Source organism: Eucalyptus grandis, chromosome 1, assembly GCF_016545825.1.
Source record: "Eucalyptus grandis isolate ANBG69807.140 chromosome 1, ASM1654582v1, whole genome shotgun sequence".
In the NCBI taxonomy this organism is placed as follows: domain Eukaryota; kingdom Viridiplantae; phylum Streptophyta; class Magnoliopsida; order Myrtales; family Myrtaceae; genus Eucalyptus; species Eucalyptus grandis.
In genome coordinates, this window is record NC_052612.1 from 8,604,123 (window position 1) to 8,740,199 (window position 136,077).

The following is a 136,077-nucleotide window of genomic DNA, read 5'->3' on the forward strand; positions in this document are numbered from 1 at the left end:
GGGATGTGTATGCAACAACTCTGCCTTGTTGCATCAACACGCAACCCAGTCCTCTAAACGACGCATCACTATAGATCGCGTATCCTCCAAGACCAGATGGTATGGTCAAAATAGGTGCCGTAGTTAGCTTTTCCTTAAACTCTTGGAAATTACACTCGCACTTGTTTATCCATACAAACTTCTCTTCTTTCTTTAGTAGTCAAGTCAATGGTGACGCCAACGCTGAAAACCCTTCTACGAACCTTTTGTAATGCCTTGCTAAACCCAGAAAATTTCTAATCTCTGTCATGGTAGTCGGTCTTGGCCAATTGATCATTGTTTCTATCTTGCTTGGGTCCACGGAGATTCCTTCATTTGAAATCACGTGACTTAGAAAAGCAACACGAGTCAACTAAAACTCGCACTTGCTAAACTTGGTGTACAGCTCATGAGTCCTTAGAGTCTACAGTATCAATCTCAAATGTCCTTCATGTTCCTCTGGACTTCTTGAGTACACCAGGATATCATCGATTAACACAATTACGAACTAATCTAGGTATTCCTTGAAAACTCGGTTCATCAGATCCATAAAAGCAGTTGGGGCGTTCATCAATTCGAACGGCAATATAGTGAACTCATAATGGCCATATCGCGTACGAAACGCTGACTTTGGTATGTCCTCCTTCCTGATCCTTAGCTGATGGTATCCTGTTCTTAGGTCGATTTTGGAAAATATCAATGCTCCTTGCAACTGATAAAACAAGTCATCAATCATCGGCAATGGATACTTGTTTTTTATTGTCACCTGATTGAGTTGACAATAGTCGATGCACAGGCGCAACGAACCATTTTTCTTTTTCACGAGTAAAACTGGTGCTCCCTAAGGCGATGCACTAGGACGTATGAATCCCTTATCCAATAGTTCTTGCATATGCACCTTTAGTTCTTTTAACTCAGACAACGCTATCCGATAAGGAGCCTTAGAGATTGACTCTATCCCGGGGGCTAACTTGATTACGAACTCTATCTCTCTTTCTGACGGCAGACCTAGCAATTCTTTCGAGAATACATCTAGAAACTCTTGGACTACCGCAATATCTTCTATCTTTAGCACCTCAACTATCGTATCCATGACAGTCGTCAGATAACCTTGACAACCCTCGTATAACAACCGAGTTGCCTCTAGTGACAAGATTAGGGAAATCAAGGGTCCTCCTTGACTCTCAATAAACTCGAAACTTTCACCCTCTATCGGGTTAAACAAAAATCGCCTTGCAATATCAGTCCAGCTTAGCTTGTTGCTTGGTGAGCCAATCCATGCCAATTATCAAGTCAAAATCATACATGGCTAGGACTATCAAGTCTATCTTCCATCTCGCTCACTAATCGCTAATGTGCAACCAGGACAACCCACTATAGCTAACACCTTATCCCTTAATGGTGTCAATATACTGATCAATGACTCCAACAACTCATGAATCAATGCTACCAACTTAACATACTGCTCAGCTATAAATGAATGAGTTGCACCAGGGTCAAATAAAGCATAAGCATCATGGTTGTTTAGTGAAACGGTACCTGTGATCACATTAGGCGCATCGTGCACCTGTCCTCTAGTGATAGCATAGATCCTTCCTTGAACTAGAGGGCGATTCAAACCACCCTGCGATGCATTTGGTGACGCAATTCCTCGGATTTGACCCATCGGTAATGGCGACGGTAACGAAAATCCTGTCTACCTTCTCTAACAGTTCCTGGCTATGTGACCCTGTTGGCCACATTTAAAGCAAGCACCCGTCCTAGCTGGACACGGGGCTGATCCAAGTTGTCCTCCATAGGAACGACAAACTCTGAACTAGTTTGACGACTTTCCTATTTCACCCTTTCTGTTGAGTGGGACAAGGTACCTTCCTCTAGTCATCAGTCTCTTCCCAAGTCGATTTTCATCTTGATTTGATCCGAACTGCGACCCAGATGCAGCGGCTCATTCATTCTAGTCTCTCTCAATCAACTGGGCCCGTTCATATGGATCATTGTAGCCTTTCAAGTTGAATGGCACCATCGGGCTTTTCACATCCAGTCTGAGTCCATCTCTAAATCGTCTGGCTTGGTTCTTTAAATTCTCGACTAGTTCAGGAGTATATTGCGATAGTTCAGCAAACTTCGCCTCATACTAGTCTACAGTTATTGCACCTTGGCGGAGGCACTAAAATTCCGCCATCTTCATTTCTCTAGCACTGTTAGAGAAATACTTGTTGTTAAAAACCTCAACGAAGGCATTCTACTCCAGAACCACACCTGGAAGAAAACTATTTCTCTGGTGGCTCTCCACCATGTGCTTGCAATCCCTTTTAGTTGGTAGACTGCAAGAACAACCTTCTTTGCCTTGATGCACATCAGCAGTGCAAAGGCATTCTCCAACTACTGGATCTATAGGGCTGCAGCATCGAGATCTCCTGCGCAAGTGAACTTTGGCGAGTTTAACCTCAGAAAATGTTTTACTAGTTTATGCATTGGCCTCACAACGGCCACATCCTCGGGTGGAACCTCTGCGGGTACGGCATCAGGTGCGGCGACGGCTACAGCAGCAGCATCAGCAGTGGCATTGACAATAGTAGTAGCGGCTATGGTAGCGGCACTTGTAGCGATGGCTGAAGTAGTGGCAACGGCAGCTTGATTTTGAGCTTGTTGCTCCATCCACACTCCCATAACTTCCGACGCCTCCATGATCCCGTCCACTCTCGAATCATCAGGGGCTGCTACTCCAGTACCAACTAGAGGTGGTGCTACTCCACTCGCGCTGGCTTGAGCCAGTGCTTTACCTTGGCCACCTTGGGCACCGATCCTTGTCGACGTCCTCGCCTTAGTCACTGAAGATAAGGTCCTCTGCCTAGGAGTTGTCAGCTCCTAATCACTCATCTTGAAGACTTTCTACAACACCTGTTTCCAATTCCATACCGAATTAAAAACTGAGTGATCCCACAACCAATCTACCAAACAGTTATAACTCACATGCATCAGCATAAAATAGAGGTCATTCCTACTATCCCAAGAACCCATCACACCTTATCACTCCAAACACAAACTTCGCTCGATACCATAAAAGGGGATGTCACACCCCGAACTCCAAGCATGTGCCCATCTTTGTCTGGTCGATAAAAATTTGCGACTTCCAAAGACGAGTCACCGACCCTTTTTATTTTATTGCACATGCGGAAGCGAAAAGAAATTCCCTGATAGTAATCATCTCGGGATAGAAAAGTAGGACAGCAAATTCACAAACAAACATGGCTTTATAAACATACTGAGTCATGTACAAAGTCTATGACCAAAAGACTACAAAGACTAGCTTTCCAAAAAGAAGCGGTCCCAACCGACCTACACTTCAGATCACCTCCTCTCAGCTCCAGGTCCTCCACTCGACGGTTCAGAAAATTTAAGCCCACGATGGGGTGAGATATAAATCTCGGCGAGTTTGCACGCTAAACCCCGATTAGGAGGGAAATACATCCAAAAGCGTCATAACCACACAATCACGCAATCAAGAGATGGAGACTTACCTCTTCTCATTTCCGTCCCGCACGTCGGCACAATTCATAGCTCAAATGCATATAACCATTGAAACATCTCATCAAATCAATTACCCAAGTGTTTCAATTGTTAATATTTGCCCCTTAAGGGTACCACTTAATCTCAAGTTCCGTGTCTACTGGCACAACCAGGTATTGTCTCATCGCCATTGAGCACGACAACATTTATATCATAATAGACGGCTTCCCCGAAGGGGCGTAGGTCCAGAATCTACTGTGACGCGAGTCACCTACTCTTTAGTTCGGTGTCCTTCTGGCATAGCCAGGTGTCATCTCACCACTATTGAGCACGGCGGCGTCCATATCTTAATAGACGGCTTCTCCAAAGGGACGTAGGTCCAGAATCTACTGCGACCCGAGTAAACTACTCTTTAGTTCAGTGTCCTTCTAGCGTAGCCAGGTGTCGTCTCATCACCATTGAGCATGGCTACGTCCATATATTAATAGATGGCTTCCCCGAAAGGGCGTAGGTCCAAAATCTACTGCGACCCACGATCCAAAGAATAGATATCCCAAATAGAGCAATGTCTGACTTAATAGCCGAGAACGGGTTCTCTTAACCAACACACGATTACTCAATTGCAGAAATTAGCCACACCATTGCAATCATCACGAAATTCCGGTCACCGGCTATCCGGCCTAATTTATGGAAAATATTTAATAATTAAATAATTACTGAAATTAATTAAATAAATCAATTTAAATTCTAAAATACTAACCTAGGCCAGAACCACTAAATTAAAAAACCAATATGGACCCGGAAAATTTTCGAACCCTTTTAGATAAATAGCACATCCTATCTAAGCCTTGATTAATTTCATCTAACCACCTAATATGCACAATTAACTAATTAAATCACTAATTTAATCTAACTAACCACCTAATTCCTAAGAAGGGTTTCATGCATAAACTCACTTGGTTAATTGCGGAAACCGGTTCGGCTGCGACGACGGCGCGACGACGGCCGAAATCCGAATTTTCGGCGACGTCGGCGGACACTTGGGCCAAGCCTAAAACAGGCCCAACAAATCTCAGTCCAATCTAAGATTTGCTTTTGAATTGGACCGGGCCTGAAGCGGGCTGACTTCGCGGACTTGGGCCTCAAAATTACAGGCTTCTGATCTTGTTGGACTTCGCTGGACTGGGCTGAAACCTAGGCTGTGGCTGGACTTCAAGTTGGGCCGCTGAGAATGGGTTGACCTTTGGGCTTGAATCTTACAGGCTGAAAGTGGGCCGAAATTTTGTGGGCCTGACTTCAGACTTCGGTGGAATCTCTTGGAGCTCGAGGATGCGGGCATCAAATGGAGCAGCTTCAGTGGACGAGCTGCACGAAGGAAAATGGAGGGCGACGCGGACGTTGTTGCTGCGTCGTTGGCTCGGCAAAGTGGCTTCAGTGAAATTGAAATGGATGAGTGGGGGTTTACGGTCAACAAACCGATGGGGGGAAAGTACAGTTGACCGGAACGTGGGCTTCGGTGGGTGGAGCGGCAGGGTTTGTTCGTGGCTTTGTGAGTGGGGCTGACGTGCGGCGTTGAAGGCCGCGTGGAGGAGTCAACAACCGAAGCTAGCTGGGAAATTTTGACTCGGTGAAGGCGTGGCTTCTTCAAGCGGCGTTGCTGGCATTGGACTCATGGCAGCAGCAGCAAGGAAGTCGAGCTGCAGGGGAATTCAACGCTAGAGATGATTGCTGAGGAAGGTTGATTCAGCTAGGGTAAAACTTGGTGGAGGATGGCCTTCTCGATGAAGATGGAAGGAAAAGCATCCGTCGGTGGGGGAAAAGACAGCAAAGAAAGGAAAATGAAAGATGATAAAGGCGGTTCACGGGAAAATAAAAGGAAAGCTGGAACCACGAAGGGGTCGTCGAGCAAGATGGGGCGCACGAGAGAAAAGAGAGACGTGTGAGAGTGGCTTGAGGAAGAGGAGAGAGAGATAGTCAACAAGGTTAGCCATTCCATTAATAGCTTGGTTCCCCACATGCACATCTTAATGCCCCGTAATACTTTCTTGCTCTAATTCCCACAAAATATCCAATTCAATTGTCTAAAATAATGCTGCCCTCGCCAATTCCGAATTTCACCATTTTTGATCTTCAATTTCTTCAACAATTTCCCAAATCCGACCTCCAATTTCGGTGAAGAAAAAGCCCGTAGAATTTCTACAAGTGCCCCTTGTCAAATAGCTCGCTTGAAAGTCCAAATTTCTTTTAATTCGGCCCTTCCGAATTTTCGTCAAATTTTCCGCAACGTCCGAACGATTTTTCATAAAAATCTCGGAATCTCCAAAAATTCTTCGGAGGATGAGTCGACGTTCTTAAAATAGATCGTGACACCACATAACTTTCAATTTCTGAAATCGAGTTCAAATTCATGGTTAATTTCACTTTGGCGCGCTTTTAGCGTAATCTAGTCTATCGAGTAACTTTTAGGAATTTTTAGTGCAATTGACTCGTGATCAATTTATCTTGAGTCACACTGTACATCTTCGACACATTGGCGACTTTCGGTTATTGTGAAAAATCTTGAGGTTTCAATTACAGACACAAGGTACCTAAAACGATAGAAAATCAATTTAGTGTTGATCGATGAGAATTTTGCAATCAACCACACTCTGATCACAAATCCCGGTCGAATCGACCTATCTTTGATCTCGATCGATTCGACTTGAGTGTCATGATGACCCTTGCAGACGAACACGGTGGGGTAGTCGATTACTGATCAAATTCTCAAGTCCAATTGCATTTAAATTCCTTAATTGCTTCCTTAGATAGTTCAGTTATCCCGTGAGTGATCAACTTAGAGAATTGCACTATTGTAAATGAAAGGCCCGATTTATTTAATTGAAAACGAAATCTGAAAATTCATGTTGTTGCATTTGTCCTCTCCATATGGTCCATCCTACAGCGCATTTCAATTTATCACGCTCCTTCCGATGGCACTATTGAGCTTTCGAGACTTTCTATCAGGCTATTCATGGGGTCAATTTGATTTCATCGAATTACTATCGAAAAACCTTTTCTCTTTCAAACTTCTTGGGATTCAAAAGCCAATCTCAACAAAAAAAATTTCCCAATCGTAATTGAGCATTTCTATTGTAAAACCGATGAGAGGGATGATATTAATAGGACATGCTTGGCCTAATAAGAAAAGAAATGATAAATTGAATAGGGAGAGGAGGGTGTTTTGGCTAGATAACTAAAAAAAACGGAGTTTTTTAAAGTCAAAATGGAGGTAGAAATAATGCCGCTCCTCTCTATATATAATTGGAAGCAATTAAAGTCTCGTTCATTTCACTTAAAATAATTTTCGGAAAAATGTTTTTGAGATTTTCCGGAATTTGTTTCACGAAAAATAAACTAGCCGAGGAACACCTTTTCCATTAACCAAAAAAAAAAAGAAAAACTTCAGAAGTAGAGAAAATGTTTAATGTAGAAAGTGGAAAATATTTTCTATCCTCTTTTTTCACCTCTAAACTAAATAATTCTTTTTACCAAACACCTATTCCTTTTATTTTTTATTATATTTTTTAAAAAGTTAAATTTCGAATTATTTTAAAATTTCTTTTCCTTTTTTTCTTTCTTCTTTAGTTGGTTGGCAGTCACAGCGGTGGCCGGCAACTAGCCATGGGTAAGCTCGAGCCTTGCTACAGGCTGGGAAGTTTCAACCTTGCTGGTATCTAGCAAGTTGGAACCTTATCGTCAACCTCACTTGTGATTGGTCATAGGTCATCACTGTGGCCGATGACCAGTTGTGGAAGAAGAAGAAAAATAAAAAAATAATTAACAAATCAATTTTTAAAAAATAAAATAAGTTTAAAATTTTGATTTTAAAAAAATAAAATGAAAAAAATATTGAAAGGAGTGCATGGAGGAAAATATTTTCTTCACCGAATAATGGAAAATATTTTCTAGCTCAGTTTTAGATTTCAGCCGAACACCGACAAATATTGTCATTTTTCTAGAAAATAGCTTTTTGAAAAATATTTTTCAGAAAAGCAACATTTTCGTGAAGCGAATGTAGCTTAAGTGTAGGTTATCAAAAGCCAATTCACTTTAATTAAATCATGAAATCTATAATGGAGCAATTTGCATTTGTCCGGGTAATGATTAATTGCATTGAAAATAGTTGTACTACATCCCTTTTTTCCTTGGAGCGCGGGCGACCCTCCTCCTTAGTGGGCATTTTATTTCGAGAAAGTTATTAAAAAAGTATTAATAATTTTTGTTGCAGAATCGAACGTCATAATTGAGGCAGAAAAAGCCAGATCCTATACATGAATGTGAGCTGATCAAGCTGAAGCTGTTGGCCAATTCACGTCATGCGACTCTTCTAGCCTTTAGATTCGCTGACCAAGTCAAAAGAGGTGGCAATTTTCTACAGGACTCGAGAAGAGGACAGGATCTTAACAAGTTAAAGTTCTTGTTAGTGGTGCTAGCGGTCGGATTTTTGTCAACCCATTTGACGCCCATAAAAAAAGAAAAAAAAATAAAAGAGACTTCTATTCAAATTTGTTCTCCGACAATAAATCATACTACGCAAAACGTCGCATTAGGGCTAGAATTTGAGTACACGAGTATCGCTATATGGCACATCAAAAAGGCAGCTTGACATATCCAGTACCAACATAAAACTAAACGGAACGAGAAAGTATTCTATCTTATCATCCGAAGAGATGATGTAATTTATGCTCACTAGAATATTTATACTTTAAAATCTATAAATATGTTTTGAAGGGGATGCAAACATCACAAGTCCAGCATACTGAGTTTTGCATACTCTTTAATCCTATCCGTCGCGTGCCAATTTCCCCTTTCCCTTACAAGAAGCTGACAGAGAGAAGGAACTGGTTGATGGTCCTGAGAAGTAGAGGCGCATGGTGAGATCCTGCGAAGAAGAAGCTTCTCGTCAATCTTCGAGCTATGATGATGAACTCTGTAACATTTCTTCCTCGTCTTGCAGTATGAATTGACATGAATTCTTGAGGCCAAACTTTCCACGTACCAGTACAGTAGTGCTTTTCTAAGTTGTCCTGTTTGTCAGTACCCTTTCTCATTCGTTACGAGCTAAGTCAAACAAAAGAAAGTACCATTTGATTTGCACTATCCCTCAAAATTTCTCTTCTGCAGACTCGATGGCTTTGCTGATGGTTATTGATTTAAATGGCTCGGACAAGTAAGCTTGAGCGTGTGTGGATAGTTCTCGCGTGACGAAACGCATGATGGGTCGCGAATTGGGACTCGTCCGTGTGCATGCAAGTGCTGCCATGATGATGAATACCACTTTCTTGGCTAGTTGTTTGGTCGGAGGAGGAAGACGTGGGTCGAGCATATCCTTCAGCAGCAAGTTTGGGTTCTCTGATAATGTCGATGTTCGCATCATAGATAGGGAAGAGAGAAGATCCCCTGGATGCCTCCCCATCATAATCTCTAGCGTCACTACTCTGAAGCTATACACATTGCATTTGGCAGTCAATCGCATCGTTGTTGCTAACTCTGTTTTTCCATAGATGAAGAATGAATCAATGTTACGATCATAAAGCCAAGTTATACCCAAGATCCAAATTTCTGTGATATCTCAAGACAAATCATTTTTCAAAATCTATACTTGCTCTTTTGAAAGTCTCGTCAGAATTACTCAATGAATCAAGATATGAGACGTTAATGAGAACTATTTAGTCAATTTGAGATGATATGTGCACGTGAAAATGTCTGGTTAGATTTCATCACCAAGCTTACCAGGAGCCATGTAACCATAAGATCCGGCCACTGCAGTCCAATTCGACGAGTCTGAATTCAAGAGTCTTGCTGTTCCCAAATTTGAGAGCCGAGGCTCGAAGTCAGGCTTGAGCAAGATGTTGTTTAATGTTATGTCCGATGCACAATAGGTGGCGAGCAATCGTGATGCAAATAGGCAATTGCGTGAGCCACGCCTTGCACAATATTAACCCTTGTACCCCAGTCTAGCTCTGTTGCTCCTATTCCTCCATACAAGACCTTTGTCAAATTGCCTCTCTCAACAAACTCATAGACCAAGTAAATGCAACCCCTCATGGAACAAAATCCGTGAAGCTTGATCACATTGCGGTGCTGGACCTTAGTCAACATGTGAATTTTGTTCTCAAAACTCTAGTGGTTGACTACCGGGATGTTGCCAGATTCTACTGCGTTGAGCTTTTTGACAGCAACAGTTTGGCCGTTGGCCAATACGGCCTTGTAAACATTCCCGAACCCACCTTTTCCGATGCAGTATTCTTCGCTGAAATCATTGGTGGCCTTGGCGACGTCCCTGAATGTGAACTTCCCTAACTTTTCCCATATGATCTGCTCATATTTCTCATGCTTTTTAAGGCGCTTGGTCTCTTCCTCTTCATCACGATACTTTTTTTGCCGCTGAAGTAGCAGAATCACAGCAATTAGGATCCCCAGAAGTAGTAAGCAGCAAACGCCAACACTCACACCAACCAAAACTTTTTTTTCTATGGTCGGTTGATTTACTGCTCGTCCCACACGGAGATAATCCGGTCGCGTTTCTACATAAGCCTGGATTTCCAATAAAAGCACTTCCCGGAGCATGTTGGAAGATCCCACCAATAGGAACCACACCGGTCAATTTGTTGTTCGAGAAGTCTACGAAGCTTAAATTATTGGACGCAAATTGCGTAATCCCAAGATCTCCATAATTAGAACAAGAACATGCATAATTAAGCAGAAAGATTAACGCACCTGTTTTGGGATCCATTGTTCTTGAAGCGGAAGCGGAAACACAATGTTCCACGTACAAGTCCTTCTCCTCTATTACCCTCCGTATCACTGGCTTAATGAGGCGGCCCCCCTCGCATTTAGCATTAGGTAAATGCCCCTTAAGTGAGGATACATGTGAGAATTAGGATTGGATGAGAGACTTGAGCACTATTTATAGAGTTTCCAGCCAATCCCTCTCATTACGGGCCAGGCTCAACTCGGCCCACACTAGCCAGCCTATATTAGACTAATTAAGAAACCTTCTATCTTACTTTAGACCAACTCTGTTTTACGGTAACCGTAAAAACAGTAAATTACAATATCAATTAATTTAGCCAACATTAGGAAAACTCTTAATTCTCCCACTTGGATTATATTAATTGAAATCGTACTGTATGTGTGCACATTTGGTCTAGAGATAATTCTTAATAGTCAATCCTATCCCATAAAGTCTTAAACACCGAATCATGGCGGTAACGCATGTATACACACGAGCCTTCTATGGTCACAAATGTTCTCAACTTTAATGATATGGATTCAATATGGTAGTGTGTCAAATGAGTAACATCTCTCATAGAGAGATCCCATTTGTCAGTCACAATTCTCTTACCTTAGGTGTCACAAAAACTTGTGCCACTAGAGAATGTTTTATGGTTCCAATGAACCCACATATGTCTTGTCCTTATGGTTAACCTTTCTTTATGTATTACAAGACATATGCACAAGGCTAATAATCGGATGCCCGGATGCCCCTAGCCTTCACTCAAGGTTTATACAATCTGTTGAGACTTTATCAATATGTATTCAACAATACATTCAAAAATATTTTATTGAATGTAAAAGTTGATACATATCAAACTGTTACAAAGTGTAACGAACACAGATGAAACCTTTATCAGAGTAAAGCCAAAATAGCTCCCACTAAACAACAGTATCCGAAGATACTCCTAGGCCCATGCTAACGATATGTCACTCAAACACACACGGGCGTAGGCCTTTAGTTAGTGGATCTGCAATCATATCATCTGTGAAATATATATTATATTAAAACGTTACATTTCTGTACCGTTTGCTTTTGGTAAAAAATTTTGATCACCATATATTTAGACCCCTTGAGACATTTCTAATAAATAATACTATAAATTTGTTATCTCAATACAACCGTATGGGTCTATCCATAAAGTTAAAACGATTAACTTCTTCATGAGGTTCTGGAGCCTAATAGCCTAAGTAACAACCTAAAAGAATGTTACTAATACTGCATACATAGTATAAGATAATATAGAACTTTATTTACTGCACTTACTACTAACATAAATATGTATCTTGTTATTGATATTATATCATCTTAACAGCCAGCAAAGTTTACATCTAAATACCCTACTAACTGCAAGAATTGAACATATCTGTAAATTAGCATATAATTTATTGTCTTCTTTAAATACCTTAAAATCTTCTTGACAGCAACCCAGTGATCATGTCCTAGATTTGACTGATATCTGCCTAGAGTCCCATCACAAAGACAACATTTAGTTTAGTGCAAATTCGAGCATACATTATACTTTTAAATGCACTGACACAAGGTACACAATTTAATTAGATTTTCTCAATATCTAAATAAGGACAATGTGATAGATTTAGTCCATCACCCTTAACAATAGGAGCAATTCTGGCTTTCAATAATGTATATTGAATATTTCCAATATACAATCAGCAAATGTCCTCTAAGAAAATCTAATATAATATGGCAAAAACAATCCTTACAGACATTAGTACAAAGGATATAAGATGTCTCAACGTCACAACTTGTAAGTAAAATATTATGTACATAAAGTATGAGAAAAAATAAATTTCCTCCCACTGACCTTGCAGTATATTGAATTACTTTGTTCCCAATTGAACAAAATAACAACACTATAAAAATTTAATAATATTATTTGGAAACTTGCTTAAGACTATAAATAAGACTTTCAGTCTACACACAAGTTTACTTGAAACATTTGTTGCAAAATTCTCCAATTGCACAATATAGATTTTGCATCTTTTGGCGTAACTTTATATCAAAATAAATTATTAATGACACATTCATTCTGAAAGAATATTTAAAGAAATAATTATTTATTCACTATAAACAATCAACCCCTCTTTCAGAGTGAAAATATTATTATCTTTTTTTATGGCATTTAATCACATACTTAATTGAGAACAAGAAACGACATTTATATAAGTTGCTAAAACAACCATGTAGTAAATATTGTAATCATGCTCTCACAAATAGACTATATAGTATGATGATATAACTGATCGTCTTTCCCTAACAAATCTCCTTAATAACGCTGCGACCACTTGATTCTGCACTTTAGAGGTTTAAGAAATTTCATTATAAACTATATCAAGAATAGTACCTTGAACCTCAACAAGTTTAGTCTATGGTACAGGAGATTCCACAATTGTCTGTATCACGATAATCTATTTAGGCAAAGACAAAGACACAGTGATTTTCCATCATACTATTAACCTTAATAGTCTGAAAGCAGCTATCCTTGTCAAACTATAGAAACTTTACAGTATGTGATACCATAATTCTCGTATCTTCTTTAGGGTCTTAAAATTAATACCCCTTTAACAATCTAGATAAGATACAAAATAATTCCGAGTTGATCTGAATTCCAACGCGGTTAATATTGGATTAGAAAACCACCTCTTAATTTTAATAAGAGTTAAGTAATTTACATCCAGTTCATAAGTCAAAAGAAGTTTATGAAATAACTTTGATAAGAGACACCTTTTGTATATGAAAAAGTTCCTTTCATAATATCAGCCCACAAAAGACCAGATAAATTAGTCTTACAAATCATACTCAATTACCATGTAAATAATTGTGCAATTATGCATTTCAACCAAATCTTTTCTCAGGATTTTCAGGCATAATAATTAAGTTACTACCCCAAAATCTACCAAGTATTTGACAAATGACCCTTTAAGCTATTTCACATTGTCATACTTGCCAAAATACTTACGGCCACTGTTAAGCCTGACAACCTTTTAAGACCTCTATCTCGGTCATTTTCCTTAAATAGAAAACTTTAGAAAACAACCTTTTAACCATATACGAGATGTATATGTCATTAGGACTTAAACACAATCTTTACAGATGTGTCCTAATTTCAATATCAGATAAGACATAATTTCAAGCAACTAAGGCTTCCGTCATCTTATAGCAGTGTAGTCCACAGGCAAACCTCTTTTCAAGTGTTCCAGAATGGAACGCTTTATGGACAGTAAGCAAAATTCAATTGCTATTTTCTCAAGCAACAAATCATATGTACACAATTTAAAATTTGAAGCAGTAAAAACCTCAATAATAATGAAGTTATTAATTACAAAAAAGGTGATTGAAAACCAAACAATGTATATAATTAGCATCATGTGAGTACTATGTAACTTGACGTACAAGTACACATCCAGAGAGTTACACGCATAATCATATAATCACCTTTGGGCATAATACATGACATGCAGTTGTACACTCCCACATGATAGCGGTTATGAGAATATATTCCAATTCTTTGTGAATTCATCACCTTTGGGCATATGAATCACTAGAATCAGTCACTCCTCCACCACACTATCATGTATCCCTCCATGAACTAATACACAATCATCTCCTTTGGGAGTATGACTACGCATTAAACCAGGAGACATTCCAATCATTATACGAGGCTGAAATTTCTCAAACCCAATCAAGTGTGCCACTTTGGCGGTCACTACTCAATTGAATCATTGAAATTCTCTCATACCAGGGATATAAACTTTACTTCTCACATACACCATATACATGTGATTTTAACTTTAGTGATGGGGGCAGCATATCACCAAAATCACATATCATGCTAATATATATATATATACAGCGAACCTAACAGACAGATTCCAATGAGATCATTGATCACAGTAACACAAGAAACTTCTCATAACAGAGAATAAAACATCTCTTATGCACCCCAATTACATATTACCATAACAACATAAAAAGAATGCTGATCTAAAATATCTCTCACAAATTAACATCAATAGTAATACATGGTACACTAAATCGACAAGCTTGACAACTGATCCATTATTACTCATGAGTTCATAAGGCAAAAATGACTCCAAGGCCAACAACTGATTTATTAATCAATTTTAGGTAACAAATATCATTACTTCAACCAGTGGCCTATAAATTGAGTTAAACCACAAAACTAAATATCTAGACTATAACAATAGATACTATTGCTCTGCATAAATATTGTCATACTCCTTAACCATAAAAATATTCAACTTGATAGACATTAACAAGTGACCAGATGAGTTCATGTACAATATGCAGTAACTTAATTGACATGCATTACCCACATACAACAGATATGTTAATCAGTACAATCAGTTTGGTCATGAGTTCTTAAGACGTCCATCATTCAAAGATTACCAGCATGTCAAGGAGTATGCTTGAGTAACAAAAGTTTCATAACGTTTACTGTTTCTCATCAGCTCAATACATAGTTCAATTACTATTCCATAATGGTTGTATCTCATTAAGCCAGCTTCAGTTCACAATAAAGTTTGATTTTTATTGATGAATCACACCTTTATAATGATTATGTGATAATATACCTATAACCCAACACTTGTATTTCCAAAATCACAGAAAAATACAAGGAAAAATACGCAAAAATTCATTTAAAATACACGTATTTAGGGTTTCATATGCAATTTCACATCAATAAAACCATCAAACATATAAAATAAATATACCACAAGATATGAAATCACCATACGAGTTCAACGCTGCCAGCCACGTGCCGAACGGAGGCTCCATGCGCTCACACGCGCCGCCTGAGTGTGTGGCGCGTGGAGCTCACGCGCGGTGCACGTTCGACGCCCAGGTGGCGCGTGGGGGCGCATGCGGCATCCCCCGGCAACCCGCCGCCTATCCTCTTTCTCGTCTCGTCTCCCCCAACCCAAATTTGTGATTTAATTTAATTTTTATTGAACAAAAAGTCTCGAAAATCACAAATTAGGGCAAGATCCATACTAATTATCGCTAATCCGTACAAATTAGGGCAAAATCAATTGCATTCAAGTTCTAGGGTTATGGTTGCTTTGATACCACATGTTAGACGCAAATTGCGTAATCCCAAGATCTCCATAACTAGAACAAGAACATGCATAATTGAATAGAAAGATTAACGCACCTGTTTTTGGATCCATTGTTCTTGAAGCGGAAGCGGAAACGGAAACACAATGTTCCATGCACAAGTCCTTCTCCTCTATTGCCCTCCGTATCACTGGCTCAATGAGGCGGCCCCCCTCACGTTTAGCGTTAGGTAAACGCCCCTTAGGTGAGGATACATGTGAGAATTAGGGTTAGAGGAGAGACTTGAGGACTATTTATAGAGTTTCCAGCAAGTTCCTCTCATTACAGGCCAGGCTCAACTCGGCCCACACTAGCCAGCCCATATTAGACTAATTAAGAAACCTTCTATCTCCTTTTAGACCAATCCTGTTTTACGATAACCGTAAAAATAGTAAAGTACAATATCAATTAATTTAGTACACATTAGAAAAACTCTTACATAAACTACTCAAGCGTGTGAGAGCAGCAGGGATCGTACCTGACAAATCATTATGCGAAAGATTGAGATTTTCCAATTTAGTAAGCTTATCTAAATTGGAAGGAATTGATTTTTTTAGGGAATTGTGGCTGAGGTCTAGGAGAATCTGTAGTGTGGACAACTTCCCGAGTTTGGATGATATGTTACCTGACAAATTGTTGTTGCTCAAGTTCAAGCTCAATAGATTCTTTAAATTCGCTAACTCATCCGGTATGCTACCACCCAATGCATTGTCCAACAAATCAAGAAATTGGAGCTTCGATAATTTTCCTAGTGAGATGGGAATGTATCCCGCCAAATGGTTGTTGCTCAAGTTCAGCTTGAACAACTCCCCTGGGTTACCCATCTCGTCGGGAATTCTTCCGGTCAAATCATTGTTGCACAAAGTCAGGACGCTCAACCGAGACAATTTTCCGAGCTCCGGAGGGATATGGCCTGAGATTTTGTTGTCATCTATCTGCAAGTCCATGAGATTCGTACACTCTCCCCATTGTGCCGAGAGACTTCCAATAAATCGGTTGTTGCTGAGGTTTATAGTGGTCAGATTGGGATAAACTCCGAATGCACTTGTGATATTTGCAGTGAACTGATTGTGCCCCAGACCGACTCTTGTTAGCCCCGAACAGTCCCTCAAGCAGTCAGGCAGCGACCCTGTGAACTTGTTCCCATTGACCATTAGTTCATGAAGAGCAAGGCCACTGCATAACTCGGGAGGCAGTTCTCTGGTGAAGTTGTTGTTCGAAAAAAAAAACATAGCCCAGAGAAGGGCTGTACTTGCCAAAATCACGTGATATGCTTCCTGAGAAATTATTCCCGAACAAAGAGATCCACACTAAGTTAGCAAGGCGAGAGATGGTCTCAGGGACCTCTCCGTAAAGCTGGTTCGTGTGGAGGTCGAGAGTGGTCACTGATGTGAGATTCCCGACCTCCGGAAGAATAGTCCCAGTGAGATTGTTGGAGTAAAGCTGGAGGATCTGCAGGTTGTGGAGGTTCCACAATGTCGATGGGATTTGGCCGGAGAGATTGTTCTTTGAGAGGTCTAACTCAAGCAAATTCTCCAAGCTCCCGATCCCGGTAGGGATTGGGCCAGAGAGTGAATTGCAGAACAAATAGAGGTAATTGAGCTTGGTCAGGCTTTTGTTTTCTGGTGGAATTTGCCCGGAGAGAGAATTGTACTGGAGCTGCAAAGAAATGAGTTCCGTCCAATTTGTGAAGAAGTAAGGCAATAACTCACCTGACAGGCGATTAGACGAAGCTCCAAATTCTGACAATCTGACCAGATTGGACAGAGAGAAAGGCAGCTCCCCAGAGATCGAATTCTCGGCAAGGGCTAAGAAGGTGAGGTTAGAACAAAGACCGAGCTCAGAAGGGATCGAAGAGTTCAAGCGGTTTTGGTGCAAATCAAGCTTTTGAAGCTCCCTCAATTGACCGACGGAGCTAGGAATTGCCCCTTCGAAGGAATTTTCGTGCATTTCTACAGTCTGAAGCCGAGACAGCAATCCTATGTGGATCTCCTTCAGCTTGGAAAGTTTCGATAAGTTTGCAATCTGACCCTGAAGCGAATTCTCAGTGAGGTGGAGGTATTCGAGGTTCACCAGGTTGGCATACACAGCCTCTGGAATTTCGCCTGTCAAATTGTTTGATGACAACCGGAGGTATGTCAGGGTCTTGCAATTGGCCACGAAGCCCGGAAATTTACTGTCGAGGTTATTTTCAGAGAGGCTCAGGTGAGTCACGGATGGCATGACCGAGAATTTCGACCAGTCAGGAGATTTCTAGTGGTTTGATTGAAGATCCAAGTGCCGCACCTTCCCGAGATTGCTGATCTGGTAGGGAATCGTACGGTTGAGACTGTTGTTAAAGAGGCTCAAGTACTGAACCTCTTGCAATTGACCTATCTCGGGTGGTATGCCACCTTCAAAGAGATTGCTCCCCAGGTCCAGGAAGCTGAGCTTGGAGAGATTGCCGATCGAGGACAGTATCAGGCCCTTAAGATTGTTATGGCTCACGTTAAAGCAGGTCAGGTTCGGGAATGAAGCGAAGTCAAGTGCATCGAGTGTGCCGCTGAGGCTTGAGCCTGAGAGGCTGATCTCTGTGACTGAACCGCCATTGCTGCAGGCAACGCCAGTCCAGTGACAGATGGGTAATGTCGGCGAGCGACCATGAACTCAGAGAAGGTGGAGAAGGAGGAGGGGAGAGAGAGTTCTTCCATTTGACAAGAGCTTGTGCCTCTTTGAATGGTGACGCCGAGGGCTGAAATGGTAGCAAGAAGAGAAGACAGAGGAAGAGGAAGAGGGAGAGAGGGTGGGTTGCAGTTAATTCTGTCTGTCATGCCTAGCAAGCTGCTGTTGTACCTCATGAGTCATGAGAAACGAGCTGGATGATACCGTTTTATAGTCCCAATGGGTTGTAGTTTAGACAAAAGGCCTCGAGAAAGTGACAAATTGGCAGTCTCAAATTCACACACAAAGTTGGACTTCGTGATCATTTTCCGACAACCTTGGATAAAGATTCTACATGGCTGCTTTCGTGTCATTCCGCCAGCGTGGACAGCCACGTACAATGTTGTTTGGAAATATTAGTGCATCGGTTGTACGTAAATACAAATTCGATTTAATATCGTATAGTAGCCGTCAAGGAAATACACCTAAATCACAAAAGTTCGCTACTGGCCACTGAAACTTCTTACTCATACTAAAACTATATTAACAGTTAAAATCATGATTTGAATATTTTTTGGTTAGGTGTCCAAATAATCGGAGCCCATTTATACAATGATTTGCTCGTCGAATATGAGGAAAGTACCTTCAAATGCCCTAAATTTTGCGAACTTGATTGCCTAGTTTAGGGTTTTTACGATATATATAAAAAAAAAAAGGTATTCATATCCCAATGGACATAATTTAGGATTTTCATTGACACAATAAATTTTTTTAGTTAAAAGTCATTTTTGTGATATTAACTCTAAATTATAGTGGACATCCATTCAAGTGTCAAATTATTTAGTCAATAAGTTCTACATAATGGCAGATGGATTTAGGTGCACATTTCATGTTGTCATTGCTATTCATGTTGGATCCGGACTATAAATGTTACTCTAAAACTTTCAAAACGAAACTAAACATTTTTACCTTTATTATTTTAGAAAAGTTATAGACTCTAGTCTATTGCGGGTGGTAAATATTTCAAGGGAAGCCATTTTAAATAATCACCTTCTTTTTTAATGTGCTTACTGAGTTCCTTACAGCATATGTGAATTAAAAAAACATGTACATGGAGAAGTATTGGGACAATTGGAATGATAAAGTGCTAGCGTTATTTTTGAAACTTCAGGAGTATACTGGTAACTCCTGCAAAACGTAGTTGCAGTTGGTCTAATTAAAATGCCAACTCAAGTGTCAAAGGTTTAATGTCGCTTTCGTGCCATTGAAAGTTTGATTTGAAATAAACATGTAGTCAGTTGAAGTAGTAAATTAGGCAGGAATAAAAGGTCGAAAGCAATGCAAATGGAATTAAATTTGATTAAGGCCACAAGAAGACGAGAATTAGGCAGAGGTAATTGATAATATGAAATTTTGAGTTATTGGACTTGTACGGATATGAAAAATAATCAAGGCCAATTTTTTTAATCCAAGAAGAGTTGAAAGCAATTTTTCAATGGTTGTATGAAGAAGATTCCTTTGGAAAGCGCTTTGAACTAGCACTGACCTTGCAAATTTCAAAAATTAATAATGCGACGAGAAGTAGCGCGGAAATTGAATGACTCACCTTTTTTTTTTCTCTCAAACTATAAGGACGGTCCATATAGCGAGGACAAGGGACCACAATGCACTTCATTTGGTTAATGATCATCCATCAATCAACGAACCTTCAACTAATATATTGGACTAGAAAAACAAATTGAAAAAGTTGAAACCAAGAATATTGCAAAAAAACAGAAGGAAGTTAGGTTGTACCATTTCTTATGTTGGGATATAGAATAAGATTATTGCTACAAAACAAGTCCTTCAATTTAAATAAGATCTACCAAAGTTGGCTAATAAATGATAATTGACCCCCATACGGACTTTGACATTTCTTGCATAGGTCGAGGGAGCGTTAGTTAAAAAGAAAGTTAGAACTTTCTCTTCAACTAAAATATTTCTATATTATATATATAACTTTCTCTTTAACTAACATCTTTTTATATTATATTATAAATATAAATTGGCCACAACAAACATTTTTCTGTCGGAATGAAATACTTAGTCTTTTCTTGTTTGGTTCAATCAAGGGAACGTAGGCTAGCTGTAAACATAGAAAATCCTGTGGAAGATCTTCACCAGACAATATCTCAGCTTTGAATTACCACTGATCTCGCAAATTTCAAAAATAAATAATGCAACGAGAAGTAGCGTGGAAATTGAATGACCCACTTAGTTTTTTTTTTTCTCTCAAACTATAAGGACGGTCCTTATAGAGGGGAAAGGGACCACAATGCACTTCATTTGGTTAATGATCATCCATCAGTCAACGAACCTTCAACAAATATGTTGGACTAGAAAAACAATTTGAAAAAGTTGAAACCAAGAATATTGCAAAAAAACAGAAGGAAATTAGGTTGTACCATTTTTTTTTATGTCGACATATAGAATAAGATTATTGCTATAAACAAGTCCTTCAATTTAAATAAGATCTATCAGAGTTGGCTAATAAATGATAATTGAACCCCATAAGGACTTTGACATTTCTTTCGTAGGTCGAGGAGCGTTAGTTAAAGGGTTAATACCTTGAAAAACTCAAAACTGGTATACCCGTAATAAATTTATCCAAAACTATCTTTTTGACCACTAAAAACCCCAAATTGGTATACTTTTGACAAATTTACCCCAAACTGATACGCTTGTGACATATTTACCCTACATTAGTTTTTGTTAAATTTTACTGTCAAATTATTAAGTTAAATGACACGTGATAGTTGACTAGTATATCAATTTAAGACTTTACACTCCGTTTGTCACAATTTACAATTTTTGTGATTTTTTTTGTGGTATTAATCCAATTTAGCGGATGATATATTTGTTACAAATTTACCAATTTGGGGTTTTTTAAGGGTCGAATAAATTAGCTTGGGATAAATTTATCATAAATATACCAATTTAGAGTTTTTTATGGTCAGTCGGGGTAAATTTGCCACAGGTGTGCCAGTTTGAGGTTTTTCATGATAAAAAAAATAGTTTGAGGTAAATTTGTCACAGGTGTACCAGTTTAGGGTTTTTCAGTGTATTAACCCTTAATTAAAAGGAAAGTTATAACTTTCTCTTCAACTAACATCTTTCTATATTATATTATATATATATACTCTTTAACTAACATCTTTTTATATTATATTATATATAAATATATGTTATATATCTAAATTGGCCACAACAAAACATTTTTCTGTCGGAATGCAATATTTAGTCTTTTCTTGTTCGGTTGTTCCTAATCAAGGGAAGTAGGTTAGCTAATGTAAACATAAAAATCCTATGGAAGATCTTCACTAGATAATATCTCAGCATTTTGCAAAATATTAAATGTTTAAAAATTATTTTTAAAATTATTTGTGTGGTTTATAAAAATGAATATACAACAAATATTTTCCTCATCAATGAAAATACCTGAGCATAGACTATTGTTGACAATGAATCCTAATATAACTTTTGGGGAATGAGGGCAACGAATAAAAAGACAAGGAGGATAGCAAATAGAAAACATTGACAAATATTGCTAAGAATTATATAAGAGATAATAAGTGTGCCAAAAGTCTTAAAACTTATTATGAAAGTATAATTACATTCTAAAATATTCAAAAAGTGTAATTAAATTTTAAAACTTGTCAAACTAGAGAAGTCAATTCCATTCATTGACTTTGTGTAATTTAGGTAATAAAAAATGCCGGCATATTTTATTTTTTTATTTATTACTTTCTTAAGATATGTGGCACTAGCCAACTGCCACATCGGAAAATATTTGAAAATTTTTAAAGAAAAAAAGAAAAAAAGACAAAAGAGATAAAAAAATGATAAGAATTAAAAAAATAAAAAGAGTTGAAAGCATTAAAAAAAAAAAAAAAGAGGACAAGTTTTTGGTGGTCTCTAATTTGTAGATCAAGTCGGTTGATGACTCAATCACATGCATTGCCATGGCCAAGCTTGACAAAGCTCGAGCAACCATGGCCACAAGCAAAGTGAAGCTTGAGGGTCAAGCTTGCTCAACTGGAGCTTTACCACTGTAAGTGTCACGCCTCGAACCCCAAGTACGCAACAACCCCTTCCCTTGGTCGATAGAAAGCGACGTCTCAAGAGTCGTCGATGACTATTCATTTTAATCTTTCATTATGCGCATGCAGAAAACGAACCATTCCCCAGTCAAACAGACAATCACACAATCAAATGGGGATAGAAGGATGAACAGCAAAAACAACAGCAACTACCCATATATATATATATATATATATATATATACATTTTTATTGGATTAACCAACGGAGGATCGTTTCCAATTTACAAGCCCAATAGAGGGGCTGATCCATCCTCTAAGCCAGACCAAAAAGAAAGTAGGCTAGGCTAATCCAACTATACAAAATAAACCCTCGGGTTCGGCACCCTTATCAGTTGGACCCATCGGATTCAGGCTCCGTCGGGTCGTAGTCGGAGGCATTCGAGTCGATCTCTAGTGAAAAAGAGGCAAGATTCTCCATTGCACCGGTGGGTGTGCCATTCTAAAGGCCTAAAAGTGGTTATACAATAACCAATGAGATAAAATCTTAGTGAGTCCTCCCCCCAAAGCTCTAGTTAGTACACCAACTCAACTCGGGGTATCTCTCCAGAACCACCCTACAAACAAACCAACGATCAACAACGAACAACCAACAAATAACACAGCCAGGGCCAACCAATAATCAAATAGTCGGTTCGCATGCAATCTTACCCGGTATGTCATACCTTGCACGTTATATCTCAGCATAATACACGCAATACACATGGCCGTTAGATGATGCAATGCATCAATCACATACGAGTCGCGTCACAAGTGATTTCACCTGACCATTGCCACACCCTGCATGTTATTGATTCATGCGTGTGTGCCATGAACAATGTGATCAACTCATGCATAATCGGAACCAATGATGCCACATTTCTCATACACTCTTGCATCCACACATGTTCTAATTATTAATGCCCCTCGGGGCTACAACCGAACCTCTGTCGGGTTTTCGATAAATTAGACTATCACCCCTTGGACTCTTGTCGGGGAGGCGGGTAAATCAACTATCACCCCCCGAACTCTTGTTGGGGCGGCAGGTATTTCAATTATCACCCCCCAAACTCCTGTCGAGGCGGCGGGTAAAACAACTATCACCCCCCGAACTCCTGTCGGGGCGGAGGGTTCAACTTAGTGATCATGCAAGCATACCACCACAATCCACTTTTTATCTTTGAGTATTAGCCAATGCACTCATGCTTGCATATACAACCTCAAATCATTTTCTTATAAAAGCAGTTCATTTCGGTATGCCTTGGAAAAACCACTTTCCCCTTTTTGTGAAAACCATATGATTTATGCGGATGTTTATGGATTTACACATCTAATTCACATCATAAGATCAAAACACATGAAACAATGCAACTTTTCGCTTCTAGATGAACAGTGCGTGTGAACAGTACCGCGTGAATAGTAATTTGTGAACAGTGCAATATGAATAGTATAATTTCGGAATTAAATAATTATTAAATTAAATTAAAAGATTAAGCAAAACCTAATGAAAATAAAAAATCAATTAATTAAGGCTAAACATGCTTAATTATACACAACCCACAATTAATTAACAAAAAGCAAGATTAGCCTAAACTAATCTTAACCGTCTATCTTAGGGCTAATGTAACTTAATTAAACCCCTTAAACTAGAATTAGCCCAAACTAAACCAACCCTAAGTAAGTTTAGGCACTAAACAAAGGATTATGGGTTAAACTCATCCGTTAAGCGGGCTGGAGACATGGACACGGTGACGGCGACGGTGATGCATAGGGACCTCAACCACGACGATCCAAGGCGGTCCCAAGGCAAACAGTAGCAAATACCTTTGCCTCTCGTTGCACCACTGAAAAACTGGATTGCTAGAGGAGAAAATGAGCTAAGGGAGCTGGCCGGAGCTCCAGTGAGTGGTTGGCCAACAACTGGTGGCACCTAGGGGTCAAGGGGGACCTGCTGGTGGATGGGCTGGGTGGAGGTTGGGTTGAAATGGGAGGAAAAAAGCTGAAACGACAAAACAGTGTAGGCGGGCGGCTGCTAGGCGGACAAGCGAGCGGCTTCTTCTGGCCGGTTGGCAGGTCAGCCAGCGGCTTCGACCGGGGAGTGGCCGCCACCGTCCGTATGGTTTGGACCTCCTAGACACAATGGTGGGTGGCACAAGTGGTGATTCGCACGGGAAGGCCACGAACAACTCTGATTTTTGGAGGAAGGTCAGTAGGAGAAGAAGCAAGAAGAAAAAGGAAACAAGGGGAGAGAGAGGTTCAGTCGAATTGGGGTTGAAGGAGAGGAGAGAGAGTGAAGTGAGAGCTGCTGTCAAGACCTCATCAAGGCCATTCAAGGCTTGCTTCAAGTCCCCATGCAAGTGACATCATATTCTCTCTTTTCTCTTGACTTTTGTTCACAACAACTAGGGGCAAAATGGTCATTTCCACCTTGCACATTTCCCAATCAGCCCTTGGGTTGAAAATGAAGAGTGGGCCTAAGAAACGGGCTAGGAAATGAATAGGAACGGACTTGGGAATTGGTTGGGCTTGAAGTGGCTCAAGGTTATACAATGGGCTCAGAAGGTAAAATGGTTGGTTGGGTTCAATGGGCTCACTTGCTTGCTTTGGGCCCACCATGGTGGCTGTCCCACCTTGGGCCCGAGGCCCGCACTAGCCTTGCCCAGCCCACTTCCTCATAGGCTCGCTTCCTCGGTTCATAAACCCATTTTCCCAAATACTCGTCTCAATTGACATTGTCGACTGTCGAAGTAGCATCGTCCAAAAGTTCGTCTTGGATGTTCTCGAAAATTCAAAGTCCAATCTTGGATTCACATGCAATGACTATATGCCATTTTGGTACAACTCAAACTGATAGGCGGCTTCGAGGATTCACGCGTAACCAACTCATGCCAAACCACGTTCAAGACATCTCGACACATGAATGTCCTTGATTATGTGAAATTGCGGAGGATAGATTCTTATTTCAAAATACATGATTACAGAGAATCGACATAAGGTCGTTTGCAGGCTCGAGAACAGTAAACGAAATCATCCGTCGTCCCATTACGTTTTGTTTACGAATCGACTTCTAGTCATTCCTAAAATTGGCCTACCTATCTATAGGATCGTCCTCACACAAGTCTCATGGTCAAGTCGTTTTCTCAGGTTAAGTTCTTTAGTCATATGAGTTTTGTCCTCATTAGTCTTTCCCCTCAAGGTCATTATCTCAGGAGTGATCAATTCCGAGTGAGATCAACCAACAATGCATTGACAAAATTAACGTTCATTCATCCCTCAAAAGAACTAAAATTTCAGGACATCATAGTAGGGGTGAAGAAGACGTTCACCAATGGCCTAGATACCAAATGCCTTCATATTCGTAAGAGAGGTCGCCTCCCAACATCACATTTCGAGCTTTTGTGAGGTTAAATTTAGATGTTGTCTCTTCCTGTGATATGAGTTATTTCCAAAGCTTTTAGATAATCATTTTTTTTTGTTGTTGATAAAATCCAAATGTGGATGTTGTTCATGCTCTTTCTTCGTATGATAGTGCACTTCCAAGCTTAATAGAGACTTTGTTTATTTCATGGGAAATAAATTATTTAAAAAATATTTTAAAAAATGAAGTTGTGAGATTTTGTGAGATCACTACTAACTATTCCTAAATTTTAAAATTTTTAAAAGTTTAAAGAGTTAAATGAAAACATGATTTATTAACTAAGTGTGGACATATTTAATTGAAGATGGCCTAAATTTGAATTCAAGACCTCCAAGCTTTGCTATTATGTGAGATTTTGTGGGATCATTACTAACTGTTCTGAAAAGTCAAGTTGTTAAATGGATGTATGGTTTATATTAAATATTCTAACACCATTGATTAATTATTTCAAGTGATACAAAGTAGTCATTTGATATTTTTTAAATCATTTATTTCGTAAACCAAATGAGAAAATATTGGCCACTCTATTGGTAGCCATGTAATCAATGCATTAATCCATTCGAGAGGATGACAAGTGGCACGGTGGGGGAGGGGTGAGCATGGTCCGGGTTGGGCTGGTCCACTCTTTAACCCTAGGACCAACCCGCACAGTATTGATCCTCAATTTTTGGGACCAATGACTGATCCTATTGAGCTTAGGATCGAGGACCGGACTGACCCAATATGTTTGGTCCGGTTCCAAGGTCAACCCAGGACTAACTGATAATTTTTTATTTCATTTTTATACTCCTTAAAAAAACGAGTGAGGATTAGACTGACCCAATGGGTTTGGTTCATTTTAAAGTCACCGGGACTAACCAATAATTTTTTATTTCATTTTTTATACTCCTTGAAAGGGCAACTGAAGACTGTACCGACTAAATGGGTTTGATGATGATCAAGGTCAGTTAAGAAAGGCAAGTGGTGAGGGTCAAGTAGGGTGAGCGTCGAACATAATAAGCATCGAATGTTGAGCGGTGAGCAGCACGAGTTGAAAGGGCAACCAAAGATCGTACCGACCCAATAGGTTTGATGATGAGCAAGGTCAGCTAAGAAAGACAAGCTGTGAGGGTCAAGTGGGGTGAGTGTCAAACAAAATGAGCATCCAATATCGAGCGCGGGGAGCAACAAGCCAAGTGAGTATCGAGTGGCGAGCGACATGAGTGACCAAAAGTGAGCGAGGCGAGTGTTGAGTGGTGAGCGAGAGTTTTTTTTTTTTTTTTTTTTTTTTTTTTTAGCAAATGGAAAACTAAGAGACAAATAAGATAGAAGAGAACGAATACTAGATAAGAATGTCATAAGGTGCCTTTTTTGGACGCCGTGAGGACTCCTCACAAAAAAAAATTCCTCATTAAGTAAATTATAAATATTGACGTCGTAAAAGACATTAAAAACCAAAGTTATTAAAGAACAATGTAAAATCACTTGAACTTTTTACTAAAGAGCTATTTAATGTTGTTGACGCCATTTATTTTAAAGTTTAATCTATATAAAAAATTATTTATAATATATGTATATATAAAGTCGGGTAGGTCTGGATTGGACCGACCCAAAACTCTCAGGACCGATGACCGACCCGCACAGTGTTGGTCCAAAAATTCAAGGACCAAAGGACTGACTCAGTTTCCCTGGGAACCGGATCAGGACCAGTAGGGTTGGACCAGTCTAGGGTTGATCCAGGGTTAACCTTGGACCGATGCTCACCCTACATTAAGAGGATGACAAGTGGCACAGTGGGGGCCCGCTCTGTCAGCAAATCTCTCTCCCCTTCCGTTGGATTCTGCTTTGCATTATATTCTCCTCTCTCCTCTTCTTTGTTTTTCCTTCTTAGAAAAATAAGAAAAGTCATTCCTTTCAAAGGGTTTTTGATCGAAGCACGATGCAGAGCAATAATGGCACTGCGTGAAATCAGGGGAGCAAAAAAGTCGAACACTTTCACCATTTCTCTGGGTAACCAAAGCAGACTTTATTTTATTTTTTCGAACGAAAAAAAGACTCGAACTGCCAGAAAAAACCGAGATATGAGGGATTTTGATTAGATGAGTGAGGCTCATATGGGAAATGTACTTCTTTATTAGGCAAAAAGAAGAAACTTGGAACCCCCTCATGGCTGCGACACTCGAGCTCCAGATATGATCGCATTGCCAAGATAAGGATGGTTCTCTAATGCCTGAAATTCCTTTTTGTTTTCTATTTCTAGTAATCTTCATCGCCTCGCACAGTTCACCTTTTCAACTATAATGGTTGGAGGAGAGAAATGTCTCAACCAGAGAAACATATCTATCTCTTCGCATGTACAAGCCAGCAAAGAAGGTCGAGAGACATTTTGTTTTCATCGGAAAACGGAAGCTGAAAATGCTTTCCCGAGCCAAACAGCCCTGTGTCTGGCCCAATATGGGTAGAGAGACTTGCTAACAGACCAGGCCTCATAGTGCCACTTGTCGTCCACTGAATGGATTAATGTATTGATTACATGGCTACCGTTAGTGTACTCAATATTTTCTGAAAAGAAACAGAGTGTGAATGTCATTCTTACTCCTTTGATTTCATCATTGGCATATGATAAGGTGGCCGAGGTTTTTTCCCCTACTTAAAAAAAAAAAAAGTTGTACCTTTTTTCTTTTTGAGACCTTATCCCTTTCCCTTTGATCTTCTTTTTCTTTTTATTTAATTTTGTTATTCATTTTTTTCTTGACTAGGTGCTTGGTGGATGCCACATTAGCATTACTAATCTTAAGAAACTAATGAAAAAAAATTACATCAAAAATTTTCACCGGTAAAAGTTAATGGAGTTAACGTAGGGATTTGATTGTACCAATTCAGCAAATTTTCAGCAAATTTTAAGAGATGATTGTGCTTTTAAAAAAATTTGTGATATAATCGCACTTTTGCAATAAATTTATGATTTTTATTCACTTTTCTGATTAAATAACACAGCAATAACACATTAGACACGCTCTTCATTTATTTTCAGCTAAACTACTTTAACATCCGAATATGATTTAAATTTGTCGAGAAAAGCATGACAAAAGTTCAAACTACATGTAGGTTTATGGTATCTACAACTGTGAACAATACTATTCAGAATAAGATAAGGTAGTCTTGTGGCTTTGAAATAATTGCAAAATTGATCAATCTCAGGCATATAGACCAAAGCCAGTTCACGTCGAGTAGGTTCACCTAGACTCATCGGAACAGACTGAGTTTTTAAGTACATTAGTATTTATAGCTAGGTTTTTAGTTTTACATTTACATCAGATATTCTCTTAGCCTTTTGTACGATTTCGTTGCACTACGTGTCTAGCTTTAGATGGATTATGCGGATCTTATCTATATTTAATATTAAAATTTTCAATTATTAAAATAATGTGCGGCAATCCTTTTTTTTTTCTTTTTTTGGTGCGGCAATCCTTAAGTAGAGGCAAATTGTCAATGGTGCACAATTACATTTTGTCTCAATTGATTTAGATCTATCAATTGTCATTTGCCTTGTGGCTGCCAATGCTCCTCCCGTTAGACCTCATGTTTGACAATTTCAAAAGGGCAAAGCTATCTTCACACCATATATGACTAGATCCACTCCATTTTCATTTGAGAGATGGAATTGCCATTAACTATTCAATTAAAACTTAAAGTAATGGAGCCCCACGTATGAACTTTCCTATGATTGAGAATAACACATTTAATAGATATTACCATGCACATAAGAAGCCTATCACTATATTGTTTTTTTTTTTTTTTTTGGTAAAGACCTATCACTATATTGTTTTTTTTTGGTAAAAGACCTATCACTATATTGTTGACCTCCATAAAAATTAATAATTTTGTCTAGTAGAGAAATTCTTTAGAAATTTTCACGTGGTCAAGGACTTTATATGATTATTTTGTCCAATCGAAATCCATAAAAATCCAAATATAAACAATTTTTTTTAGATCTAGAAAAATCTGCAGAAAAAAATCATTTTGTTGATTTTATATAAGCAAAATGAAACGGAACAAAAAGAAGCCCCTTGGAAATTCTTTTACCACAAAGTCGCAACGTCATTTCTCTATATGACAAAAATAGGGAGAATTACCAAAAAAGTCATAAACCTTTTGCAGTTGTACTAATTCAGTCATAAACCTTTTTTTTTTTGCCAAATTGAATCCTAAATCTTTTATAATTGTGCCAATTTAGTCATTCTAGCCAAATTTGATTGGCTGATGTGGCTGTCGGTTGGCATCGACGACAAATTTTTTAATAATATGTTATTTTCCTAATTATTTTATTAATTTTTAATCTTTTTACATTTCTCTCTCTCTCTCTCTCTCTCTCTCTCTCTCTCTCTCTCCTTCTTCCTTTGGCTCGCGATCGGCTAGCCCTTATTGGATTTGGCGAGGCGAGCCTGGTCGCTTGCCCGGGCAAGTGCAAGGAGGCCTAGCCACTAGCGGGTGATCCCTCGCCCAACCATTGGCGAGGGGGCCTTGCCATCGCTCGATCTGGTGAGTGTGGGCGCTACACTCGAAGGGGGTGGCCGAGGGTGAGGGTGGCATTCTTAAGGCCAAGGTTGGGGTTGTCGCCGTCCTTGATGAGGATGCACAGGCACTTCTTTCTCTTTTGTAGCATTGCCTTCGGCCTTGTGCATCAATTGATGGTGGGGCTCTTGGTGTCCCCGCCCATGTACGGCAGGCAGCTCGCTTGCCCAACCAGTTGGTTTGTGTAGTCCACTTGGACCAGCCCACACTCGCCAAATTGAGCGACGGGGAGCGAGCCCTCACTAGATTCGGTTAGGGGGCCTCATTGTTGCTCGGTTTGGTGAGGGGAGCCCTCGCTAGATCTAGCGAGGCCTCACCCTGCTTGCCCAGCCACCTTAGTCCGACGATTGACGTGAGTTGGTCGGTCACCAGAGCCAAAGGAAGAAGAAAGGAGGAGGAGGGAGGAGGAAGTAGGAGGGAGGAGAAAAAGAAAAGAGAGAAAAATGTAAAAAAATATTAAAAAAATTAATAAAATAATTCGAAAAAATAAAATATTATTAAAAAAATTGTTGTTGGCGCCGGCAGTGGCCAATGCCACATCAACGTCGCCAGCCAATTTTGGCCGAAGGACTGAACGACACAATTATTAAAAGTTTAGAATTAAATTGGTCAAAAACTAAGTTTAGAACTAAATTGGCATAACTACAAAAAGGTTGGTAGGATTTTTAGTAGTTCTCCTGACAAAAATAAGAGAGAGAAAAGAAATATCTCAATGAAAGCTTAAGTTCATTCAATTTGGATGGACAAAGAAAAAGCTAATTTTATTTTCGATAACAACAGTGGATTTGTTTTGAAAACAGTGCAACAGAGATTTTCTAAATTATACTTTTTGTACATACACCCGTGCACATAATTCTCTTAAAATTTTCTAAATTACCCTTTTGTGTACACCCACTCTTTCTCATTCATTATAAGCTCAAAAAGGAAAAAGAGAGACAGAAAAGTGTCATTTGATCTGCAGGATCCCTTAATATATTACTCCCGAGGACTCGATTGCTTTGCTAATAGTTATTGGGCCAAATGGCTCGGATAAGTAAAGCTCGAGCGGCTGCAGATAATTTTAGCACAACGAAATGCGTGGGTCGCGAATTGGGAATCATCCCTGTGCACGTTAGTGCTGTCATGACGATGAATACCACTTTCATGGCTGGTTGGCTTGTAGGAGGGGGAAGAAATGGATTGCGCACATCCTTCAGCAGCAAATTGGGTTTTACGAGAATGTTGATGTTTGCGTCATTGATAGAGAAAAGAGAAGATCCCCTAAATGCTTCCTCATCATATACTCTAGCGCCATTTCTTTGAACCTATACATGTTGCATTTGTCCGTGACTTGCATCGTAACTACCAACTTTGTTATTTCATGAAAGAAGAATGAATCAATGTTTTGATCATGATATAAATTCAGACACAAGTTCCAAATATAAATTCGAACAGAAGTTCCAAATTTCTGAGATATCTCGACACAAACTACTTTTCAAAATCTACTTGCTCTTCCAAAAATGGTATAATTATTCAATGAATCCAATCTTGAGATGTTAATTAAAGCTATTTGATCAATTCGAGATAATACATACCCATGAAATGTAAGATTAGATTTGATCATGTAACTTGTCAGGAGACATGCGGCAATAAGATCTAGCCACGGCGGTCCAATTGGATGAGTCTGATTCAAACAATCTTGCTGTCCGAAATTTGATAGTCGAGGCTTAAAGTCAACTTGACCAAGATGCGTTCAATGTTATATTCTTGTTATAGTAATTAAATATTAAATTATGCTTTTATCTAACAGTTTAAACTTTTATAATAGTTGACAATGACCTTGCAGAATTTCACAATCGCAATGGGATAGGCAATGAGCAATTGTGATGCAACTAGGTGATTGCCTGAGGTGAACAATCTTCACCCTTGTACCCCAGTCCGGTTCAGCTGCTCGTGTTCCTCCATACAAAACTGTTGCCAGACTTACTCTCTCAACAACCTAATAGACCAAATAAATGCAACCCCTCTTGGAACAAAAATCGTCGAGCTTGATCACATTATGATGCCAGACTTTGCTCAACACGCAGCTCATTCCCAAAACACTGGCAGTTGATTGCTGGGACATTGTCAGATTCCGATAGGTTGAGCTTGTTGACAGTAAGGATTTGGCCGCTGGGCAATTTGGCCTTGTAAACGCTCTCGAACCCACCTTTTCCGATGCAGTACTCTTCGCTGAAGTCAGTTGGTGGCCTTGGTGATGTCACTGAATGTAAACTTCCCTTCCTTTACCCATATGATCAACTTGGTTTTCCTGTTTTTGAAGTCTATTGATCTTTTCATCAAGAAGCTTGTTTCGCTGTTGAAGTGCCACAATCACAGCAATTAGAGTCGCTAGAAGTAGTAAGCAGCAGATGCCAACACTCACAAGAATCACAACTTTTTTCTTGTGGTGGATTGATGTACTGCTCGTTGGAAGATCCCACTAGTAGGAGCAGCACCGTCAGCTTTTGTACGAGAAATCTTAGGAGCTTAAGCTCTCCATGTCGGAGAGAGAAGCCGGGATCGTACCAGACAAATTTTTATGCGAAAGATCGAGATTTTCTGGTTTAGTAACCTTTGCCAAATTGGAAGGAATCGATCCTGTTAGGGAATTGTGGCTCAGGTCAAGGAGTAATTGAAGCATGGACAACTTCCGGAGCTCGGATGGTATGTCACTTGACAGACTGTTGTTGCGCACATTCAAGCTCCGTAAATTCTCGCAATTTGCTAGCTCGTCCTGTGTGCTACTGTCCAATGTGTTCTGTAACAAATCAAGATGATTGAGCTTCGATAAGTTTCCTAATGAGACAGGAATATCACCGGCCAAACGGTTGTGGCTCACAGACCCAAAAAAGAATTAAAATGGTTGTGGTTCAAGGTCAGCGTGATAAACTCCCCTAGATTCCTATCTTATCGGGAATTTTCCGGTCAATTCATTACTTTCCAAAGTCGGGACACGCAATTGAGACAATTTCTCGAGCTCCGGCGGGATTTGTCCGAAGATTTTGTTACCAACTATCTGCAAATTTGTGAGCGTACTCTCCCAACTTTGTCGAGAGATTCCTAACAAATCCGTTACTGCCATGGTTTATAAGGTCCAGATTCAGACAAACTCTGAACGCGCACGTGATATCTGTAGTGAACTGATTGCCCTCTATACGGATTCTCGTTAAACCCGAACAGTTCATCAAGCGGTCGGGCCGTGGCCCAGTGAAGTTGTTCCCATTGACTGCAGGATATTGTAGACCGCAGCTGCAGCATAATTTGGGCTCCAGTTCCATGAAAAGCTAACATAGCCAGAGAAGGGCTGTACTTGCAGAAACCACGTGGTATGATTCCCGAGAAATTGTTCCTGAGCAAAGAGATCGTCCCTGATTAGGAAGGCAACAGATGATCTCGGGGATCTCCTCATAAAGCTGGTTCATGCTGAGGTCGAGAATGGTCAATGGCGTGAGCTTCCCAACGTGCGGAGGAATAGTCCCAGTGAGGTTGTTGGATAGAAGCTGGAGGATCTGCAGGTTGCTGAGGCTCCACACTGTCTAAGGGACTTGACAAGAGAGATTGTTCTTTGAGAGGTCTAAAGAGAGCAAATTCTCGAAGCTCCAGATCCTGGTATGGGTTGGGCTGGAGAGCCAATTGTTGTACAAGCATCCGACTTCGGGCAGTATTTGCCTTGAGAGAAAATTGTTCTAGAGCTGTCGAGAAACAAGTTTGGTCCAATTAGTGAAGAAGTCACAGGTATTCTTCTGACTGGTGATCTGGTGTTTATCCGAAGCTCCAAATGCCAATCTGACCAGATTAGACAGTGAGAGAGGTGTTTGAGAAAACTTCCTTGAGTGTTTTGAAGTTGACAAAACGTTTTCATCAGTCTAGTCTGAAAACTTGTAAACTCTTCCATCAAAGTTTGAAGACCTCTGGACTACCAGACTTAAGACTCAAAGTCTATCATCATTGACAGTTTCTAGACCGTCGAAGAAGGCTTATCCAGAACTAAGTATCTCGTTAATGATTTGATTCTATCGACTGAAGAAGATCTCTTGGCTGGATATAGCATGTCGGAATCCATTATTCAAATTGAGATTGATTCAGGGATTTTGGATCCGTCGAATGGCAAAGTATACTTGGAAGCTTCTACTTATGGAAACCTAGATCCTAATTGTATGGACGAGCAAGATTGGTGGGCTATTGACATATTCCTTAAATAACTCGAAATTTCTCTAATTGATTATGTCCAACGGGTAGATTGGAAGAACTCCTTTGGTAAGTGCCAATGGGTGTGATGGCATGAAGGGGTATATAAGGAAGACGTTCCAATTATTCGAGTGTGTGCGCGATAGAAGAATTCCAAAGTTTGAAGCTCCTTATTCTTAGTCAATTCAATTGTTGAGCGAAATCTTGTACTCAAAAGAGAGTTTATATCTTTGTGAGACATTGAGAAAGTGTAGCAGAGTCTCTACATTGTGGAATCAATGAAGAGCTTTACTATAACAACTCTTTTGATTCATAGTGAAATCTAGTCAGTGGGCTGTTAGTGCGGAAGAGTGGACGTAGGCTTAGATTAAGCCGAACCACTATAAACCTTATGTTCTTATTCTCTTCCCTACGCTCTTTTACTTTGATCGTAATTCAATTTGATAACAAGAGTCTAATTTCCTTTTTATAATCCATTGTTGATTAGAGTTGCACACTTCTCTCTGGAAAATTTGTTTTTGCACCTATTCACCTCCTCTAGGTGCTCGTACTAACTTTCACAATTGGTATCAAAGCCTGTGTACTCACTTAAGTTGAAGTGTTTTACTTCAGAGTTAAAGATTCATGGTTAGTATGTTGGCTCCAAGTTTGGTTGAAGGGTAAAGCAATATCAGACCGCCTTATTTTGATGGAAAGGAATACAACATATGGAAAAACAAGATGAAGGCATTCCTAAGATCAAAGGATCCTTTGGAATGGGACATGGTAGACAAAGGAATCATTCCTAAAGCTGCAACAGTCTTAGAAAGAGGAAAAGAAGCTGTTGAGTCTAGTGAAATGACTCAAGAAAAGATAACCAAGAGACAAGCTCTTGATGCAAAAACAATTTATTCTTTATATTGTGCATTATCTCCTACTGAATATAAGAGAATATCTTCTTGTGAAACAGCTAAAGAAGTCTGGGATAAATTACACATTACTTATGAAGGAACTGATCGAGTGAAGGAAACTAGAATCAACATTCTGCTCAGTCAATATGAAGCATTCAAGATGAAACCAGGAAAATCTATCACTAACATGTTTAGTCATTTTACAGAAATCATGAATGGTCTTGAATATCAACGTCAACCAATTTCTGGACCCATGAAGGCAAACAAGCTACTGCATGGACTGTCCAAGAATTTGAATCACATAAAGACCTCAATAAGGGAGACACAAAGAATCATGCCACTCTCTGTTGACGAATTGGTTGGGCCACTTCAGTCTTATGAAGTGGAGCAAATCAACGAAGATGAAGATTCTAAAGGTAAGAAATCCATTGCATTAAAATCTAATGATGATTCTGATGTCACAGATTCTAAAGACGATATGGATGATGAAGAGCTTGCTCTCATGATAAGAATGTTCAGAAAGCGAATGTAAAAGGGGAGAAGATTCAATTCAAAGAAACAAAGTTTTCAAAAGTTACAAAATAAATTAGTTGAGAATGATAAATCCAATAAAGATGTAGTCTGCTTTGAATGCAAGAAAAATGGACACATCATACCCAATTGTCCCCTTCTTCAAGAGAAAAAAAAAAAGAAACCCCGAGAAATATCGAAAGGTACTTAAAGCAGAAACTTGGAGTGATACTGAATGTGAGAAAAGTGATGATGATTATGCCAATATTTGTCTCATGGCACAATCAGACTCAGATTCAGACTCCGAGACAGACTCAGACTCAGATAGTGAAATCGAGATAAGTAAATTTAAAAATCCCTACTAAAATCTTTAGATACATTGATGAATTGTGTCTTAGTCTTAAAACATCTCTCAAAAGGATTTTTGAACTTAAAATGAAAAATTTTGCACTAAAACAATAGGAAAATGTTTGGAAAGAGAAGGTCAAAAGTTTAGACAAAAGTGTTACTACTTTGAAAGAAAATGCAGACAATCTGTCAAAAGAAAATGCATTCTTGAAAAATGATATCTCAAGTATTTCGAAAAGATTTTCTATAGGATCTGAGAAACTTGAAAAAATTCTTTCATCACAAAGACCTTACTTCAACAAATCAGATTTAGGAATGACTGTTGAAACCATTCGTCTAATTGATTTTCCTAAAGTAAATGAAAGAATTAAGCAAAGACCTACAAGAGATTCTTACAAAAATCATTTCCAAAAAGTTTTTGTAAAACCTGTAGGCCGTAGTGCTCTTAAATGTTCTAAGTGCAATAGCTCAGATCATTTTGAGAAAGAATGTCCTATGATTTGGAAACCTGTTAAGAAGGTATGGGCAAATACCGTATATTACACTAACACCAATGGACCCAAGAAAATATATGTATCAAAGAAAGCTTGAGTCTCTTTTCTAAATGTAGGTCATTATCAAGAAAAATGTTAAATGGTACTTGGATAGTAGATGCTCAAGACATATGACATGAGACTCAAATTGTTTCATAAAACTTGTACAAGTTAATGGTGAAAAAGTTTCTTTTGGAGGAAATAGCAAATGAAGAATTGTGGGATACAGAATTGTAAAGATTGGAAGCCTCACAATCAGTAATGTTTCCTTAGTGGAAGGACTCAACTACAACTTGCTGAGTATCAATCAACTGTAAGACACTGGTTTCAAAATCAACTTTCAAGAAGGAATATGTTCAGGAACTAGTAAAGACTCCTCTCAGTCTTTCACGGGGCGAAGACATGGGAATATCTAACTTTTGGATATCAAATCAAATGAAACTCAATGTCTAATCTCAATTCAAGAGGAAGCAAACTTATGGCACATAAAACTTGGGCATATTAACATGAAGCAAATAGCCAAAATCTCAGCAAAAAAGCTTGTCCGTGGACTACCCAAACTAACATACCAAAAGTCTGATCTATGCACACCATGCGTGTTGGGAAAACAGGTAAGAAACTCATTCAAACCAATAAATCAAGTATCCACTAATCGTGTACTGCAGCTCTTGCATATGGATCTCTTTGGACCAACCAGTACTCAGAGCATTGGAGGTAAAAAATACTGCCTAGTAATTGTGGATGATTATTCACGATTCACTTGGATATATTTCCTGGCAAGTAAGTCTAAAACCTTTTCTTATTTTATAAAGTTTGCTAAAAAGGTCCAAAATGAGAAAGGGTATGTTATTTCAAGTATACAGATAGACCATAGAGGTGAATTTGAAAATCAAGACTTTACAAAATTCTGTGATGAATCTAGCTTTCAGCATGTGTTCTCTTCACCATATACTCCAGAGCAAAATGGAGTCGTGAAAAGAAAGAATAGATCGCCGTAGGAAATGGTTAGAACTCTTTTAATTGAAAGTAACATCTCTTATCAATTTTGGGCTGAAGCAGTTTCTACAGCGTGCTATATTATTAATAGAGTCTTCTTAAGGCATATTCTAAAGAAAACTCCCTATGAGTTATTCAAAGGAAAGAAGCCAATTGTTTCGTATTTTCATGTGTTTGGATGTAAATGTTTTATATTGAAAAATACAAATGATCGAGTTGGTAAATTTGAAGAAAAATTAGATGAAGGTATTTTCCTTAGATATTCTATCACAAGCAAAGCTTATAGAATATACAACAAAAAGACTCAATCTGTGGAGGAATCGATGAATGTCAAATTTCAAGACTTTATGCAAAATCAATCGATTCAGACTCAACTTGAAGAATTTGAACCTGCTCCAAACTCTACAAAGTCTAAATCTTCAGAAGCATCTTAGACTTCAGAAGACCAACAACAAATGATCATCGAAGACTCAAATGAGAGAAATGATTAATAGTCTGACAAATCAACTAGCAACTAGAAGCATAAGTCCAGTTATCCCAAAGATCTCATTATTGGTGATATTAATGAAGGAATCGCACAAGATCCAAAAGGTGTGAAGAGTGCTGTGGCTTTTATTTCTGAAATAGAACCCAAAAGCATAGAAGAAGCTTTATTAGATGAAAGCTGGATTGAAGCTATGCAAGAACTTAGGCAATTTAGTATTAATGATGTCTGGGAATTGACTCCTAAACCGAAAGATAAATCCATCATTGGAGCTAAATGGGTTTTTAGGAATAAGATGAATGAGAAAGGAAAAGTCGTAAGAAACAAAGCAAGAATCGTGGCCAAATGATATACGCAAGAAGAAGTGATAGACTATGATGAGACTTACGCGCTAGTAGAAAGGTTAGAAGCAATTAGATTATTACTTGCTTTTGCTTGTTATAAGAATTTCAGGTTATTCCAAATGGACGTCAAAAGTGCTTTCCTAAATGGATTTATCCAAGAGGAAGTCTATGTGGAACAACCACCCTGTTTTGAAGACCCAAGGAAACCAGACTCTATATTCAGACTGAAAAAGGTTCTATATGGTCCAAAGCAAGCACCTCAAGCTTGGTACGACAGACTAAGTAAGTTTTTAATTCAAAATGGCTTTGTTAAAGGTAAAGTAGATACTACACTGTTTATCAAAAGAGAAAGCAAAAGCTTTTTACTTGTTCAAATTTATGTTAATGATATTATTTTTGGATCTTCTAATGAAAATCTGTGTGAGAAATTCTCTAAGTCTATGTAGGATGAATTTGAAATGAGTATGATGGGTGAACTAACCTTCTTTCTCGGGCTTCAAGTGAAATAACTGAAGGAGGGAACCTTTATTCATCAAGAAAAATATGCTAAAGAACTTGTCAAAAAGTTTGGATTGGAGAATTGCAAAAAGTTTGATATACCAATGTCAAATTCCTTGAAGCCGGACAAAGATGAAGGAGGAAAAAAAGTTGACCGTAAGCTATACAGGAGTATCATTGGTTCACTTCTTTATCTTACTACTTCTAGACCTGACATTCTGTTTAGTGTTTGTATTTGTGTCAGATTTTAATCAGACCCAAAAGAATCTCATTTAAGTGCTGCAAAACGTATTATCAAATACATTGCCTCAACTTCAAATTTAGGTCTCTAGTATCCTAAAGAATGAGACTTCACACTTCTTAAATACTCAGATGTAGATCTAGCAGGATGCAGAGTTGATAGAAAGAGCGCATTGGGCACCTGTCAACTACTTGGTAATAGGACAGTGTCTTGATTTTCAAGGAAGCAAAGTACCGTAGCTCTTTCTACGGCAGAAGTAGAGTATGTAGCTCTTGGAGTTGTTGTTCACAAATTCTATGGATAAAACAACAGCTAAGAGACTTTGGAATTGAAGATTCATGCATTGAGATCAAATGTGACAACACTAGCATAATCAATCTCACCAAGAATCCAATTCTTCATTCAAGAGCAAAGCATATAGAGATTCAATATCATTTTATTAGAGATCATGTTCAAAATGGAGAAGTTTCGATTCAGTTTATTGATTCAAACAATCAATTGGTGTATATATTTACAAAGCCTTTGGAGAAAAATCAATTTGAAGTTATTCGTTCCAGACTCAATATCTTGAAGTCTGAGGAAGTTTAGACTTAGGGCTGAAAGTCTAAAGACACTCAAACTCAGGCGATCAAGATTCATAACTATAAGTTATTTCTATTTTAGAAACTTATCTCTCGAATCAAATCTCGAAAAGGTACGATCATCTATCCGTAATTGATTGATGTTATTTCCCAGATTTTCGTGATCATTGCAATCTTTCCTTTTCAAAAAGGAAGTTATTTTTGAAATGACGGTTATTTAATTTTTGAAAAGGCAGTTATTTTTTAAAAAGGAATTTTTACATTTCCTTTTATGATGTTCCGTATGCCTCGCTTCGACTGCCTTATATACTTTGTTGGTTCTTCTTTGTTTTACTCATAAAAACCCTAAGAGAGCATAGATCTTCCACTTCTCTTTTCTTCTCTTGTTTAATCCTCGAAAAGTTTTCACCTTTCTTGCGAAACAAGCTTAGAATCTCTCAAAGATTATGAAAGATGCCGTCTCAAAGAAAGTCTTCGAGGATCGCGAACAGGGTACCACAGCAAATGCGTGAGGGACCTACGCATTTTGATCTCACCGAAGAAGAAGAATCTCCTAGACAGTAGTAGAGCCCACAACATTCTCAGCAACGTCCATCTCCTCCATCTAGACCTTAGAATATTGAACATCGGGAAGAGGAAGAAATCATCGAAGATGCAGAACCCGCAAGAACTCAAAAGCCTGCATTTTAAGCTTTACCATGCTTTGAAGAGGGGTGGTACTCTTTTGAACTATATTGATGAATTTTTGAAAGACAAAGGGTATTGAAATGAAACCTACCTTTTACGTATAATGGAACGATTGGGAATTGCTCCTGCGGGGTCAGTGCAAAAAGCATTGGCAAATATCCCAAGCGATCCACGTGTTGGAGGGCTGAGTCAACCTGATGGTAATGATGGTGATAGGATGTACACTCAATTTAAACCTAGAATGGGTGTTGCGGCGAAAATCCGAAGCAAAAAGACAAATTTGTTTCATTCAGAGGAACACAAGCAACTATACTCTAAGTTGCTAAAGCATGGTGTGATTAACCTTAGAAGTGTGGACTTTGATTTTCTTGATTTTCTGAATGTCAAGTTGCAAGAGAAATTCAATCTTCTTCAACTAGAACGGTTTTGTTCTGAAACGACAGAGGCTCATGCTGAACTCACTGCTTAATTCTATTCAAATCTAAGTTTCTTAGATGCGAATAGATTCTCTTTCAGTGTTCGAGATCAGGATAATGTGGTTGACATGGATATATTGGCTGATGTGATTGGGGTTGAAAGAGGAAAATACCAATGAATTAGTGTGTTTATTGGACGTGCGAAGATAGAGCTTGTTCGGGATAGAACGGCGGAATGAAAGATTTCATATTTGAGGATGAATGCCTCAAATATTTTACTTCACAAGATAGTGATCAACTGCCTCAAATCCAAATCGACTTCGAAGACCGATGTTTCAAACTCGGAGGCAAAGCTAATGTATGCCATTAACACTAGCAAAAAGTTATCTCTTCCACACACTATTATGTTTCACATGTACAGAACGATGGTAAAGGACAAGGGCCAACTTCCTTACTCAGCACTTGTCACTAAGTTATTCAAACATTTGAACATTCAGCCTCCCGGGATTCTTTGTGTTCGAACATGTGATCAAATGGTAGTAGGACTGAAAATGGTCTCTAAAATGTGTCTGAAGGAACTTAACAAGGCTTTGGAGCGATACAAGGTTAAAACCCCTATCAAGACTCACCCGGTCTCTTCGGCTGCAAAATGGAAAGGGAAGGAGCCCATGGTTGCTCCATCCAAGAAAAGAAGAGTACTCATCTTGGAGGATGAAGAGGATGAGGATGATATCACAATTTCTGCTCTTGCATTGAAGAACTTAAGTCGTTTTGTTTCTAAGACAGAGGTGAGACAGGAACAAGATAAGGAGGAGATCGAACAGAGGACTAGAGAGAGAGAATCAATGGAGAAAGAAGCAGAGGAAGAAGGGATTGAGGAAGAAGAAGAAGAGGGTAGAGGTGAACAAGAAGAAGCAGAGCATGAAAAGTACTTCTCACCGCCTGAAGGCAATGAAACAAGGGAGATGCTGAGAAAAGAGGTACGTCTTCAATTGCTGCTACTAGTGAAGAAGTAAGTCGTTCACTAGCAGATCCAGAAGACATCTATGCCTCTCAATTTCCTGAGGAAGGCCATGAGGTTTCATTGCCCAATCTGCGTGATCGTGCTGACTTGCCATCATCTGCCAATACACCTTCTGATCGTGCAAAAGCTAGTACTCAAATTGATAATTCAGCAGACTTTTGCAGAGTACTTGATGTTCTCTTGGAGATGCGATGCCAAATTTATGCTCTAGGATGCGAAGTTCAAAACTTGCAGAATGCAGGTCAAGCCTCTTCAGTTTCTTTGCATGATCAAATCCATGCCATTGCTCTTCAAGTTCAAGCAAATGCCAAGGGTGAAGATGTGGCTCAATTGAAGGAGGATTTGAAAAAGCTGAAAGGGATTGTTCAGTCAATGGGAGATTTCCAGCTTGTTTGTGTTCCAAAGCAATCTTAATTCCATTATCTTTTTATCTCTACTTTTTTAATGCTAACAAAAAGGGGGAGAGATGTGGTGCAGATTTGAGATTTAAATTCTTGACTTTTGTGTTTGATTGACTTTACTTTTGTGTTTAGCTGTTTGGCTGTGACTAGATTTGGATTTGGACTGTTTGATCGTTTGTTTATCTTAAGTACTATTGGTATTTCATGGCAAAGATAGTTGCACATTTACAGGATTAACCTACTTTCTGTGGATGCAGATTTTAATGTTATCTTTACTAAGCCAATTATCTTTTGTGAGATATCCATGTTTGCTTGAGTATTGTTTTGCAGGTCAAAGTTTTCCAAATCTGCAGGAAAGTTTTGTCACCATAAAAAAAGGGAGATTGTTGGAGAAAACTTCCTTGAGCGTTTTGAAATTGACAAAACGTTTCCATCAGTCTAGTCTAAAGACTTGCAGACTCTTCCATCAAAGTCTAAAGACCTCCGGACTGCCAGACTCAAGACTCAAAGTCTATCCTTATTGACAATTTCTAGACCGTCGAAGAAGGTTTATTCAGAACTATGTATCTCGTTAAGGATTTGATTTTATCAACTAAAGAAGATCTCTTGGCTGGATATAGCATGTCGGAATCCATTATTCAAATTGAGATTGATTCAGGGATTTTGGATCCGTTGAATGACAAAGTATACTTGGAATGTTCTACTTATGGAAACCTAAATCCTGATTGTATGGGTGAGCAGGATTAGTGGGCTATTGACATATTCCTTAAATAACTCGAAATCTCCCTAATTGATTCTGTTTAACGGGTAGATTGGAAGAACTCCTTTGGTAAGTGCCAACGGGTGTGATGGCATGAAGGAGTATATAAGGAAGATGTTCCAGTTATTCGAGTGTGTGTGCAATAGAAGAATTCCAAAGTCTGAAGCTTTTTGTTCTTAGTCAATTCAATTATTGAGTGAAATCTTGTACTTGAAAAAGAGTTTATATCTTTATGAGACCTTATGAAAGTGTAGCAGAGTCTCTACACTGTGAAATCAAGGAAGAGCTTTACTATAACAACTCTTTTGATTCATAGTGAAATCTAGCCGGTGGGCTATCAGTGCGGAAGAGTGGACATAGGCTTGGATTAAGCTGAACCACTATAAAATCTGTGTTCTTATTCTCTTCCCTACACTCTTTTACTTTGATCGTAATTCAATTTGATAACAAGAGTCTAATTTCCTTTTCATAATCTATTGTTGATTAGAGTTGCACACTTCTCTTTAGAAATTTTGTTTTTGCACCTATTCACCCTCTCTAGGTGCTCGTGCTAGCTTTCACAAGAGAGAGCTCCCCAAAGATTAAATTCCAGGCAAGGGCTAACTGGGTGAGGTTAGAACAGAGCCTGAGCTCGGAAGGGATCCAAGAGGTCAAGCGGTTTGTTCCCAAATCAAGCTTCTCAAGCTTCCTCAATTCTCAAGTGGAGCTAGGAATTGTCCCTTCAAAGGAATTGTTGCACAGCTCTAGTATCTGAAGTTCGGACAGCAGTCCAGTGTCTCCAGGAATCGGACTGCTTAACGGATTGTAACCAATTCGGATCTCCTTCAGCCTAGAAAGTCTTGATATCTTTGAGATCGGCCCCTGGAGCGAATTTGTAGTGAGGTTGAGGTATTCAAGGTTCACCAGGTTGGCATACAATTGAGTAAAAGGCTTGGGTAAGTCACCGATGGCCTGGCGGAGAATTTCGACCAGTCAAGAGATTCCAAAAAGTCTAATCCTAAATCCAAGTGCCACACCTTCTAGTGATTGTTGCGATGGTATGGAATACTACCGTTGAGAGTGTTATTCAAGAGGATCAAACACTGAATCTCTTGCAAGTGGCCTGTCGTGGATGGTATGCCACCTTCAAAGAGAATGTTCCCCAGATCCAGGAACCTGGGCTTGGAGAGATTGCTGATTGAGGATGGTATCGGGCCCTCGGGGATTGTTGTAGCTTGCGTCGAAGTGAGTTAGGTTCGAGAACAAAGTGAAGTGGAGCACGTGGAGTGTACCATTGAGGCTCGAACCAAAGAGGCTGATCTCTGAGACTGACCCGCCACTATTGCAGGCACCGTCAATCCAGTTGCAGAGATAGATGATGCTGGTGAGCAACCACGAGTTCATGTCCCTTGAGAGCGCACATCTAGAGTTGTACATAATCTCGTTTCGTGGTTGTACGAGTTGAGCTTGTTAGGCTGTATATATTTATGCATCTTCATTCCTTTAAGGCTTTGTTTGCTTCATGAAAATATGGTAAAATATGGTGATATCGAAAAGGGCTTGAGTTTTGATTCACCAATTCTCACATACTTTCTCAAATCATGTTGTGGACTGGAGTCCTATTTTATTTGTAACGAGATGTAATTTCTGGCGGAGAATCGTGCAATGCAATTTGAAATAATCTACATCTGGATCGTTGAACTTCAATGACTATTTATTCTAGTCATTTTCCAATCACTTTGGATGAAAATTCTATATGGCTGCCTAAATAAGAATTCATCACATGGGTTATATGGAAATAAAAGACGTGCGGACCCCCTAGAGTACCATAATTTGGTACAAATGGACACTTAAGTGCCATAACTTACAAAAATAACACTTAAGTGCCAAAATTGGAGTAAAATGGATCACTTAAGTGCCAATTGGTCAAAACACTAACGTGTCGAGTTTTCCGGTGAAGCAAGTGCAAAATAGCATTGTTTTAGTTCGACGTGGTAAAAGATTAATATAAAAATTAATTAAATTAAAATTTTTTAAAAATTTTAAAAATTATAAAAAATTAAAAATTATAAAAATTAAAAAAGAAAAAAGGGAGGCGGCTGAGGGCTCGGCCGGCAAGGGCTGGCAATGGAGGGGGAGGGTCGGCTAAAGTCGCCGAGCCTTGGCTAGGGGCTAGTGACCCCTGGTTGACCAACGATGAGGGCTTACGAGCCCTCGCCTAGATTGGTGAGGGCTCGCGGCCCTCACCTCGGCCAGGGGGAAAGGAGGAGGAAGAAAGGGGGAGGAGGAGAAGGAGGGAGGCAGCCGGTGGCTGAGGGCTCAGCCCTTGGTGTCGCCGCCGCCATCTCCCCTTCATCACCGAGGAGGTGGGAGAGGGTCCGTTGGATGAAAATTCTATATGGCTGCCTAAATAAGAATTCATCACATGGGTTATATGGAAATAAAAGACGTGCGGACCCCCTAGAGTACCATAATTTGGCACAAATGGACACTTAAGTGCCATAACTTACAAAAATAACACTTAAGTGCCAAAATTGGAGTAAAATGGATCACTTAAGTGCCAATTCGGTCAAAACACTAACGTGTCGGGTTTTCCGGCGAAGCAAGTGCAAAATAGCATTGTTTTAGTTCGACGTGGTAAAAGATTAATATAAAAATTAATTAAATTAAAATTTTTTAAAAATTATAAAAATTAAAAAAATTAAAAATTATAAAAATTAAAAAAAAAAAAGGGAGGCGGGCGAGGGCTCACCGGCAAGGGCTAGCAATGGAGGGGGGGGTCAGCTAAAGTCGCCAAGCCTTGGCTAGGGGCTAGTGACCCTGGTTGACCAACGATGAGGGCTTACGAGCCCTCGCCTAGATTGGTGAGGGCTCGCGGCCCTCACCTCGGCCGAGGGGAAAGGAGGAGGAAGAAAGGGCGGGGGGAGGAGGAGAAGGAGGAGGCCAGCCCTTGGTGTCGCCGCCGCCATCTCCCCTTCATCACCGAGGAGGTGGGAGAGGGTCTGTTGGGGGCGGCTGAGCCTTGGCCGAGGGCCGACAACCCCAACCGATCGGCAGCAAGGGCTTGCGCCCCGATTGACCCTCCCCCAACTTTTGGTGACGGTGGGGAGGCGGCGCAGCGAGGTTTCAGCCCTCGGTTGCCGACTGCCTTCCTCCTCCTCTAATTTTTTTAAATAAAAATAAATTACTATTATTTGGTTTTAAATTTAATTTAATTAATTTTTATATTATATTAATATCAATATTATGCCAAAATGATGTCGTTTTGGGTGAATCAGAGCTGAGTCAGCTCTCCGGCGAGCCACATTGGCGAGAAATATTAATATTTAATTTCCACGTATGATTTCTAGCCAGTTTCGCTGGAGGTAGCACTCGGGTGTCCCACTTTTCTTAAAATGTGGCACTTAAATGTCACTTTCGTAAGTTATGGCACTTAAGTGCCCATTTGTGCCATGTTATGGCACTTGAAGCGATCTTTTGCCGGAAATAAAGATTTACCTAACATTCATTAAAAATGTATAGCAACCGTCAACAATATCCACTCAAATCACGAAAGTAGTCTACTGACTACTAAAACTTCTTACTTATACTATTACTTTATTAGTGCTTAAAAGCTATGATTTTGAGATTTTTGCTCAGATGACTAAATGATTGAATCTATCTATAAAAATATTTGCTTCTTTAATTGTAATAGACATCCATTCGAGTGTCAATTTCATACTATAATAGCTGGTCTGGTTTCAGTTTCAGGGTGGGAAACCGATCAATCCTAAAATTGATTATTCCTGATCTGAACTGTCACTAATCCAATCGTTGATTTCGAAAGTTTAGTAATGCGACAAGAAGTAGAACGGAATTGGAGCAATGCACTAAACTTTTCTCAAATTATAAGGACAGGCCATAAAGAGGGGACACAAGGGCCCATCATGCACTTCTTTTGGCTAATCACCAATCAATTAGTTCAACATCGCTTAACCTACTTGATTAGGAAAACAAATTGAAAAACTTTAAACCAAGGATATAATAAAAAGGGAGGAAATTCATTTGTACCATTAATCACGGCAGAGTCAAAAATAAATAAGATATTACTGCACACAAGTCCTTCCAGTTAAATCCGACTTATCAAGGACGGCACAGGAGAAAAAGCATGGCGGATCAATGCACCATCTTGAAAGTGGTGGACAAAACCTCAGCAAGGCCGTTAATAGGTATTAATTTGACCCCCTAAGTGACTTTGACATTTCTTGCGTGCACCAAGGGTGTTAGAAAATAATTAATTATGTTCGTAATTACTATATAGGATTAGGTTAATTATAAATTATATTAATTGTAATTAACTCTAATTGCACCCCATACATTGGGAATGCAAATTAAAAGAGATAGTTGGCAATTGCTTAAATTAGTCCTAAACTCGCATCTCTTTTGGATTGGATTTTGTCATTTCTTGTTCAGTTGTTCCTAATCAAAGGAAGGCAAACAAGCTAATGTAATTCGACCAAAAAAAAAAAAAGGCTAATGTAAACATAGATTCAAGTAGATGATATTTGCTTGCTTATCTCAAAATTAACAAAGACCAATAATATGTATGGGTACACATTTATTTCATGGAAAATTAATTATCGATTTTTTTCTTCTAAAATTGATTATTTGGGTTGTTTAAAAAAAATTAATGAATAAAAAATATTTTCATTAATAACAAAAATAACTAGACATAGACTGTTATTGAAAATGAGCCTTAGTATAACATTTGGGAAACGAGGGCAATAAGGAAAAGGACAAGGACAATATCAATTAAATAACATGGGGCTAGTAATATTGCCATGAATTATATAACCGAGCAATTTTCCTAGACACACTATTCATTTATCCAGCTAAACCACTTTTATGTCAAATAAATTATACTTGAATTTAATTGGAATTTGTTGAAAAAAGGGGGACAAAAATTCATCAAGAACCACTACATAGAGGTCGATGGTATGTACAATTATGAAGAATTTCATTTAGAATTAACGAAAGCAGTTTTTGGCTTTGAAATAATTGCAAATTTTTTTACCTATCTTGGCATTTTAACCAGAGCCAGCCCGAGTCAATTAGTATTTATAGCCGGGCCTTTAGCTTTACATGTTTATATGGACATTATCTTAGCCTTTTATACAATTAAAGAAATACTTAGGTGACTTTCTTTAATCTATTGTGATTTTTCTTTTTGATGACCGGGGAACCGCCGTCAGCCGGCAGCCTAGACGTAAACCCGGGGTGGACTGAGCCACCACCACATACCCAGCAGCATTTGAGTCGCGCGAACGCGACGCCTCTGAGATTCAAACTCCTCCCTTTCGTGATGGGGAGGGAGCACGAAGCCAATTGCGCCACTGCGGGCGGTGGTATTTATTGTGATATTAATAATCTATTTTGGGTAAAAACAATAGCAATTAATTATGAATTGTTGTGACATTCACTCCTTTAAAAATTTATGACTCATAACATGCTGTTTACTCTTACAGTGGCCCAATAGCAAAGCCCATATGATTACATTGCATTACAAATCTAGCTTCAGATTGATTATGTGGATCTACTCATATTTAATAAAAAATTTCGAATAATGAGAAAATGTTTGACTATTCCTAGTTTAAGGCAAATTGTCGATCAAAAACTAGATGCACGATTCCCATGTCTCATTTGAGATGTAAGTATTCCGGACTTATGATTTATTTTACTTTGCTTACTAAAGTTTATTTTCTTCAGATTATGTTGCATCATTACATGTTTTGTCTTGATTGATTTAGGACAATTAATCACAATTTACCATGTGGGTCCCCATGCTCCTCCCAGTAAAACTCTTGTTTGACAATTACATATTGGGCGAGGCTTGCATTCTATATGACTAAATCCACTCCATTTTCGTTAATGAAATTGCCTTTTATTATTCAATTGAAACTCAAAGTAGTGGACTGCAATTTACGCATTGTCCTTTTCTTTCTAGTTTTTATAGTTTTATACAGCATCCACTTAATATATATTTTTTTGGGTCCGCCCACTTAATATAATTGAAGCGGTTATTATCATGCATATCAAAAACCTATCTTCTTTACCAAAAAAAAAAAAAAAAACTATCTTGTCTTCTCTTTTTGTTTTCCTTTTCACTTCCATACATATTAGTAACTTTGTCTAGTAGAGAAATTTTAAGATTTTTTCCTCTTGTTGAGGATATTTCTCAATTAATTTCCATGTAGAAACGCAGAAAATCTATATACAAACAATTTCTTTAAAAATAAAAATAATGCCTAATGTAAAAGAATTTTTTTTTCATCAGAGTATAATTTCATTTATTTTGGATTGACTAAGAAAATATTTATTTATTATTTTCTAACAACAATTGAAGGGAATCGCATTAGAAAATAACTAAATTGAGGGAAAATGCATGAATGTGGAATCCATCAAGGGTCATTCGGTCTATCATGTATAAACGAAATATTTTTAGTCATATGGAGGGTGGGAATTATGTCACCAAAATAATATAGGAATGGTTAATCATAAAGTATGAAAGCTTAATTAATAAATAGTAGTGGTGAACAGTTTTAGGTTTCATACTGATTCCACCTAAAACTTGGAATCTCACCGTTGGAATAGGTTTTTCATTTCTTGGAATCTAGAACTTACCCGCATACCATAAAACTTGGAACCTATCCTGTAGGGTTTATGCAAGTTCCACCTATATTACTCATTGAATGATTGCAAAGAATTAAAACCTTTAATGATCACTATTTGCTACTGCAATTTACTAACCATAACTTATTTTTAGATAAACGAAAATATAAAAATTAATAAAGTAAAAGTCTTAATCATAAGATATAAATTCAAACTTGTGATTCTACATTATAAATTCATCACTGAACAGCATGGATATCATGGGATCGTGCAAAGACATGGACTAAGCAAAATATTAAAACTTGGCCTAGGTTTTAGGTTACGGGTTGGAGGTTGTAGGTTCCAAGTTCTAGGCTCTTCCAACTAAAATCTGGAACCTATCCATCGAAATATATTTTTCATTTTTTGGAACCTAAAACTTATCTTGTATATCTTGAAACCTGGAACCTATAAATTCTTACTAGTTCTATTCTCAGGTTCTAGGTTCTACTCTGAAACCATGCTCATCCTTAATAAATGGGTATGATTAGTAGATCAAGTCACCAAAATTGCAATTTATGCCTAACTTCTAATGCACCAATAACTAATTAAATCAAAGTGGTTTTAGGAACAAAGTGTCACATTGCCTTAGCGTGCACATGTGGTGTCACGACCCGACTCTGAATACATGCACATCCCTCTGTGGTTGATATAAATATTTGCAACATCCCAAAACCTGTTGCCGACCCATTTGATTATCAAGCATGCGGAAGCGAAATCATATTCTCCCAACAACACAGAAACGAGATAGCAAACATAGGATTATATTTTTACAAATCACACGTCTTACAAACCGCACTTATTCTTACTATAGCATTCAAGTATAGAAGAGTCTAACAAAACATGGAGTGTTTCAAGATGAAAAGCTTCTAGACTAACTACGCTCTGAGCTCTTCGTCTATGGGGTCAGGTTTCTATGTACAACCCTGCCAGACTCTTCAATAGACTAGGTTGAGTGGTCACCCACTATCCAGACCGATGGCAGACTCGTCATTATCTAGTAGGAGCTACCAAGACATCCGTACTCCACTGCCTGTAGACCTCTGCCTCTTGCCTGTCCACCCTCCATCTAGGGACCTGAAAATGTTAGCCCACTAAGGGGTGAGATCACATCTCAGCAAGTCAATCCCCTAAATCCCGATGAGGGAAAGGGTACACACAACATGCAGTCTAATCACATTTCTTATACTTTCTTATCACTCACACTTTCTTGCACGTTAGTGGCATCCAATCACACAATAAAATATTGACATCATATAGCAATCTAATACTTTGACATATAGACAGATAAGGACGCATATATCAGTTCAGTGGCCATGGCTAATTTTAACAGACAACAATTGTCCGACATAATCGGGCATTGCCTCACACCGTTGAGCGCGTCAACGTCTACATCTAGATGGCATTCCAAATTAGGAGCATCGGTCCAACATCCACTGTGACCGGCATCCATTGACTTGGGGCATTCCCGAAGGAGCATCACCCGATCCCAAAGGCTCGTGACAGAATCTCATGTCAGGAATACGTTTATTCAATGTTACACTCCAATAATCAATCACACATATCATTTACAGCATCAATTAGACAATTTTACAGCAAGAACACTTCAAAACAAACATACATTCTTACTAACCCGAATTGACAGGAAATTGTCCAATTATGCTCTCTCAAATTCGAAGTCAGAACCCCACTCATATGAGCTCGAAAAATTCTCAAAATTGGAAACATGCTAGATGACACATAAAAAAACATTTTTCATGAAGACACCCAGATCCAGATCCTTTTGGATTCAGCCCAGAAATTCTCTCCATCCAGCTCAAAAATCCGGTCTAGTTCCAGAGAGTCTGATTCATCAAAATCAGTTCGGTTTTGGGTCGAAATTTGGTCCGTTTGATTTGAAATTCGAGTATGTTAAACTAGAAGTTACAAAAAAACAACTTTCCTAAATAAACCAATTGGAAATTCGACCTCTAAAGGTAGGTAACAGCCCGTGGAATCATAACAGGTCAAGGTATATAGTACTGTCCAGATTTCTGCTTAAGGGATGACGTAGTTAAAATTGTCATCTTTTTAATTTCCAAAAATTACGAGAAAAATATATATTAATATTTAAGATGTTTAAAATATTTCTTAAGAAGGAAATTTCTTCAAAATCACAACAGAGAGCCGTCTACAAAATTAGCAAAACGCGCACGTCCAGGAAACTTGAGTCCTTTGATGGTGAGTTGTAGCTGAAACAGCAGCTAGAGGTGCTGTTGGGCGACCGTAACAGCAACACAGGGAGTCACGAATTTTTTGTAGAGGGAGGAAAAAGTGTAGCTTGGTTGGCTGGACGTTTCTCTTGCTGGTGAGGAAGCTTCGTTGCCACGTGGACTCCAAGTTATATTAATAATAAACATAATGGTAGTTGGGTCGAAGTTTTTGTAGTTCTAGGAATTTTGTAACGTCAAGACCACACCTTCCTCCATTTTCTTAGTCTTTGGTTTGTCGTCCAAGAGGGAGCAGGAATGGAGATTGTGCGTTTAAAGAAGAAGAAAACAACAACTTGCACAGTTGAAAAAGAAAAGGGAAAAAGAAAAGGAACAAAAAGGGAAAGAAGGAGACATGCGCACGTCAGCAAGGGAGAAGAAATACATGTGGAAGAAAAAAGAGATAGGAAAAGAAACGACAAGCTTTTCAGCTGAGAAAAAAGAAAGGAAAGGGAAAGAAAGAGAAAGGGGAGAGAGAAGAGAGTAGTTGTATGGTGCCAAGAAGGGGAAGGGGATTGCACAGAGGGGGAAATGAGAGGGAGGAAAAAGGACCATGAGGGTCCCTCCTCTCACAATTCCACAACCTTTTTTTGTTTTTCCACAAAACGCGCACGTCCAGGAAACTGTTTCAAAAACCCGCCTCTGTCCTTGGCTGAATCCTCATCCATGGTGTTTATCTTGCCATCTAAACCATAACTAAGCTTTTCTATGGTTATTCTAACATTCCTAACCAACACCCATCCATGTATAACATCATCTACCCTTCTTTTTTTTTGTATAGGAACTCCTAAATAAGGGTACATGGCCCCTAATCTAGATTTAGGAGACAACTTGGACAGCAGCACATAGACAAGCCTTGAGTCCTTTGATGGTGAGTTGTAGCTGAAACAGCAGCTAGAGGTGCTGTTGGGCGACCGTAACAGCAACACAGGGAGTCACAAATTTTTTTGTAGAGGGAGGAAAAAGTGTAGCTTGGTTGGCTGGACATTTCTCTTGCTGGTGAGGAAGCTTCGTTGCCACTTGGACTCCAAGTTATATTAATAATAAACATAATGGTAGTTGGGTCGAAGTTTTTGCAGTTCTAGGAATTTTGTAACGTCAAGACCACACCTTCCTCCATTTTCTTAGTCTCTGGTTTGTCGTCCAAGAGGGAGCAGGAACGGAGATTGTGCGTTTAAAGAAGAAGAAAACAACATCTTGCACAGTTGAAAAAGAAAAGGGAAAAAGAAAAGGAACAAAAAGGGAAAGAAGGAGACAGGCGCACGTCAGCAAGGGAGAAGAAATACATGTGGAAGAAAAAAGAGATAGGGAAAAGAAACGACAAGCTTTTCAGCTGAGAAAAAAGAAAGGAAAGGGAAAGAAAGAGAAAGGGGGAGAGAGAAGAGAGTAGTTGTATGGTGCCAAGAAGGGGAAGGGGATTGCACGGAGGGGGAAACGAGAGGGAGGAAAAAGGACCATGAGGGTCCCTCCTCTGACAATTCCACAACCTTTTTTTGTTTTTCCACAAGAGCTTTAGTACTTTTTCCATGGAAAAATTGGTTCTTATCCTTCTCATGGGGGCAACCTTGCTTGAACACACTTATCTCTTCCAAAAGAGATCAAAAGGTGGTGGAATGTAAAAGTGCGAGCATCCGAATTTGGGCTAATTCCCATAACTTTTCCTTTTCCACTTTACCAATTTATCACTTGAGTTAATAGAGTCAAGTCCCCTATTAGTCACTTATAATTCTTCTCTAATTGTTCCATACTAAAGACCCAACATCCTACTTAATAAATGGCCTTTCCTTTATTCTTTTAAAATTGCTGCATTTGTATTTTTCTCTACAAGTCCCGTCGTCAATAATTCTTGGAAATATGCAACATCCCTGGGATTAATTGTGACACATTAAGGTTCTCAATTTTCTAAAATCGGAATAAATTTCACAGTTAAATTCGGTCAAACGTGGTTTTAGCGCGACCTAAATTATCGGGTAGTTTTTGGGAATTTTCAGTGCAAATAACCCATGGCTGATTATTTTCGAACCACAATGTGTATCTCCGATCCACTAGCAACCCTCGATTTTCGTGTGAATCTCAAGGTTTCAAATACGAGCACATGGTACCAAAACGACAAAAAAATCGGTTTAGTGTCGATTGACAAGAATTTTGTGATTAAATGGAATCACCCATACCTAATTACATATCTCAATCGCATCGACCTATTTCCAATCCCTCAAAGATTTTCGACTGTGTTGCAATGACTCTTGCAGACTAACACGATTGAGCAATCGATTTCTGGTCGAATTCTCAAGTCCGTTGCATCAAAATTCTTTAATAGCTTCCCCAACTAGTCTAGTTACCTCGCGAGTGATCAGCTCGGAGAATAGCGCTATAGACACGTCGATGAAAAGCCTGATTTATTCAATTGAAAACAGAAGTAGAAAATCATATTGTCACATGTGGAGTTGTATATAATCTCCTTTTGCCAATTTAAAAGACCCATACTCTTTCAAAGGTGGCGTATCAGACTATATATTCTATGTCTCTGTTATTAAACTGTGAGTAGACTAGTAAAATTGGTGTATAGGGTAGGTTTGGGTGAGTCAAAATAGGTCCAACCCAAATGAACCTATATTAACCCATTTTTCTACAATACATGTTTAGGGATAATACCTATCATAGAACCAAAACAATCTTAACCCAACTGGAACTCCAATTCTAGGAAATTTTCTCGAATATAGAAAATAACGTACTAAAAGAAATTAACTAATTTTAAATAGAAAACGAGAAAAAATCAGCAAATAAGAAATTACTAACAATAGTCCACCCAAATAACTCAACGCATTAACAAAGTGACCAATGTTATTTTTCAGCCATCATCTTGCATCGTCAGCACATTCACATTAATGTTGTCAAAATTTTTGTAAATTAAAAAAATTAAATCGAAATAAAATTTATATAAGGAAAAGATCTAAATTTTTTTCTATTTTCTTTTTATAACCACAAGGAAGAACATAACAGACAAATGGAAGAACCAAAATTCATCCAACCATCTCCTGTAAAATCGCTATAACAATCAATTTCATAATGTAGTATGTTCTTAAGAGAGCTAATTGTGTGATTGGACCTTTGAACTCGTGTTCCTAATTTATTTAATAAAGATAGCTAATTGAGGTAACAATTACCTTTTTCCCTCTTTTTCTATTGTGCATTGCATCATCTACATTATCTAAAGCATGTAAATTGAGAGGATTTCAAGTTTATTGACCATAGACGCGATTTCAAAAGCTTGCAGCTTTGGAACATGAGATTGCCGTCAATTATCAATCTTTATGCATATATGTTTAAAGAAAACTATTTAACCATCTAGAAATAGAGCTTAGTCAATCTGAAGTCTTTTTTATGCTCAACCTTTTAATATTATCAATTTGAAGTCTTTATTTATGCTCAACCTTTTTTATAAAGGGGTCAATATATATAGACCAATCAATCAAATCCTACACTTCCATCCAAAGAAAAAGGGCCAATAGCCCGCTGTACCCGTTGGACTGTACCCTGAAAGTGGGTAAACTAACAACTAGGATTGATGAATGTTCTCTCAAATAAGGACTCTTGCAAGTCAATAAATTCTCTTTCTGAGCAACATGTCGTGCCACAAAGATGAATGCACCCCAAGCCACGGTCAAAATTATGGAAATTTATGGTGGCCGACAATCGGGGATCACTTTAAGCGATAACTTGTAGAAAGGTTTCAAAGTAGGTGTTTAGAGGTTGTTGAAAAGGAAAAATTGGGAGAAAAATGATGATCGAAAGGACTATATTGCCACTTTTCAAAAAGATTCAAGACTTAGAGCATGTTTCCCACGTGGTTTTGAATTTCCAATGTAAATTTCTCATTAGTTAAGTAACATTATTTGAAATGCCTAACAAAAGGAACATAATAAAAATAAAAATAAATAAAGGACGGACGAGTGGAAGATAAGATAATTAATGTTAACTAACGTGTGAATTTAAAATGGATAAAATAATCAAAGCAAATATCAAATTATGAGGAAGAAGACAAAAATTTAATGGGATGAGGGCTAGATAATTTTGCCACTATGATTTTAACATTGAAGAAAGACACACACACACACACACACATATATATATATAGCAATATGCATTTGCTCAATTAATGATTAATTGTATGGAAAATAGTTGCACTAAATCCTTTTCACCTTTGAGACTGGGGGCCTCTTAGTGGGTATTTTATTCGAGAGAGTTATCAAAATATATCAACCTTTCTATTGGAGAACCTCACATTCATAATCAAGGGAGAAAAGCCAGATCCTATACACGAATGTGCACAAGTTTAAGTTCATGTTAATGGTGTTAGTGCTCTGATAATTGTCAACCCATTTGATGGGTAAAATTGCAAGTGTTTTGAAGACAATAAATCTTCTTGTGATAAGATTTATGAATTGTCTTTTGAGATTGAAATCTCTTTTTTATGGTTTTTGATGAAGATACATCTAAAATCACTTCGACTGTCACAAATCTGATTGGAAATTTTGAAAGTTAAGTATTGAGACAAGAAGTAAGGACAAAAATTGGGAGATGCACTTGACTTTTCTCAAATAGCAAGGATAGGCCATTTAGAAGGGACAAAAGTGACCACCATGTGCTTCATTTGGTTAGTTAGAAAAAATGCGGAAAAGTGAATTAAAGAAATTTATGTATATTTCAATGTACTATGCAAGAGCCTATTTATGAACTTTACTTAATGGCTTTGTATAGTAACATAATATTACAATAACAATGAGAATCAACTAGGATTACAATCGAAGAGATACACAAAATTAGAAAATATATTTCTAACACCTCTCTCAAACTCAATGTGACATGGAAGAAGTCAACTTGATTTTGGAGGAAAAAAAATCATGAAAACACTCAAGTGGTTGAGCCTTAGTGAAGAACATTAGCAATTTGATTGACTGATGAAGTGCAGATGAGACAAGTTGTGCCAAGAAGCATGTGAGAGCATATGAAAAGATAGACTATTTTAATATATTTGGGGTGCTCATGGAAAACAATATTATGTGCTGTTTGGATAACACTTCACTTGTCACAAAAAAAGTACAGTTCCACCGTTATGACGGACACCCATGTCTTGCAATAACCATTGCAACCACAACAATTGTGTTGTTATATAAGCAAGAGCATGATATATTTTGCTTTGATATTAGATCCAGCCATAATAATCTGTTTCTTGTTATGTTGTGAGATAAGTGAGTTAATTAGAAAAAGAAGCGGTAGCTAGTAGTGGAGCGATGATCAAAAGAGTCTCCAGCCTTGTCGGCATCATAATAAGCTTTCAACTTTAAGTTAGATTGAGCATAAAAGTGAAGATCATGAAATAAGGTGCCCTTGACACAAAAGAATTCGAAGAACAATTGCAAAATGAGTGGTTCATGTTACGGTCATGAACTAACTCAAAAGGTAAATAATGCAAACTGTGTTAGGATGAGTGGTAGTAAGGTATATAAGGCTGCCAACTAGCTGTCGATAAATAATAGGATTTGGAAGAAAAGTCCCATATTTGTCATTAATTTGGCTTGAGTCTCAATAAAAGTTGTAGTAGTCTTGTCTTCACTAAGTTCACTTACGAAAGAAGATCAGTAGCATAACTTCAAAAAGATAATAGCTAAAGGAATCAAAAGTAACCTCCACAGTTAGAAAATAATTGAGTTGCTCAAGATTTTTCATTTTGAACTGTTGACTGAGATATTGCTGGACTTTTGTAATTCCAGTATGATCACGCCAATGATAACCGTATTGTCTAAATATAAAAGAAACAAAATATATCCATGAGACGTCCGTTGAACAAAGGTCATGTTGTCATAAGGGCTGCATTGAAATCCAAGGTGTTTCGTGGTGAAAATGAACTTAGAGTACCATGCACTAGGAGCTTGCTTTAATTCATATAACCCTCGACCTTATTGACACACTTTGTTTAAAGTAGTGTATTCAATAGAAGGTTCGATATATACCCACACACACATACACACACACACACATATATTTCATCAATAAGATTGCAATTAATACAAGCATTTTAACATCCATATGGAATAGAGGCTACCGCTTAATAGATGTGACAAGAAGAATACTTCGAATACTTGTAAGTCATGCGACTGGAGCAAATGTCTCATCATAGTTAATCCCATACTTCTAAGTACAACCTTTTACTACTAGTTGAGCTTTGTTGCATTCCACTGTACCATTGTCTTAGTTTTGATCTTATATACCAATTTACAACCTATAGCAGACTTTATAGGAGGCAAATCAACAAAATCTCAAGTATGAGATTTGTCTTATGCTTGCAATTCATCCACCATTGCTTGCTGCCAAAAAGGATATCTACAAGCTTCTCCATATATGCGAGGCTCATGAAAAGAAATAATGGTACAAAAACAATGAAAATCATGAAGCCAAATAGAAGGTTGACTTACACGGGTGAAGCGGTGAATAGGAGAAGAAGGTATCACTAAAGGTGAAGAATCAGTGGATGGCATAGACATCTCATGATCTGCCAAAATGGAATTGCCAAATGTAACTATATCAACATTAGAAGAAGACAACTCACAAGATGAAGATGCAAGTGTCTCATCTTCAGGAAATAGTTCTACTGAAGGATTGGTGAAGAAGCAAATGACTGGAGATGACTCAAAAGGACGGAGAGATGAGAACATCTTGTCTTCTCAAAAGGTAACATCATGATACAAGTGTAGAAGATTAAAGATAGGATCCCAACATCTATACCATTTATGCTCAACATCATACCCAAGGAAGCAACATAAGCAAGCATGGGGTTCTAATCTTGTGCATTCATTAAGAAGTACATGCACAAAACATGCACTACCAAACACTTGAAGAAGATCATACAATGCCATACAAGCACTCTTGAAGAGATACATCATAAGTAACAAAATATGATTAACAATATATACAACGGTATGACTAGCTTCTCTCTAAAATTGTTCTAAACAAGAGGCTAAGATAAAAAGAGTGGTACAACGTCTAAGATATACCTATGTTTACGCTCTACTTGACCACTTTGTTGGGAAGTTCTTTGACAAGAAGCATGAATGATAGTACCATTTTGAGAAATAATTCAAAGAAACTCTTTATCTTTATATTCCATGGCATTATCAATATAGAAAACCTCAATATCTTGAGAAAATTGTATTTTGACTATGACAACAAATTCACTATGGATGTAAGTGAGTTTAGATTGATTTTACATAAGATAAAGTAATGTATAACCAAAAATTTTATATAAAAAAAATAAAATCAGTAAATAACAAAACCTCACTTGGTTGGAGTAGGAGCTAGCCACTAACTATCAAAGGGAGTAAGATCAAATCGAGCATAAGAGACAGAGCCACCAATATCAAACGGTAAGACATGATGTTTTCTCAACTTACAAAAAAAGCTATCATATATTTTTTGTCAACAAAACCTAGATTACAATTGATAACCAAAAGATCCAATCTAGAGAAAGAAGCATGACCCAAGCAAGAATGCCTAGTTTTAGATGAAACTATGGCAACACAACCAATAAAAGAGCTCCGAAGTAGTAAGGAAACAATCTCAAACAAACTTTCCACTTTACAGCTTGTCCCAATTCTCTGTCCTGTCTGTGGATCTTGGACAAGACAACATTTATAGAGAAATGAATGTCAAAATCATGTTCACATAATTGTCCAACAAATTTCAAATTTAAAGAGAACTTAGGAACTAAGAAGGTGTAAGCTAAGGACAATTTTAACGTTGAAATGTTCCCTATATGGCTAACTATCATTTGTGGGTTATCAACTATATTAATAATATATACTTGTGAAGTGAACGATTTTGACTTAAATAAATTGTAATTAGAAGTCATGAGATTACAACAGGCAAAATCAAAGGATCATGAATTGGGAGAACATGGAGCGATTGATAGAGCAGAAGTACTAGGAACGAAGGAGCGAGAAAAGTACAAGATTCTCAAACAATAGAACAAAGATATTCTAGTGATAGAGTAACATATGAGTCTTTAGTGGAATTCTCAATGATAGCAACAGAGGATTGGTGTGCAAGTTAAGGTGGATGTCTATACCGGGATTGATTGTCTGGGATTGATTGTCTGTCCTTATATAAGTTGCTTGGGCTGTTCTCGATAACAATTGGATGCAAGTGACCGGATCGATGACAATTCGTACGATATTGTCTACGTGAGGAGGAAGAACCTAGAGTGGCAAGCATCATGTTTGTAGGCAAGGACAAAGAGTGTTGTGCCTTCAAGATAAGTCAAGTCTCCTCAATCAACAACTTTGAAACAACTACCTCAAGACAAGGTAATGGATCTTGATATTGAAGTGAAGCTTGCATAGATTCAAATTCATCATTAAGTGCCATAAAATTTTGCATAACACGGATGCAATCACGATATTAGCAAACTTGCAAGCATTGAGATACATGTCCCATTACGGTTAATATAATGCTATTTGATCCTAGAAAGAATGCATGGAGGAATAAAAATCATTAATAGACCGATCTATCTCTTGATGCATGTGATGCAGATTCCCTAACAACTGATACTGATGGACAATATTTGAGATAGCATATTGGCTGACAAACATATCCCATGCTTCCTTTGTTGTATTAAGACAATCAAACTAGAGTCTAATAGGAGGAATCAAAGTGTTTTGAAACCATGTACGAATATGGTGATTCTTGCTATCCCAATCATCCTAACGTTCATTGAATATCTCCTTAGTCTCATTGGTAATCTGAGTAGGTGCATAAATAGCACCAGCGACCTAACGCCAAAGTTAACGTCCTAAAAAAAAGAGAGTAGATAATTATTGAGCCCTATTGCGATCAAATTTTTGGGTGAACCATCTAGGGTTTGGCTAATGGATTGTTAAGCCTAGACTTAACTCGGGCTCTCTCAAGCCCATACCAATTCGCGACTTTAAATTCAAGCTCTTAACATGCAATTGATTTTTTTAATTGGGAGTCGCCACTAACCTATTTTATGTGGGTCGATTAGAAACCCGAGTAAAGTAATGGGAGATTTACTTTACTCCTACGAACCAGAGACTATGGATACGGAGACTTGGTTACACTAGACTTCTCTAGCGCCCTTTCGGTACCTTTCTCTTTTATTTTGAAAAAATGTTTGGCAAGCAGCTTGAATTGATTTTAATTATCTCCCCAACATGTGAGGTGATCATACGGGTGCACAAACTACCAATTTAACACCCAATAAAGTAATGAATAAAATTACGGAACTTACCTTGTAGAAGCGTAAGCATCTGCGTTGTTAGATTAGAATTTACATCAACAACCCTAGATATGATTTCTAATTAACACGCAATTTCTTTTTTTTTTTCACTTTGTTTAATGAGAACTTAATCTATATGCAATGCATGCTAATAATCTAATATGACATGGCAACATGACCTAAATTACATGACATGGCAACATGATCTAAACTAATTGAGATAAGTAGAGTAAATCCTAAAGAAATGCAATAATTAAGTGCAACCTATATGACCTAATTCTATTAACGGGTGATTTCTAATTAAATGGGCCTAAAAATTAAATGACGTGCATTTGATATTTCTATTCCTAAAAAGGGGCAATTTATTTTAGAAAATAAAATGAATCCACTCTAAGACAATTTTTTATTTTTTATTTTTAAAAATGTGGAAATTATCTAACTAAATTAAGATTCTATTTAATTTGTATTAGGATTTAGGCTAAACCAAACCCTAATTTAAACTAAAATTTTTCCTTAATTCAAATAGTTCTAAAGTGCAATCTATCTAAGAAAATACCTAAAATTAATAAATTAAAAATATTATCTAAAATTAGACTAAATGCAATTTTACACTAATATGCAATGACGTGCAAAATATGTCCATATGCATGATGTTTTTTTTTTTTTTTTTTTTTTATTCTTGAAATTAATAATTACCAAATAATTAAACATGCAATCCAGATTTAAAAAAAAAAAAAAAAAGACTAGCAACCTAAATTAATTGATTTGATTTTTTTGAGTTTTTACATTTTTTTAAAAAAATTCAGGAAAAATTTCTATTCTAAAATGGGGCATTTGATTGATGAATGTTTCACCCTCATGCTCTGGTAGCGGATTTTTTTGGACGTTTGGCCTGCGGTTTGGAACGAAAAGGCCTTCGTGTCTAGGAGGTTTTGGATTTTGTGTTTGAGGGTGAAACATTCATCGGCCGAATGCCCCCACTTCACCACTATGGTAGTCACATTTCTTTGTCAGGTCGTAGCTGCGCATGTTTTCACGGTTAGGGCGCTTCCGTTCAGTAGAAAGCAAACCTTTCATAGGGAGAATCGCCAACACTTAGGATGGAGATCCCGGGAGGGGGGTAAATTGCCTTCTTGCTTGGGCAAATGACTGACGACCAGCAGTTTGTTGTTGCCTTGCATTCATCGAGGCATGATTGGAACTTTCTTGGCTATAAGCGACATTCACATCCACGACGGCTTCTTTATCCTTCTTAGCAGAGAATCTTTTACTTGATGGCTCAGCAAACTATCCCTCCCTTATCCCCATCTCGATTTGTTCTCCCACAGGAATCGGCTGATTGAAACTCTCAACATACGTGCTTGCCATCCGGTTACAGAACTGAGACGGGAGGGTCTTCATGAACAACTTCATTAACTCCTTGTCAGTAGGCTCAGGAGTGATTTGAGCAGCTAGATTTCGCCATCTCACGGCATACTCCTTGAACGACTTACTCCTCTTTTTCTCCATCCTCTCAAGATCTTCTCAGGAAGGAGCGATGTCCATGTTGAACTTGTACTGCTTGAGGAATGCATCAGCCACCTCATTCCAGGTCTCAAGAAGGTTCACATTCTTCATCACATACCAGTTTAGTGCGAGTCTGGCCAAACTCGCGTGAAATGATTGGATCATGAGGGGCTCATTCTTGACATACTAGGCCATACATACGTGGTACATCTGCAAATGAGATTTTGGGTAGGAAGTACCATCGTATTTTTCAAATTCCGGCATTTTAAACTTCTTTGGCATCTTGACCTTTTCGTAAACTGACAAGTCGAAGGGGAGTGAGCTCGTGACTCATGCAGTTGTTTCACTTTTTCTTCGAGTTTCGCGAAGCATTCATCCGACTCCATCTTGGGGATGTTAACCAGCTTACCCTTTTCCACATTGATTGGGAATGGGTCGTCTTCTAAACCAGGCATGTCGTCATCACTCAACTAGGTCTTATTTGCCTGCTTTGGGACAACAATCTGGGGGAGAACGGGTGCAGGAGCCGGATTGACTTGGAGGGATTTGATTTGAGTCGTTATAAGCTCCATAGAGGCAGCTAACTGTCGGAGTTGTCCTTCCATAGAGGAGATACGATCACGCATTTCAGTTTGTTCGGCCATTCTTGCTCTTAATCGCGTGATAATAGGTGAGCGTGGACGATCCGTTACCACCTAATTGAAAGAAATGAACAAAAATAAGTATCTCATATGAAAAACGCCGACCCATGGCAACGGTCTAGAGCTTTTATTCATTAATGGAGTTTTTGACAAGCCTAGTAAAATAGAAATTTGAGATGCCCTAAACAAATAAACTAGGAAAGTAAAAGACTCGACTTCCTAAACATTAATCTAGAAATGAAAATAACGAGATTGATTCAAGCACTTCATCTAGCTTGACCAATATACACTCAGGACACCATTTGGCACAATCATTTATTCTCCTCTTGAGCTTTCTCGGCAACCCTTTTGAGGCGTTTATTCTCGGCTCGGTTGGTGATCTTCAACGGCGCCTTTGGTATCCTCGGAAGTAGCTCTTCTGGAATCTTGTGTTGTTGAATATTCTTAGTTGAGGCATAATACTTCCTTTCTTTACCCTTCAACTCCTCCTCGGGCCACTTGAGTTTTCGTGGATGGCACATGTCCCACATTGATTTGATCGTGAGATGGAATCTTCATGGTCTCGGCTTCCATCAACGAAGCTGACTTGGAGAGGATCTACTTGCAATGCCGGGGGAAGCTCTTGCATGACTTGATACTGACGAGTCACTCTAATCAGATAGTACTCCAAAGCTCCAGTGAATCCCAATAGAGAGATTGTGCCAACACCTCCACACGTGAGTCTCGCCACACGAACTTGGAACCACATAGCATGCCATAGAAAACTCTTGGAAGTGGGTTTTCTCATGAAAGCTAGCCACCTAGAATAGTAGTAATCCGGTGCATGTTTTCGCTTATTCTCAAATCTCATAATGGGGTGATTAGAGTCATTAACATCATGTATAGTCATTAGAACACCAAATCCTTTTATATGATAAAGAAACCAAATTTGCAAAAGCTCAAGAGAGGAATGGAAAGTCTTATCACCATCTCCTTTAAATCGAGTGAGGGAAAGGAAAGTTTCAGTCAAAACAGTGTTTACAAAATTCTTTCCTTCCAACACTTGTTTAACTAAGTGAGCCATCAAATGGTTAATAGCATTCTTATAATAGGGAAAAACTATAAACCCAAAGAAGGCTAAAAGAAAAACCCTTCGCATTTGAGATGAAGGGCCAGTTTCAAAACATTCTTTCAGAAAAGATAGAGGACATGCATTACGATGAACCTTTAAAACCTTTCTTATATTATCCTCTTTAATTCTCAAAAAATCAGATAAGGCCACAACAGGATCCATTCCGATAGGCGGACTAATTAACTCAACTTTCAAAGACTTTCCTATGGCAATGCTATACTATTCCATGGTAGGCATGAGCTCATGCTTATCGCCAAAGATGAAAGTAGAAGTCTTGGGGCACCAACAATGGGCAAGTGCTTGGATGAGGCCACCATGGATGTTGATACGCGGGAATGGAAATAGTCTACCAATGTGCGACTCTACGAATCGACGGCCATCTTGGTCTAACTTGTCCCACCATGTGCCAAGCTCTTGCTTTGGAGGAAGAATAATTCGAATGTCTGATATCCCCATTGTATATTAACCAAGACTCAAGACAATCCTAATGCCATTGACCGACAAAATAATATGACAAGGTAAGTAAATTGCAAAGGTGAAAATTTAGAGAACTTACTTTACCAATGAGGAGCAATCACATAGACATGCACATGATAAGTGGTTCGACTTCTACTCTAGAAGGCTTAACAAAGTGAAGCCACAAGGATGATCGGACTAGCCACGAGCGTGTGGACTATGTCTGGTCCTCATGACTCCAGCTTGGCCAGAGAGCCGACTTAAGTCGCGAGCGAGTGAACCGAGGTGGGTACTTTTGACACCATGAATGAAATTTCGGGATTGAGATGGGCGACTCGTACCACGGGCTTGCGGTCGGAGTGGTATCTATCTCAATACCATCCTAAATGATCCTATGCGACCCAGGTCTTGCGGCAGGTTGTTTGTGCAATAGTGTAGTGCTAAATGCAAAGCATGCACAACAGTTTAAATCACACAACACTTCAATAACTTGAATTTAAAACATTCATTCCCAACTCCAACCTGCAAGACAAGGGTTAGCAAAGACTACTCCCCTTGTACCTCCCATCTGCAAGAACATTTAACACCTTAAATGTTAGGGACGTACTTGGGATCTTCGCTGCCAAACAAAAGCATTTTTTAAATGAAAAAAAAAATGGTCTAAGTCCACTAAGTGTTTTAACACAAGTCCCCAGTGGAGTTGCCAAGCTATCACGACCAAATTTTCAAGTGAACTACCTAGGGTTTGGCTAATGGATTGTTAAGCCTAGACTTAACTTGGATTCTCCCAAGCCCATACCAATTCGCGACTTTAAATTCAAGCTCTTAACATGCAATTGATTTTTTTAATTGGGAGTCGCCACTAATCTATTTTTGGTGGGTTGATTAGAAACCCAAGTAAAGTAATGAGAGATTTACTTTACTTCTATGAAATAGAGACTATGGATACAGGGACTTGGTTACGCTAGATTTCTCTAGCGCCCTGTCAATACCTTTCTCTTTTATTTTGAAAAAAAATGTTTGGCAAGTAGCTTGAATTAATTTTAATTATCTCCCTAACATGTAAGGTGATCATACGGGTGCACAAACCATCAATTTAACACCCAATAAAGTAATGAATAAAATTACGGGACTTACCTTGTAGCAACGAAAACATATGCGCTGTTAGATCAGAATTCACATAAACAACCCTAGATATAATTTCTAATTAACACGCAATTTCTCTTTTTTTTTTCACTTTGTTTAATGGGAACTTAATCTATATGCAATGCATGCTAATAATCTTATATGACAAGGCAACATGACCTAAATTACATGACATGGCAACATGATCTAAACTATTTGAGATAAGTAGAGTAAATCCTAAAGAAATGCAATAATTAAGTGCAACCTAAATGACCTAATTCTATTAACGGGCGATTTCAAATTAAATGGGCCTAAAAACCAAATGACGTGCATTTGATATTTCTATTCCTAAAAAGGGGCAATATATTTTAGAAAACAAAATGAATGCACTCTAAGACAATTTTATTTTTAAATGTGGAAATTATCTAACTAAATTAAGATTCTATTTAATTTGTATTAGGAATTAGGCTAAACCAAACCCTAATTTAAACTAAAATTTTACCTTAATTCAAATAGTTCTAAAGTGCAATCTATCTAAGAAAATACCTAAAATTAATAAATTAAAAATATTATCTAAAATTAGACTAAATGCAATTTTACACTAATATGCAATGACGTGCAAAATATGTCCATATGCATGAATTTCTTTTGTTGTTTTTCCTTTTTTATTTTTTTAATTCTCGAAATTAATAATTACCAAATAATTAAACATGCAATCCAGATTAAAAAAATAGCAACCTAAATTAATTGATTTGATTTTTTTGATTTTTTTAAATTTTTTTAGTTTTTATATATATATTTTTAAAAATTCAGGATTAAATTTCTATTCTAAACGTGCAAACCCTAAAATAAGAAATAAACCTAATTCTAATCTACATTTTTTATTTTTTTTAAAGAAAATTACCTTAGATGACACAATAGCAAATCAGCAATATTGATACCCAAATTGACAAACCATATATTGCGCATAAGATCGGGTTGGTCAATTTCACGAAAATCACAAATTGGATCTCGGGTGGGAGATTGGATTAGCAATTTTTAAGTAATTGCGAGTCAGATTTCGGGCGTGAAAATCGGACTGACAATCACTAGTTTCAAGGCAATTTCATAACATGCAATTTCAATTTCACATAAAAAGGATAATTACACTAAAAAAAGAAATAATGAAATAACAATAATAATAATAAAAACAAAATATGAATAAAAAAAGAAAAGAAAATTAAAGTAAAATTGCCTAATTTTGTTTTTTTTTTTTTTTCTTTTTTTTCTCTTTTTTTTTTTCTAAAAAGAAAAAGAAGTAAAAAAGGCTGGTGGCCGGCGGCGAGAAGGAGGGATCTTTGGCGAGGATTTCGACGAGGAGGTTCCCGAGAACAGAGCTCGGGTCGGCGGGTCGAGGCGTCGCGGGCGTCGGAGTGGCGTCCGGGGGGGTTCGGATCCGGATCTGGATCGGGTCAGCAACACTCGGGCGGAGACCTTGGGGCACAGGCAAAGACGAGGGTTCCATTTCCTTTTTTATTTTTTATTTTTTTTTGCACGTGTCACTCTTTTTGACTTTGGCCTTTTTTTTTTTTTTTTTTCGAAGTTCTCCACAAAATCAACCTTTCACCTCTTTTGCTCTCAAATTTTGCCGACCCCTTTTCCTTACATCTTCATACCTTTTATATGGTGAAAATTGAATCCTTATTGCATATTTCGTCTCCAATTTTGCTCGTGCAATATTCTCTTTGCATTTTCCCATATTTCGACCAAAAAATTTCATTTCCGCCCAAAATACATCATCCAATGTATATTTCCTGAATATGTGAAAAATTTGAATGAAATATGTGAAAAATCTTTCTCTTACCGACGGTTTAAAATAAAAATAAAATAAAATAAAAATAAAAATAAAAATGTTCCTAAATTATAGGCCATTTTTAATTTTTAATTTAGCAAAAATTAATAAAAATTTAGGTGTCAACAAGCCCATAAAATATAATTGGATCCAATGGTCCATATGGTTATTGTAACGTCCAATTTTTCTATTATATGCAAAATACTTCTATAAACCTAATAGATTTTATGCTGAGTTCGAAGAGAATCGATACATGCAGAGCTGATATTGATAAAATAAGGCTAAAAACAGATTTAGGACGTCGAAATGCCTTAGCCACCTGTTTGAAAGCACCAAAGATCATTCTGACAGGGGTTGAGCCGATTAGAAAAGTAGGCAAATCAGTTTGGTCAACGCCGGTCGATGACCACAATCATAAGCTAACGTGGCAGACACGTGGCGGACAACTTGGCTAAAATTTGGCAATGACATGGAGGATGACGTCACTTGTTTAGTGCTCGTGAGAGGCACGCAGGCATGTGGATCTCACACGCAAAGGACTTGGACGACACGTGAGGGCGCGTGACGGCTCTTCTGGCGACGTTCTTTGCTGGGTGGGACATGTCAGTGGCACCACACGTGGAAGTGCGGCAGCTTCCCGAGTCTATTTGGCAATGAATTTTCAGGGTTTAACTCGTTTAAGGGTAGCCAGTTGATGACGGTGTTCATTTTTCAAAACAAGCAATGTGATTAACTAAACAACAATCAAGGGTGGTGATTCGGTAATGAATAGATACTGCTGTGGCAGTGGCAACGTTGCTATAGCACTGCATAACTCAATGGTCGCTCCTCATACAACAGTGGCTTTAATACCAAATTAGAAATAATGCAAAAAAGTGAATTGAAAATTTTTCTGTATGTTTAAATATACCATAGAAGAGCCTATTTACAGGTTTTACAAGATGTCTATCTATTTGATCATAATATTACACAGAATCAGATGATATATTTCTAATATGGCTAATGATCATTGATCAATTCAACCATTGACTAATAGATTCGATTAGAAAAAAAGCAAATTGGAAAAGTTGAAAGAGAGGATATAATTGGAAAAAGGGGAAATTCAGTTGTACCATTGATCACGTCAGAATAGAAAAATAATCAAGTAAATCAGACGTATCAAAGCCGGCACCAAAGAAAAAGTAGTGGTACGCACCACCTTAAAAGGGGTGGGCAAAACACCACCAAATGCAACTCACCTCTCGTAAGTGATTATCGATCCCCAACCCCAAGAGGCACAAGCTCACCTCTCATTAAGTCCAGTAGCATCTTGCTAGGCATGAAAAAATCAAACGCAACTCTCCCTCTCTTACTCTTCCTCTGTCTCCTTTTCTTGCTTCCATTTCAGGCCTCACCATCACCAACCACAGAGGCACAAGCTCTTGTCAAATGGAAGAACTCTCTCTCTCCTCCTCCACCTTCTCTGAGCTCATGGTCACTCACCAACATCACCCATCTCTGCAACTGGACTGGTGTTGCCTGCAACAATGGCGGGTCAGTCTCAGAGATCAGCCTCTCAGGCTCAAGCCTCAGTGGCACACTCCATGCGCTCAACTTCGCTTCTTTCCCGAACCTGACCCGCTTTGATGTCAGCAACAACAATCTCGAGGGCCTGATACCGTCCTTGATCAGCAATCTCTCCAAGCTCAGGTTCTTGGACCTGGGTAGCAATCTCTTCGAAGGTGGCATACCACCTGAGATAGGCCAATTGGAAGAGATTCAGTACTTGAGCCTCCTGAATAACATTCTCAATGGTACTATTCCTTACCAGATCAGCAATCTCGAGAAGGTGTGGCACTTGGATCTTGGATCAAACTACTTGGAATCTCCTGACTGGTCGAAATTCTCCACCATGCCATCGGTGACTTACCTGAGCCTCTTCTACAATTTTCTCGATGGCAAATTTCCAGGCTTCGTGGCTGATTGCCGGAACCTGACATACCTGGACCTGTCGCAAAACATGTTGACCGGTGAAATCCCTGAGGCTGTGTATGTGAACCTGGTGAACCTTGAATACCTTAACCTCACTGCGAATTCACTCCAGGGACCGATCTCAAACATATCAAAACTTTCCCAGCTGAAGGAGATCCGGATTGTTAACAATTCGTTCAGTGGTCTTATACCTGGAGACATAGGATCGCTGTCTCAGCTTCAGATGATAGAGATATACAACAATTCCTTTGAAGGGGCAATCCCTAGGTCCATTGGTCAATTGAGGCAGCTTGAAAAGCTCGATTTGCACCTAAACCTCTTGAACTCTTCGATCCCTTCCGAGCTCGGTCTTTGTTCTAAGCTCACCTTCTTAGCCCTTGCTGAGAATTCGATCTCAGGGGAGCTGCCTCTCTCTCTGTCCAATCTGGTCAGATTGTCAGAATTTGGAGCTTCGGATAATCACCTATCTGGTGAGTTATCGCCTTATTTCTTCACGAATTGGACGGAACTCATTTCTTTGCAGCTCCAGAACAATTCTCTTTCCGGGAAAATTCCGCCAGAAATTGGAATCCTGACCAAGCTCAATTACCTCTACTTGTACTGCAATTCGCTCTCTGGCTCAATCCCTACTGGGATTGGGAGCCTCGAGAATCTGCTTGAGTTAGACCTCTCACAGAACAATCTCTCCGGCCAAATCCCTTTGACATTGGGGAACCTTAGCAACTTGCAGATCCTCCAGCTTTTCTCCAACAACCTGAATGGGACTATTCCGCCGGAGGTAGGCAATCTCACACGGTTGATCACTCTTGACCTCAACACGAACCAGCTTTATGGAGAGGTCCCTGAGACCATCTCTCGCCTTGCTAACTTACAGTCTATCTCTTTGTTCACGAACAATTTCTCGGGAGGAATACCACGTGATTTCGGCAAGTACAGTCCTTCTCTGGGCTATGTTGGCTTTTCGGACAACAGCTTCACCAGAGAACTGCCGCCAGAATTATGCAGCGGCTTTGCTCTTCAATATCTCTCGGTCAATGGGAATAACTTTACTGGGCCGCTGCCCAACTGCTTGAGGAATTGTTCGGGGCTAACGAGAGTCCGTTTAGACAGCAATCAGTTCACTGCAGATATCACAAGTGTGTTCGGAGTTTATCCAAATCTGACCTTTATAAGCCTCAGCAACAACCGATTTGTTGGGAATCTCTCAGCAGAATGGGGAAATTGTAAAAATCTCACGAATTTGCAGATAGATGGTAACAAAATTGCCGGCCGCATCCCACCAGAGCTTGGGAAATTGTCTCAGTTGCGTGTCCTGACTTTGCACAACAATGACTTGACCGGGAAAATTCCCACCGAGATGGGAAATCTGGGGGAGTTGTTGACACTGAACTTGAGCAACAACCATTTGGCCGGAGATATTCCCATCTCATTAGGAAACTTATTGAAGCTAAATTATCTTGATTTGTCGAAGAACGCAATGAGCGGTAGTATACCAGACAAGCTAGCGAATTGCAAGAATTTACTGAGTTTGAACTTGAGCAACAACAATCTATTGGGTGTTATACCGCCAGAGCTCGGGAACTTGTTCGAGCTACAGATCCTCCTAGACTTGAGCCACAACTCACTAGCAGGATCAATTCCATCCAATTTAGCAAAGCTTATGAAGCTGGAAAATCTCAATCTTTCGCATAACAACTTATCGGGTATGATCCCAGCTGCTCTCACCAGCTTGGTTAGTTTAAGCTCCATAGACTTATCGTACAATGAGCTAACAGGCGTGATTCCTAGTGGTCGTATCTTCCAACAAGCACCAGGGAGTGCTTTTATCGGGAATCCGGGCTTGTGTGGAAATGCGACAGGGTTATCTCCTTGTGGGATGAGCAGTAAATTGACTGACCATAAGGAAAAGGATCTTATTGGTGTGATTGTGGGCGTCTGCTGCTTACAACTTCTGGTGACTTTAACTGCTGTGATTCTAGCACTTCAGCGGCGAAACAAGGAACTCAATGAAGAGACTAATGGTCTAACGAAGTACGAGAAATCCGAGTCGATCATATGGGAAAGGGAAGGGAAGTTCACATTCAATGACATCGCCAAGGCTACCGACAACTTCAGCGAAAAGTACTGCATTGGAAAGGGCGGCTTCGGGAGTGTTTACAAGGCTGAACTAGCCAGCGGCCAAATCATCGCTGTCAAAAAGTTCAAAGTATTAGAATCCAGCGATGTCCCCGCAGTCAACCAACAGAGTTTCAACAACGAGATCCGCATTTTGACCGAGGTCCGACACCGCAATGTGATCAAGCTCCACGGGTTCTGTTCCAAGAGGGGTTGCATCTACTTGGTCTATGAGTTTGTGGAGAGAGGCAGTTTGGCAAAGGTCTTGTATGGAGGAAAAGGAGGAACTGAACTGGACTGGGGTGCAAGAGTGAAAATTGTTCAGGGCATGGCTCACGCGATCGCCTATTTGCATCATGATTGCTCCCCACCTATTGTCCATCGGGACATAACTCTCAACAACATCTTGCTCGAGTCGGACTTCGAGCCTCGACTTTCGGACTTTGGGACAGCGAAACTCTTGAATTTCAACTCGTCAAATTGGACCACAGTAGCTGGGTCTTATGGCTACATGGCTCCTGGTAAGCTTCATGATCAAATCTAACCATACATTTCGCATGTACATTTTATCTAGGATTGATCAAACAGCTCTAATTAACATCTCGAATTTACATTTGTCGAATAATTCTAACAAGACTTCTAACAAGAGGAAGAATAGATTTGTGAAAAGTACTTTATGTCAGAGTACCACAGAAATTTGGAATTTTGTATATTGGTTGTGATCATAACATTGATTCATTGTTCTTGAAAAATAGAATTAGCAGTTACGATGCGAGTGACAGATAAATGCGATGTGTATAGCTTCGGAGTAGCTACACTAGAGATCATGATGGGGAAGCATCCAGGGGATCTTCTCTCTTCCCTACAAAGGACACAAACATCGAGATCACCAGAAGACCCAAATTTGCTACCAAGGGATGTGCTCGACCCACGTCTTTCTCCTCCGACCGGCCAACTAGCCGACGAAGTGGTACTCATCATCACAATGGCGCTAGCGTGCACGAGGACGAGTCCCAATTCACGACCCACCATGCGTTTCGTGGCACAAGAATTATCCGCATGCACTCAAGCTTGCTTGTCTAGGCCCGTGGGCTCCGTAACTATCAGCAAGCTATCGAGTCCTCAAAAATATATTTTTAAGTGATAGTGCAAATCAATGATATTTCTTTGGTGCTTTTTTTTTTTTTTGACTTAGCTTGTAATGAATGAGAAATAGGGGGTGGGTGTGCGCCCTGGTGCATGCACAAAAAGAATAAATTAATATAGCTATTCCATGTTGTCTTATCTAGTCGGATAATACAATAGAGTACTTTTTCGGTTTGGTTTCCTTTACATTGATACTGGATGTGTCCAGGTTGCCTTTTCGATGGGTCATGTAGAGATGCTTGCTTACTCAATTTGTGACTCTAAGGGCCTGTTTGTGTTCACTCGCGAGAACAACTAATCATGTTCTTTTGTTATTAAGAACAAAAAAAAAAAAAGAATAAAAGTCCATTTGGTAAATCAAGCTCATAAGACCTCGCCCTAGTCAATTGTCAGCCACAAAAAAGGAGGAAGGAGAAGAGAAAAAAAAAAAAATATAATAAAAGTATTAAAAAATTAAAAAAAAACAAAAAAAAAATTGAGAATTCTACCAAATGTATTTCTATCACTGGCACCATTTACTTGAACTCAAACTCATTCAAACATATTAGTATGTTGTCGTGTTCTCATTATGTGAGGAAAATGTCCTGGAAGACTAGACTAGCCAAAGCTCTAACAAACAAACAAGAAACCACAAAAGCTTCAGCATGATTGGCTTACATTAATGTATAGGATATGGCTTTTCTCCCTTAATTATGATGTTAGGTTTTGCAACAAAAATATTGGTATGTTTCAATTATTCTCTCAAATAAAATATCCTCTAAGAAGAGTCTTCCGGTCTCTAAGCTGAAAAGGATGTACTGCAACTATTTTCAGTACAATTAATTATTAACTGAGCAAATGAATGTTGCTCCATTATGTATTCATATATTTATACATAGGCAGTCCTTCTTCAATGTAAAAATCGAAATCATTTAGCCTTTCATCCCATCAAGTCTTGTCTTGATTATCTTTCTTTTATTTTGATATTTGATTTGATTATTCGTTTGTAAATTCACTCATGAAATAACATTGATTGTCTTATCTTCTACTCGTTCGTTCTTTCTTTTCTTCTTCTTTTTTCCTTTTGTCTAGGCATTTCAAACCAAGTTACTTAAGTAATGGAAAAAGTTACATTAGAAATTCTAAACCATTTAGAAAATTCGGTCCAAGTCCTTGATCTTTTTGAAAAGTTATAATATAGTCCTTTCAATAATCAATTTTTTTTCCGGATTTTTCCTTTTCAACAACCTTTGATCACCTACTATTGAAACCTTTTTACAAGTTATCGCTTGAAAGTGATTAGCAATTTGTTAGCCACCTTAAGTTTCTATAATTTTGAATGTGGCTCCTGAGCAAAAGAATGCTTCAAGCGCCATAACTTGGCACAAAGGGACACTTAAGTGTCATAACTTACAAAAGGTACACTTAAGTGCCACATTCGAAGAAAAATGGATCACTTAAGTGCCACTTCAGCCAAAGTCTGGCCAAAACGCCGACATGGCATTTTTCCGGCAAAGCGCGCCCAAAACGACGCCGTTTTTTTTGCACGCTAACGTGGCCAAATAATGCAAAAACGGCATCATTTTGGGCTGACATGGTAAAAAATAATATAAAAATAATTAAATTAAATTTAGTTAAAATATTAAAAAATAATAATTTTAAAATAAAAAGTTAAAATATTATTATTAATTTTTTTTTTTAAAAAAAAAAAAGGGGTGAGTAGGCTGAGGGATCAGCCCTCAATTGCCGCTACCCCACCTTCTTTTGCCGCCGGGAAGGGCTAGCGACAACAGGGGGAGGGCCGGGGCTCGGTGACCCCGGCCGATTGGCGGCGAAGGCTCGCGAGCCCTCACCCCGTCCGTGGCGAGGGTCGCAGCCCTTGCCCAAATCGGGCGAGGTCGCGGCCCTCGCTCGGGCCGGGGCCAGGATCGCCGCCCGCCGGGCGTTGCCCCGCGGGCGACAGCCCTTGGCCCGACCGGCGAGGGCCACTAACCTCGTTGGATCTTGGCGAGGGCTGCGACCCTCCCTAGGTCCGTGGCCAATGGTGAGGGCTGCGACCCTTGTGGCGATCTAGAGCGAGGGCTCACGAGCCCTTGCCATCGGTCGGCTAGGGTTGCGGCCGGGCCGGGCCCGGCAACCTTGGCCGACCCTCCTCCCATCGTCGCTGGCCCTTCTTGGTGGCGGCGGGACGGCGGCGGTGGCGGCTAAGGGCGATCCCTCGCCCGCCTCCCCCTTTCCTTTTTTTTTAAAAAAATTATTTTTTAATATTTTAACTAAATTTAATTTAAAATTATTATTTTTAAATATTTTAACTAAATTTAATTTTAAATTAAATTAAATTAATTTTTATATCAGTTTTTTCCTATGTAGTTGAAAATGACGCCGTTTTTGCATTATTTGGTCACGTTAGCATGCAAAACAGTGTCGTTTTGGGCTCACTTTGTCGGAAAAATGCCACGTCAGCATTTTGGCCGGATTGGCACTCAAGTGATCCATTTTACTCCGATTTTGGCACTTAAGTAAACATTTCGTAAGTTATGGCACTTAAGTGTACCTTTATGCAAAGTTATAACACTCTAGGAGTCCGCACGTCGTGGCTCCTGGTACATTGATCTATATGGCATAACACATTGCTCAAAAAAAGTATTTATTTACTTGCAAAAGTCCTAATTTGAGATAACATTCACCAATCCTAGTCATTGATGGGTTGGAAGTTAGGCATACATCGCATTGTTAGTGACTTTTGACTTATCAATTACATCCATTTTCCAACTGGTACAACTGACTATTGGCCCAAAATGCAATTCTAGTCTGCTTGGAAATATTTGAGTGCTTCTAGAGGCTTCTCCAGATGGAAGTATAGGATTTAGTTGATTGGTTAATATACATAGTCACCCCTTTAAAGTTTCAACATGAAGTTAATTGGTTTTCTTTGAACACATATGTAGAAAGATTGATTATTGACGGCCATCTTGTGTTCAAAAGATTCGAACTTCAAAATCACGTCTATGCTCCATTAACTTGAAATCCTATCAATTTAAACCTTGCTCAAGATATGTAGATGATGCAATGCACGATTGAAAAATAACAGAAAAAAAGAAGAAGTAATTATTACTTCAATTAGCTCTCCATTTTTTTAATACATAAATTAGAGACGTAGGCACAAAGTTCCAATCACCCAATTAACTCTCCTGAGAACATAACAACTAGGGGTGAGCAGTTCCAGGTTCCTTGCAGGTTCCTCTTGGAACTTGGAACCTACTCTCGGGTACAGGTTCAGGTTCCTTATTTTTTGGAACCTGGAACTTACTCGTCGGAACTAAGAACCTAGAACCTACCCTGTCACAGGTTCCAAGGTTGGTTCCAGATTTTAACAGGTTTTTTTTTTTTTTAAAATTCATTTTAGTTTAAAATAACGAAAATGAAAGCACCAATAAAAAATAAGCTTGTCATTCATCAAAGAGAATACAAAACGATATATGCTAGTGAACTTGGGAAGAATGTAATAAAATAGTTTTTCTCGGAAATAGAGAGTTCATGGAGGCCTAATGTAGCTAACATTACTAGCAATTAAGTAGAAGGATCAAGGATCAAAGCTGGATTTAGGAAAAAAACTCATACCTTCAAAGGAAAATGAAAATGCTAGTGAACTTGGAGGAAAAGAGAGATATATGCTCAAAAATTTCAAATTCCAATACGACACGATCTCTTGAATATTTCGAGACATGAATTTTTAAATTGGCACACCACAAACAAACAAGCACAAAAACTTCTTCTTCTTTTCACACAATTATGTTAAAAAAAGAAAAACTGAGAATTTTGCTCTAGCACTTGTGACAAGTTCATATCTACACCTTCAAAAACTTTGCAAGCATCAATTGCCTAATGTTATCCGGCAAGTCTCACTAGTAAATTTTACTAATTACTTGAATCATCCGCTTGGGCAACTTCAATTCATCACCAAATTGATGAGCTTTCCTACTACTGCACTTGTACAAGTAAGACTTGGGCTTGTCAAGAACTTCCAAGCATCAATTTGATGATACAACATTGATTGATAGGAACTTCCTACTGCTTGTACAGTAGGAACTTCCAAACATCAATTGGATGATACAACAAGTGAAATCTCACTTGTACAGACAGTAGCACAAAATTATGCGCCTGTACAGTCTCACTTTGCCCCATCCTTCCAATTGAGTCAAAGAATGCCGGCAAACAATTTAAAAAGCAATCCTCTTGAAAAAAACAGCTTTTTCAGCAAGCACATGAAAATTACCTGCACAGGCCGTGCTACTCCAAGTCTAGTGTTTATGTCCGTTACAGGAACACCATGTAAGCATACCACTTGGCTTACATATACATCAGCAATTTATCCATCGGATAGTCTACGCAAACTGCTCAGAAATGGGCAGACTTAGCCAGGCGATGTACTACACCTATATGGAGTCATGGCCACTTGACGTCCTTGGTAATCCTTGCACGAAATACATCTTCACATGATCCCATTTCCACTCTAGTACATTAAATGGTCTCAACAGTCCTATGGATTTATGTTATTCCGCCTTCATTCCATTCCATTAGTGGTACTAGCGAAGGGTTCTATAATTTGATCCTTTGTATAATTTCAAGCTCTATCCTAAGTGCAACCAACAATCAAATTCAAATTTGAAGAATTCCGCCTCTTGGCTCAATCGAACACACCATTTAGCCGAATTATTCCTATACCTTCGTCACCATCAATTCAAGCCTAGAACCATCAAAATCAACACCATTAATAACTCATTTGGTTCAGTCCAACAAAGACATTCACTACGCTTTCACTACAACATGGATTCAAGCCTAAAATACAGCACCATTCATTTGGTTCAAATATCGATAGTCCACCAAGATTTATTCAATTCAAAGATCGACAATTCACCAAGATAAGAACTTGTCTAGTTTCCATCGAGTATATCTCATGTCTCACCCTAAAGGATCATTACTTGGACTAATCACTCATCAAATCCACAACTTGAACTTTCACAATTCCACCTTGGAAAGAGTATAAACACAATTGATCATATCCACTAATTCCACAAAACCTTTTCAAATTGAGATCGTCACCAAAAATTAAAAGTTGACCATCATCGATTGAACTTATTATTCCGACATATAAACCACATATAATTTCATGTTTCATATGACCACTCAAACTCATAAATTCCAAGATCATTCTATACATACTAAATGCTTCCATGTAATGCATCAAGACTTCCAATGAGATCCTCTAATAGGAAGTCACTACTTAGCTCAAATGATCATAACTTAATCCTCAAATTCATAACTTGCTCTCCATAATTTGCTTCTTAAACTTTGTTTGCAGCACTACGCTTATATGCTGTGCATGTTCTTCGGTCATTTAGAATATATCAGGATATCATCAATGAAGACAATCACAATTTGGTCCAAATAGGGCTTAAATATCCTATTCATCGGGTCCATAAATGCAGCTAAGGCATTCGTCAATCTAAATGGCATAACTAAGAACTCATAGTGTCCATAGTGAGTCCTAAATGCAGTCTTAGGAATGTCTTCTTTCTTGATCCTTAACTTATGGTATCCTGACCTCAAGTCAAGTTTAGAAAAGACCGAACTTCCTTGCAATTGGTCGAATAGGTCGTCTATTCTAGGTAAAAGATATTTATTCTTAATGGTCACCTGATTCAGTTGCCTACAGTCAATGCATAAACGCATCAACTTGTCCTTTTTCACAAACAAGAGTTCTACAAGCTTAACCATGCTTCTGCTGCGCCACTTGATAAAATTATCCCAAAAACATTGCCCTCCCAGTTTAGTTCATAGTTTGGTTCATTCCTGCCCCCTTTTGCCATCTTAGAAGCCTGCCAAGAGCCGCTCCTTGCTCAGGCGCTTTAGCCTCGGCGTCCACTCCCCGCCCTCATCGGACCGGGTCATTACAGGTACACTAGCTTTCGCCTAGTTCGAACCCAAACTACACATCTACTGGAGGGTCTCGTTTCAATAGGAGTAACTTACAAAGATATTATCCACTAAGCTTATCCCATACAAAGTCTCATGGTTTCATCCTTGGCGCATGGGCAAGCAATATCTCAGGTAGCTCTTGCTTTGATAGGGTCTCTTACCTTGTCGCGCATCACTCAATGTCACTTGTCTCCTTGATTCCATTCATTCTCTTAACATTTCTTGCTCTCCAAGCTGGGCCCTTTCATAAATTTCATTATAATCTCTCATGTTCAGGAGCACTAGTTGTCTCCTACTATCTGTCCTCATGCCCTTTAGGAATCTCTTAACCTTTTCCTCCCAATCCTCTATCAATCTAGGGGCATACCTAGACAGCTTAGAAAGTTCCGCTTCAGGAACAATTAGCGACTCAGTGTCACTACTTAGCTAAGAAAGAAAAGTAACATTCATACATTACTAAAGTCACATAAGTAACATAAAGTGTTATTAGCACACAAAGGTAACTCGCAATAACTACCAAAGATTTACGAGTGAAAATCAATCACCCGTTATTCAAAATTAGTCAATTACTCTTGATTGGTATCCTACAATGTGCATCATTCTATCCTCAATTCCATTTGAGGCACCTTATCACTCCAAATAAACCATACCAATGGGGTAGGATCACCAATTCATAAGATGAATTTTTCATCATGAGAATTGGTTATAGGATGATTTTGGATTAGAGGACGGTAATGGGTCAATTCGACTAGCCGTAGTTTTTGGTCGTGGGTGATTCCGCCTAGTTAAGCACTAATGTATGGACGATCCAAATTAACCAAATGTGATTTCCTTTCGACCAAAAATATATCATTCCCTATTTAATTCTTAGTGATCATAATGGAATCTCGAATTGATGATGTCCGATTTGGTAATGCACCAACCATGAACCTTACTAGTGGATCGGGTATCGACCGGAATGAGCCCAGGGATAGACCCGGCTATTCCATCACTTATTCTAAGGTCCATGGGTGCCTCAAATTTGTGTTCAGTTATGGGTAACCATAGAATAGGTCTCAAATTAATTAAAAGACAACCGATCCTATTGGCTGACTGACCGTCCAAAGAAACGGTTTGGGCAAGTATGGGGTGCAGTGGCCGAACCTTGGTGTACATCATTTGATATTTTGAGGTGTACCTAATGATCTCTTCCTCGGCCCCAAAATCAACTTGGATGATAGACTTTTCTTGATTGCCTTCCTGAGGAAGGAAAATTTGCATTCTTAAAGAAGTAAAGAAAAGTAGAAAGAAAACTCTAGAATTCCTTCGTGAAGAAGGTGAGGTGTCCCTTGAATTTTTAAAGGTCATGATTGTGGTCCAAAATATCTTAGAGATTCTAGACAAGTGGCATACACATGGACCAATTGGAGAGCGATACATGAGCCCTCATTATGGCCGAATATTCTACAACCACCGAGTTGGCACTATCATTATTAGGCTTCATTAAATGCCCATTAAATGTAGGGTATTGGTGGACCAATGAGAGAATGAAAAGTGGACCATAATTAATTACGTCTCGGAACCTAGATTGCCAAGTAAGGTCTTTAGCTTAGCCAACTCATCTTCTAGGAATAATCATGAGGCAAAGTAGGCTTGTCACTCAAGAACAGTAGGTGGGACACTTGGAAACATTGGAGAGGATCGCTTTCCTCGGTAATGATGGCTCCAAGGGCTATAAATAAGATGAGCACTTCCCATTTTCCTTACTTGCCTTCCATTTTCTCCACCTGCCATCTCCTAGAACGCCCTTCCTCCCTCATGCTCTTTCTCTCTTTCGGCCTCAAGCAAGTCGCCCATCCTTGTAGGTTGTGTGCTAGCTCGAGGTTCATCCAAGTAAGATTCCTATGTCTCCTCTAAGGCGGTTCTCCATTGTTGAGTCTAGTTAGGTGCTCACCGGTCGAGCCGTGGGTAGGATGTTGGATCTTTTGTATGGTTTTGCTTAGTTGTGCTTGAAAATGTGCTTCGGTTGTTCACGTTTGGAATGGAGTTGAGGTTCGTTCAGATTGAGTTTATCGTAAGGCAAGGTTGCTCCAAGCCATAAAGCCTTGGTTTCCGCATAAGTAGGATGCCGGGTCCAAGCCTCGCTTAGTGCGGGAATCGTTTAAGGCCACAAGGTCCTAAATCGACATTGAGGCGTGTCGATCTTATGCCTTGATAAGTACGAGGATTGCCCAAATCCACGAGGTCTTGAAACATGTGCATTCACATCAGGTTAGAGCTAAGGTTTGTTAAGCTTAGGATCGTTACTTAAGCGAGGTGTATCCAAGCCTCGAGGTCTTGGATCGATATTGAGGCATATCATTTTCGAGCCTTGTCCAGTGCGGGGATTAATGTTAAGTGATTGATTCAAGTTACAAATCAAAGGTTGTTCCCAACATATTTGCTAGTCAAGTATAAGAAATTCATGACACATACGAATGAATTAACACGTGTTCGGGCCATGCATGTGTTGGCTAAGAGAAGAGATAACAACCGGCTTGTATGATGCATTTGTGTATGCATTTAAAGAGGAAAAAGCGCTTGTCACCACAAAGCGTTGGTGGTGATGCCTTGTTCGTTGAACAAGAAGCCTCGATTGATCCAAGATGCCCTAGTTGAGCCAGGATGCCTGGGTCTTGAACCCGGAAGCCTCGAGAAGTTAGCCCTGAGAAGCCTCGGTCGAGCCAAGATGCCTTGATTGAACCAGGAAGCCTAGCAAGAAGATGGAAGCCCCGATCAAGCCGGGAGGGCCTAGTCGAGCTAGGATGACGATAAATGAATTTGCATGAATGCCAATTATGCATGAGCATGATATGTTGATATGATAATTGATAAGACGATGGTAGTTTTGACATGGATGGCATGTGTTTGATAAAGCATGACATATGATTTGCAATTGATCTGCCATCGACACTGTTTGTGAGTGATGTACTTGTTAGGCTTTGATGATGAGATGTTTTTCTAATAGAGAATTAGGAATTTTACTTACTGAGTTTCCCCAAAACTCATCCCTCATCTCTCAGTATTGTAGGAATGGAAGTCTCTCATCAATTTTGGGAGCTGCAGTCATGCTAGAGGAGATAGGATTTCCTCTCACCTTTGTGGAAAGCTTGTACTGTGATGTAAAAAGAAAAGAGAGCCATAGAGGAAAGGCTTGTAAAAGTATTGCTATAATATAAGTCAATGTGTTCTATGTGAAGTATGTCCCCGTCTTCTAGCTATTGTCTGTCTGAGAAGGTTATTTGTTCACGTTTCCGTATGTGCGGGATAATAAGATAAAAAGAATCGAGATGGCGACGAGTCTAGGATGTCGCGAAAATAATCCTTGCTACTCGTGACCCTAGGGATGGAGTTGGGGTCATGATAGTTTTGGTATCAGAGCGAGGTTATATCTGGAGTGATAAGGTGTGCTAGGAGTCGTGGGATAGTTAGTTAGAAAAAAATTATGTGCATGTCATTGTTTGCTTGATTGATTTCATGTGTGATAGTAGCTCATGATTACTAACCTTTGATTGTGATGTGGAAAGGATTTCATAGATTTCCTATAGTTGTCCTATTTGTAGACAACATGAGTGCTTGGGATCAGGTGACTTTGAAAGGAAAGTCAAAAGATAACCTCCAACTAGATGGAATTCTATAAGCTCTTACGACCATTGAAAGCTTGATGGATCAGTAGGCTCAACAACAAGTAGCCTCTGTTTTTGTTAATGCCTCTACAAGTGGAGACGAAAACGGAAATGGCAAACACCTTATGCAAGGGCTGGTTGAACAGTTCTTAAAGCCGCAACCCTCAAAGTTTTCCGTGACGGGAGATCTCGAAGAAGTCGAAATTAGAGTGGCGCAGCGAAAGCAGGGCATAGCTAAAGTTTCCAACAGAGTATTGACATGGCTCCATTCGAGGCATTATATGGTCGAACTTGCAAAACTCTAGTCTATTGGAACAAGGTCAGGGAAAGGAAAGTCACTGGTCCAGAGTTAGTCCAATTTATGGCATACACTGCGCAAGCAATTAGAAAGAGACTTAGAATTGCCCCAAGTAGGCAAAAGAGATATACAGATAGGAGATGAAAGCCTCTATAATTCTAGGTAGGAGACTATGTATTCCTTAAGGTGTCCCCATTAAAGAAGTATGTCTCATTTTGGTGAGAAAGGTAAGTTAAGTCCATGGTACATAGGACCCTTTGAAATCCTAGAAAGAATAGGGAATATGGCCTATCGGTTGGCATTGCCACTAAAACTTGCTTTGGTACACGATGCATTTCATGTGTCCATGTTAAGAAAGTATGAGCCAGATTCAGCACGTGTGCTCAACTTTGAAGAGATTGAGGTAGATGACCAAGGGTTGTATATTGAGGAGCCAATGCAAACCGTGGACAGACATGAGCAAGTAATCAGAAATAGGGCCATTCCCTTAGTCGAGGTCCTATGGAAGCACCATGGCACAAAAGAGGCTACTTGGAAAAGTGAAGAAATCATGAGGCGCAAGTACCATTACCTATTTTGAATACCCACATACGTTATGAAATTTCGGGAATGAAATTTTTAAAGGGGGGAGAATTGTAACATCCTCGATTTCGACCCTGTGAGGGTCATCCATAAGGTCCTAAAATGATCGATCATGGTTCATTGGCCATGGATCGATCGGTTCAATCGGTGAGGAATCACGAATCGGTCACGACCGACCGACTAACCGACTAGTCATGAATTGGTCGAGGTGTCGGTCGTGAATTTCTACCAATCATACTGATGGGATAGGATCACTAGCTCATAAGATGACTTTTTTATCATGATAATTGGTCACGGGATGATTTTGGATTAGAGGATGGTCATGGGTCGATCTGACTGGTCGCAATTTCTAGTCGGGGGTGATTTTGCCCGGTTTTGCACTGATGCACGGACAATCTGAATTGACCAAATGCTATTTCCTTCAAACCAAGAATGCATCATTCCTTGTTTAATTCTTAGTGATCAGAACGGAATCTCGAATTGGTGATGTTCGTTCATGATTTGGTAATGCACCAACCATGAACCCTACTAGTGGATCAGGTGTCGATTGGAATGAGTCCAGAGATAGACCCGGCTATTTCATCACTTATTCTAAGGTCCATGGGTGCCTTAGCTTTGTGCTAGGCCATGGGTAGCCTTAGGATAGGTCTAGAACCAATTAAAAGACAACCGATCCTATTGGCCGACCGATCGTCCAAAGGAACGGTTTATACGAGTATGAGGTGTGGTGGCCAAACCTCAATGTACGTGATTCAGTATTTTGAGGTGTACCAAATAATCTCTTCATCAGCCCCGGAATCAACTTGGATGATAGAATTTTGTAGATTGCCTTCTTGAGGAAGGAAATTTGCCTTCTTAAAGAAGGAAAGGAAAGTAGAAAGAAAACTCTATAATTCTTTCATGAAGAAGGTGAGGTGCCCTTTGAATTTTCAAAGGTCATGATTGTGGTCCAAAATATCTTAGAGATTCTAGACAAGTGGCATACACATGGACCAATTGAAGAGTGATACACGAGCACTCATTATGGCCGAATATTCTACAACCACCGAGTTGGCACTATCATCATTAGGCATCATTAAATGCCCATTAAATGCAAGGTATTAGTGGACCAATGAGAGAATGGAAAGCGGACCATAATCAATGATGTCTAGGAACCTAGATTGCCAAGTAAGGTCATTAGCTTGGCCAACTCATCTTCTAGGAATAATCATGAGGCAAAGTAGGCTTGTCACCCAAGAAAAGTAGGCGGGACACTTGGAAACATTGGAGAGGACCGCTTGCCTCAGTAATGATGGCTCCAAGGGCTATAAATAGGAGAAGCTTTTCTCATTTTCCTCACTTGCCTTCCATTTTCTCCACCTGCCATCTCCTAGAATGCCCTTCCTCCCTCCTCCCCCCTCACACTCTCTCTCTCTTTTGGCCTCAAGTAAGCCGCCCTTCCTTGAAGGTTGCACGCTAGTTCGAGGTTCATCCAGGTAAGTAAGATTCCTATGTTTTCTTTAGGGTGGTTCTCCATTGTCGAGTCTAGTTAGGTGCTCACTCATTGAGCCGTGGGTAGGAAGCTGGATCTTTTGTATGGTTTTGCTCATGTTGTGCTTGAAAGTGTGCTTGAGTTGTTCATGTTCGAAATGGAGCCGATGTTCGTTCGGATTGAGTTCATCACAAGGCAAGGTTGCTCCAAGCCATAAAGCCTTGGTTTTGACATAAATAGGATGCCAGGTCCAAGTCTTGTTTGGTGCAAGAATCGCCTAAGGCCCGCAAGGTCCTAAATTGACATTGAGGCATGTCGACCTTATGCCTTGATCGGTACGGGGATCACCCAAATCCACGAGATCTTGGTAAAGCACCAAGCATGCTGATTTCTATAGTCCAAGTGGACATGTGGACTTTGTGCTTAGCATTGGATCAAACCATGAGCCGAGGGTCATTCTTTATGCATGTGCATTCACATTGGGTTGGAGCCAAGGTTCGTCAAGCTTAGGATTGTCACTTAAGCGAGGTGTACCCAAGTCTTGAGGTCTTGGATCAATATTGAGGTGTACCATTTCCAAGCCTTGTCCAATGCAGGGATTGGCGCTAAGTGATTGATTCAAGTTACGGATCAAAGGTCATTCCCGACATATTTGTTAGTCAAGTATAAGAAATTCATGACACACATAAATGAATGAGCACGCCTTCGGGCCATGCATGTGTTGGCTAAGAGAAGAGATAACAACCGGCTTGTATGATGCATTTGTGCATGCATTTAAAGAGGAAAAAAGCGCCCATTGCCACAAAGCATTGGCGGCGATGCCTTTTTCATTAAACAGGAAGCCTTGATTGATCCGAGATACCCTGATTGAGCCAGAATGCTTGGGTCTTGAATCTGAAAGCCTCAGGAAGCTAGCCCTAAGAAGCCTCGGTCGAGTCGAGATGCCCTAGTTGAGCTAGGAAGCCCAGCAAGAAGATGGAAGCCCTGGTCAAGCCGGGAGGGCTTGGTCGAGCCAAAACGACGATAAATGAATTTGCATGAATGCCGGTTATTCATGAGCATGATATGTTGATATGATAATTGACAAGCCGATGGTAGTTTTGGCATGGATGGCATGTGTTTAGATAAAGCATAACATATGATTTGTAATTGATCTGCCATTGACACCTTTTTGTGAATGTTGTACTTGCTAGGCTTTGATGATGAAATGCTTTCCTAGTAGAGAACTAGGAATTTTACTTACTGAGTTTCCCCAAAACTCATCCCTCATCTTTCAATCTTATAGGAATGGAAGTCTCTTATCAATTTTGGGAGCTGCAGTTACATTAGAGAAGATAAGATTTCCCTTAGCCTATGTGGAAAGCTTATACTATGATGTAAAAAGAAAAGAGAGTCGTAGAGGAAGGGCTTATAAAAGTATTGTTATAATATAAGTCAATGTGTTATGTGTGATGTATGTCTTAGTCTTCTAGCTGTTGTTTGTTCGAGCAGGTTATTTGTTCACGTTTTCGCATGTGCATGATAACAAAATAAAAAGAGTTGGGATAGCGATGAGTTTGAGACGTTGTGAAAATAACCCTTGCTGCTTATGACCCTAGGGATGGAGTTGGGGTTGTGACAATGCCGTTTGATGCCGTTTAAGTTAGGGTAAGGCTGTTTAAATTGGAGTTTGCTCTTTAGAATAGATATAAGAATATTATATATAATATTATTTAATATATATATATAGAGTTATGGTTGGTCTGAGTTGGATCAATCCTAAACTCTCAGGATTGATGATCAACCGTATGGTGCTCACCCCTACTCACGTCCTCTCTCCCTTTCACCCTTTTTTCTCTCTTTCTGGTGTTTTATCTTATTTTTTAGCTTTCTTTTGTCCTCTTTCTCTCTGGCTATGTCAGCCTTTTCCTCTCATGAAGACAAGTTCTCACCTTCTTTTCCTCCGATCATGAACAAACTCACTTTTTATAGACTTTGCTTCCTTCCATTTCCCCTTTTGAAAGTCTCCCTCACTGTCTATTCATAGAGAGAATAGGGATATGCTCAACTAGAAAATGGCTCCATCATTCAAAATTTAAAACCTGTTTAAATCTCCCTCCACATTCGGATTATATTCTATTTGTCACATCTTGAACCTTGGGCATGCGCACATCCCTCAGCGGTCGATTAAAAATGCGACGTCCTAGGACGCGTAGACGACCCATTCTTTTTATCTTTCAATTAAGCACATGCGGATGCAAATTAAATAGACACCTGGCCAACAAACAAAAAAAGGATAGTAAAACATGCTAATGATTTTCAAACTATGATTTATATATATACCAAGTTAACGTAGGCGTTTATATACATAAGTCTGTCTCAAAAAGAAAGTCCTAGGTCACATACACCCCGGACCCAACCGACTCGAGTTCTGGATCCTCCATGACACCGTCCGATATATCGATGTCTATGGGGTGACCTACCTATCCATCTAAAGTCCTGGTAGGCGATCCATCAAAACCCTTCAAGGGACCCTCCCGAGCCCCGTTACGTTCGTTAATGAACTGCGCCTTGAAGCAATGGGGTACCAAATGAAGGAGGCCCTCATCAACCCAAATCATGGTCACCACTAACTCGAGAGTCTGAGTGGTCCCAGGAATGGAGAAGAAGGTAGACTCGTAGTCCATTTCCCATTGAACCCCAAAACAAACGGGACATATCTCCATACTAAGGACCTGAAAAAGATAACCAAGACGAGGTGAGATAAATCTTAGTGAGTCAAAACCCTAAACCCCGATTAGAACGCAAATTCACCTCGAAGGCGGTCCTAAACACGCACCACATGGAACTCACCTCGCATTGGCACATCCCTGCATATTAGTGCGTCACATATGCATTTATAGATACTACAAGCATAATTAATAACCGGAACACATAATTCTCGTCCTTCACACAATCACATGGGTCATTATTATAAGGTAAAACCGTTATAATACATCCCATATTGTACCACACAATTTTACCCCATAATCAAGCGCAATAGCATAACCATTCAGGCGTGTTGCGATTATTATGATCCGTCGGTCATGGCCAACTCAATAGTCGGCGGTCATTTGGTGTAACCGGGCATCATCCCACTCCGTCAGGCATGGCAACATTTAGCACTACACGCCGAAACAACATTCCATAAAGGAGCATTGGCCCGACCTCCACCATGATTGGCATCCATTGACATGGGGCATTTGAACTTAATCAAGTATCAACTCCCCGACTCGTCGGGTGACGGGTTTTGATAGTGACCATATGAGCACATACTTAGCCAATAACACCATGCTTTGCATTCAAATACTTTGTTTTCAAATAATGAACTTGGCCAATTTTCTTCGTATTAAAAATTCCCAGTAAAATAATTGTGCGTGGTCATATATTTAAATCGAACCATTAAACATAGTACGCTCTCATTTTAAAAATTTATGATTTTATATAGTACATAAAAATTGGCGTCAAAAAGCAACACCTAGTATATTTCTATTTAAATGCACATAAAATCAAGTTTTGCAATAATAATTGACAACTACCATCAAGCAATCAATTGCACATATAAGCCATCAAGTTCACGTATAAATTCATCTACAAGAACAAGCGTAAAATTTCACGAAATAGCTAATCCGTAACTAATTATGCTAATTACGATTAATTAAATAAATTGAGATTAATTAACCTAACCATGGTTAACTAACCTAACCAAGCTAACTAAACTAACCAAACCAAGTTACTAACCTAACCAAGCTAGTTACATTAACTTATGATTAACTAACTAATTCTAATTAACACTAATCAAACCCCCTAAGCGCAATTAACAACCTAATCAAGGATTATGGAGTTAACTCACCAGATTAGAACGGTGGCGGGCTCACGACGACAGTAACGCGACAGCGATGAAACCCGAGACTACCGTATCTCAATTGGAGGCTCGACTGAGGTTGTGATAGCCTCTCAAGCTCATGGCTAAGGATGGGGATTCGGTTCTGTGGAGCTGATCCCGGTTGCTGGCGGCCTAGTGGGTAGAGGCATGATGAGCTAGGTGGCTGCTGGACATAGGTGGTGGTGCTGGGGTTGGGTGGTGCCACGGGTGGTGGCCGGTGATAGGCTGAGGAGCTGGGCACGAGGCAGCTGGCGGACGCACCTCGATTGGACACTGGTGGCTAGGCAAATGCGGTGATGGAGGCGTGAGGCGAACGACGACTCGGTGGAGGTGTGCTGGACGGTGGTGCGGTTGCTGGGGTGATGTGGCGTGAGGAATGATGGTGGCTGTAGCAATAACATAAAGGAAAATGGCGAAGGAGAAGTGGGGAAATAAGAAAATGGAGAAGAAGAAGCAAAAGCTGTTGGTCGGCTGCGGTTGGGGGAAACTCACGCACGCGTGGGGGGGGAATTGGAGAGAGAGAAGGAAAATGAAAGTCAAGGCTACAACCAATGAGGAACTTGGTAAAATATCAACTCACTCATGACTATGCCCCCAAAGTCTTCATCCTACAATGTCAATTGCTCAACCAATGAGAAATTAGTCCTAATTTCTCACAATTAAACCATTTTGGGCAGCTAATGGTGCGTTTCGTAACAAATCTGTTTAAAAATTGTTCTAAAAAACAGAAATAGAAAAAATATTTCTATTTCGAGGAACAATTTTGAACAAAAAACGTGTTTGGTAAACTTGTTCCAAAAATAAAAAATGAACAGAAACATGTTTGGTAAATTTGTATAATTTTTTTATTTCTTTTATTTTTTAAATATTTTTATTTTATTTTTCTATTTTCTTTCTTATTTTTCTTATTTCTTATTTCTTTTTCTTTTTTTCTTCTTTTGGCTGGTCGCCGGCTTTGGCCATGGCCGGCGACCGGCCGACAAGGGGCCGGCCTCGCCCGGCCACGGCAAGGCTCGCCGGCCGTTGGGCGAGCTCGGCCTCGCCGGATTTGGGTGAGATCGAGCTCGCCTAGCCTGGCGCGAGGTCGAGCTTCGCTTGGGGCCGACGATGCTCGGCCTTGCCGGGGTCGGCGACGCTCCGGCGAGGTCGCCAACCCTCATCGGCCGATCGCCGCCCGGCCGAGGCCGGCGACCGGCCAAAGAAAAAAGAAAGAAAAAAGAAGAAGAAAAAAGAGAGAAGAAAAAGAAGAAGAAAAGAAAGTGTTTCTAAATTTTGTTCCATAAACAAGAAACAACTTTTTTTTTGTTTATTGTTTCTATTCCAAATGTGTTTCGGGAACAAAAAAATAATTTCCGAACAAAAACGCACACAAACGCGTTTATGTTCCTTTTTGTTCCCAGGAACAAAAAAAACAAAAAGTTGTTTAAAAATAGAAAAAAGAAACGAAAGCAAACGCAGCCCAAATAACCCAATTATCCTCCCATCCGTTTCATTTCCTTTTCTTTTTGTCCAAAATCGATTTTTCCGCAAAATTCCACATTTCCTTTTCTTTTTGTCCAAAATCGATTTTTCCGCAAAATTCCAAACTCGACGAAAATTCGCCGAAAGATGAGACAACGTCTTATAAATGAATAGTGACATGCTCAAACGTCCAATTCCCGAAACCGAATTCAATTTCGTGTAAAAATCGACCGAATGCGATTTTAGAATGACCTAACCTATTAGGTTGCTTTTAGGGATTTTTGCGCATTTGACTCATGGTCGAGAATTTTCGATCCACGTTTGTGCATCTCCGACTCGTTGACGATGTTCAGTTGTCATAAATCGTGAGGTTTCAATTTTGTGTTCTGAGTATAATATCGATAGAAAATCGGGTTATTGCCATTCAATGTGAATTCACAATCATGCGGAACCACCCGCAATTCGACTACGTGATTCCATCAAATCGACCTATACATGTTCGCTAATCGATTATAATGGTGTCGTATTGACCCTTACCGATTATTATGGTCGAGCGGTCAATTTCCAGTCAAATTCTCTAGTCTGTCGTGTTTATATCCCTTAACAACCTCACCTAAGAGACTAGTTAACTCGTGAGGGGCCAGCTCCGAGCACGTCAACGAAACAATCATTTCATATAATCAAAATAGGGTCAAAATTCAAGATGTCACACTATTACTGATATTTTTATTCTCTTTTTCTTTTTTATTTTATTTTATATATTTTTAGAACAATTTAAAATTAGATAAGTTTGATTCTAAATATTATTGCTACCTAAATACTATGTTATGAGATGCTTAATATAATTTTGACATTGTTATGTGATGAACAAGTAGGATAGTCAAATTTTAAGTGTCAACATCCTGTGTATGCTCATAGCAAATCTAGACATTTCAAGTTGAATTGTCCAAGCATGAATGGTACAGACAGCACCTTTTTAAAACTTGATTATCTCATAAAAAAGATGCACAGAAACCTGTTACACCTCCCCAGAACAAACTATAGAACAACAAGCTTAAATGAAAAACTCATTAAAGAATCTATCATTTGTACAAGATATAACTAATAATCAACAAAACATATTCAATCATTCACCTCCCCACGGCTTGAGCCGTGAGTCTTCCAGTGATGCTGCAAAATTTGTTAGACAAAATAGTCTCTTTTCCATCAGAAGATATAGGAAACCCAATGATGAATTCATCCACCTCCTGCTGATTACCGCGAAAGCATTACTCAGAGGAGTCCATGTCTAGCTTACCAACGACAACAAAGTCAAATTACTAACTCAAGGATGCAATGAAAATCAACAATAAAAGACAAAAAAAAAAGGATGAATTTCGACTTCCTTTTTTGCAATGTCCAGAAGCCGCAACTCTAGCTTCTGTGCTCACAGCCCCAAAACATTAGAACTCACTAATCTTACTGTTAAATTCACCAATGAGCACGATGCACAAACAGTTCATAGATCACAACGGGAAAAGCTAGGCATTGAAGTTTAAAGTCAAAGGGCAAAACAAAGCCTTTGCTAGAGCGACGACGGTGCGAGGCGATCCCAATTTTATCCTAAGGGAGAACCCTCCTCGCCACTTGGATTGATCTTAAGGCGAAGGGCATTAGGAAGAATTAAAATTCCTTTCTTTTGGGATTGCAGCGGCACGGGTAGACCAAGAAGCATCGAAGCTAGTATGCGGAACTCGGGTTTTTCACAAGAATTGCTCATGCAAGAGGAGCAGGCTTCGTGACTCTGATTGGAACAACCATTCAGGTTTGGGAAGAGAGCCTCGCTGCCATCAGAGTGATATTCCACGAAATGCCTACACATGGGCGACGTGTTCTTTCAACAGGCTACAATCACTTTCCCTTGGACGAATTGCGCCAATATGAACGACACTAACCTCAGATGATAGTAAGTGGAGCTCGCGAACAACAGACTTGAAGCCTTCGGATGACTTAAAGCTTGCAGATGATGAACTTGTGATAGAAGAGATGATGACAAACGACGAACTGAAGCTCGCCAGGGGCGACGAGGATCAAGCAAGAGCGATATGTTTAAGCAGCCAGGGAGAGGAAGGAGGATAAATGTGGAAATTTGAAAATCCTATCCAATTTGGAAATTTTTTCAATTTTTTACCCAATTGTAAATTTTGAACAAATTACCCTTGTTCTAGTTGCCAGTTTTTTTTTTTTTTTTTTGACAGAAACACACTTATATATTGATTATAGAGGAAGATTACATCCTCTAGCTAAAGCGTCCGCATACAATAAATCCAGCAGTTCCAGTGGAAGAGAAAGTGTAAAATTTTGGGCCGAGTGAGCTAACTGGGCTTTGGCAGTCTAGTCAGCCACTATGTTAGCTGATCGGCGACAGTGCCGCAAAGAGAGAAAGGAGAAATTCGATAGCCAGAATAGGGTTTCGTCAATCACTGGCCTTTGCTCCCATGGTAGTCGGTGAATACCATTCACTATCTCAACAAGCTGAAGACAGTCAATCTCAAGATCGATTGGAGTGTTTTGGAGTCCTTGATGATGAAGATGTTGGAGAGACAGATTCAGCGCATGGAGCTCCGATTCGAAAGGTGAGTGTGCTGGAAAACATCGGGAGAAAATGTCTGTAATGTTACCTCGATCATCTCTGCAAATACTGGCCATAGAACCTTCCGATTTTCCCTCTTGATAACTACCATTGATGTTACATTTCAGAACACCCTTTGCCGGAGGTCGCCAAAGTTGATCGGGTTGAACAGCGTCGAGGCCAGAGCTTGATTACTGAAAACGCATAGAATAGAGTTTGTCGTGAAACTTAGTCATTTTTTCCTAGAAGTTTCAACCTTGTTGACTATGACAACAGTCGCGACTATAAATAAACAGACTCGCGACTATGGCAGGGCGGTACGCTCTGCTCTCTCACGGTCCATACTCTAATCAAAAGACTAAAGGACCCTACTGAAGATTCAAAAGGCGAGCACTGAAATGAGAAAGGCTTGTAGACTCGTGAGGCTGAACGACATATTCTCAAACGTTAGCGCACACTAGAAAGTGCTTCGAAAGGTGTCAGTAGGTGCGCGGAGCCAGAGCCCGGCATGTTCGCCCGCTGGGTCGAGTGTTCGCCCACTTCTCGTTCCTTTTCAAAGTCCTTCCGGTGTCTAGCATCTTCCGCTCCTAGTCATCCCACCGACTCCGGATATCTCAGTCACTTCCTCAGTAGCTGGGGCTTGACTATGAGCTGTAGTCTTTTTTATGACTTCTTTCTAGTCTTCTTTTGACTTGACTGCTTTTTTTTTTTTTTATCCTTTTAAGGTATAAAGTTCCAGGGAGTTCTTTTGGGAGCATAAGGTGTGGAATAGCTAGGATAATTGTTAATATCAAAAGCGCGTTGGTCAAATGAGAAGGCACTAATGAATATTTGGTTGACTAATAAGTTCTGGCCCTTATTTAAAACTGACTTGGCCACATGGGACTTTTATTTGGAATAAAGTCTACTCTAAACTTTCTTTAAAAAAAAAGGGGGCCACATTTCACACCCTTAATTAGAATATTTCCTTAAAAATAGAACTTGAGTACGCAATTATTTATATTGGCCCATCGAAAAGGCAACTTTCATCTCATAGCAATGTAAAGGAAAACAAAATGGGAAAGTATTCTATTGGATCATCCGAAGTGATGACGTACTTCATATTCATTAGAGGATACATAGGATTTGTAAACATGTTTGGACGATGGTGCATTAGAGGTTTTCTAAATTATCCTTTTTGCACGCCTACTCTTTCTCATTCATTACGAGCTAAATCCCAATAAAGCAAAAAACAACAAATAAACAAAAAACAAAACAAAGAGAGTGTGACAGTAGGGATCATTCGATCTGCAATATCCCTTAAAATTGTACTTCTGAAGACTCGATTGCTTTGCTGATAGTTATTGAGCCTAATAGCTCGGACGAGTAAGCTTGAGTGCGTGCGGATAATTCTCGCGCGACGAAATGCATGGTGGGTCGTAAATTGGGACCCATACGCATGCACGCCAATGCTGCCATGATGATGATTACCACTTTCTTGGCTAGTTGGCCAGTCGGAGGAGGAAGACGTGGATCGAGCACATCCTTCAACAGCAAATTTGGGTTCTTCGAGATTGTCGATGTTTGCATCATTGATAAAGTAGTCAGAAAATCCCCTGGATGCTTCCCCATCATAATCTCTAGTGCCACTATTCCAAAGCTATACACATCGCATTTGTTAGTTACCCACATTGTCATTGCTAACTCTGTTTTTCACGAAAAAACAATGCATTAATGTTTTGTACAAAAATTCCAAATTTCTTTGATATTATTAATGCGAATGACTTTTCAAAATCTATACTTGCTCTTCTAAATAGTCTTGTGAGAATCATTTAATGAATTCAAATTTGAGAAGATTGTGAGAACAATTTGAACAATTCTAGATAATATGTACATGTGAAATGCATATTTAGCTTTGGTCATATGGCTTACCAGGCGCCATGTAGCCATAAGATCCGGCCACTGTGGTCCAATTCGACGAGCCTGAATTCAAGAGTCTCGCTATTCCGAAATCTGAGAGCCGAGGCTCGAGGTCCAACTCAAGCAAGATGTTGTTCAATGTTATGTCCTAATGGACGATAGGTGGTGAGCAAGTGTGATGCAAGTAGGCGATCGCATGAGCTACGCCTTCAACAATCTTCACCCTTGTACCCCAGTCCAGTTCAACTGCTCCTGTTCCTCCATACAAGACCTTTGTCAGACTGCCTCTCTCAGCAAACTCATAGACCAAGAAAATGCAACCCCTCATGGAACAGAACCCGTGAAGCTTGATCACATTGCGGTGCCGAACCTCGGTCAACATGCGGATTCATTCTCGAAACTCTGGAAGTTGACCGCTGGTATATTTCCGGATTCCAATGCATTTAGCTTTTTGACAGCGACGATTTGGCCACAGGCCAATACGGCCTTGTAAACGCTCCCGAATCCACCTTTTCCGATGCAGTACTCTTCGCTGAAATCATTGGTGGCCTTGGCGATGTCACTAAATGTGAACTTCCCCAACATTTCCCATATGATCTGCTCAAATTTCTCGTGCCTTTCAAGACGCTTGATCTCTTCGTTGAGAAGCTTGTTTCGCCACTGAAGTGCCCTCAGAATCACAGCAATTAGAATCACTAGAAGTAGTAAGTAGCTGGCGCCAATGCTCACTCCAACCAGAATTTTTTTTCCATGGTGGGTCGATTTACAGCTCCTGCCCCAAGGAGATAATCCAGTCGTGTTTCAACGCAAGCCCAAATTCCCGATAAAAGCACTTTCAGGTGCTTGTTGGAAGATCCTAGAACTAGGAACTGCACCCGTCAGCTTGTTGTACAATAAGTCTATGGAGCTTATACTCTCCATGTTGGAAAGAGAAGCCGGGATATTGCCCAACAAATTGTTATGCGAAAGATTGAGATTTTCTAATTTAGTAAGCTTTGCCAAAGTAGAGGGAATTGAACCTGCCAGGGAATTGTGGCTCAGGTCTAGGAGTAACTGTAGCGTGGACAACTTCCCGACCTCGGATGGTATGTGTTACCTGACAGATTGTTGTTGCTCAAGTTTAAGCTTAGTAAATTCTCAAAATGCGCTAGCTCGTCAGGTATGCTACCACTCAACGTGTTCTCCGACAAATCAAGATAACTGAGCTTCAATAACTTTCCTAACGAGAAAGGAATATCTCCAGCCAAATGGTTGCTGCTCAAGTTCAGACTGAACAACTCCCCTAGATCTCCTATCTGGTCAGGAATGTTCCCTGTCAATTCATTGCTGGATAATGCCAGGACACGCAACTGAGACAATTTCCCAAGCTCTGATGGGATGCGGCCCGAGATTTTGTTACCATCTATCTGCAGATTCGTGAGATTCATACAGTCTCCCCATTGTGCCGAGAGATTCCCAACAAATTGGTTGTTGCTAAGGCTTACATAGACCAAATTCGGATAAACTCCAAATGCGCTCATGATATCTGCAGTAAACTGATTGTTGTCTAGACGGACTCTCGTTAGCCCCGAACAATACTTCAAGCAATCGGGCAGCGGCCCGGTGAAGTAATTCTTAAGGACCGCGAGATATTGAAGAGCAAACCGCTGCATAAATCTGGCGGTAGTTCTCCAGTGAAGCTGTTCTCCGAAAAGTCGACATCACTCAGAGAAGGGCTATACTTGCCAAAATCACGCGGTATTCCTCCCGAGAAATTGTTCATGAACAAAGATATCCCCCGTAAGTTAGCAAGGCGAGAGATGGTCTCGGGGACCTCTCCATAAAGCTGGTTCATGCTGAGGTTGAGATCGATCAACAATGTGAGATTCCCGAGCTCCAGAGGAATAGTCCCTGAGAGCAAATTGTTGTCCAAGTAGAGGTAATTGAGCTTGGTCAGGCTTCCGATTTCGGGCGGAATTTGCCCGGAGAGATTGTTACTTGAGAGGTCTAAATGGAGCAAATTCTTGAAGCTCCCAATCCCAGTAGGGATGAAGCCGGAGAGTGAATTGTTGTCCAAGTAAAGGTAATTGAGCTTGGTCAGGCTTCCTATTTTGGGCGGAATTTGCCCGGAGAGATTGTTACTTGAGAGGTCTAACTGGAGCAAATTCTTGAAGCTCCCAATCCCAGTAGGGATGGAGCCGGAGAGCGAATTGTTACCCAAGTAAAGGTATCTGAGCTTTGTTAGGCTTTCGATTTCGGGCGGAATTTTCCCAGAGAGAAAATTGTACATAAGCTGCAAAGAAACAAGTTTGGTCCAATTCGTGAAGAAGTCAGGCAGTAACTCACCTGACAAGCGATTCTGCGAAGCTCCAAATTCCGACAATCTGACCAGATTGGACAGTGAGAGAGGCAGCTCCCCAGAGATCGAATTCTCGGCAAGGGCTAAGGTGCTGCATGGCAACGTTTCTGTTCCTCAAAATTTCTGTTCTTTGGTTTCCCGGAACAAAAAAAGAACAGAAACCTGTTTGGTAACGCCAAGTTGTTTTTCTATTCCCGGGAATAGAAAGTTAGCCCGGGAATAGATTTGGAGTAGAAATGAGAAGCAAAAAAAATTTGCTTATTGTCCCGGGAACAATTTCTAGAAATAAGCTAATTTTCTTTTTAATTTTCTTTTATTTCCTTTTCTTGCCGCGACCACCGTCAACCGCCCGGAGCCATCGCCCACCGCCACCGCCACCAGTCGCTGGCCGCCGCTGCCGCGGCCACCGCCGGTCGCTGTCCGCCGCCCGGTCGCCAATCACCGGCCGCCGCCGGTCGCCCGCCGCCGGTCGCCCGCCGCCGCCGCCGCCGCTGCTCGACCGCCGGCCGCTGACCGTCACCCGGCGGCCGGCAGCCGGCAGTCGTCGGTGGCCGATGGCTTCCAGCGGCGGCTAGCGGGCGGGCGGCAGCGATCCGCTGGCAAGAATAAAAATGAATAAATACAAACAAACAATTGTTACGTTACCAAACGCATTTCTATTCTTTTTCTATTCCAAGAGTAGAAATTTTATGTCGTTACCAAACAGGTTCTTTTACTCAGAAATTGTTCCCCAGAGCATAAATAGAAAAGAACCATTTCTGAAAAAAAACTCTTCCCGGGAAGAGAAGCGTTGCCATGCGCAGCCTAAGTAGGTGAGGTTAGAACAGAGCCCGAGCTTCCGAAGGGATCGAAGAGGTCAACTCGTTTAATCTCAAATCAAGCTTTTCAAGCTTTCTCAATTGTCCAATGGAGCGAGGAATTGGCCCTTCAAAGAAATTGCGAAACAGGTCCATGAACCTGAGCTGGAATAGATTGCCGATCGAGGACGGTATTGGGCCCTCGAGATTGTTGTGGCTGACGTTGAAGCAGGTCAGGTTCGGGAACAAAGCGAAGTCAAGAGCATCGAGTGTGCCATTGAGGCGTGAGCCTGGGAGGCTGATCTCCGAGACTGACTCGCCATTGTTGCAGGCAATGCCAGTCCAGTTGCAAAGATGGGTAATGTTGGTGAGGGACCATGAGCTTAGAGAAGACGGAGGAGGAGGAGAGAGGGAGTTCTTCCATTTGACAAGGGCCTGAAATGGAAGCAAGGAGAGGAGACAGAGGAAGAGAGGGTGGGTTGCAGTTGATTTTGTCATGCCTAGCGAAATCACTCTCGTGGTTTAGGGAGTCGGTCTCACTTCGCCTGAGCGCGCGCGCGCACAAGGAGTCGTATATAATACCGTTTTGTTGTTTAAATAGTCGAGCACCTTCCTGGGAAGATGGCGCATGCAATTTTATATATTTCTTTTGCGTCTTTTGTTCCTTGACCGTGAGTTTTGGTTCACCGATTCCTTTCACATTAGTCGTTTTTCCAACCTTCTTGGATGAAAATTCACACGTAGCTGCCTCCAAATAAATAAATAAATTAATAACAAGAAAAAGAACCTGCTTTCAATACGCATCAACCATTCGACCGAAAAAAAAATAACAATAATAAGCATCAACCGGAATCTCTCGCCCAACACGGCCCAAGGCCGGCGGCGCGACGGAGAAGCCAACGGAGAGCATCGAGGGGGGAATCACGTGCATCGCAGTGACGGGAGCAGGGAACGAAATCACCATTGCGGAGCCGATCACTGAATCTCAGTCCTCGCCAGCCTCCAACAGAAGCATAAAAAAAAAATGAAGGGGGAGGGGAGAAGAGCTCACGGGCCCAACAAGACGACACGATCGAGCCCGGGCGAGCAACAGCAGAATAGCAAAAACCCTAAAATTCTGAGAGAGAGAGCGAGAGAGAGAGAGAGAGAGCGAGAGCGAGAGTCAGAATGGCAGCTCGAAAAGAAAGCGTTGGGCGATGAAACGAAACGATCATTAAAAAAAATAAAAATGGAGGAGATTTGGCCTTTTAATTTTCGATCTCTGCACACAATCTAAGGGTTTGTTTGTTTTGCGGAATACATTTTTAATGAAAATATATTCCTCATTTTTCGGTGTTTGATTCACTCAGAAAAATGAGTGAACGGAAAACGTTTTCCTAATTAACAGAAAAAAATTTCTATCAAAACTTAAATTTAAATAAATAATTTCTCCGTTAAAAAAATCTAAAAACATTTTCCGAATCTACCAAAACTTAGATTGGGTGCTTGGTTTACAAACAATTGTTCTTATGATTTTTTTAATTCGAATTTTAATTTTTAATTTTCTTAAAAATTCGAATTTTTTATTTTTTGTTTTCTTTTCTTCTTTTTTCTTTTTCTTCTTCTCCACCTATTATCGACCACGTGGATGGCCAGCGAGCTCTGGCCTTGCCAGATCAAGTGAGCTCATGGCCTCTGGTGACAAGGTTCATGCTCGCCCAAGGCTAGTGAGTCGAGCCAGCTCGTGGCCCCAATGGCAAGCCTTGAGCCTCGCCGCCAAAGGCCAACGAGCCTAGAGCCTTGCCAGATCGAGCGAGCTTGCGGCCTCGAGCGGCTAGGCTCGAGCTTGCCCAAGGCCAATAAGCTCATAGCAAGACTCGAGCAGCAAGCCATGAGTTGTGCCAGATCAAGCGAGCTCGTAGCCTTTGGTAGCAAGCCTTGAGTCTCGCCAGATCGGCGAGCTCACAACCTCCGATGAACGCTCAAGGTTGCCCCTTGTAAGCCAATCGGGGATGAATTGCCATAAGAGGTAGAAGGGATGCCATGAGGAAGCAAAGGAGCGAAGGAGAAGAAGAAGGAAAAGAGAAAAAGAAAAAGAAAAAAAGGAAATAGAAGGAAAGAAAAGAAGAAATAAAATAAAAGTAAGTAAAAAAAATAAAAATAATTAAAAATCTAAGTTTTTTTGAAATAAAACATTAAAAAATTGAATTTTATTTTGTCTAAGATAAAGTGTGAAATCATTTTTTAATGGAATCCAAATAGCAGAAAACGTTTTTGATTATACATTACCAACAAAGGAAAACAAATCATATTCATGCAAAATGCTTTATGGGAAAGTATTTTTCTTGTCATTAAGTTTTCCACAAATGCACCTTAATTTTTATAAATATTTCGAAATTTGGGGGATCTGGATCTAAAAGCGGAGACCAGGGCCCCAACGAGGCCCCCTCCTGAGACCAACATAGGTCAACGAGGCCCAACGGTGGCCAGCCGGCGAAGCGAAAAAGGGAAAAGGAAAAAAGCAAAAAAAAAATAATTAAAAGGATGCACGGAGGATAACATGTTTGGTTTGGGTGAAAGGAAGAAAAGGGAAAATGATTTCTCATTTTCAAAAAACGAAAATCATTTTTTCCTATTTAAGAAAACCCCTTTTCCATGTGCCAAGCACTAGAAAGTCCAAAAAAATATTTACTCAGAAATTGTTTTCCGCAAAATGACTTGTCAATTAAGAAAAAGTCATAAAATACTAGTTACGGGCCAGGTATGGACTCTACTTTACTAAAGATTGCCACCATCACAAGGGAAGCCATTTTTTTTTTATCGCCCTCTTTTTGAATTTGCTTACAAAATACCTTACAACATGAAATAAGATTATGGTATCAACTGGAATGGTAAAGTCCTATTGTCATTTTTTAAGTTACAGAAGTATACCTACAGCATGTTGCGTTCGGTCTAATTATTCCAACTCTAGTGTCAAAGAGTTAAATACCGATTTCCTGCCATTTGACTATGCATCAACAGATAGAGATCTGTTCAAATTCATACAATGGACTGTGCATCATCGGAAGCGGTTAATGATGATTTTACGCCATTAAAAGGTTGATTGAGGCGGGTAAACTAAGCGGGAGATAAAAGCTGCCTGCAACGCAAATAGATCTAAAAGGCCACAAATCGATTGGAATCGGGCAGAGATAGTTGGTAACATGAAATTTGCAGCAAATCTCTTGACTTTTAGGGTTAAGAAATATAGTCAAGGCCGGTTTTTGAACCTAAAAAAGATATGAAAGTGAGCACATTTTCGATGGTTATTTGCTGAAGATTCCATTTGAGACCAGTTCGAGCACTCACTAATCTGATTGCAGATTTAAAAAATTTAGTAATGCGATAAAAAAAGTAGGATGGAAATTGAACGATTTGCTAATCTTTTCTCAAAATACCAGGAAAGGACATTTGGAAGTCACACAAGGGACCACCACGCACTTCATTTTGGCTAATGATCATCCATCGATCAATTCAACCATCGACAAACAGATTTGATTAGAAAAAAACCAATTGAAAAAGCTAAAACCAAGGATATAATAGAAAAAGAGGAAATTCATTTGTACCATTAATCACGTTGGAATAAAAAAAAATTATAATCAGGTAAATCAAGACATATCAAAGCCAGCACGACCGAAAAAGCACAGCGGATCAATGCACCACCTTAAAAGTGGTGGGCACTACCAAAGGCCACTACCAAAGGCCGCTAATAAGGGATAAATTGACCTTCAAATTGACTTTGACATTTCTTTCGTGCATCGAGGGCGTTAGAGATGTACTATTATGTCTGATTACTATATAGGATTAGGTTAATTATAATCTATATTAATTGTAATTTTACTCTGATTGCATTCTCACCCTATACACAGGGAATGCAAGTGAAATAGAAAGTTGGCAAATATTTAAATCAGTCCTCCTATTAAATATTTTTAATTAGAAACATGTTGTAACAGACGCACAATTATGTCATTTCTCGTTCGATCATTCCTAATCAAAGGCGCGTGAACAATCTAATGTAAACATAGAGTCATTTAAGAGATCTTTGCTTGCTAATTTTGTAATTGACAAAGACCAATAATACATATGGATACATTTATTTCAAGAAAAATTAACTATTGCGAGAATTTTTTTTGAAAATGATCATTTGCGTTGCTTATAAAAATGAATTGATGAAAATAATTTTTTCACTAATGAAAATATATAAACATAAACTGTTATTGATGATGAACCTTACTATAAAATTTGGGAAATGAGGGCAATAATGAAACGACGAGGACGATGTCAAGAAGAAAACATGGGGCTAGTAATATAGCCACGCATTATATTAGAGAGCGATTTTCCCAGACACACTATTCATCTATTCCAGCTAAAATACTTTAACATCAAATAGATTATGCTTGAATCTAATTGAAATTTCTCAAAAAAAGCGGGACAAAAATTCATCAAGAACAACTGCATAGAGGTCGATGGTATGGACCATTCCTTTTGGAATTATAAAAAGCAGTCTTTTAGGCTTTAAAATAATTGCAAAAATTCATCTATCTAAAACATATGGATCAGAGCTAGCTCAAGTCCATTAGTATTTGTAGCTATGATAAGTCCATTTCTATTTGTAGCTAGGATTTTTGCTTTACATTTATATACGGATATTCTCTTGGCCTTTTATACGATTATATTGCATTATAAGTCTAGCTTTACATGGAGTATGTGGATCTACCAATATTTAACATAAAGATTGTTTGACAAGTCCTAATTAAAGACAAATTGCAATGAAAAACTAGATGCGCGGTTTCCATGTCTTATTTGAGATGTGAATATTCCGGGAGTTTACTTATCACTTATTTTACTTTGTTGACTAAAAGTGTATTTCCTTCAGATTATGTTGCACAATTACAATGTTGTTGTCATTCACTTAGGCCTATCAATCATGATTTGCCATGTGGCTCCTGATGCTCCTCCCCGTAGGCCTCTTGTTTGACAATTACAAACAGGGCAAAGTTGTTTTGACACTTATTCGACTAGATCCACCCCTATTTTCACTAGAGAGACAGAATTGCTCTTTATTATTCAATTGAAACTTAAAGTAGTGGACCCCAATTTACACATTGTCCTATTCTTTCCGGTTTTTCTAGTTTATGTAGCATCTGGTTACCATAATTGAGAATAACACATTCCAGTAAATATTATCATGCACATCAAAAACCTCTCTGAGAATAACACATTCCAGTAAATATTATCATGCACATCAAAACCTCTCTCTCTCTCTCTCTCTCTCTCTCTCTCTCTCTCTCTCTCTCTCTCTCTCTCTCTCTCTCTCTCTCTCTCTCTCTCTCTCTCTCAAGTGAACTTCTGGACTAATTTTCATGTAGAAATGCAGAAAAGCCTATATACAAAAAAAGAAAATTGAAATAGAAGCTATGCCTAAAGTAATAGAAATATTTTTCATGAAAGCTTAATTTCACTCATGTTGGATTGACAAAGAAAATGTTGATTTTAATCTTCTAAACAACAATGTATTTAAATTTGAATGGAACCTACAATGGACAGAAATCAATTGAGGGAAAATGCATAAATGTGGAATCCATCAAGGGTGATTTTGCCCGTCTTGTATAATCAGAGTGTATTTAGTTAGGGTGGAAATAATGTCACCCAAATAATACTGGAATGGTAAATGATGCAATATTTGACCACATAAAAGTTGCAAAGTTAAAAGGGAAAAAAAAAAAGCCTAATTTATAAATGGGTATAATTGCTAGGTCAAGTCACCAACAATGCAATTTATGTGTAAATTCCAACGTACCAATAAATAATTAATCAAAGTGGTTAGGAATAGGTCTCATATTGCCTCAGCATGCAAACATCAGTTTGTACGCCAAGCTCCTTTTTATTTTTATTTTTTTTACATTTCTATTATTTAGTTGGAAGTAGACTTTCAAATTGATGCATTGAGTTAATTTGAATGGATCGCAATAGGGTCCGATCCAAATTAAATTATATTGACCTATATAATTTTAGCAACTTGTACCCAAACAAATACCCAATCCAATCGAGACCTCAATTTTTAACAGCTTTTCTTCTTAAATATAGAAAATAACATACTAAAATAAACTAACCAATTTTAAATGAAATAACATGAAAAGAGATCGCAGATAAGAAATTACTAAAAATAATCCTCCTAAATAACTCGTATTTTGAAAGCATTAACAAAGCGACCAGTATCAATTTTTAGCAATCATCATCGCACCATCAGCACTGTCGCATTAATGTCGCTAGAAGTTTTGGAAATTAAAAAAAAAAAATCTGAAATAAAAATTATGTTAGGAAAAGATAAAAAAATGTTTCTTCCTCCAAAAGAAAGAACACAATAGACAAATAGAAGAACCAAAATTCATCCAACCATCTCCTATAAAATATTTCCTTCGCTACAACGAACCTAGTAATAATCCATTTTATAGTGTGTTATGTTCTTAAGAGAACTAATTGTGGTGATTGGACCTTTGCACCCTTGTTCCTAATTTATCAGTGGAAGAGAGCTGATTGAGGTAACAATTACTCTCTCTCTCTCTCTCTCTCTCTCTCTCTCTCTCTCTCTCTCTCTCTAACCGTGCGTTGCACCATCTACATATCTAGAGCAAGGTCTAAATTGATAGGATTTCCAGTGCGTGGACCATGGACGCGATTTCAAAGTTCGCGGACTTTGAACGTGAGATGGCCCTCAATTATCAATCTTTCTATAGATGTGTTTAAAGAAAACTAATTAATAATCTAAATATAAAGCTTAGTCAATTTGAAGTCTTCTACACGCTCAACCTTTTTAAGACAAAACTTAGGGCATGTTTGGCAACGTGCCAAACAATGCATAATTCTGATTTTTTGTTCTCACAATCAGTTTGGGACGAGAATCGCGTTTGGTAAAATTTTTGTTCTTGGGAACAGATTGGGAAGAGAATTGAGAATATATATATATGATTCTTCGTCCGAGAATCAAAATAGTGAAACTCTTATTCTTCCCTTTCGTCATCCCACAATTGCTGTCCACCACCGCCTGCCGCCATCCGCCGCCGTCCACTGCCGCCGCTGCCTGCCACCACCGCCGCCGTCGCCGCCGTCGCGGCCCGGCGAGCTCGCCAGGCCAGGGCGAGGTCCAGCGAGCTCGCTGGAGGCAAGCCCAACAACCGGCGAGGCTCGGCCTCAGCGTGGCTAGGCGAGCCTCGCCCGGTTGCCGCTAGGGCGACGCTTTGGTGAGCGTCACTAGCCCTCGTCTGGCCGGTCGCCAGACCGGCGACCGGCCACATGAAGAAGAAGAAGAATAGGAAAAAAGGGAAAAAAATGAAAAAAGTAAAAAAATTATTTAAAAATCAAAAGAAATTAATTTGGAACATAATCAATTAGCATGGTATTAAATGCGATTCTATTCAGAGAATAAAAAATTTTGGACGAAGTTATCAAACGCGTTTTTTACTCGAATCGGTTCCTAAGAACAGAATCAAAAATAATTATTTCTAGTCAGAATCAACTCCCGAGAGCATAATCATTACCAAACGCACCTTTAGTCAATCTGAAGTCTTCTAGACGTTCAATCTTTTTAAGACAAAGCTTAGTCAATCTGAAGTCTTCTACACGCTTCCAAATCCTACACTTCCATGTGGAAAAGCCTATGGAAGCACTCAAATTTTTCCAAGCAGACCAAAGTAGCATTTTGGGTCAATAGCTTGCTGTACCCATTGGAAAGTGGGTGTAATTGATTAGTCAAGAGACCAACAATGCGATTTACGCCTAACTTTCAACCCAACAATAATTAGGATTGGCGAATTTTCTCTTTAATTAGGACTTTAGCAAGTCATTTTCTCTTTTTGAGCAATATGTCCTACCATAAAGATAAATGCACCACGCGCGATGTTCAAAAGTTATGGAAACTTATTGTGACAACCTCGATTTAAAAAAAAAAAATTGATTAAATAAATCGGGTCTTTTGTCGACGTGCCGATAGTGTTATTCTCTGAGTTGATCACTCACAAGATAACTAAACTATCTGGGGAAGCAATTAAGGAACTAAATGCAATGGACTTGAGAATTCGACCGGGGAATTGACTGCTCGTTGTGTTGGTCTGCAATGGTCATTACGGCCTTCGTCGAAATCGATCGAGATCGGAGATAGGTTGATTTGACTGAGATATGTGATCGAGTGTGGGTGATTTCACCGATTGCAAAATACTCGTCAATCGGCACTAGACTGATTTTTCTATCGTTTTGGTACCCAGTGCCCGTATTTGAAACCTTGAGATTTTCACGATAACTGAGGGTCACTAATGTGTCAAAGATGTTCATTGTGACTCGAGATAAATCGATCACGGGTCAATTGCACCAAAAATTCATAAAAGTTACCTGGTAGATTAGGTCACGCTAAAAGCGCGCCGGATTGAAATTAACCATGAATTTGAACCGGATTATTTCTATTATGTCACGATGTATTTTAGAAACGTTGTCTCATCCTCCGAAGAATTTTCAGAGATTTCGAGAATTTTACGAAAATCCATTTTGGACGTTACGGAAAATTAGCGGAAATTCGGATGGGCCAAATTAAAGGAAATTTGGACTTCCAAGCTGAGTCTTTGAGTATTGGGGTCTTATAAAAAATTGTTCAGGATTTTTCTTCACCGAAATTGGACCTCAATTTAGGAAATCTCATGAAGAAATTGGAGCCAAAATTTAAGGAAATTCGGAGCTTGTGTTGGGGGTGCATTATTTGCATCAAAATTTAATTATTATGGACTTATCTTGTTGGAAAGTATTAGGGGACCAAAGGTGATATCTATAAAAGATCTAGGGGACCAAGCATTAAAGAAAAGCGGATATTTGCTTGACTTTTGGCCCTTCTTCTTCAACACACTTCAGTCGGTCCCTTCCTCTTTCCTTCGTCCATCGTCTTCCCCGATCCCCCTCTATTCTGTTTTGCTTTCGTTTTTCCCTCGCATCTTTCTTCCTCTGTCTACCCATTCACCCCACCAAAGTCACTCAGCCTCATCATCGTCCCTGCTCCACTTCTTCTTGTCTACCCTCCACTTCAGCCACGCGAGGTCTTCCACCGAGGCTAACTTCATGGTTCGTTGACCCCAAGACCCCACCTCACGTCCACGAATTTTCCCCACGCCACCACTGAATCCCCACCACCAGCTCGTGCCCTTCTCCACTTCCACGTTTCATTCCCCCTACAGCCACGTTTCCACTGGGTCAGCTTACAAGCTTCAATTGTTGACCGTGAAGTCCCCTCGTCCAGCATCGACGATCGAGCAGCTTCCCACAAACCGAAGCCCCGCGTTGACGCCAGCTTCTTCGACCCCTTCGCTGCTTCTGTTGTCCGAGCTTGCTGCCTCGCACGTCCGTGGGTTCAGCCCACAATCCACCGAGGCGTTCTACTCAGTCCAGCGTCTTCAGCCCAGCAGTTGGGCCCGTCCTCAGCCCATCCTCTCTCGGCCCAGTTCGCAGTTGCCCAGCATCTTCAGCCCATCTTCATTTCTTCAGCCCAACTTAAGTTCAGCCCGTGAATTTCAGTCCAGAAAGTTTCGCAGCAGCCCAGCCCAGATTTGAAGACCATCCTCAGCCCAATTTTAGCTCACTTGAAGCTCAAGAAGCAAGCCTAAGCCTAAGTCTAAGCCCAGAAATTTCCATGGGCTTGCAAGATTTCTTGGCCTAGTCCAAGTGTCCGCCGACGCCGCCGAAAATTCGGATTTCGGCCGCTGCGTGCCGTCATCGCGGTAAACCGGTTTCCGCAATAAACCGGTGAGTTTATGCACTAAACTCTTCTCAGTAGGCTAATGACGTTTAAGGGATGTTTAATTTAAGTTAATTAGGAATTAGGTGGTTAGTTAGATTAAATTAGTGATTTAATTATTGAATTATGCATGTTAGGTGGTTAGATTATATTAAGTGAAGCCTAGATAAGTGGTTTTATTTATCTAGAAGGGTTCGCGAATTTTCTGGGCCCATATTGGTATTTAATTTAGCAATTTTGGCCTAGGTTGGTATTTTTAGAATTTAAATTGAATTACTTAATTAATTTTGGAAATTAATTAATTATTATTTATTTTTCTGAAAATTAGGCCGAGATAGCCAGTGACCGGAATTTCGTGTTGATTGCAATAGTGTGGTTAATTTTTGCAATTGAGTATTAATTTGTGCAAATTGAGTGCTGATTGGAAATTCGAGTATTTAATTCCAAAAATTGTGAATTTCGGTATTTATTCAGAAAATCCCGGTGTCGAATTTTAACACCGAAAATAGTTTTATATACTATATAAAGCAGTGGGATTTTAAATTAGAGATTATGAATTTTCAGGGTCCAATCTGACCGTGTACATACACACGACTATTTTACAGTGTATTTTTAATATGAAGAAAATAAGACAGGATCACCATCTTAATTGAAGTATTTGAGTACAATGCATAGTGTCCTGGGCCGAAATTGATTGGTCATGTGTTGGTTAAGAAAACCCGTCTCGAGCAATTATGCCGGACATTACTAAATCCCTTTTCGAGTTGCCTATGCATTAAGGTAGCAAGTCGCAGTAGATTTTGGGCCTATGCTCGTTTGGGAAAGCCGTCAATAAGACGTAGCCGTGCTCAATGGGGAAGAGACGTTGCTTGGCTACGCCAATGGGGAAGAGACGTTGCCTAGCTATGCTAGTAGACAGCCGAACATGGGAGTCGGTTGTGCTTTAAGTGGCTTAATTAATAATTGGAACACATTATTGGTTAAATGCGTCTGATTATAAGACAAAATTGTGTGGCATGGTATGGGACGTGTCATAACGGTTTTGCCTTATAATCGGAACCCTTGTGATTAATTGAGTTAATGAGGTGTTCCAATTGTGATGTGCATTGATTATATGGCTCGTGATGTGAATTGTACTGACCTGTAGGGTGGAACTAGGGCAAGGTAAGTCCTCTATGCTAAATGCGTGATTGTGTGGTTAGGACATCTCTTGGCGTATTGCCCTCCTAATTGGGGTTTAGAGTATGAACCCGCTGAGATTTATATCTCACCCCGTCATGGGTTAAATTTTCAGAGTTGTCGAGTGGAGGACCTAGAGCTGAGAGGAGGTGATCGAAAGTGTAGATCACTTAGGACCGTTTTTTTTTTAAAGCCATTTTTTGTAGTCTTTTGGTCATAGACCTTGTATATGACTCTATGTGAATATAAAAGCATGTTTGTTTGTGAATCTGTTGTCCTGCTTTTCTATCCCGATATGATTACTGTCAGGGGATTTATTTTCGCTTCCACATTTGCAATAAAATCCACATTTGCAATAAAATGAAAATGGTTGGCGACTCGTCCGGGAAGTGGCAAAATATTATTGACGAAAGAGGGATGGGCACGCACTCAGGGTTTGGGGCATGACACTTATGGTAGCCAACAAATTGCCACTCACTTTAAGCAATGACTTATAAAGAGGTTCTAGTAGTAGGTGATTAAAGTTTGTTGGAAAGAAAAATTAGGGAAAAAAATTGATTCTCAAAAGGACTACATTGCAACTTTTCAAAAAAATTCAGGATTTAGACAATGTTTCCAAAATGGCTAAGAAGTTTACTTATTGGTTAAGTAACATTATGGGAATTGTGTGAACAAAAGAAACGGAAAAAATTGTCTAAAAAGTCTTATACCTATTTTATTTTTACTAATTCAATCCTAAAACTTTTTAATATTGCCAACTGAGTCAAAAACCATTTCGCCCTTTGCCAATTGACTATATCCAACCAATTTTAGCCAAAAATTGCTTACGCGGATGTCGCCATCTCACTTTGAAGTTTATACAGATCATTGTGCTTAATTGCTCTCATTATCACCAAAGCACCTCGAATAACTTTCAGAACTCCACATTTTGAAAAATATTGACACTTAACTGAATCTAGGGCACTCAAGGAAATCAAGTTCTTCTTCAACTCTAGAACATGTCTCACTCCAATCAATGTCCTTACAATACCATCATATATTCTAATTCTAACATCACCAATACTTACAATATCGCATTCAACATTATTCCCTAACTACACTTTACTGCCATTCGTGCATGAATAAGTAGCAAACCGGTTTTTATTTGGTGTTGAATGAAACAAACAACTAGAATCCATAATCCATTCGTCAAATGATGACTAATCAGTAACGGACAAGGCAAAATCGACACTATTCGAATTACTGACAGCTACAGCTATAATAGCATCTGCAGAATCAACTATAATTCCCTTACCATTTTCGTTCTTTAACTTAAGGCAATTTCTTCTAAGATGCCTCTCTTGCCACAATTCCAACAAACGGCATCACTAGCTCTAGACTAACTACGTCTGTTCATGTTTATGCTACTCTTGCTAATACATGTATTAGTTCTTCCACTACTTTCACCTACTAAAGCAGTAGATAGAGGTTCACCAAATCCTCTTCTACGAGTGTCTTCACTCAGAATTAAATCTTGAACTCCATCAAACGTCAAGCTCGTTGACTTAGAGGAATTACTAATAGTAGTATTCCAACTATCATACAATATGGATAACAAAATCAAAGCACGTACCTCATTTTCAAAATTAGTCTCAATTGAACTTAATTAACTAATAATTATATTGAATCCAATGATATGTTTAGCAACTGGTGCACTTTCGATCATCTTTAAGTTAAACAAACGTTACATCAAATAGACTTTGCTCATCGCAGAAGGCTTCTCATCATTTCACCTCCCCATGGCTTGAGCTGCGATTCTTCCGAGGACGCTGCAAAAATTTATTAGGCGGAATAGTCTCTTTTCCATTAGAAGATATAGGAAGCCCAATGATGAGTTCTTCCACCTCCAGTTGATCACGGCGGAAGCATTACTCAGAGGAGTCCATGTCTAGCTTACTGACAATAAATGTCAGATTACTAACTCAAGGATGCCATGAAAATCGACAAAAAGAAAATTTCCGATCTCCTTTTCTGCAATGTCCAAAACTCTAACTTCTGTGCTCACTGCTCCGAAACATTTAGAAGTCACTAATCTTACTATTAAATTCACCAATGCGCACGATGCACAAATAGTTCATAGATCACAACAAGAAAAGCCTGGCATTGGAATTTAAAGCTACAGGGCAAAAGAAAGCCTTTGCTAGAGCGATGGCGGGGTGAGGCAATCCCAATTTTACCCTAAGGGAGAACCCTCTTTACCACTTGGATCAACCTTAAGGCGAAGGGCATTAGGGGGAATGGAAATTTCTTTCTTTTGTGATTGCAGCGGCACGAGTGGACCGAGAAGCATCGAAGAGAAGATGCAGAACTCGATCTTTCACAAGAATGCTTGTGCCAGAGAAGCAGGCTTCGTGACTGTAACTGGAACAACCATTCGGGTTTGGGAAGAGAGCCTTGCTGCCATCGGTATGATATTCCACGACATGTCCACACCTGGGCGACATGTTGTTTCGACAAGCTACAATTGCTTTTCCTTGAACAAACTACACCAATGTGAACGACACTAACCTTGGATGAAAGCGAGTGGAGCTTGCGAACAACGGACTTGAAGCTTGCGAACGACTTAAAGCTTGTGGACGATCAACTCGTGAAAGAAGAGAAAATGGCGAACAACAAAAGTGACAAGGATCAGGTGAGCAGCATGGCCGAGGATTGGGCGAATGCAATATGCTTAAGTAGCCGGGGAGAGGAAGGAAGAAAATATGAATAATTGAAAATCCTATTCAATTTGGAAATTTTTAAAAAAGTTTACCCAATTGCGAATTTTGACCAAATTACGCCTGTTCTAGTTGCTGGAAAATGTTCATCAGTGAATATTTGGCTGACTGGGAAGTTTAAGCCCTTATTTGAAATGGACTTGGTCACTTGGGACCCTTATTTAAAATAAAGTCCACTTTATATTTCAAGCCTTTAATTAGAATTTTTTCCTTAAAGTTAGAACTTGAGTATGCAATTTATCTATATTGGTTCATCCAAAAGGTAACTTTCAACTCATACCAATGTACAGGAAAACAAAACATGAGAGTAGTCTATAAGATCATCCGAAGTGATGACGTACTGCATACTCATTAGAGGATAGAAGGGATTTTTAAACATGTTTTGAAGATAGTGGAATAGAGATTTTCCAAATTATCCTTTTTGTACACCCGATTCTTTCTCCTTCATAACGAGCTAAATCCCAAAAAGAAAAAGAGATACAGACAGAAAAGTATCATTTGATCTGCAATATCCATTAAAATTTTATTCCTGTAGACTCGATAGCTTTGCTGATAGTTATGGAGCCCAATCACTCGGACAAGTAAGCTTGAGTGCGTGCACATAATTCTCGCGCGACAAAATGCATGGTGGGTCGCGAATCAGGACTTGTGCGCGTGCACGCTAGTGCCGTTGTGACGATGATTGCCACTTTCTTGGTTAGTTGGCCAGTCGGAAGAGGAAGACGCCGATCGAGCACATCCTTCAGCATCAAATTTGGGTCCTCCGAGATTGTTGATGTTTGTGTCATTAATAGAGAAGAGAGAAGATCCCCGGATGCTTTCCCATCATAATCTCTAGCGCCACTATTCCGAAGCTATACACGTCACATTTATTCGTTACCCGCATCGTAATTGCTAACTCTATTTTCATGAAAGAACAATGCATTAATATTTTGATCAATGTCAAGTTGCACAAAAATTCCAAATTTCTTTGATATTATTAGTATGAATGACTTTTCAAAATCTATACTTGCTCTTAAAAAGTCTGATGAGAATTATATGATGAATCCAAATTTGAGAACAATTCATGCTAATATGTACAAGCGAAATGCATAGTTAGCTTTGATTATATGGCTTACCTGGAGCCATGTAGCCATAAGATCCGGCCACTGTGGTCCAATTTGATGAGTCTGAATTCAAGAGTCTTGCTATCCCAAAATCCGAGAGTCGAGGGTTGAGGTCCGACTCAAGCAAGATGTTTTTCAACGTTATGTCCCGATGGACGATAGGCGGTGAGCAGTTGTGATGCAAGTAGGCAATCGCATGAGCCACGCCTTGAACAATGTTCACCCTTGTACCCCAGTCCAGTTCAGCTGCTCCCGTTCCTCCATACAAGACCTTTGCCAAACTACCTCTCTCAACAAACCCATAGACCAAGTACATGTATTCCCTTGTGGAACAGAACCCGTGGAGTTTGATCACATTGCGGTGTCGAACCTCGGTCAACACGCGGATTTCGTTCTCGAAACTTTGGCGGTTGACTATTGGGACATTGTTGGATTCTAGTGCGTTGAGCTTTTTGACAGCAACAATTTGGCCGTTGGCCAATACGGCCTTATAAACGCTCCCGAACCCACCTTTTCCGATGCAGTATTCTTCGCTGAAATCATTGGTGGCCTTGGCGATGTCGCTGAATGTGAACTTCCCTAACTTTTCCCATATGATCTGCTCAGATTTCTCGTGCTTTTTAAGACGCTTGATCTCTTCCTCTTTGTCAAGAAGGCTTTTTCGCCACCGAAGTAGCAGAATCACGGCAATTAGAATTGCCAAAAGTAGTGAGCAGCAGACGCCAACACTCACACCAACCAGAACCTTTTTTCTTTGGTCGGTCGATTTACTGCTCGTCCCACAAGGAGATAATCCTGTCACGTTTCCACACAAGCCCGGATTCCCGATAAAAGCACTTTCCGGTGCTTGTTGGAAGAGGCGACCACTATGAACTGCACCCATTAGCTTGTTGTACGATAAGTCTATAGAGCCTAAACTGCTCATGCTGCTGAGAGCCGTTGGGATTGTACCCGAGAAGTTGTTATGTGAAAGATTGAGATTTTCCAATTTAGTAAGCTTTGCCAAATTGGACAGAATTGATCCTGCTAGTGAATTGTGGCTCAGATCTAGGAGAATCTGTAGTGCGAACAAGTTCCCGAGCTCCGGCGGTATGACACCCGACAGATTGTTGTTGCTCAAGTTCAAGCTTAGTAAATTCTTGCAATTCGCTAGCTCATCCGGTATGCTACCGCTTAGTGCATTCTTCGACAAATCAAGATAATTTAGCTTCGATAAATTTCCTAACGAGATGGGAATATCTCCGGCCAAATGATTGTTGCTCAAGTTCAGGCTCAACAACTCCCCTAGATTTCCCATCTCGTCGGGAATTTTCCCGGTCAAGTCATTGCTGTAAAAAGTCAGGGCACGCAACTGAGACAACTTGCCAAGCTCCGGTGGGATGCAGCCGGCAATTTTGTTCCCATTTATCTGCAAAGTCTTGAGATTTGTACACTCTCCCCATTGTGTGGTGAGATTCCCGACAAATCGGTTGTTGCTGAGGCTTATAAAAACCAGATTCGGATAAACTCCAAATGCACTCGTGACATCTGCAGTGAACTGGTTGCTGTCTAGACGGACTCTCGTTAGCCGTGAACAATTCTTCAAACAGTCAGGCAGCGGCCCAGTGAAGTTGTTCCCTTGGATCATGAGATATCGAAGAGCAAAGCCACTGCATAAATCTGGCGGCAGCTCTCCGGTGAAGCTGTTGTTCGCAAAGCAAACAGATTTCAGAGAAGTGCTGTACTTGCCTAAATCACGTGGTATTTCTCCCGAGAAATTGTTCGAGCACAAAGAGATCTTCCGTAAGTTAGCAAGGCGAGAGATGGTCTCGGGAATCTTTCCATAAAGCTGGTTCATGCCAAAATAGAGAGACGTCACCAACGTGAGATTCCCGACCTCCGGAGGAATAGTCCCCGAGAGCGAATTATTGTACATGGAGAGGTGATTGAGCTTGGTCAGACTTCCAATTTCGGGCGGAATTTGCCCGGAGATGAAGTTGCTCTGGAGCTTCAGAGAAACAAGTTCGGTCCAATTTGTGAAGAAGTCAGGCAGTAACTCACCCGACAGGCGATTATGCGAAGCTCTAAATAATGACAATCTGACTAGATTGGACAGTGAGAGAGGCAGCTCTCCAGAGATCGAATTCTTGGCAAGGGCTAAGTAGGTGAGGTTAGAACAGAGCCCGAGCTCTGAAGGGATCAAAGAGGTCAACTTGTTTAGTCTCAAATCAAGCTTTTCAAGCTTTATCAATTGTCCAATGGAGCGAGGAATTGCCCCTTCGAAGAAATTGACCGCCAACTTCAAGAATCTGAGCTGGGATAGATTGCCGATCGAGGACGGTATTGGGCCCTCGAGATTGTTGTTGCTGACGTCGAAGCGGGTCAGGTTCGGGAACGAAGTGAAGTCGAGCGCATCAAGCGTGCCGTTGAGGCTTGAGCCAGAGAGGCCGATACCTGTGACCAACCCGCCCCCGTTGCAGGCAATGCCAGTCCAGTTGCAGAGATGGGGGATGTTGGTGAGGGACCATGAGCTCAGGGAAGGTGGAGGTGGAGGGGGCGAGAGGGAGTTCTTCCATTTCACAAGAGCTTGCGCCTCTGTGGTCGGTGATGGTGAGGCCTGAAATGGAAAGAGGAGACAGAGGAACAGGAAAAGGAAGAGGGGACAGGTTGCAGTTGATTTTGTCATGCTTAGCAAGATGCTATTAGGCTTCATGAGAATGAGTGAGCTGAATGAACTTTTATAGCACGAAGGGTTCTAGTTTAGACCAAAGACCACGAGAAAGTGACAAACTCTGCGGGAGTCTTAACGTGACAAACACATGTTTGACTTCTAGTCATTTCCCCACAACGTTGCCTGAAAAATCCTACGTGTTATTTTTTGTAGAAAAGTTTTACCTAAATCACAAAAGTAGCCTTCAGACTACTAATACTTCTTACTAATACCCTTTGATTAATACTTCGAAAATATGATTTGAAGATTCTTGGTCAGGTGCCAAAATAATTGGAATCCATCTATACAAATATTTGCTTGTTTAATTATAATAGACAAGCATTTGTCTAGTCAAGGCCACCCTCGCCTGAGCAGGTAAGTGCAACCCCTACCCTCTTTTGGGGCCTCCAAAGGTCAATGAGGCCCGATAGTGGCTGATAGAGGGAAAAAGGGAAAAGAAATTGAAAGAAGAAAAAAAAAAGGGGAAAAAAGAATAAAGAAAGGAAGGAAAAGAGAATATAAGGAAAAAAATATACGTAATTACTATAAAATTCATAAAAATATCAAAATATTATTAAAAATTGTCTATATTAGTATCGGCTTGACATAGGAGAGTCAACACCATGCCAACGATTTTAAGCCAAAATTGATCAAATATACTTAATTGGCAAAAGGTGAAAAAATTAAGAACTAAAATGGTAAAAATGTAATAAATTTAAAACCTTTTAGACAATTTTCTTGTGTTCAACTCAATGTAGAGTTGCAACTAGAAACTCCTTAAATATCTGGTGCATAATTGACACAGACAATGCATATAGTGAGGTGGTGCTTGTAAAGCTGGCGGTTATTATAACTGCAAATTTGACAAGTTGTATCTTTGATTTTTTAATAGATATGAATGCAATGGTGATTTTTCTTTATCTATGGTAGAGGATATTGTGTTTGAAAATTCTTATGTGATGGTTAAATGTGTTGGTAGAGTTGTTACCTTGATGAGGCTCGCTTTTTTTTGTGAATTTTAAGCGCAACTTAAGTCTTGAAAGATGTTGTGGCAACAGAGGAGCCCATGAGGGGTTGTGCAAGAGTAGTGGTAGAATTCGAGTTCAAGTTCAAGCAAAATAGTCGTAACTTAACTCAAACATCAAGCCAATATGAAGATTATTGTGAATATATCTCAAATGTGCACCCATAAAAGAAACCCAATCTAAATAGATTCTCTAAACAAAGTTTGCTTTTATATATTCAAATATTAAGGGGCGTTTAGTTTTTGCCCATCAGTGAGCAAAAGAGCTATTGGCCATAATAATTCATTGTGTGGCATGCTGATAAATTACATTGTGTGAAGAATATATTCAGGTGGGTATTGGTTTTTGTCTATATGTAAGTAGAGAAACTACTGAGTGCGACAATCAATTGTTCAAGCACGCTCATGAATTACACTGTGAAGAAATTGTAAATGTTTTGAAGACAATAAATCTTGTGATAAGATTTGTGAGTTCCTTTGTGAAATCAAGAGATTGTTCCCTAGGAGTTGTGAGGATTAAATATTATGTAACTTATTGGACGTAAATAGGAGTTGTAAAACATTGAGTGTGTTTGAAAGATTCTAGTATGGTTATAATTTCCATGGTATTATTTAATCTAAAGTGGAATTTCCCTATTGTTCTCCCTACAGAATTGGTCATAACAGTCGAACCATATAAATCCAATATCCAATTCATTTTATTGTACTATTTATTATTATGTCGATTACATGTTTTTGCAACACTATCTTTTAGAAGTAACGATGGATGGATTCAAGTAAACTTTTGTCATTGTCATGGCTATTCATGTTGGGTTCATATGATTAATTTTCCCCTAAAACTCCATTTGCTTCGTAAAAAATGTGTCATTTATGAAAAATGTTTCCCAATAAGTCATTTTCCTGAAAAATAATAATATTTTTCACTGTTTGACTAAAATTTGAAAATAAATTAGAAAATATTTTCCGTTGTTTAATATGGAAAATCTTATTTGATTTTCTTCCGTGCACTCCTTTTAATAATATTTTTTTCTTCTTCTTTTTTAAAAATCAAATTTTTAATTACTTCCGTTTTTATTTTTATTTTTTTCTTTTATTTTCCTTCTTCTTTAGTTGATTGTCGGCCATTGGCCATGTGGTTGGTCATCAGTTGTCGCCACGGCAAGCGACTGGCCGAGGAAGAAGGAAAAAGAAAAAAAAAAAATATGAGAAAAAATAAAATAAAATAAAAAACTAAAATAAAAGAAATAAAATAAAAAGAAAAAAATAATTGAAAGGATGCACGGAGGAGAACATGCTTGGTTTGGGTGAAAGGAAGAAGAGGGAAAATGATTTCTCATTTTCAAAAAATGAAAATCATTTTCCCTATTTAAGAAAACCTCTTTTCCATGTGCCAGACACTAGAAAATCCAAAAATATTTACTTGGAAGTTGTTTTTTTGCGAAATGAACGGAATCTAAATACTAAAATATTTTTACTTTTATCAATTAAGAAAAAGTTATAAAAACTAACTACTGGCCAAGTATCGACTCAAGTCTACTGAAGATTGCCACCATTAAAGGGATCCCATTTTTTTTTTTATAAAAAAAAAAAAAGATCATTCTCTTTCTAAATTTGCTTATAAAATACCTTACGGCGTATGTGATTTAGCAAAACAAATAAAAAGAAGATTATGGTATCAATTGGAATGATAAAGTGCTATCGTCATTTTTTAAGCTACAGAAGTATACCTACAGCACTGGTAAAATGTTGCCTTCGGTCTAATTGTGCCAATTCTAGTGTCAAAGAGTTGAATCTCGATTTCGTGCCATTAAAAGGTTGATTGAGGCAGGTAAATTAGGTGGGAGATAAAAACTGCGAGCAATGCAGATGGATTTAAAAGGCTACAAGTCGATCGGAATCGGGCAAAGATAGTTGTGACATGAAATTTGTAGCAAAACTCTTGACTTTTATGGTTAAGAAATATCGTCAAGGTCGGTTTTCTGAACCTTAAAAAGATATGAAAGTGAGCACTTTTCGATGGTTATCTGCTGAAGATTCCATTTTAGACCAGTTCGAGCTCTCGCTAATCTGATTACAGATTTAAAAATTTTAGTAATGCGATAAAAACGTATGATGGAAATTGAACAATTTGCTAATCTTTTCTCAAAATACAAGGAAAGGACATTTGGAAGTCACACAAGGGACCACCACGCACTGCATTGGCTAATGATCATCCATCAATCAATTCAACCATCGACAAACATATTTGATTAGAAAAAAACCAATTGAAAAAGCTAAAACCAAGGATATAATGGAAAAGAGGATATTCATCTGTACCATTAATCACGTCGGAATAAAAAAAAAAATTATAATTAGGTAAGTCAAGACTCATCAAAGTCAGCACGACAGAAAAAGCACAGCGGATCAACGCACTACCTTAAAAGTGGTGGGCACCACCAAAGGCTGCTAATAAGGGATAAATTGACCCCCAAATTGACTTTTACATTTCTTGCGTGCATCCAGGGCATTAGAGATACACTACTATGTTTGATTAGTATATGGGATTAGGTTAATTATAATCTATATTAATTGTAATTTTACTCAAATTGCATTCTCACCCTATACACACAGAATGCAAGTTAAAGAGAAAGTTAGCAAATGTTTAAATCAGTCCTCCTATTAAATATTTTTAATTAGAAACATGTTGTAACATAGGCACAATTACGTCATTTCTTGTTCGATAGTTAATCAATGGCGTGTGGACAAGCTAATGTAAACATAGAGAGTCCTTTAGGAGATCGTTGCTTGCTAATCTTGTAATTAACAAAGACCAATAATACGTATGCATACATTTATTTGGAGGAAAATTAATTATTGTGAGCATATTTTTCTAAAAATGATCATTTATGTTGCTTACAAAAATGAATTGACGAAAATAATTTTCTTCATCAACGAAAATTCGGGAAATGAGGGCAATTGGGAAAATGACAAGGACGATATCAAGTAGAAAACATGAGGCTAGTAATATTGTCACGCATTATATTAGAGAGCAATTTTCCTAGACACACTATTCATCTATTCCAGCTAAACTACTTTAACATCAAATAGATTACACTCGAATCTAACTGAAATTTCTCAAAAAAGCGGGACCAAAATTCACCAAGAACAACTGCATAGGGGTCGATGGTATGAACGATTCCTTTTGGAATTATAGAAAGCAGTTTTTGGCTTTGAAATATTTGCAAAAATTGATCTATCTCAAACATATCGATCAGAGCCAGCTCAAGTCCATTAGTATTCGTAGCTAGGATTTTGGCTTTACATTTATATCCGGATATTCTCTTGGCCTTTTATACGATTATATTGGATTACAAGTCTAGCTTTACATGGATTATGTGGATCTACCTATATTTAATATCAAGATTGTTTGACAATTCCTAATTAAAGGCAAATTGCAATGAAAAACTAGATGCGCAGTTTCCATGTCTTATTTGAGATGTGAATATCTTATCACTTATTTTACTTTGTTTATTAAAAGTGTATTTCCTTCAGATTATGTTGCACAATTACATTGTTGCCGTGATTCACTTAGACCTATCAATCATGATTTGCCATGTGGCTCCTGATGCTCCTCCCCGTAGGCCTCTTGTTTGACAATTACAAACAGGGCAAAGTTGTTTTGACACTAATATGACTAGATCTACCCCTATTTGCATTAGAGAGACAGAATTGCTCTTTATTATTCAATTGAAACTTAAAGTAGTGGACCACAATTTACACATTGACCTATTCTTTCTAGTTTTTCTAGTTTATGTAGCATCCAGTTACCATAATTGAGGATAACACATTCAAGCGAATATTATCATGCACATCAAAAACCTATCTTTTCTACTCTCTCTCTCTCTCTTTTTGTCTCTTCTACACATGTTAGCAACTTTATTTATTAAAGACATCTTTAGAACTTTTCATTTTGTCGAGTGAATCTTTGCACCAATTTTCACGTAGAAATGCAGAAAAGCCTATATACAAACAAAATTTGTAAAATAGAAACTATGCCTAAAGTAATAGAAATATTTTTCATGAAAGCTTAATTTCATTCATGTTGGATTGACAAAGAAAATGCCTATTTTAATGTTCTAAGCAACAATGGACTTAAATTTGGGGGGAACCCACATTGGAAAAGAAATCAATTGAGGGAAAATGTATAAATGTGAAATCAATCAAGGGTGTTTTCCCTACCTTGTATAAACGGAGTGTATTTAGTTATAAAGAGTGTGGAAATAATGTCACCCAAATAATACTAGGATGGTAAATGATGCAACATTTGGCCACATTATAGTTGCAAAGTAAAAAGGAAAAAAAATCCTAATTTATAAATGGGTATAATTGCTAGGCCAAGTTATCAACAATGCAATTCATGCGTAACTTCCAACGCACCAATAACTAATTAATCAAAGTGGTTTTAGGAACAGTTCTCATATTGCCTCAGCATGCAAACGTCAGGTTGTACGCCAAGCTCCAATTTTTTTTTACATCTTTATTATTTAGTTGGGAGTAGGACTTGTCAAGTCGGTGCATTGAGTTAATTTGAATGGGTCGCAATAGGGTCCGATCCGAATTAACTTATGTTGACCTATAATTTTAGCAACATGTACCCAAACGGATATCCAATCCAATCGAGACTCCAATTTTTAACAGCTTTTCTTCTTAAATGTAGAAAATAACATACTAAAATAAACTAACAAATTTTAAATAAAATAAACTTGAACAGAACTAGCAAATAAGAAATTACTAAAAATAATTCTCTTCGCATTTTGAAAGCATTAATAAAGTGACTAGTGTCAATTTTCAGCAATCCTCGTCGCACCATCAGCAATATCACATTAGTGTTGTTAGAAGTTTGGAAATTAAAAAAATTGAATCTGAAGTAGAAATTAGGTTAGGAAAAGATAAAATATGTTTTTCCCTCCAGAAGAAAGAACATAATAGACATATGGAAGAACCAAAATTCATCCAACCATCTCCTGTAAAATATTTCCTTCGCTACAACGAACCTAGTAATAATCCATTTTTTAATATGTTGTGTTCTTAAGAGAGCTAATTGTGGTGACTGGACCTTTGCGCCCTTGTTCCTAAATTATCAATGGAAGAGAGCTGATTGAGGCAACAATTACTCTCTCTCTCTCTCTCTCTCTCTCTCTCTCTCGTGCCTTGCATCATCTACATATCTAGAGCAAGGTCTAAATTAATAGGATCTCAAGTGCGTGGACCATGGACGCGATTTCAAAGTTCGCAGCTTTCCTAGAGCAAGGTCTAAATTAATAGGATCTCAAGTGCGTGGACCATGGCCGCAATTTCAAAGTTCGCAGCTTTTGAACATGAGATGGTCCTCAATTATCGATCTTTCTACAGATGTGTTTAAAGAAAACCAATTAACCATCTAAAGACAAAGCTTAGTCAATTTGAAGTCTTCTGCATGTTCAACCTTTTTAAGACAAAGCTTAGTCAATCTGACGTCTTCTACACGGTCAACCTTTTTAAGGGGCTTATTATGTATATTAACCAATCAACTAAATCCCACACTTCCATCTGGAGAAGCCTTAGGAAGCACTCGAATTTTTCCAATCAGACCAGACAGAAAGTGGGTGTAATTGATAAGTCAAGAGTTACCAACAATGCCATTTATGTCTGACTTCCAACCCATCAATACCTAGGATCAGTGAATGTTCTCTAGAAATTGGACTTTTGCAAGTCAATAAGTACTCTTTTTGAGCAATGTGTCGTGCCGTATAGATGAACGTACCACTAGCGACGATAAAAAAATATGAAAATTTATGGTGGCCAACAAATTGCCAATCACTTCAAGTGATGACATATAAAGAGGTTTCGGTAGTAGGTGATTATAGGTTGTCGAAAAGGAACATTCAAGAAAAATGATGTTCAAAAGGATTATTTTGCAACTTTTCAAAAGATTCAAAACTTAGACCGTGTTTCTAGAATGGCTAAGAAGTTTATTCCTTGATTGATATATTCAAGAAACCGAGGCCCAATGCAGGGAAGATACGGTGAGGCTGATGCATTCTTTTTTTCCTGCAAATCTGGTGCTTGTGCGCAGAGAGAGAGAGAGAGAGAGAGAGAGAGAGAGAGAGAGAGAGAGAGAGGAGGATCAGGACTCAGGTCTAGATGCAAGAAGATGTAAAGGATAATGAAGACCTTGAACTTTAATAATAGAACTTGATGACAAATGTTCGGTTAATATAACCAAATTGTGAGACTTGACCCTAATGGGCAAGAAGTCCAGATAGATGTTATTGCAAGCTTCTGTTGCAGGTCAATATCCACGAAAAATGACAAAGCTGATAAGTGGGAAAGAGACAGATATGTCTCTTTTTGAGTAAAAGTGCGAGAAAATTTATTTATTTGGTGAAATTTGTCATCAGTCTGAGTCCTTTCATTTCCATAATACCTTGGTGACTGGTCCAACAAGAACTCATTCAGGGTCATTACCTTTCCTCTATTCAAAGAGCGAGATGATTATCATACAATTCGGTCGTTTCTTGGTAGAATTATGAAAGAAATTCACTTTTGACTCTATTCATGCTCAATTCAATAGTCATCAGTACTCGAACCTATGACTCCGAAGCCGCATTTGAAACGTTCTCAAAAGCAGACCAGCCAATTTTGTCGCTTGAAACTTCAGTTGGGTTGGTTTGAGAGGAACGGATCTAAAGAAACGAACAACTTGCCAGAGGAAGCTCCAAAAACGACAGGATTGGTCCTTCTAACTTGGTGAGACGATATACTATTAATGGCTTGACATAGTCACAATGCCCACATACTTTTCGAGAATTAAGTAACATTATGTGAAAATTGGCTAAACAAAAGAAAAGAGGCATCCAAAAAACCCTAAATCTATTGTATTTTTACCAATTCAGTTATAAACATTTTTAAATTTGCCAATTGAATCATAAATATTTTAACATTTTGCTTATTGAGCTCATCCGACCAATTTTGCTTGGACCTTACTAACGTGGACCCAAGCATTGACATAAATAATTTTTAATAATATATTAATATTTATTTTTTAATATTTTATTGATTTTTTTCTTTATTCTCTTTTCTTTTTCTTTTTTCTTCCCTTCTTCCTCTTCTAGCCTATCATTGGGCCTCGCCTGCGACTGCAGGCGAGGGCCGCCGAGGTCAACCCGGCTAGCCTCTAGTGAAGCTCGAACCCTCTGGCCACTAGCGAGGGCGAACCTCACTATCATTGGGTGAGGTTGCCACTAGTGAGGCTCAACCTCACTTGCCCTAATGAGGGCAATCTTTGCTAGAGGCCAGCTTGGTTGACCTTGCCATCCCTCACCTATGGCTAGTGTCACGCCCCGAACCCCGAGTGTGCGACAATCCCTACCTCACGGTCGATAGAAAGTGACGTCCTTAGGACTCGTTGATGACCATTCATTTTAATCTTTCATTATGTGCAAGTAGAAAACAAACCATTCCCAGTCCAACAGACAATCAAATAGGGATAGAGGGATGAACAACAAGAACAAAAGCGACTACTTGCTTATACAATTTCATTGGATTAACCAACGGAGGATTGTTTCCAATTCACAAGCCCACCACAAGGGCCGATCCATCCTCTAAGCCAAACCAAAAGAAACTAGGCTAGGCTAATCCAACTATACAAAAACGAACCCTTGGGTTTGGCACCCCTATTACTTAGACCCATCGAACTCAGGCTCTGTCGGGTCGATCACTGGTGGAGCGGGGGCACGATTCTCCACTGCACCAGCGGGTGCGCCACTCTAAGGGCCTGAAAATGGTTATACAATAACCAGTTAAATAAAATCTCAGTGAGTTCTCCCTTTAAGCTCCGGTTAGAACACCAACTCAACTCGAAGTATCTCTTCTGAACCACCCCACAAGCAACCAACAACCAATAACCAGCAACCAACAAATGATAATAGCTGGGTCAACCAACAATCAAATAGTCGGTTCGCATGCAACCTTACCCGGTATGCTATATCCTACACATTATATCTCAGCACAATACACACAATGCACATGGCCATGAGATGATGCAATTCATCAATCACATACAAGTCGCATCACAAGCAATCTCACATGGCCATTGCCACACCTTGCACGTTATCAATTCATGCATGCATACCATAAAAAATGTGGTCAACTCATGCATAATCGGAACCAATGATGCAATGCTTCTCATACACACTTGCATCCACACGTGGTTCGATTATTACTATCACCCCTATGACTCCCCTAATTATTACCCCCCGAACTCCTGTTGAGGCAGCAGCTATTGCAACTATCACCCCCCGAACTCCTGCCGGGGCGGCGAGTATTGCAGCTATTACCCCTCGGACTTTTGTCGGGCCAGCGGGTATTTCGACTATCACCCCCCCGAACTCCTGCCGGGCGGCGGGTATTGCAACTGTCACCCCCCGAACTCTTGTCGGGGCGGCGGGTTCAATTTAGTGATCATGCAAGCATACCCCCACAACCCACTTATTATCTTTGAGCATTAGCCAATGCACACATGCTTGCATATACAGCCTTAAACCCCTTTTCTCATAAAAGCAATCCAGTCTGGTGTCCCTCGGACAAACCATTTTCTCATTTTTGTGAAAACCATATGATTTAGACGGATGTCTATGCAATGACATATCCTATTCACATTATAGGATCAAAGCACATGAAATTAAACAATTTTTCACTCTCGGGTAAACAGTGCGCGTGAACAGTACCGCATAAATAGTGCATTATGAACAGTGAAATTCCAAAATTCAATAATTAATAAATTAAATTCAGGGATTAAGCAAAACCTTAATTAAAATAAACAATCAATTAATTAAGGCAAAACATGCTTAATTAAACACATAAGCACAATTAATTAACAAAAAGCAAGATTAGCCTAAACTAATCTTAACCATCTTTCTAACCACTTATCTTAGGGCTAAAACAACTCAATTAAACCCCTTAAACTAGAATTAGTCATAACTAAACCAACCCTAAGCATGTTTAAGCACTAAACAGAAGTTTAGGAGCTAAACTCACTCGTTAAGCGGGCTTGAGACATGAACGCGGCGGCGGCGATGAAGGCGACGCATAGGGACCTCTACCACGACGATCCAAGGCAGTCCCAGAGCTAGAATAGCAGCCACAACCTCCGCTTCCCTTTGAAACACTAAAAAACTGACTGCCGGAGGAGAAAATGAGCTGGGTGGGTTGGCCGGAGCTCCAGTGAGCTGCTTGCCGGCGACTAGCGGCACCCAAGGAGGAGTGGCTGGTGGTTGGGCTGGGCAGAGGAAGGGTCGGAATTGGAGAAAAATGGCTGAAATCGCGAAACAGTGCAAGCGAGCAAGCTGCCTGGCGGTTCGGTGAGCGGTGGCTTTTGGTCGACCGGCGGGTCAGCCGACGGCTCCGACCGGTGAGCGGCCGCCTCCGTCCGTATTGACTGGACCTCTTGAGCACGGTGGTGGGTGGCATGAGCAGTGATTTTCACGGGAAGGCAACTATTAACTCAGGTTTTTGGAGAAAGGTCAACTAAAGCAGAAGAAGAAATGAGGAGAGAAACAAGGGAGAGAAGGGTGTGGTTGATGGGTAGCTGAAGGAGGGGAGAGAGAGTGATGTGAGGGCTGGTTGTCAAGCCTAATTAAGGCCCTCACATGCTTGCTTCAAGTCCCCATGCCCATGACATCATCTTCTCTTGACTTTTGCTCACATCAACTAGGGGCAAAATGGTCATTTCACTTTGCACATTTCCCAATCCGCCTTTGGGCTGAAAATGAGGACCGGGCCTAAGAAATGGGCTAGGAAATGAATATGAATGGGCTCGGGAATTGGTTGGGCTTGAAATGGCTAAAGATTGGACAATGGGCTCGGAAGGTAAATTGGTCGGTTGGGTCCAACGGGCTCACTTGCTTGTCTCGGGTCTACCGTGGTGGTTGTCCCACCTTTGGCACGAGGCCCACACTAGCCTTGCCCAGCCCACATCCTCAAAGGCTCGCTTCCTCGGTCCGTAAATCCCTTTTCCAAAAACTTGGCGTAACTGACACTATCAACTGTCGAAGTAGCACCATCCAAAAGTCCATCTCGAACGTTCTCAAAATTCGAAGTCCAATCTTGGATTCTCATGCCTTGTCAATTTCACCCAAATGCTATTTTGGTACAACTTAGGCTAATATGCAGCTTCAAGGATTCACGCGTAACTGACTCATGCCAAACCTGTCACGCCCCGAACCTCGAGCACGTGCCTATCCCTCTCCGGTCGATAAAATTTGCGACTTCCCAGTACTAGTTGCCGACCCTTTATTTGTTCAATTGCACATGCGGAAGCGGATTGTAAATCCCCTGACAATAATCATCTCGGGATAGAAAAGCAGGACAATAGATTCACAAACAAACATGCTTTTATATTCACACTGAGTCATGTACAAAAGTCTATGGCCAAAAGACTACAAAAGATTGGCCTTCCAAAAAGAAGCGGTCCTAACTGACCTACGCTTCCGATCACCTCCTCTCGGCTCCAGGTCCTCCACTCGACGATCCTATAAATGTTGTCCCACAACGGGGTAAGATATAATCTCAGCAAGTCTAAGCTCTAAACCCCAATTAGAAGGGAAATACGCCCAGAAGTGTCCTAATCATGCAATCATACAATCATAGAGCCTTACCTTGGCCTCAGATCCACCATGCAGGTCAGTAGAGTTTATAACTCAGACAACATGAAAGCATGAGCGACAACTAAGCTCAATCAACTGAAACACCATATCGAAATTCTCAATAAGCATAGGAGTCCTGATTATAGGGCAAAATCGTTATGATACGTCTCATACCTCTCACACTACTAGGTTTATGGAATCAAGAAACGCTAAGTTTCTTGAAAATGACCTAATCAGTAGAGTGATCAATTCAGAAACCTTGTTCCTGAAGCAAATCATTCAAATACTCAACCATACACCTCAGGTACTGGATTGGTTGTTTATAATGCCCCTTCAGTTCAACCGGCCATTAAACAACCAATCATTGAAAATCCATAAGTTGTTGACATTGATCATGTAGGCCAAATGGTTCAGCAATTACCAGATACTATTAAACTTTCAATTGAACAAGAAACTCCTCAGGAGAATTTTGGTGCAACATTAAGAAGGTCTACTAGAATTAAGAAATCAGCAATCCGTAGTGACTACATTGTATATTTACAAGAATCTAATTATAATATTGGAGCTAAAAATTATCCTAAGACGTTTTCACAAGCCATGAGTTGTGATAAATCCAATTTGTGTTACAATGCCATAAAAGAAGAAATGAGTTCCATAGCATCTAATGAGGTTTGGGATTTAGTTGAGTTGCTTGATGGTGTGAAGGCCATTGGTTATAAATGGGTCTTTAAAACTAAGAATGATTCATTAGGCAACATTTAGAAATACAAAGCCAGACTCATTGCCAAGGGATTCACTTAAAAGGAGGGAGATTATACATAGACATTTTCTCATGTATTTAAAAAAGATTATATTCATATTATTTTGGCATTTATTGCTTATTTTGATATGGAGTTACATCAAATGGATGTGAAAACGATGTTCCTGAGTGAAAAACTAGAAGAAGTGTTTTACATGAAACAACCAAAAGGATTCTTCTCTAGTGCTGGTGAGCATTTGGTATGCAAGCTTAAGAAATCTCTGTATGGCTTGAAACAAGCATCCCATCAATGGTACTTGAGATTTTATGAGGTCATCTCTTCATTCGGTTTTGTGGAGAATGTCATGGATCAATGTATATACAAGAAAGTTAGTGGGAGCAAAATTTGTTTCTTAGTACTATATGCGAATGACATTTTACTTGCAACTAATGATAAATATATTGTTATATGAGGTAAAACAATTTCTCTGTAAGAGTTTTGATATGAAGGATAAGGGTGAAGCATCTTATGTCATTGGCATTAAATTTAAGCATGCAAGTATCTCTACATGACCATCAAAAAGGCAACTTAGGACACATCATGTACCAACATATTAGAAAATAAAATGGAAAAGTGATGACCTTCTTTATATTCATTAGCATATTCATACGTAGGATTTGTAAGCATGTTTTGAAGACAATATAGACACCAAAGGCCTAGCCATAACAAATAAGAGTACATCGAGTGCTAAGCACCGCTATGGCCAAAAATCCAATATCAAATGTTGCTTTCTAGTCTGTCGTTGCTCTTTGTAGGAGTGATGTAAACTGATGTCGTCAAATATTCATATGGATTAATGTTTGTCAGCTTTACTTCTGTGATGTTTCATTGACGTGCAAATGCGGTTTTTTCTTGCGTTCCTTTGAGTCCAATATAGAATGATATGAGGATGTCGATTGACTGAGAGTTTTGGCTAAAATGACAATAGTTTTAGTCTTGATAGACGAGAAAACACTGTGCATGTCCATAGCAGATACAGACACTTCCAGTTGGAATGTCCAATCATGAATGATATAGACAGCACCTTTTTAACACTTGATTATCTCATTAAAAAGATGCACGGAAACTTTGTTACACCTTCCCAGAACAAACTATAGAACAAGTTTAGATGAAAAACTCATTAAAGAATCTACCGTTTGTACAAGATATAACTAATAATCAACAAAACATATGCAATCATTTCACCTCCTCAATGCTCGAGCCACCAGTCCTCCAGCAACGTCGCAAAATTTATTACAGAATATTCCCTTTTCCATCAGAAGATGTAGGAAATCCAATGATGAATTCATCCGCCTCTTGCTGATTACCGCAAAACATTACTCAGAGGAGTCCATGTCTAGCTTACCTACAATAATAAAGTCAAATTACTAACTCAGGGATGCCTTGAAAATCGACAAAAAAGAAGAATTCGGACCTCCTTTTCTGCAATGTCCAGAAGTCGCAGCTCTAGCTTCTGTGCTCACAGGTCCAAAACATTAGAAATCACTTATCTTACTGTTAAATTCACCGATGAGCACGATGCACAAACAGTTCATAGATCACAACGAGAAAAGCCAAGCATTGGAGTTTAAAGCCATAGGGCAAAAGAAAGCCTTTGCGAGAGCAACGGCAGTGCGGGCAATCCCAATTTTAACCCGAGTGAGAACCCTCCCCGCCACTTAGATCGATCTAAGCCAAAGAGCATTAGGGGGAATGGAAATTCTTTCTTTTTGGGATTGTAGTGGCATGAATAGACCAAGCAGCATCGAAGAGAGGATGCGGAACTCGGGTATTTCACAAGAATTACTTCGTGACTATAACTGGAACAGCCATTCAGGTTTGGGAAGAGAGCCTCACTGCCATCAGGGTGATTTTCCACGACATGCCCACTCATGGGCGACGTGTTCTTTCAATAAGCTACAGTCACTTTCCCTTAGATTAATTGCATCAATATGAACAACACGAACCACGGATGAAAGTGAGTAGAGCTTGGAGACAACAACATGAAGCTTGCGGACGACTTAAAGCTTGTGGACGATGAACTTGTGAAAGAAGAGATGACGGCGAACAGCAGATTGAAGCTCACGAGGAGCAATGAGGATCAGGCGAGAGCAATATGAGCATTCGGGAAGAGGAAGGAAGAAAATGTGAAAAATTGAAAATCCTATTCAATTCAAGAATTTTTTTAATTTTTTACCCAATTGTAGATTTTCACTAAATTACCCATATTCAAGTCACCGGAAAATGTTCACCGGTGAATATTTGGCGGGTCAGTAACTTTAAGCCCTTATTTGAAACTTACTTAGCCACTCTGGGCCTTATTTAAAATAAAGTATACTTTAAGCTATGCAATTAATATTTTTTAAGGGATAAAATTAACCCTAATTTTTTTATGTAATAAATGACTAAATTGATCGCCAAAATTTAGGTGTCAACATCAAGTAACTTTAAGCCCTTATTTGAAACTTACTTAGCCACTTTGGGCCTTATTTAAAATAAAGTATACTTTAAACTCTTTTTTTTTTTAAACTCTTTTTGAAAAATAGTCTCATTTTAGGTCCTTAATTAGAATTTTTCATTAAAGTTAGAACTTGAGTACGAAATTATCTATAATGGCCCATCGACATCTCATATTAATGTAAAGGACAACAAAAGGCAAAGTAGTCTATCGGATCATCCGAAGTGATGACGTACTTCATATTCATTAGAGGATCCTTGTTTAGGATTCATAAATATATTTTGAAGACAGTGTAATAGAAATTTTCTAAATTATCCAAACTGTACACCCACTCTTTCTCATTAATTACGAGCAAACTCCCAAAAAAAAAAAAAAAAAAAAAAAAAAAACAACAACAACAGAGCGAGAGAGAGAGACAGAAAAGTATCATTTGATCTGCAATATCTCTTAAAATTTTACTCCTGAAGATTCGATAGCTTTGCTTATAGTTATGGAGCCTAACGGCTCAAAGTAAGTTTGAGCACGTGCAGATAATTCTCTCGCCACGAAATGCATGGTGGGTCGTGAATCGGGGCTCGTGTGCGTGCATGCCAGTGCCGCCATGATGATGAATACCACTTTCTTGGCTCGTTGGCCAGTTGGAGGAGGAAGACGCGGATCGAGCACATCCTTCAACAGCAAATTTGGGTCCTCCGAGATTGTCGATGTTTTTGTCATTGATAAAGAAGAGAGAAGATCCCCTGGATGCTTCCCCATCATAATCTCTAGCGCCACTACGCCAAAGCTATACACATCGCATTTGTTCGTTACCCGCATCGTAATTGCTAACTCTGTTTTTCATGAAAGAACAATGCATCAATATTTTGATCATAATGTCAAGTGGTACATAAATTCCAAATTTCTTTGATATTATTAACACAAACGACTTTTCAAAATCTATACATGCTCTTTCAAATAGTCTTGTGAGAATTATTTGACGAATCTAAATTCAAGAAGTTAAAGAGAGAAATTTAAACAACTCCAAAAAAAAATATGTACTCACGAAATGCATAGTTAGCTTTGATCATATGGCTTACCAGGAGCCATGTAGCCATAAGATCCGGCCATTGTGGTCCAATTCGACGAGTCTGAATTCAAGAGTCTCGCTATCCCAAAATCTGAGAGCCGAGGCTCGAGGTCCAACTCGAGCAAGATGTTGTTCAACGTTATGTCTCGATGGACGATAGGCGGTGAGCAATTGTGATGCAAGTAGGCGATCGCGTGAGCCACGCCTTGAACAATCTTCACCCTTGTACCCCAGTCCAGTTCAGCTGCTCCTGTTCCTCCATACAAGACCTTTGCCAAACTGCCTCTCTCGACAAACTCATAGACCAAGTAAATGCAACCCCTCTTGGAACAGAAACCGTGGAGCTTGATCACATTGCGGTGCCGGACCTCAGTCAACACGCGAATTTCATTCTCAAAACTCTGGCGGTTGACTGTTGGTATGTTACCGGATTCTGATGCATTGAGCTTTTTGATGGCGACAATTTGGCCACTGGCCAATACGGCCTTATAAACGCTCCCAAACCCGCCTTTTCCAATGCAATACTCTTCGCTAAAATCATTGGTGGCCTTGGTGATGTCACTGAATGTGAACTTCCCTAACCTTTCCCATATGATCTGCTCAAATTTCTCGTGTTCTTTAAGACGCTTGATCTCTTGCTTTTCGTCGAGAAGCTTTTTTCGGCACCGAAGTGCCATAATCACTGCAATTAGAGTTAGAAGTAGTAAACAGAAAATGCCAACACTTACACCAACCAGGACTTTTTTCCTATGGTCGGTCGATTTACTACTTGTCACACAAGGAGATAATCCCGTCACATTTCCACGCAAGCCCGGATTCCCGATAAAAGCACTTTCCGGTGCTTGTTGGAACAGGCGACCACTAGGAATTGCACCCGTCAGCTCGTTGTATGATAAGTCGATTGAGCTTAAACTCACCAAGCTGGTGAGAGCAGCTGGGATTGTACCCGAGAAATTGTTATGGGAAAGATTGAGATTTTCCAGTTTAGTAAGCTTTGCTAAATTGGATGGAATTGATCCCGCTAATGAATTGTGGCTCAGGTCTAGGAGAATTTGTAGCACAAACAAGTTCCCAAGCTCCGGCGATATGACACCCGACAGATTGTTGTTGCTCAAGTTTAAGCTCAATAAATTCTTGCAATTCGCTAGCTCATCTGGTATGCTACCACTCATTGCGTTTTTTCGACAAATCAAGATAATTTAACTTCGATAAGTTTCCTAACGAGATGGGAATATCTCCGACCAAATGGTTGTTGCTCAAGTTCAAGTTAAGCAACTCCCCTAGATTTCCTATCTCGTCAGGAATTTTCCCAGTCAATTCATTGTTGTACAAAGTCAGGACACGCAACTGAGACAACTTTCCAAGCTCCGGGGGGATGCGGCCGGCAATTTTGTTACCATCTATCTGGAAATTCGTGAGATTTGTGCACTCTCCCCATTGTGCCGTGAGATTCCCAACAAATCGGTTGTTGTTGAGTCTTATAAAGACCAGATTCGGATAAACTCCGAACGCACTCATGATATCTGCAGTCAACTGATTGTGCTCTAGACGGACTCTCGTTAGCCACGAACAATTCTTCAAACAGTCGGGCAGCGGCCCCGTGAAGTTATTCCCATCGATCATGAGATATATAAGAGCAAAGCCACTGCACAAATATGGCGGCAGTTCTCCAGTGAAGCTGTTGTGTGAAAAGGCAACATACATAAGAGAAGGGCTGTACTTGCCGAAATCACGTGGTATTCCTCCCGAGAAATTGTTCGTGAACAAAGAGATCCACTGTAAGTTAGCAAGGCGAGAGATGGTCTCGGGGACCTCTCCATAAAACTGGTTCATGCTGAGGTCGAGATCGGTCAATAATGTGAGATTCCCGACCTCCGGAGGAATAGTCCCTGAGAGCAAATTGCTGCGCATGTTGACGAAATTGAGCTTGGTCAGGCTTCCGATTTCGGGTGAAATTTGCCCGGAGAGATTGTTCATTGAGAGGTCTAACTGAAGCAAATTCTTGAGGCTCCCAATCCCTGGGATTGGGCCGGAGAGCGAATTGTTTTCCAAGGAGAGGTAATTGAGCTTGGTCAGGCTTCCAATTTCGGGCGGAATTTTCCCGGATAGCCAATTGCTGTACATGAAGAGGCAATTGAGCTTGGTCAAGCTTCGGATTTCAGTCGGAATTTGCCCGGAGAGAAAATTGTTCTGGAGCTGCAGAGAAATAAGTTTGGTCCAATTCGTGAAGAATTCAGGCGGTAACTCACCAGACAGACGATTCTCTGAAGCTCCAAATTCTGACAATCTAACCAGATTGGACAGTGAGAGAGGCAGCTCCCCAGAGATCGAATTCTGGGCAAGGGCTAAGAAGGTGAGGTTAGAACAGAGCCCGAGTTCCGAAGGGATCGAAGAGGTCAACTCGTTTAGGGTCAAATCAAGCTTTTCAAGCTTTCTCAATTGTCCAATGGAGTGAGGAATCGCCCCTTCGAAGAAATTTCCCGCCAGGTCCAAGAACCCGAGCTGGGATAGATTGCCGATCAAGGACGGTATTGGGCCCTCGAGATTGTTGTTGCTGACGTCAAAGCGGGTCAGGTTCGGGAATGAAGCGAAGTCGAGCGCATCGAGCGTGCCGTTGAGGCTTGAGCCAGAGAGGCTGATATCTGTGACCAACCCGCCCCCGTTGCAGGCAATGCCAGTCCAGTTGCAGAGATGGGGGATGTTGGTGAGTGACCATGAGCTCAGAGAAGGTGGTGGAGGAGGAGGAGAGAGAGAGTTCTTCCATTTGACAAGAGCTTGCGCCTCTGTGGTCGGTGATGGTGAGGCGTGAAATGGAAGCGAGAAGATGAAACAGAGGAAGAGGCAGAGGGAGAGAGGGCTGGTTGGAGTTGATTTTGTCATACTTAGCAAGAATTCATGAGAAATAAGGGAGCTGAATGAACTTCTTTTATAGTCCGAAGGGTTCTAGTTTAGACCAAGGACCTCGAGAAAGTGACGAACTCAGCGGGAGTCTTACGGTGACAAAAATGTTTGACTCTTAGTCATTTTCCCACAACGTTGCAAGAAAAATCCTACGGGGCTGCCTCCATGTCATTTCGCCCGCGTATATAGCCACGTGTTATTTTTTTAAGAAAAGTTTTACCGAAATCACAAAAGTAGTCTTTGGACTACTAGTACTTCTTACTAATACCAATTCTTTGATTAATACTAGGATGATATGATTTGAAGATTCTTGGTCGGGTGTCGAAATAACCGGTATCCATGTATACAAAAATTTGCTTGTTTAATTATAATAGACAAGCATTTGTCTAGTCAACGCACTCTCACTTGAGCGGGTGAGGGCAACCCCCACCCTCTCTTGAGGCCGGCAAAGGTCAATGAGGCCTGGCAGTGGCCGATGGAGGGGAAAAGCAAAAATTAAAATAAGAAAATAAAAGAATAAAGAATAAAGAATAAAGAAAATAAGGAAAAGATAATATAAGAAAAATTAAATTAATATAAAATTCAAAAAATATTAAAATATTAATTTAAAAATTGTCCACATCCTGGTCGTGCGACATAAGACGGTTGGCACCATGTCAATAATTTTAAGCCAAAATTGGTCGAATAAAGTCAATTGGCAAAAAATGAAATGATTTAAAATTAAATTGACAAAAGTGAAGATAAGAACAAAGACAAGCACTATAACTTTCATACGGCGCTCATTTGAGTGTCATAATTTTTTTCGCTTACTTGAGTGCCATCAAAGATTTGCCGCGCTGAAAAATCCGACATGGACACCGACCGTCCCATGTGACATTGGTAGCACTAACATGGACGATTTATAAAAATGAAAAAAAAAAAAAAAAAAAAAATCCACGTTGGAATGGAAAATTATTAAAAAAAAAAATGCATGTAGGATGATTTACTGGAAATGATACTCAAATAATCAATTTTACTTTGATGTGGCACTTAGATGAGCAAAAAAAAAAAAAAATTATAGTACTCAAATGAGCGCCATACGAAAGTTAAAATAGTCCACTATTCTTATACCAAGCATTTTTATTTATAAATGAAGGTTGGGGAGAACCAATAAATGCAACTATCTCTCTCAACTTCATCACAAGGGTCTCATGTAGATAAATGCCTTGTATTAATTAATTCTTTGTAAGAAATAGTAATAGAAATGAGTGCCGTATATATAAAACCAAGTACTTCTCATGAATGAAGCCCATTGTTATAAAATCCAATATATTTCAAATTTAATTTTAAATAAATATCAAAATTAAAGTATCACAAAAACAATTATTATGTACTAATACATAAGTAGTATTAATTATATTTCAACTCATTCGTCTCTCCTTTTTCCCAGCCACTATATGGCTCTTGACTCTATAATCC

The 136,077-nt window shown here is 39.4% G+C and overlaps 3 protein-coding genes and 2 pseudogenes across 3 annotated transcripts; 1 reads left to right on the forward strand and 4 right to left on the reverse strand.

Annotated features, from left to right (window-relative positions):
- Window positions 1-8,671: 8,671 nt before the first annotated feature.
- On the reverse strand, window positions 8,672-62,851 carry LOC104455342 (MDIS1-interacting receptor like kinase 2). Its single transcript, XM_039316273.1, is given in 9 exon segments — window positions 8,672-9,057; window positions 9,301-9,438; window positions 9,441-10,047; window positions 10,049-10,191; window positions 15,121-15,135; window positions 15,930-16,710; window positions 16,712-18,104; window positions 18,106-18,287; window positions 62,708-62,851. Coding segments are annotated over 9 exon segments (3,789 nt in total).
- A 6,466-nt stretch (window positions 62,852-69,317) lies between these two features.
- On the forward strand, window positions 69,318-73,242 carry LOC104455423 (MDIS1-interacting receptor like kinase 2). The gene is made up of 2 exons (XM_010070222.3): window positions 69,318-72,619; window positions 72,854-73,242. Exons 1-2 carry the CDS (start codon window positions 69,331-69,333, stop codon window positions 73,240-73,242), a joined length of 3,678 nt encoding a protein of 1,225 aa, XP_010068524.2. The 5' UTR covers window positions 69,318-69,330.
- A 14,417-nt stretch (window positions 73,243-87,659) lies between these two features.
- LOC120295275 lies at window positions 87,660-98,705 on the reverse strand (annotated as a pseudogene).
- Window positions 98,706-112,447: 13,742 nt separating this feature from the next.
- LOC108954618 lies at window positions 112,448-132,395 on the reverse strand (annotated as a pseudogene).
- A 484-nt stretch (window positions 132,396-132,879) lies between these two features.
- Window positions 132,880-134,598, reverse strand: LOC120295280 (probable leucine-rich repeat receptor-like protein kinase At5g63930). Its single transcript, XM_039316280.1, has one exon. The coding sequence runs from the start codon at window positions 134,596-134,598 to the stop codon at window positions 132,880-132,882; it is 1,719 nt and encodes a 572-aa protein (XP_039172214.1).
- Between the last annotated feature and the right edge of the window lie 1,479 nt (window positions 134,599-136,077).

Excerpts from the sequence above, each read along its gene's own strand:
- LOC104455423 (XM_010070222.3), top strand. The coding sequence starts at position 69,331 with ATGAAAAAATCAAACGCAACTCTCCCTCTCTTACTCTTCCTCTGTCTC. Across the intron at positions 72,620-72,853 it reads TTATGGCTACATGGCTCCTG|AATTAGCAGTTACGATGCGA; the intron begins GTAAGCTTCATG and ends CTTGAAAAATAG.
- LOC120295280 (XM_039316280.1), bottom strand. The coding sequence starts at position 134,598 with ATGACAAAATCAACTCCAACCAGCCCTCTCTCCCTCTGCCTCTTCCTC.